Source organism: Leptidea sinapis, chromosome 8 (assembly GCF_905404315.1).
Source record: "Leptidea sinapis chromosome 8, ilLepSina1.1, whole genome shotgun sequence".
Classification (NCBI taxonomy): domain Eukaryota; kingdom Metazoa; phylum Arthropoda; class Insecta; order Lepidoptera; family Pieridae; genus Leptidea; species Leptidea sinapis.
Genome location: NC_066272.1, coordinates 11,689,383 through 11,827,009, shown reverse-complemented (window position 1 = coordinate 11,827,009; position 137,627 = coordinate 11,689,383). Strand labels below are relative to the sequence as shown.

Genomic DNA, 137,627 nt, shown 5'->3' with positions numbered 1-137,627 from the left:
TGGAAATATCTATATAATTGAGATTCAAAATGTTTTACTAATTCTGAAAGCCCTCAATATATTAAAGATTCAAATACCACTCCTAGCAACTTGATGTTTAAACCTTAAATAATAATTCCAAGGAAATCCTGCTTTTTCGTACTATCTATAATTTCTACACTGACGTGACCTTAATATGAAACTATAAGAAGGAAGTATAGACTATAGACTGATATATAGCAAGTATTTACATATGCAAATACATTCAGGATATTTTTTGTAGTAATTAAATTATAGTACAACAATAAGGTAACTCTTAAAATAATCTTAAAATAGCTTTAATTAAATTTACCCATGCCAATGTTTACAATAAAATATTATTATATTGGAGATAAAGCACTATATTAATGAAATAATTTTAAATTCAGTTACTTAGTACATCTTACCTTATAGATAGGCGATATTTGGCGGTTTATTCTTCTCAACTTGGATACGCTATAATTCGCTACAAAGATGTCGGTTTAATGCATCTTTCGCGACACTCGTTTCGCTTGATGCAGATTGTATTAGATCAAACCTAAACCCTTACATAAAAACTTAACTTTTAAACTAAAAAACTAACAACTCTAAATGAAAAAGTAACTGCAGTGCTATCGTTTTAATCCCAATCGAAATCCAATGCAAGAACCAAAATAAGCTGTCAAAATGGCATCAAGAGTACTATTTACGTAAAATCTTAGAGCGCTTTCGCACTACGTCCGATATGAATCCGATCCGTACCCGTGACAAGGGTCCGATGTAGTCGTAGAACTATTTCTATTGTAGTTTACGCACTGTATTTATTTCCGTCAACCTGTTCCGGAGAAGATTATTGACGGACCGAAGTATCCATAATATTATTAGTATAAACGCTCGCGTTAAAATATCATATTTTATGTGATGTAGTATAAAATCTTAAGGTACACTTATTCGTTATAATTATAAAATTGCCTGTGGTATTGACGTAACACTGCGTCGTGATTGCAAAAAGATCATTTTAAACGTCGGTCCACCAAGAGAGGGTGCACTCATAATTATTTATTTCTTCTGCGTCTTCGTACGTACAACAGCATTGCCAGAAGTTGACGCTGATTGAAAGGTTTCATGATCAACGACGTGAATGCTCTAGTGTGGCTTCGCGTAAAATGCCCTATGCCAAAAAGTGGCCCCTGAATTGCTTGGAAGTGGATCAGAGATCGGACTAGTGCGTAAGCATTATCCGAATTCGGTCCGAGACTTCTAGACCTGTATTTTCATGGGTCTAGAAGGGTATTTCGGGTACTCCATCGGACTCTGATCGGAAAGTTGTGGTACTGCGAAGCGAAGTATAAGCGCTCTACCAAAAATAATGAGTTTGGATAATAACAATATGTATCTTTAAGATGCGTAAGGGGAGCTTTGTTATAATATTAATCCAATACTGCCAAGAGTGCGAAAGTCTATAAATTAAAATTTTATGGTTTGAAATTGGTATTTGGTTTCCATAGTAGCCCTGCTGTTTTCCTGATGCTTAAATAGAACCTTATATTAATGACGCTGCTTACTATGGATGTTTGGCAATAAAATATATATTTAATGTGATAATAATAATTAAGACTTAACTCTAACTTAGCTGAGTTAAAGATTAGCGTAATCTTTTATTTTTTTATGTAAAAGGAGGACAAATGAGTGTTCAGGTCACCTGGTGTTAAGTGATCAACGCCGCCTACATTCTCTTGCAACACCAGAGGAATCACAGGAGTGGTGCCGGCCTTTAAGGAAGGCGTACGCGCTTTTTTTGGAGGTACCCATGTCGTATCTTCCCGGAAACACCGCACAAGGAAGTTCATTCCACAGCTTTGTAGTACGTGGAAGAAAGCTCCTTGAAAACCGCACTGTGGAGAATTACGTTGTTATAGTCAATTCACATCTGAAATTATGCTGAGACAGCCTAATGCAAAAAGAATTTCGCGTTTTATCACACTCGGCTAAGTTTTATGTAAGTAAAGTCTTAGCAAAGTCTAAGTTGACTCTTATAGATCTCAGCCTTAGACACACAAAACTTCAAAACATATAATAACATTCACCATGGAAAGTTACCAGTGGGAGGCCCATAATCTAGAATCCTGCACAGCAAGCCAGCTAGATTATGGGAACCACAACGGCACATACTTCTACCCTGAAGCAGTAATGTGTAAGTATTACTGTGTTTCGGTCTGAAGGGCGCCGTAGCTAGTGAAATTACTGGGCCAATGAGACTTAACATCTTATGTCTCAAGGTGACGAGCGCAATTGAAGTGCCGCTCAGAATTTTGGGGTTTTTCAAGAATCCTGAGCGGCACTGCATTGCAATGGATAGGGCGTATCAATTACCATCAGCTGAAGGTACTGCTCGTCTCGTCCCTTATATTCATAAACAAAATGTTCAATAGTGGCTAGCCACAGGGCTAACACGTCTAATAATAAAGCCTATGTTAAAAACTACAGAGTTTAAGATTATTGTAACAAACTTAAATACTATTTAATATTATTTATAAATTTCCAAACAGCAGTCTTATATGCAATGGGTGATGTACTAAACATGTCTATCGGCCGTTTTCAATAACCTTTCTATCCTTAGTTTAACTTACTAGAGGTGGACAAATCTTTTCTTTTACGCTTACTTACATTTCAATAACCTATCGACATAACTATAATATGACATAACTATATAACATGATATAACTATGGATAGATAAGATCTTGTCATTAAACGGTGATAGCATATATCCGCAACTAGAGATACGTTATTGAAAACGGCCGTATACATACATCGAGATCAGTATCGGCCGTTTTCAATAACGTATCTCTAGTTACGGATACATTGCTGTCACCATTTAGTGACAAGATCTATCTATAGTTATGTCTAATATAGTTATAATCCAATGATTTATGTCGATAGGTTATTTAAATGTAAGTAAGCGTTAAGGGATAGATTTGTCTACCTCTAGTAAGTTAAACTAAGGCTAGATAGGTTATTGAAAACGGCCGTAAATGTTTGGCTTAATCTAGATACATATAGGTGAGTGCATTTTCAGATTTCTACGAGCTAACGGCAAATTTCAAAGAGCCGAGGGTTAATATGGTAAACGACAAGGAACTCTAACAGTAAAAGATTCAACAACATTCAACAAGCAATCGACAGAACAACGCAGTACTTTGAATAAGAACACCATATCAGATATTTGACGACGAGCCGTTAATCTTCTGGTGTTTCATAATAACATGGTAGTGGTCGCCACTTACCATTTAATTATTCGTAAGCTAGTTTTTCGTTTATAAAAGCAATAAATGATTCGACTTAAATGACCTAAAAGCTAAGAGCCATTTGAAACACAATTTGGGCTGGTATAGGTAGGCTACTGATTTGAACCATGGAAATCAAATTCAAATTATTTTTAATTCAAAATAGGATTAAAAATCACTTATTGAATGTCAAGAACCCATTCGAAATAGCGTGCCTGAGACCTGAGAAGAACGGGCGCAAGTAACTCACCGGGCAAAAAGCCCGTCAATCAACTTTTGAATAAAATTACAAAAACTCAAACAGTGATAAATCACAGAACACATTTTTATTTCTTCTTCTGTTTGTAGCTGTTCACTCCTGAATCTTATTCCTCACTATTTCTGCTGGAATGTTTTCCCAGGCACTTTCCAAAACGTCAGTCAGGTGCTACTGTTTGTAGACTTACTCACACTCTCTAACTATTTATTACATTGGTCCCACATATACTCTAACGAATTTAGGTGCGGACTGTTTACTAGTTACTGTAATACGTAGGGTGTCTTACAGTACTTCTGTTATATCAAGGAAGAAGCAACCACTCGTTGTACAAATGGAACCACATTAGGCCTGACGTCCTCAATATAACACTGAACAGATTCGGAATCCATATTTAAAAGAGCAAACTCAATTTTACCGTGTAAACTAATTTCTCTACAATTTATTAAGTTGGAACTATTGAATTATGAACAGAAACTATGTACAGATGTATTCGAAAGTCGTATTAAAGTTTGCTGGTGATCGTGCATCAATTAGGGATTGTTTAGTCTCCGACAGAAGTATCCGTCGTCAAGCGTAGGATATGTTATTACTTACTAGCCGTCACAGTGTATACTCGGCAGGCATTTAACCAGATACTCCGGTCATCGTAAACAGCTGTAATGCAATTTATATCCGAAAGAGATATTCGCAACACTAACTTTTTCTGGAAGTAACTCCAAACATTTTGGATAGCTTTTCGAGAAAAACCCAGTGCGGCCTGGGTTTTTCTCGAGGGCACAGAGGCACAGAGGGCTGCAAACTTCCTTCTCGATTCATTGCAATGACTCAATTATGTCCATTTGTCGTCTTACTTGTGATATATTAATACAAGATATTTATATATATTTAGATATTTATATATATATTTTGATGTGTAATGTCCTCTCGGTAGATGGTATTTTTTGTGATGAGTCATTTCGTGGAAAGGGTCGGAAATGTGTTACAGGAAACCGGGGATGTGCGCGTTATTTAGTTTGACCACTGGAACAGATGGCCGTGAAATGGTGTCAACCCATTGTGCGTGAGTTTGATACCAAAACATACTATCGGCTAACATAGCGTATGCGTGTATCTGTCAATAAAGAGAAAAGGAAATAGAAAATGAGGACAGACCAACTGTCCACTTATCTATATCTAAATGTATAAAAATTAATTGCTGTTCGTTAGTCTCGCTAAAACTCGAGAACGGCTGGACCGATTTGGCAAATTTAGGTCTTGAATTATTTGTGGAAGTCCAGAGAAGGTTTAAAAGGTGAATAAATTGGAAAATGCTTTTTTAATCGCACACCTACTAACAATTGTAACACGCTAAGGCTTTTTCCACTTTTCGTACATTCTTGTCAACTAACTGATTCCTAAAATAATAATGTATTTAGTGAAGTGTGTGCTGATACTGATATTGACCTTATAGTCCGGTCAATTTAAACCAAAAAACTAGAGTGAAGTTACATAAAGTCCCAACAAGCTGAAAATCAGTGAAATTGTTCAAAACATAATTATAAACAATGTTTAAAAGTTCCTCATCATTCCCGTGTATGGAAAAAGAAATATTCAAGGTCAAAGGTCAAAAAAATGAGATTTTCGCGATTTTCAGCAAAACGGTAAGTTTTATCATAAAAGTACCTCAGACAAAAATTGTAGATCATAAAATTATCTATACAAAATGTATCAGTACTTTTTTTCTTACCAGCCACCGTTTCTGAGATATAACGATTCAAAAAGTTATAAAAACGCGCTAAGTACACTACCTCATAGGTGGCGTGGAAACGTGTGCATATTAAACGATAACAACTTTTATAAGGTGACGATTTTGGTGCCGCTCAGAATTTTTGTGTTTTTCAAGAATCCTGAGTGGCACTGCATTGTAATAGGCAGGGTGTACCAATTACCAGCAGCCGAACGTCCTGCTCGTCTCGTCCCTTATTGTCATAAAAAAAGGTGGACACAACAGAATAAGGATATTAAAAATAAATGTGTATCTAACAGTCCGGTCAATTTAGACATTCGAAGTTACATAAAGTTAAGTCAAGACATGAGATGTTAAGTCTCATTTGCCCAGTCTTTTTACTAACTACGGCACCCTTCAGACCGAAACACAATGCTTACACATTACTATTTCACGGCAGAAATAGGCGCCGTTGTGGTACCCATAATCTAGCCGGCATCCTGTGCAAAGGAGCCTCTCACTGGTGAAGCCACATTTCTTTCTTAATGTATTTGGTGGGTACAATTTTAATTTTAAAACCTGTATTGTTTAGTATCTCATACTTATTATAATATAATAGTTTTATCCTGCTATCTGTTATTGTACCTAATTGTAAAATAAGAGAAATTTTCTCATGAAATAACAGCAAAACACATTTGTTTTAATAAAAACAGAAAATCTCCCCGTGACATAAGCGGTTCGTTGTCTGTTTACATACTTTATACTCACGCCTGTCTTTCGCAACAATTGCAACCTACTTTTCATTGATAATCAATCGGGATTCTCATTAACAAAATGCCGTTCTGAGCTAACAAACGTTAGAAACGTGTGAACAATCGATCGATTTAATAAAAGTGAACAATGAAAATGTAATAGTGGTATGCGGGATATCCAATGCTGAATTGATTGAATGCTTCTTTAGCTACTTCTGTCTTTTACATTGCGGGGGTTTTGTAACTATACCGGTCTGAAGGGCTCCGTAGCTAGTGAAATTACTGGGCAAATGAGACTTAACATCTTACCTCTCGAGGTGATCAGCGCAATCCTAGTGCCACTCAGAATTTTTGGGTTTTTCAAGAATCCTGAGCACTACTTTGTAATGGCAGGGCGTATCTATTACCAAAATCATAAAGAATAGGGTTATTATGCAAAGAACGGCGCAGCGCTCCAAATGTTGAATTAAGTTAACCCTGTCGTGTATCTAATGAAAGGGCTTCATTGGCACAAGCTTAAATAGATCTTTAATTATTTTTATGATGTATATATAGTATTATTTAAAGAATGTACACATCGTATTTTCTGACCCTGAAACCACCGTGCGAGGAATTTGCACCACAATTTGGTTGTACGTTGAAGATAGTGTCTGGAGAAACCTAATGTGGATTACGATAAGGGTACAACACCCTTAATGGCATAAAGGGCATTTATTTTCTCAAAATTTATTCCTTTAGAATTCTTTGTGATGTCATTTCTAATACACTAGGCACTGCTACCGCTTCGGAAACAAATAGTGCTCTGAGAAAGAAGAAGCCGCGCATGAAACTCTCTGAGGTACTTCAGTGCTAGTAGCAAGAATCGAACCTACGAACCATTGATCGTATATGCAGGTTATATAACTCGACCAAAAGCTAGTCAGGTATATAACATTTCATAAACCAGAATAGCTTCCCTATATGATGATTGCGTTGTACGGCGGATTTCGCTTACATGTATTTTTATGAAGAAACATATTATACAGCACTCACAAATCTCAAAGTCAAAGTCAAATAAACTTTATTCAATTAGGCTTAAACCAAGCGCTTTTGAATCGTCACTACAAATGTTTCTTTTAAATTACTGAGTGTGCCATATGTTCGTAAAAAATTGAACTCGTATAAGAAACTCAACAACCACTCTTTTCAATCAAATAGAGTATTTTACAATGGCTGTAAAATACATAACAAATTAGTTTGTAAGGTCCAATTTATGAGTCGTGTTTAAATAATATAAACTGTTTCATTAGAAGTGATAAAGAATTAACTGTATAAATATAAATTATCGTATATTGGATGCATCAACCTGTAGAGCTTGAATTCATTGTTTGTGTTGGATGAATGCATCGTGAATCATCCAATGGGATGCTTCGTGAACATGATGGTCATGATTACTGTCACAATTAGTAATTGCATCCAACAAATACAATGATTTATTAACTCAATTAGATCTACCTGGCACCACAATCAGCTCGCGTTCACTAGTTGACGTATCGACCAGCCATTGTTTCCCGACGGGAAGAAGACGACCGGACACACGACGCCGCCGCAACCAATATATTCAACCAATTCAACCAATGCCAATCTAAACAAGTTTTTCACTTTGTAGCAACAATTGATGTCATCTGCGGCGTCTCAAAAATGATTGCAGATCAACTTAAGCACGCCGTTACACAGTGAAAGTTAATATGTCGATTAAAATAATTCGCAATGTCACTCATCTGGGAGATGAAAACCTAAAATTACTGCGAGTACTATAAACCTCAATCTCATTTTATTCGAACGAAATTCAATTACTCACGTTCGATATAATTACTAACGCTGTTACTGACGAGCTCTAGCCGAGAAATAGAAACAAAAATATAATTCAGTCTGTGGCCGTAATTCTATGCTTGTTGGCTTCACTTTGAAAATAAAACAACATGCAATGAAGGAGCTGTAAAACAATTTATTCTTGCTGTCGTTACCCGGGACTTATACAGCACCTAATATGTATAATCTGTATTCGTAGAATTAGTTGAAAATACTTTTTAGTATCAGCTTAATAAAGCTGATGCTAACAACTAAGAGAATTGTTATTAAAATCGAAGCAATAGCTTCTATTTTATAAACAATGCTAATTCTGGAAAATTCTAAAATAATAAAGAAAGTTCTAAAATGGTTTCAATTGTTGAAAATGATCTAGGATGTATTAGAAAGCTTCTGGAAAGATCTAGAAAGTTCCAAAATATCTGCAACTGTTAAAATCGATCCGAAATTTTCTACGACGTTCTAACAATAAAAATTAAAAAAAATAGTTAAAATCAATCTGAAGTGTTCTAAAAAGTTCTAAAATTTTCTGGAATGATCTGGAAACTTCTAAAATGCCTAAAACTTGAAATTCATCCAGTACCATATATTTATATAGGCTTAGGTCATTTCTACGTCTAGATAGACTGTGACAGTTGCTGTGAAAACGTCGAAAAAAAAAGAGATTCACAATTAACCTCTATTTTGAGCAATGCACGCACACTAACACAAAGTGATCTGAGCTTGTAACGCAAAAAAAAACCTGGCCTGTTTTCATCGGTTGTCTAGCAATAGGCTCTACGTAGAAGTAAAAATTATCTAAGAGTTTAGGTATACGGACGTAATAGTAATACGCCAAGGTAATCAATTCCGATCAAGTATGTTTTGTCTTCATAAATGGGCATAAAAGAGACAAAGAATACTTGATCACAGATTACATATTAAGGTGCCTTCTGGAACCGAACCTAAGTCCTTCCCTATTGCAGATATGAGCAGCGGATACTTTCCAACAAATCAGCTTAAAGACCATCTAATATGAAAAAAAACCTACGTAGAAATGCTACTATGTACTGGTAATAAACGACATTATAAATACTGAAATCACGAATGTTATTAAAATAAAGTTCATGATATCTAATAAGAAAGTTATAAATTAGTTTTTAATGACTTTTATTGCTTTTTTCTTAGCTATATATACTAGGTTATTGTGTTAATGTCTCTCAACTGCAGACACTTGTTGTTCCTATAAAGTAGTATAAGTTTCTGCATCGTAACCATTGATTTTAAAAAACATGCTTAAAAAGGAGAATAAGCTATATTAAATGTGGTAGTCGATATAAACTATGTGGACGAATGTCGAAGACCAGACGTAAGATCGGCTAGGAAGGTGTTCAAGAGAGAAGACTTTGAACTCGAAATGAAAGGTGACGAGCTTTACCACTGGGAGGCTCCTTTGCACAGGATGCCGGAGATTATGGGTACCACAACGGCGCCTATTTCCGCCGTGAAGCAGTAATGTGTAAGCATTACTGTGTTTAGGTCAAAAGGGCGCCGTAGCTAGTGAAATTTCTGGACAAATGAGACTTAACATCTTATGTCTCAAGGTGACGAGGGCAGATGTAGTGCAGGCACTGCATTGTAATGGGCAGGGCGTACCAATTACCATCAGCTGAACGTCCGGCTCGTCTCTTCCTTTATTTTCATAAAGAAAAAAAAAGTACTAGGTGGTGGAGTAATTATCTTGTAAAAATGGTGGTAAAAATAAAGTTATTTTTCACGACAAAAGTTTAATTTACAATAATTTTCACCGAAGGATACAGAAACTCGGCAAAAACTAAACTTAAAATGGAAAAGACCAATATTTAGATAAAGCAGAAGACCTTCCCATCAATAACGAAAAAGAAACTAAATTTGACTATTTAAACTATCATAGATTTAGTCCAACCGTATCATGTTGACGTCTGGTATTCTACAACGGCGCATTTTGTGAGATATTTCGTGCCTGACACAGATACTTTATGGAATCTATTTACCGGCTGCAGTTTTCCTGAACTGATACGACTTAGGGACCCTCAAGCTTACGGCTCTTAACTTAAAGGGCATCTCTTAAGGCTGCTATCCCAAGAAATCGCCAAAATAGCGCATAGTTGAAACCATTTCTTGACGGTTTTTATAAAGCTTATATTTTAATATAAAAAAAATTAATCAACTACAGAAAATGAGAAAATTTTTTTTTATTACATTTCTATTTTATATACACAGTGCAAACAACAACAACAAAATACCCCTAACTTTTACAGTTGGAGCCATGCTAATCATTCAATCGAGATGAAAATTGTACAAAAATTCATTAATTTTGTAAAGGCAATTGTATGTGATTGTAATAAATTAAAAATACTTCTAATTCTGTATTAAAACTATGGCGATCTTGTACGGGAGAGGTAATCTATCTCCGCTCGATTCCTCAAGGCTATTGGCTCGGTCCCCAGCCTTTACTCCTGTTGTTGATTACCTAATCACTTCCCGTCACGCGAGCCCATGCCCGTTTGACTCCTTTTTAAAATTAAAATTTTATATTTACTTTGATTAACGCGAATGTTCTACAATTATCTTACACCTGGGATCCGATAATTTCTAAATTAAAACCAACTGCACTTACCAAAAAAGGCTAATACAAAGACAAATACTATCTTGACTCATTTCATCTGCAGTACCACTGAAAACGAGATCTGGAAAGGGTTAAGTAAAATAATAATAAAAAAGTAACGTTTACGCAAAAATCTAATAAAAAAGAAAGTTACAATTACATGCGTTTTAATCCTTTAAAAAGTGTTTTATCTTCTATATATAGATAATGAAAATGGTCTTTGTTTGAGGCTCAATCACGCCCAAACTACTGATCGTATCGACCTGAAACTACCACCATTCGATGCAAAGTTTGTCCTTGATGGTTTGCTACTTATTTTTGAAACTCCGACATTCTTTCCTTTTAAAATTTGCCTGTCGATGCGGGCGGGAATGCCTAGTTTAAATATAAAAAAAATGTTTTAATAGTTTATATACTGGATCAACAGTTATATCGTTGAAAATGGTGAGAACACCACGTTGCTCCCAGATCCCCATCACGTAACAATATGTATTCGGTATTCGAATTCATATGTATGTTTATTCGAGAGAATGTACTAGAGAGGGCTGCGATGATCACATACTCAGGGGCGTGCATTGGTTTTGTTTTTATTAAAATTCGACGAGATGAGCAGGACGTTCAGCTGATGGTTATTGAAACTGCCTGCCCATTACAATGCAGTGCCGCTCAGGATTTCTGAACAACCCAAAAAATCGGAGTGGCACTACAATTGCGCTCGTCACCTTGAGACGTTAGATGTTGTCTCATTTGCCCAGTAATAACTAGAAACGGCGCCCTTCAGACCGTCAAAGCACAGTAATGTTTACACATTACTGCTTCACGGCAGAAATAGGCTCCGTTGTGGTACCCATAATCTAGCCGGCATCCTGTGCAAAGGAGCCTACTATTGGTTTCACTAGGGGCTTATCAACAATTAATGCGGGTACTAGACTCATTGAGCACATCTTTGAAGCCTGGGAAGAGTCACAGGATGCATTGGGCATTTTTTGTGATTTGTCCAAAGCATTTGACTGCGTCCACCATGAAACTACTCCTAAAACTAAAACATAATGGAGTGAAAAATAAAGCCCTAAATCTGTTAAAATCATATTTAAGCGAAGGATTTCAGATAGTCGATGTAAATGGCAAACGGTCTTCGGGTAAACCTGTGGGAATAGGTGTTCCACAGGGTTCTATTCTCGGTCCTTTCTTGTTTCTTATATATATTAACGATCTACCGTTTGTGGTAGATGATAGCCATGAGATTGTATTGTTTGCTGATGATACTTCACTTATTTTTAAAGTGAAGCGACGTGCGGATATTGATGACGAGGTAAATAATGCACTCTCAAAGATAGTGCGTTGGTTTGAGACGAATAATCTGCACTTAAACAGTGGAAAAACAAAGTGTTTACGGTTCATTACACCAAACACAGCGGAGGTATAAACCAGCGTACTTATAAATGACCAGAGATTGGAACTTGTGGACACTACGGTCTTCTTGGGTATCACGTTAGATAAAAAGCTTCAGTGAGGTCCACATATTGCCCATCTAGCAGATAGACTCAGCTCTGCGGCATATGCAGTTAGAAAGATTAGAGAGTACACGAATGATGCGACCGCTAGATTAGTGTACTTCAGTTATTTTCACAGCATCATGACGTATGGTATATTACTATGGGGTCATGCTGCTGACATTGATGCAGTGTTTGCTCTGCAAAAGAGAGCTGTTCGTGCTATATATCAGCTTGGTTATAGACAGTCTCTCAAAGAAAAACTTAAAGAAATAAATATTATGACTGTTCATTGTCAGTACATTTATGAAAATTTAATATTTGTTCACAAAAATCGTCACCTTTTTGGTCTTAATAGTGATTTTCATTATTATAACACTAGAAATAAGGGATTGCTTGTAACTAATTCTAAGGCTTCATAAGATACATAATAGCTTTAAGGGTAAATGTATACACTTTTATAACAAAGTCCCAGCCACTGTTCAGGCATTATCTATAAATAAATTTAAATGTTTTATAAAAAAAATGGCTCTGTCGTAAATCCTATTACTCCACTGCTGAATATCTAAATGATCGGACAGCCTGGGCCTAGATTGTGATTATTTTGTAGCAATAGAAATGACTGTACAATATTGTATATTTTTATTGAAAAGAGCGCAAAAAAAAGAATGCTGGGAGAGTTTCCTGCGCCGCTTCTTCTCTCTCAGAGCGCCCGTGTTTCCGAAGCGGTAGTAGTATCTAGTAGTATAAGAAATGACATCAAAAAGAATTCTAAAGGAATCAATTTTGAGAAAATAAATGCCTTTTATGCCTTTATGCCTTTATTGGTAACTGGTGGTTTTCTAGCAAGGTAGGCACTGTGGATCCAAGTAGTCGTAGTTGAGCTTTTGAATGAGCAAACACTGCTTACAGTAGGTATTTAGTATCTAGCGTAAGAAAAAAAATTCTGAGTGGATGTTCAATAGAATTTTAGTAATAAAATATTAACGAAATTAAACTAAATTAACTTTAACACTAGTGCTATATTTATTTAGGCTTATAACGAGGTAGGCACTGCACATACTAAAACATTACTCGTTTATACGCTCGGTATTCCTCATCTTTTAAGATGAATTTGTTGCCCAAATTAAAAAGTCGTTCCCATCCAGAACTGGGCCAACACTGATACGCAGCACTTTTACTTCGACAGCTCGATTAATTCTGTTTTGCATTGGCTTACACATTTAATTCACTTCGTGACGTACAAATTATTATGTATCAACAAAAGGCTTCAATACGATTCATAGTTAATAAATAGAACGAAATGAAAATTGATTAAAACAAGTCGCTGTGAAGCATTTTTGTTCTTTTATTTGTATACTTTCTGACTTTCGTAATTACAATACGTAAATAAGTGTTTAGAATTTGATTTTGAATCTTTAGATTACTTAAAGGTTCTTCTCAGTTCTGAAGAACACTATTTTGAAAGAGTGGTAGTTTTTAACATGCAATGAGTGATTTTAAATCCTACTTTCAATAAATATATTTGAATTGGAAGAAATATCTGCTATATTCAAATAACAGTAAGAGGCTTCTTTGCACAGGGTGCCGGCTAGATTATGGTTACCACGACGGCACCTATTTCTGCCATGAAACAGTAATGTGTAAACATTACTGTGTTTCGGTCTGAAGAGCATCGTAGCTAGTGAAATTAGTGGGCTGAAGTCTCATTACTTAACATCTTATGTCTCAAGGTAACGAGCGCAATTGTAGTGTCGTTAAGAATTTTTCAGTATTCAAGAATCATGTCATTGTCATAAAAAAAAGAATTTATTGTCCTACTATATTTTCACTGTAATGGGCTAGTTTATTTTTTATTCTTTCCATTAGCCCACGTATAAGTTTTAGTTATATATATATATCATTTCAGGTGTCGTAACGTAGGTAAATCATTGGAGTTACGACTGGGAATCGAACCACCATTCATATAGAATATCAATGCAATAAAAGCTTAAAAGTCGTAACTATTTATTTTAAGATGTCACTTTGGTAAACACCTCTTTTCGTCGTTAGGATTGATGTCTATGATTTATTTATTATTATGTTTATTTATTTATAATCGCTTATAAAATGCTCACAGAATACCTTTATTGATTTATGGTGTATGTGGATGATGCAGCTACTGTACTCAATAACTTTTGTATTAACTTACATTTATTTTTTGACTTACTCGTGTAAGACACTGACTATTTGACGTTTGAGTGTGTTTGTTGCATCATTTTACATATTATATTGCAATTGAAATGATCTGTAAATCTTGATATAAAAGAGTGGCAATGAGTTTCTTGCTACTTATTCTCATTAGCTCAACCCTTTACGAAGTAGCGGTAGATTCAATAAGAAAAATACTTTATTTTTTTTGACATTCATAAGTGTCATTTTCGTGACTGATTTTGATTTGATTTGATTTTGATTTAATTTCGCAAAATTTATATCTTTAGAATTATTCTTTTTGATGTCACTTCAAACACTACCACCGTTTCAAAAACAAATAGCGCTCTCTCTCTTAAATACATATACAATATTGTACCTTTATTGTTATTGCTATAAAATAATCATAACCTAGTAATCCCAGGCTGTCCGAGCGTTTAGATATTCAACTGTGTAGTAGATGGATTTTCCACAGAGACATTTTTTAATAAAACATTTAAATTTATTTATAGATAATACATGAACAGTGACTGGGACTTTATTATAAAAGTGTATACATTTACCCTTAAAGCTATACATATGAAGCCTACTAGAATTAGTTTTAAGCAATCCCTTATATTTTGTGTTGAGTTTACTTAGAGCAAAAAGAATACGATTTTTGTGCACGTAATTTTCATAAATGTACTGACAATGAACAGTCATAATATTTTTTTTATTTTTTCTTGTCGTGAATGTTTACAACCAAGCTGATATATAGCACGAAGAGCTGTCATTTCATCTTATATTAATTAAATATCAAGAGTGACGTAGAACGATTATTGGGGCTACATCCCATAACATTATGCCTTAGGTTGTTTTAATCATAGTTAGTTGACTTTAATCATATTGTCACGTCTTTCTTTCGCGTTTACCACTAAAAAAAACTCATTGATCGTATTACTGCTCTTCAACAACACCTCCCTTAAGGCCTCGCCTAGTATCGGAATACTGGGTCTCGATATCTCGAGCGATTGCCAATTCCGTGGCCATTTGGAAGGCAAAGCAAAATTGGCTCCGAAGAAGCTGGGCGTCATTAATAGAGCACGGCAATAATTCAAGCCGGCCCACATTCTAGCGCTCTACAAAGCGCAGGTATGGCCACACATGGACTATTGCTGTAAACTCCGGTCTGGCGCACCCCAGTATCTGCTCGATCCATTTGACCGCGTGCAACGCAGAGCAGCTCGAATTGTGCCCAGTGCTCTGTGAACGGCTGGATCACTTGGCGTTGGGTAGAGACGTCGCTTCATTGTGTGTCTTCTACCGCATTTATCACGGGGAGTGTTCCGAAGAGCTGTTTAACCTGATTCCTGCCGCTGAATTCCACCTTCGCATGTCACGCCACAAATTAGGATATCATCCCCACCATCTGGATGTGTGGCGGTCCTCCACAGTGCGGTTTTCAAGGAGCTTTCTTCCTCGTACTACTAAGCTGTGGAATGAGTTTCCTTGTGCGGTGTGTCCGGGACGATACGACATGGGTACCTTCAAAAAAAGCGCATACACCTTCCTTAAAGGCCGGCAACGCTCTTGTGATTCCTCTGGTGTTGAAAGAGAATGTGGGCGGCGGTGATCACTTAACACCAGGTGACCCGTACGCTCGTTTGTCCTCCTATTCCATAAAAAAAAGGAAACTTTTTGTTACGTAGGAACTTTCGACTGGGTGAACCGATTTTGATAAATCTTTTTTTATTTGAAAGCTAGTGCTTCCCGTGTAGTTCCATTCCAATTTGGTCTAGATCTGACAATAAAAACCATGAGAAAACCATAAAAGTCTTAAATTTGCGATAAATTTACGAACAAAATTACGATTAACTCAATATCGCACCAACCGATTTCGATAATTCTAATAATTAGAAAGGATATATTTACTTCAAAGGTAGTTTGGTTAGGTTCTAACTATGGGATCCATGAGAAAGTAACGGAACTCTTCAATTCTTAGGAGCAAATTAACGATACTGGGCCGAATATTTTTTATGCTATCCGGATATTTGAGTCACCTACCGTAACGTTGTTATGGTCAAGTAATTGTCGTAATCAAATATGATAATCAATGGAACTCCTTAACAACTTACAGTAAAGGTGCGATTGTGGCAGAATTTCTAACTGTCTGTTATAAAATTGCAATGCGCTTACGTTCATTGCTGCATTGAAAAATTTAACAGATCTACACAAATTTAGACAATTTATTAGTTTGTGTAGTTAAGATTCACAAAAAATCTAAAAATAATTTTATTTTTAACAAAACAAATAACCGACTTCAAAACACTATTCCAAAACAATAGATATAAAACACTAAAACGTATAAAAATAATTACGTATTTTTATAGAATCTAATTAATTAATCTAATTCTAGTTACGATTATTGTTATTTTTGGAGTGTTCTTGTTGTGAAGTGAGTTGTTTCATTGTTAAATTTTTTCCATTAAAAAAAGATCATCGTTCCATCGGGCATACAAACAAAGTCAAAGCCAACGCAATCAACGGGCTATTCGGTGGCTTTGATCCTTCTACGGATCTCCTCAATTTGTGATTTGATCTCGCAATCAAACTCGGAACATAGCTCTCTCCATTGCCCTCTGAGCGACCATGAGCTTTCTCATAAGTCGATAGTTCGGCTTCAGTTTATACTCGTACCCAAATTAAAATGTAATTTAATTACGAATGTTAACTCCTAGCAATTTCATCTTTGGATTAGATAAAAACCAAAATGTAACCATATGATTTAAGTACCAATTTGTGGTTACAATTGTGCGGGTCGGAATTGGCGTTTATTAGCGATCCCATAAAGGCAGTTGCGACACGTATTTAGTGGTGACTGGCAGCAACTAGCACGACGCGCTCAACTTAATCGTCGTAACGGTGGCAACTGTAAACTTTACCACGGAACACGGCACGCGCACGCGGCCTTCGTGCTAAATTTGCCGAAACACCAGTAAATGTTAACCAGCGGGAAATTACTGTCATACGCGTTTCATTAATTGCGTCGTATCTGCTAACGATGTACCCGTGTTCTCCAAAAAATATTGCGGACTGTCATAGTCGTTTCATAACTGCGTATTGTATTCTTTTAAAGATATGTGTAAAGCATACAAGATATATTATGTATAAAGAATACTATGTATACAGGGTGTCCCAAAGTTATGGGACATGAAGGGAAATTACCTTAAATATCGAAGATAGGCTATTTTACTGAAAGAAGACTTTATGTTATTTTAAAAGTTAGTAATTCTGGATTCAAAGATTTTGTGTAGCATATCTTTCACGTATCTCATAAGAAGAAATCTAATGGTGTAAGGTACGGGGAGCTGGCCGGCCATCTAATCGGTCCATTCGTACCAATCCAAGTAGTCATTAACAAAAACATTTCCATTTTAAAATACTATGTATGTTACTTAAGAAGAGTTATTAGTTTTTGGCCATTCTTTCGATTGGCATAAATGTAGGGGTGTTTTTTTTACATGTCAGTCAGTTCGATTCCCAGACGAGGCAAGTAATTTTTAGAAAATCTTTGAATACAGAAGTACTAACTTTTAAAAATAAGATAAAGTCTTTTTTCAGTAAAATAGCCTATCTTCGATATTTAAGGTACTTTCCCTTCATGTCCCATAACTTTGGGATCGCTATCGATCGTTATCGCTATGTAATTCTGTTTCAGAAATAAATGATGAAAAAAAAATAATTATAATAATCAAGGCGATTGTAAAAGTGCGAAAAAGTTTTTTTAAGTCAATTATTGAGTGAAGAAAGAATGACGCATCAAATATATAAGGCAAGTGTGTGTGGGCAAGCCGGTCGCGGGAGACCTCGTAGAACATTCGTCGACCAAATTGGGGACGTTTTGCGAGAAATTAAGGTCCGAATCAAGCAACCGGCGAGCATGTATGAAAAGAGTAATGAATGTAGAGGAAGCGCGTGAGGTTTGTAAGGTGGCATTCTATTGTGTCTGTCTACCCTGACCGGAATAAGGTGTGAGTGTATGTATGTAAAAGTGCATAATTTTTTTACACATTTCCAAAACTTCAAGAACTTCAACGTGCTATAAATTAAATAATATAATAATATCACCATCTGGATGTGTGGCGGTCCTCCACAGTGCGATTTTCAAGGAGCTTTCTTCCACGTACTACAAAGCTGTGGAATGAAGTTCCTTGTGCGGTGTTTCCGGGACGATAAGACATACCATACCTTTAAAAAGCGCGTACACCTTCCTTAAAGGCCGGCAACGCTCCTGTGATTCCTCTGGTGTTGCAAGAGATTGTGGGCGGCGGTGATCACTTAAGAACAGGTGACCCGTACGCTTGTTTGTCCTCCTATTCCATAAAAAAAAATATAATAGCAAAAGGCACTTTGCTCTCGAACAATTAGATATATATATATATATACATATATATGTATATATACATATATACATATATAAATGTGTATATATATATATATATATATATACATGTATTTGAAATTTCCATTTAAATCATCATCATCAGCCGGAATACGTCCACTGCTGGACAAAGGCCTCCCCCAAAGATTTCCACGACGATCGGTCCTGCGCTGCCCTCATCCAACGTATTCCAGCGATCTTGACCAGATCGTCGATCCATCTTTTGGGGAGCCTACCAACACTGCGTTTTTCAGTACGTGGTCGCCATTCGAGGATTTTACTGCCCCAACGGCCATCTGTCCGTCAAACGACGTGCCCTGCCCACTGCCACTTCAGTTTCGCAATCGTTTTGACTATGTCGGTTACTTTGGTTCTCCTACGGATCTCTTCATTCCTGATTCTTTCTCGCAGGGAAACTCCATAGCATAGCCCTCTCCATTGCCCTCTGACCGACCATGAGCTTTCTCAAAAGGCCCATAGTAAGCGACCACGTCTGCGTACCGTAAGTCATCACTGGCAACACACACTGGTTGAAAACCTTCGTCTTCAGGCACTGTGGTATTGGGACGAGAAGATTTTACGGAGCTTACCGAACGCTGCCCATCCGAGTTTACGAGTGACCTCTTTCTCCAAATTAAATAATGAAAAGCCATTTAAATATTGAATTGAAAACTTTTATAACTTAGAGGTGGAGTAAATCAATCAACCTGTATAATTTAAACTTCCAATATTTAAATTGAAGTGTTAAATATTCTTCATTGACGCCCATTTTACTCACTTTAATATAGTTTAATCTAGAGTGTGATAAAATTTAAATATTTATTATGCATACTGTTAACGTTCTTCCCAAATTTATCTTTTGACATTACGCCATCCGAACCAATATCGAATAGTCATAATGGAAAGGCAACGGGCGTTGGCAAAAGAGGAAATTGAGTCATCGTTAAGGCTTAGTACATTTTGTATGCGACGTATTGGATTTTCATTTGATAGGTCAAAGTCCGTGAAATCAAATCTATGGCAGACATTTCTCTTCACTGCGTCCATTTTAAGTATTTGTTATCACGTTTTAAGCGAAATAATTTTTATAATACTCAGTATTGCTAAATCACCAAACGTTGAAGATATTGTTCCTCTATTTCACACGACTGGATATGGAGTTTTGAGTAAATATGGCATACTATGTTATGATATATATATTAATTAGTATTTGAATTGTTAAAAACTTTTGTGTGGTAAGGTATATATATATATATATATATATATATATATACTATAACATAAATGACTTTCTTAATGATGCCACAGACTGGGAATAGAGCGAACGCCCTCAGGCTATTACATAGTAAATATTAATGTACGATTTTACATTTGTAACCATATTTTTATTTAAAAAAAAAAAGAAGCCCGCTGAGTTTGTTGTGCCCGTTCTTCTCAAATCTGAGAAATTTTTTACTTTCAATAAGTGATTTTTTATCCTATTTTGAATAAAAAATTTTGAATTTGAATTCAATACAGTTGAAAATTTACATACAATAATTTAATGAAATTTCATTGTTTTAGGTATTGCAAAGGTGTTTGCTTTATGGTATAAGAAAACAGTGTTTCGTCGGTTATTAAATGAATTGGAGGTTATTTGGCCCGTAATTCCAAACCATAATGCTGCGAAGACTATAAAAGAACAAAGTTTGAATGCATTGTATATTGTACACTCATGTAAGTTATATTTCTCGAAGCTAAATTACAGTAAGATCTGTTTTTTAATGACAATAAGGGACGAGACGAGCAGGACGATCAGCTGATGGTAATTGATACGCCCTGCCCATTACAATCCAGTGCCGGATTCTTGAAAAACCTAAAAATTCTGAGCGGCACTACAAAGATATAAGATGAGAAGTCTCATTTGCCCTTCAGACTGAAACACAATAATGCTTACACATTACTGCTTCATGGCAGAAATAGGCATCGTTGTGGTACCGATACTCTAGCCGGCTTCCTGTTCAAAGTATTCCCATTGATAAGTATGAAGAAAGAACTAAGTAAATGTTAGTACTGCTAGCAGACCTGTTCCCGCCGAAATGACGGTTCACTTGTACAGTTCTGTTGTGGTTGAAGGAAATTTTTGTCGGTATAAAAGTTAATACAAGCACTTCTAAGGAAAGTTCAACTTAGTCGCAGGCCTACGTTTTACGCGGATTTATGTGTCAATATTGGTTGAAATTTTATATTAGTTAACAGTGAATTGATTAAAAAACACTGTATGCATGTAATCCTTACGCGCCATTGAAGTGAAACTTAATAATAATTAACTTTAGGAATAGTTTTTCGCGGCGGCCATTTTGGATTTCAACAATGATTCCAAATTCGTTCTCTGCACCCACAAAAACTTCGGATACGATATCCATATTGTTGAAATCATAATTTTGCGCGGCGGCCATCTTGGATTATAAAAATGATCCCAAATTCGTTCTCTGAACCTCGAGAACCTCGGATAGGATATCCATATTATTGAAATCATAATGCCGCGGCGGCCAAATTAATAGTTTTATATATAATAGCTGGCAGCGGCGCCTCTATCGTCTCGCTTTTTCGTTTCATCGAGTTTCAAATCACAACGATTCTAAAGAAGTTTCACTTCAAAAATCGATATTTATATTGGTTGAAATTATTAGTTAATATTATTTGTCAAGTACGAGATTTGGTTGTTGGTAGATGTTAATAAAGTTGAATATTTTATCCTATTGTAGCATATCATATAGATGTTAATAGGTACAATTAAATGAACTTTCATTCCGTTTTGGCATTTTAACGAACTTAACTTCATTATAAAACAAGGACTTGATCAAAAATTAAACAATAACTAGTCTGATCGCACTATAGTTGTTTGCTGAAAATATCATTTCACATTGTTTCGAATAAACATATCGCATACAGCAACTGAGCAATTAAAACACTATTGTGGCTACAACTGTATTAATGTGGCTATTACTACCATTCTAAAATAAGGGTGACAATAGAATGAAGTTAATATCATAGGTAAAGGTATATAGGTACTTAGTACGCGCCTGCCTGCGCGCAGTTTTCAAATTTTTTTTCACGTTTTCAAACTCTGCCAGCAGACAGGCGCGGATGACTTCGATAAAGTTAATTTGTTTTTGAATATGATGGTTGATTTTAAATATTAGTTAAATTTAATGTTTGATAGTAATATCATCGACCGTCTAATCGATAGACGCCAAATAAAGACAAAATGTATTCATATACCACATTTGTGAAACAGATCATAAATCAATCCGCTGTTGCCAGTAGCGACTATGACATTATGTTATTGTGATCATTCCCTGACCAATAATCATCCAGTATTTCGCGTCCGCTCACCTCAAATGATTGACTGAATTGTTTGCATTGTTAATTATATGTATAAGGCCTTGTTCACCTAATACATATAACAGTGGCACGTTTGCCTTTCAGTCTTTCTTCTTTCTCACTCACTGTGCCACACATACTCTTTCTCTATCGCTATGTAAGTTTTTTTTGCGACGATTTAGTCTAATGTGGATTTTTTTTATGGAATAGGAGGACAAACGAGCGTACGGGTCACCTGGTGTTAAGTGATCACCGCCGCCCACATTCTCTTGCAACACCAGAGGAACCACAAGAGCGTTGCCGGCCTTTAAGGAAGGTGTACGCGCTTTTTTTGAAGGTACCCATGTCGTATCGTCCCGGAAACACCGCACAAGGAAGCTCATTCCACAGCTTTGTAGTACGTGGGAGATAGCTCCTTGAAAACCGCACTGTGGTGGACCGCCACACATCCAGATGGTGGGGATGATATCGTAACTTGTGGCGTGTCGTGCGAAGGTGGAATTCGGCGGCAGGAATAAGGATAAACAGCTCTTCGGAACAGTGGATTATTTCGCTATATGTTCCGATGTTATGACACATACATTATTATATGAACTATAGGCTGTTTAAAATTATATTTTTAGTTTATAATTTTAATGTTTTTAGGGTACTTTGCAATGAACATTTGCGGAGTATGGTTCTATAACTTGACACCTTTGGGAGTATATTTTTATAAAAAATTCGTTGGTATTAATGCACCACTTGGTACAATCTGGTCTTCGTGGTACCCGTTCGATAAGGAACAGTCGCTGGCTCACGCAATGGTTTATTGTTTCGAAATATTTGCTGGTAAGATCATTATATATGGGACTTTAATATTATTTAGTTAATGAAAGCACACATTTCATTAGTAAGCAATATCGTAGTATTTTAGTAATATAGTAATATTGAAATAGAACTGTTTTTTGTCTCGCATTTTTAAATTTGGACAGATTATTTTTGTTCTAATATTGATAAATAATTTGACACTTTATTTTTGAAGTTGCAATTTTGTCATTTTATGAAAAAAGCTACAGAACCTGATAACTCAAAAATGGTTCAATTATGCATTGTGCATATGGGGGTTAAAACTATAGCAAATAGTCGAATATATCCTGTCGAGTATATCTCCACCATCTGGATGCGTGGCGTTCCTCCACAGTGCGATTTTACAATAACATTTTTCCACGTACAACCAAGCTGTGTTCCGTGTGCGGTGTTTCCCGGACAATGGCAACGCTCCTGTGAATCCTCTGATGTTACAAGAGAATGTGGGCGGTGATCACTTAACATCAGGTGACCCGAACGCTCGTTTTTTTAAATGAAAATAAGAGACGAGACGAGCAGAACGTTCAGCTGATGGCAATTGATACGCCCTGCCCATTACAATGCAGTACCGCTCAGGATTCTTGAAAAACCCAAAAATTCTGAGCAGCACTAAAAAGACATAAGATGTTAAGTCTCATTTTCCCAGTAATTTCACTACCTACGGCGCCCTTCGGACCGAAATACAGTAATGTTTACACGCAGTAGCTTCACGGCAGAAATAGGCGCCGTTGTGGTACCCATAATCTAGCCGGAATCCTGTGCAAAGGAGTCTCTTACTCGTTGCTCCTTCTCCTCCTCTTGATAATCTTAAACTTCACTTAAAGGTCAAACGTGCGTCTGGATCATGGTATGCACAGATTTGTTATTTTCTGGAATGGCCAGCCACCTGGTGTTATTGCTACAAATTTTGGGTCGTGAGCTCGAATCATTCGCTGCTATTGAAAAATTCGAAACAGCACATTATCAGGACCTCCTATCAATAATTAAGCTGCATCAACGACTTATAAGGTACGTACATACCAGTGTATGGTTTTTTTTTCAGTTCATAATAATTATAGAGGTGGTATAATGTGTGGTAAAGGTTACTATAACATTAATGACCTTCTTAATGATACCACTGATTGGCAATAGAGCGACCGCCCACAGGCTATTAAAAATATTTTTTTTTGTACGATTTTATAGTGTAACCATTTTTTTTATAAAAAAAGAAGCCTGCTGAGTTTGTTGCATCCGTTCTTCTCAGGTCTGAGGATACCTTTATGAATGGGTGGTAGTTTTTTACTTTAAATAAGTGATATTATATCATATTGATAGGTTTTAAGTTGGTGCCAAGCCCTAAACAAAATAAAACTTAATATTATAAACAGCTTACGTACTGTTATTATTAAGGATGTGTGGCCACGCGTGTCTGTCCGCTTGTGTTGTTTTCTTCTAGACAAAGCTATCCCGCTCAAAGTCACGCGTGGCGAGTGTAGGTACCTACTATTATATTTGGCTTGGTACCGACTTCAAAGCTATCAATATATAGCACTTATAAATAATAGTATCTTATTAATATTAAAGGTAAAGGTTTGCATAAGAGGTGTAATAAATTAAATTTTTAGTTAGTTACTTTTCAGTTATTGAAGTCGGTTTTTATAAACGTAGTTTTTTTTTCTTATTAAAAATAAATAAACAAAGAATAGTATTTTAGTATTTCTAGCTTACTTCTGTAAGCTATAACGCTCACAACGTTACAACTTATAACTCTTGTTTTTACGTATTCTAATCTAAATGATTTACTTTTTTGACTTACTCGTGACAAGGCGTTGACTATTTATTTGACGTGTGAGTATTTTTGTTGCATCACTTTACATAATATATTGTAACTTAAATGATTTATATAAAGATGAAGCTTGTAATGCTGATTTAAAAGAGTGGCAATGAGTGTCTTGCCACTTCTTCTCATTAAAGCTCAACCCTTGTAGAAATGGCGGTAGATTTGAAAAGAAAAGAAATTTTCTAACAATTATTCATTCAGTTTAATTTAAATTAATAATAAGTCTACCTGTATACAGGGCTTAAGTTGCAGAATAAATGATTTTTCTTTATTTCTATAAGTGTCATTTCCCTGAACTATGTGAATAAAGTGATTTTTTTTTTTGATTTAAACTGATTTCACGGACTCAGTGGTGATATCTGTTATATAACTATAAGAAACAACGTTATTCCAAATTGTTATAGTAATTTGTTCTTCACTTTGATTTTCAATATGAATTGTGCATAGGGTACATCTTATCATTAAAAAAAAATTTGGAAAAACTCAGGAACTATAAAAGCATAGCTAGAATATATAATATTTTTCTTTTCAGATATTGTAAAGATTTAGGAGAGGCTTTTTCATTTGTCAATCTAGTAAACATTTCGTTGAGCTCTGTTAACATCTGCTGTGTGGTTTTTACAATTGTGGTAAGAATCATTATTTAACTAAATATAATCTCTATTCAACTCAAATCCCCAACGTCTATTACCTATATTTGGCGATGTTTTATAATTGTGATATTATTAGCTACTTTGCTTTTTAAATAAAGTATTTTTTCCCACCTGGATAAAAAGCTCGCTTTTAGCCCCCTGGTACGAGGGACAAAAGTCGCCTTGCCAGGAGAGAATCAGTCACTTCTTGCACAACGTGAGATAAGTAGGACATTGCCAACCGCGATAGTCACCCGAACCGAAGGCGAGAGCGATATTCCGTGGATGAGAATGACCTACTTTTCTCCTTTCTTTATACTATTCCTTTCTTTCCTTCTAGTTGTAGCTTCATCATGGTTACATAATGCTATTACTTGTGGCGACATCTTTGAACGGGTCGTTCCTTTCCTCAAAATATAGCACGGGAAGAGAATGGTACTTCATGTATTCATTATTAAACTTAATCCTTTCATGCTCGGACCGGCGCTGCTTGTGGTGCCCCGTCCAGTCGAGTCTGCTACTGAGAACTCTGCTTCTGTTGTTAATTTTAAGATTTTATACCTGGCCATAAATATTATTACATTTAAAAATGAATTATAACTTTAAAATTGGAACATGTCATTCTTTGAATGAATTGTTTAATTTTAATCTAATCAACTACCAGCTAACTCACACATAGACAAATCAATACTCACGCCTTAACGGGCTGTCTGATAACCTATATGCTAATATATTCAAAGTCTGTGTCCAAGATAAAATTCTTGTTAAGGTTTCATTACCAAGTATGATTCTTTCAGTATAAATAAGCACCGGGCCATAAAGCTTTATCCACACAAGCGTGGTTGACAACGAACGTTTCTGACTTCATCAGTGCTGAATACTGGCCGTCAACGTCCTAAATAATTATAGGGAGGAATTTCCCATGGAGGAATTTCCCATGGAGGAATTTCCCATGGAGGAATTTCCCATGGATGAATTTCCCGTGAAGGAAGTGCGTATTTCAACTGATAACTAACTGGCTTCAATGTTACGACTTTCTTAAGTCCAATGGAGATAATTTTGAATGAGTTTCATATAATATGTAATGCTACAAATTCTTCTATTAATTTATATGCTACATACACAGATATACAGGATACAGTAATACATGTTATGTGTAATAGAAAAATAAAGATCTTTTCCTTGTAACAATATTTATGGCAAAACTAGGTTTTTTCTTAGAAACTATTTCACATGTAAATTTATTGAGTTAGGCGTTACTTTGCGGAAATCCATAATTTTACAAATGATTTAGGTTTTCTTTAGTGTTAATTCCGCCAACATTTGTTTTTAAAACAAACGAGACAAAAGTCAGTCTCGTGCCAGGTTTGGCGAGACAACACGTCCTGAGGATGCCTCGTGTAGAGGCGAAACACGTGTCGAATTGTTTTAAAAACTAATGTTGGCGGAATTAACACTAAAGAAAACCTAAATCATTTGTATACTTCACATGTAGGTGAAAAGTTCGCATAATACCTACTTTTATTTATTTATTATAACTCTTTTGGAGTTTTCTGAGATTTATTTACTTTATTTAAGTATAATGTCGAAATATTTAACTAAAATGATATTGCATTAACTTACATTAACTCGATGAATCTGTAAACTTTGAAGAAATCGTGGAAAATTGTAATGTATGCGCATGCTTAGAAAAAGGGTTGATATTATATTATTAAAATTGCGAAATCGGTTATGGCTAAATAATGTACCAACGTACCTGAGATTTCTAGGCACGATGGTCTGCAGATGGTCTTTATTAAATAACTTTTAGTACATAACTCTATGCTAACTTCATGTGCCACATTTTGATCTGAACGAATAAATCAATTTTGATTTGATTTATATTTATTTGTTGCAGCTTCTGGAGCCGTTTGTTTCAATGAGCAATAAATTGTTTCTTGGATCTGCATTGATTCAAGTGGGCATGTTGTGTTGGTACGGAGAGAGCATCATTCAGGCGGTGGGTTTTTTCAATAATAAGTTGTTAAATACTAGGCATAGTCTGACGACTTAGTTAGTTATCAGGCATAGTTTGACGAATTAGTTAGTTAATCAGGCATAGTCTAATGATTAAGTTAGGTATCAGGCCTAGTCTGGCGATTTAGTTAGTTATCAGGCCTAGTCTGGCGATTAAGTTAGTTATCAGGCCTAGTCTGAAGATTTAGTTACTTATCAGGCATAGTTTGACGAATTAGTTAGTTATCAGGCATAGTCTGGCGATTTAGTTAGTTATCAGGCCTAGTCTGAAGATTTAGTTACTTATCAGGCGTAGTTTGACGAATTAGTTAGTTATCAGGCATAGTCTGGCGATTTAGTTAGTTATCAGTCCTAGTCTGAAGATTTAGTTACTTATCAGGCATAGTTTGACGAATTAGTTAGTTATCAGGCATAGTCTGGCGATTTAGTTAGTTATCAGGCCTAGTCTGAAGATTTTGTTACTTATCAGGCACAGTTTGACGAATTAGTTAGTTATCAGGCATAGTCTGGCGATTTAGTTAGTTACCAGGCCTAGTCTGAAGATTTAGTTACTTATCAGGCATAGTATGACGAATTAGTTAGTTATCAGGCCTAGTCTGGCGATTTAGTTAGTTATCAGGCCTAGTCTGAAGATTTAGTTACTTATCAGGCATAGTTTGACGAATTAGTTAGTTATCAGGCATAGTCTGGTGATTTAGTTAGTTATCAGGCCTAGTCTGAAGATTTTGTTACTTATCAGGCACAGTTTGACGAATTAGTTAGTTATCAGGCATAGTCTGGCGATTTAGTTAGTTACCAGGCCTAGTCTGAAGATTTAGTTACTTATCAGGCATAGTATGACGAATTAGTTAGTTATCAGGCCTAGTCTGGCGATTTAGTTAGTTATCAGGCCTAGTCTGAAGATTTAGTTACTTATCAGGCATAGTTTGACGAATTAGTTAGTTATCAGGCATAGTCTGGTGATTTAGTTAGTTATCAGGCCTAGTATGAAGATTTAGTTACTTATCAGGAATAGTTTGACGAATTAGTTAGTTATCAGGCCTAGTCTGACGATTTAGTTAATTATCAGGCATAGTTTGACGTTAATTCGTCAAAACAAAGCAAAAAATTGACTCACAAGTGCAACTCGCCCATTAAAAGGTCTTCAAAAAATGTCCGAGCGGCGTTGTGTATACATATTTATACGTATATAAGTATATTAAACTTATACAGATAATATTAAAACATTCATTCAAATTAAGACCGTATTTCGTGGCAGTAATGTTCAAAGTCTATTTGTATACGCTCATTAGAATTAAAGTTTGGAGATCTATTATAGTGCAAAAGAGACGGACGCGAATACGAGGCAAGAACATTTTTACTATAGCAATATAAATGTAGGTAAATATTTATCGAAATGATTAAAAACGTTAAGTTAGTTACACAATATAAATACGACACTACATCCTTTGTTTGGATATGCTGGTATTTGGATATTTTGTCCATTGCATGGCGTTGTATTCAAAGCGCGGTCGAAACACAACTGAAGTTTTTACTTCAGTTGTGTTTCGACCGCGCTTCTCTACGTAATAGGCAGAGTTTTGCTTCAGACAATAATTTTTGAGCGTGATTGTGAGTCTAGCTGTTTATTGTACATCAATTGTGTCAAAATTATGTTTTGATTTGATCATAATTATTATCTCTTGTAGAACGCTAGTATTGCGATAGCTGCATACAACAGCAAATGGTATAAAGTCAGTCCAAGATGCAGACGTTGCATACTCTTTGTCATAAGAAGGTGAGCTAAAAAATTTAAGTTAAAAATAATTATTGCATGTCACGAAAATACATTAAAACCATACGGATTCGAAGGCATTGTTAAATTGCCATTTTAATTAAGAATAATTCAAAATAAGGGTATTCAAATACTATAATTTCTCTATTTACGTAAAATTTATATTCTTTACATTTATATCATTATTTACAAAGAAGAAATTGTTTTAATTATTATAATAAAACATGAAACCAAAACTTCATCTCCTAATCCGAAATTAGGAAATATTGTTTGACTTATGAAATCAGTATCACTTGACATATTCACTTAAGTCAATAAAATTACACTTATGAATGTCAAAAGTTGTACTTTTTACCAAGTGATACAACAAAATTACTCAAGTGTCAAATAGTCAATGCCTTACACGAATAAGTTGAAGAGCGAATCTTAATCTATCTATCTATATATATAAAAATGAATTGCTGTTCGTTAGTCTCGCTAAAAATCGAAAATGGCTGGACCGATTTGGCTAATTTTGGTCTTGAATTATTTGTGGAAGTCCAGAGAAGGTTTAAAAGGTGAATAAATATGAAAATGCTCGGAACTAAATAAAAACAACAATTTCATTTTTCCTTTGATGTGTCCCCGTCGTGCAGAAATCAATTTGAAAGAATAGTTTAAAATGAATAACTTATTTGAATTTTTATATCTTTAACTTTCTCAGGAGGTAAAACAGAAACTTAATTTTAGCTAACTATAGTTGGTAGATTATTTACAATTGTTAACTCTCTATCAGATTATTTTTATCTTAATTGATAAGTTAATAAAGCTTCAAGAAATAAAGATTTTTATAAGTACTACGTGCTTAGTCATGTGTACGCAGACGAAGTCGCGGGTATCAGCTAGTTAATAGTAAAACATAAAATGAATTGGGTAGGTGACCGTAATATAGTGTTATAAAATATACTCTGTAATGAATAACAAAAATTTATAATTAATTGCAGAGCACAGAAACCAAATGCCTTTACCGCGATGAACTTTACCAATATATCCCTCGTTACATACACATCAGTAAGTAGTTTAACAAAAATTTAATTAAAATAAATTTGATAAGTGAACTATATTAAAGTTTTTTTTTTGTTACAGATAATGACCAGATCATATTCTTACTTTGCTCTTCTTTATACCATTTATAACAAAAACTAGTTAGCATATTGTAAAAAGCATTTAATAATATCAGTTTTTATATAATTTAAACTTCATTAGTTAATAATTACTTTAAACAATGCTAACACGAGATAGAGACAAATCGCTTATTAGCACTAATTAACCTGTCAATGATGGCGCGTGGCAAAAAATCGTATGAATGGTACCTATCTATAAATATATATAGGAAACTTATATATTGACTCATCACTAGAACCATAAAGCGTAGAGACTTGAAATTTAGTAGGAATATTCCTTCCGCCGAGTACAGGTTAGCTAAGAACGGATTTTACAAATTCCACTCGCAAGATTTTTTTTTTTGATTAGAACAACGTCTGTAGTATATTATATATTTCATGACCGCTCAACGCACACTTTTTACCACTTTGGAATTGTCTCTCGCACAAACTATTCGGTATAGAAAAATATGATATTGGACACCTCAATATCATTTTTGAAGACCTATCCATAGATTGGGTTTGATGAAAAGAAATTGTGTTTCAGTTCTAAGTATGGGAAACCCCAATTTTTTTTTGCTATATTTGTATTAATATCTCAATGCAGTTCACAGAATACATCTGCTTACCAAGTTTCAACAGTATAGTTCTTATAGTTTCGGAAAAAAATGGCTGTGATATACGAACGGACAGACAGACAGAGAGGACAAATCTATAAGGGTTCCGTTTTTTGCCATCTGGCTAGGGAACCCTAATAAAAATCAGATTAAACAAAAAATTTTTATTATTTTTTCAAATAATGTGCTCTGATTAAATAGATATGAAAACAATAAAAAGTCTGATAGGTCAGCTAGTATATTATAAAAAGAGTATTTGCCAGCACAATGTTTCAAGACCGATTCCTACGGTATTATTAATGTCAAACTGACGTTAAATACTTCATAGTTTTAAAAAACTTACTTCATAAATTATTCTTCATTGTTCACATGTTTTACATATAAGGTACGATACTTTCTATTGTATCTCATAGTATTTTGTGAAGGTGCATAGTTCTAACTTTTGCTTATGATTTCAACGACACCGTTTCATGTTCTACTTAAAATATATTCTTAGTTTGGAATAAACTCAGAATTATATATGGAGAGACTTAAAATTAATAATTATTAATTAATTATTACAGCTGCAAGCATCACCAGTCTACTACAGCTGATAAGCAACATTTACACACTATGGCAAGTCCTACATTAGAACTAGCTAAACGAGAGATTGACGAATCCTTAAAATTGAGTACGTCGTGCATGTTCCTGATAGGATTCTCGTTAAAAACACCCGCTGACCCCTCGACAGCGCTACGAATTAAAATAGTATTCGTAGCGACCATTATTGGCGTGAGTTTACATGCTCTCAGTGAACTAGCATTTCTATGTGTTACAATTGCAAATTCACCACGCGTCGAATACGTTGCTCCACTTCTTCACACCGTGGGATACGGTATTTTAAGTATGTATAATCCTTCTTAACACTTTAAATTATGACTTTTTTATAGACTGATCATGTTATTTGCATGTTGATGTATATTACGATCTAAATCCTCATAAATATAACGGGATTAATGTTTTTGAAGTGAAAACTTTAACTTTAACTTGACTACTTTGTCCGGCCATAAATACTGTTACAATTAAAAATAAACAAAATATTACATTTGAATTTAGAATCTGTCAATTTTATATTATTGTACATTGAGTTTTCTCATTTTGGCGCAAATACATCTATACTAATATTATAAAGCTGCAGTGTTTGTTTGTTTGTTTGAACGCTGGTCTGATGGAACTGGTCCGATTTGAATGATTCTTTCAGTGTTGGGTAGTCCATTTATCGAGGAAGGCTATAGGCTATGTTTTTTTTTCAAAATTAGGGATCCGTAATAAAATTGCTATTTTGTAACACAAGGTGTAAAATCGAAAACCTATTTTTGCGTGCGCTGCAAAAACTATTGACAATAGAACAAAATGATGTACAGGCTATAATATAGGCAATATTTTATTACTTATAAAACTATCGCGTGAATTATACTTTATATGGCAAAACAACGTTTGCCGGGTCAGCTAGTTGTACAATATTTAGCGAAATTAAAATGGAGTGGGGTGATAACGGAGCGTTGTTGGCCTTAACGAAGGTGTACACGCTTTTTTTAAGGTATCCATGTCGTATCGTTCTAGAAACAGCGCACAAGGAAGCTTATTCAACAGCTTAGTTGTACGTGGAAGAAAGTTCCTTTAACAAAACCAAAACAATGCTTGTACAATAGTGTACACGCTTGCTTGGCGGAAGAAAAAGGCGCCGCTATGGTACCCAACTAGCCGGCATGCTATGGAAAGGAACCTTCCACTGGTGAAAATTGTTAGTTGGATAATGAAAACCATCAGACCTTGGAGATCAGCAATAACAGAGGTGTTAAGCCGCGCCCAGATACAAACAACACCGAACAAAAAAAAAACGCAATTATTTTTATACTTTTAAGAGCATATTTTATCTATTGTTTTGGAATAGTGTTTTTGAAGTCGCTTGTTTTTTTGTTAATTTTTTTTATTTTTAGTGCATTTGAAGTACACTAACTAATAACTTGTCTAAATATGTGCAGATATACTAAATTTTTCAATGTAGCAATGAACGTAAGCGCTTAATTGAAGAGTTCCGTTACTTTGCCATGAATTCCGTAATCAGAACCTAACCAAACTCTCACCAAACTATCTTTGAAGTATATCCTTTCCAATAAAAAAAGAATCATCGAAATCGGTTGGCACGATATTGAGTTATTCGTAAATTTATCATGCAATTTGCTATACGTATGTATGGCAAATTTAAGACTTTTATAATTTTAAGGACCAAATTACAATGGGACCACACGGGAAGCACCAGCTTAATAATTATCTAAATCGGTTTACCCAGTCGAAAGTTTACAGGTAACAAACATAAAAAAAATACCGAGGAATTGAGAACCTCCTCCTTTTTTGAAGTCGGTTAATAAAGATAAAAAGTCTCCCATAATCGTTGCCAATACTCTTCCTATTTCGTTTCATAGCTTTCTTTTGTCGACAATCGTAAAATCTGAACCCGGCCTTAGAGGTACGTTGCTGATTTATATGGTCAGAGTATTTCCATCTGATTATAGCGAATAGATGCTTTCAAAGTGGCTTTGCATGATTTCAATATAAGAATAAATTTCTTAAACAATTATGTTCTGATCTTCTTATCAAATTCTAGATTATATTTACTTACTGTTAATAATAATAAATTTATAATCTAAACCAATGAAACAAATAAGAAATAATCCTAAAACATATTTCTGAATGATCTATATATTATGCATTAACGCCCCCGGGGTGTACCCCTTGCGGATGAAACTTCGTAAAATCCGTCTTAGCTGATCTCTACTCGGTGAAAGGAATATCCTATCAAATTTAAAGTCTCTAGGCCTATGGTTCCGGAGATGTCGTGATGTGTCAAAAGGTGGAAATCTCTTGTGTAGATATAGGTTATCCAGAAGTTAAAGTATGGTCTGCAAGACAGTTCTCATCATTGAAGATGAAAACATGTAAACTTTGTTTGGCATAAATGTGTAAGTGTCACTTTCACTTGATCTGAATATCAGACCATAATAAGTGTGAAAGCTTGCGTGTAAGCAGGGTATTACTTTTAAATCATAGTCAGGCATGCATTCATCTGATTTTAAGTGATTCCTACTGCGAAAGCACCCTTAAATTAGCAGAGGCATCACATGAACGTACTTCGGAACGAACTTCAGTTTGGAGCTGGTAAGTAAAACACCTGAATCTAAGATAAAAAAGGAAATAAAAATAAGCAAAAAATAATCACGCACGAGACTCACGTGATGGGATGTACCTCACCACGCTCATGGACATCCGAAGCACCATGGGGTCAAGACTTGCGTTGCCGACCGTAAGTTGGGAGTAGATTTGCCCTATTTGCCCGAGATTAAGTACAAGTCCTACTTGCGGACGCCCAGTGACGGGTTATCCAGGACTGCTAAGTCTGGTACCTTGCAGGAGTAGTAATTTTTAAATCCACCTGTAAATACTTGTTGAAGCGAAATCCATACCCAATATTTCATGCCGTCTTTATTGAATACATCCATCATTTCTAGGTATTTGTAAGATATCAGCGTTATTCAGCAAAAGAAATGTGTTTGCCCGACTTCTCAATGATCTGAGGACAATATGGCCAGTCTATACAAACGAAGAGACACAGAACATTAAAAGCAGAAGTTTACGTGCCTTGCGAATTGCACATCTAAGTAAGATAAATCATATATCTATGCATGGGCGTAGCGAGGATTCTATATAGTGGGGGGGGGCAGATAAAGAAAATCCTAGACTATATTGTTTTAGTCGTACTTTTTTAAAAGGTGAGTACCTCAAATTAGTGTATAATATCCGGACGACAGAGCCTTGCTCGGATTTTTTAGAATGTACAAAACTTGAAAAAAAAACTAATATGACATCTGGATTCGAACCGGGGTCTTCTTCTGTCCGGATCAACCAATGTATGGGACGTAGCTATTATAGTCTTATATATGGTGGCGAAATTCACCTTTGTATACTAATGTTATTATAGCTGTTTCTCATTGGAACTACATTTTTTAAATTGAAACCTAGCTAGATCGATTTATCGCCCCGAAATCCCTTGTATACAAATTTTATGAAAATCGTTGGAGTCGTTTCCGAGATTCAGATTATATATATACAAGAATTGCACGTTTAAAGTGGAGGTGAGGTAAAAGTATTAAACAGAATAGAACAAGATACTTCTTTATTACTTAAAGAGCAATCTGCGCGGTTGTTTACAAAAACTTCTCGTACATTTTCGTCTTATTTTCTTGGACAATTTTCAGTCTCAAATTGACAATCTCGATTCACGATACGGGTGATCGTTCCGAGTGGAGTACTGTGAATTGCGATTGACAGTCGCTGAGTCTGTTACCTCTTCTCTCATCCCACTCCTATGGAGTAAGGACACACTAATATGACTCTCCTGCAGCTCGCACCTCGCTACGCCTATCTAAATGAGTTTTCATTTTATTTGAAAGTACATTTCTGATTATCGCAATGTATGGTAATGTGTTTAACGGTGGATATGTAAGGCCCTGTCTATTCAAAGGACGACCAAACCGTAAGTAACCCTAATTCCATATCAAGTTCGAAACAAGATGACACATACATCAAAAATGAAAAGGTCACTGAAATAATCAATCATACTTCTAAAAGGTTAATACCACATATCCTTCTAAATATTCAAGTTTCAAATGTTCCACATACACTTTTAGTTGTTTATGGTTCAGCTAGGCGTGTTGTCGTGGCTATCATCAACTTAAAGAGTTTTTCATTCATTAGCAACAAACAAAAATCTTCGGCCTTTAAGAATAAGCATAGGAGTATACCTATATCAGAAGACGCAGTGTTGGTAGGCCGCCCACAAGTGGACCGACGATCTGATGAAGATCGCCGGAATACGTCAGATAAGGAGAAGCGCAGGACCGATCGTCGTGGAAATCTTTGGGGGAGGCCTTTGTCCAGCAGTGGACGTCTTCGGGCTGATGAAGATGATGATATATAGTTTTTTGTTTATTTCAGGTTACTTCGCTCTGAATGAATCAGGAGTATTGTTTTACATCATTACGCCCGTAGTTCTGTATTTGTTCAATGTCTTGCGGGGACAAGAATATCATATTAGAACTGTGTGGAGGTCGTGGTACCCCTTCGATATTTATTCCAGTATATTACTACATACCGTCATTTACATCTTTGAAATTTTTTCAGGTGGGGTCATTTTTATATAATTAATAACATACTAGCTGAACCGGGCATACTTTGTCCTGCCAGCTATGAATATAGCAAAAACATTCTGCATTTTTTGGTAGAAGAGAACAAACGAGCGTACGCTACACCTAATGTTAAGTTATCACCGCCACAGACATTTTCTTGCAACACCTGAGGAATAACAAGAGCGTTGCCATCCTTTTAGAAAGTGTGCTCGGTCTTTTTGAAGTTACCCATGTCGTATCGTCCTGGAAACACTGCGCAAGGAAGAATACCATAGAATTATTGTACGGACTTGTAAGAATTCTCCATGTTACACACAGGACACCAATTTTTATAGTAATCAGCTACCCAATAGAGAAGTTGGTGGGGAGCTACAAGAGAAAGGATAGCGAAAACTGATTTTCCATTACTTTTGACACTTTTCTAGGTGATGGGCCGAACGGTGTTCAAGTGAAACGACACATAAACAAACGTAACGAGTACAAATATTTTGTACATATTTTATACGCCTTAATTAATACATTTTTTTTATTAAAAAATTTAAAACGATGATAGATGTATACGTTATATATGTTTGTATATACAGATTGAGAGAGAAGTCCATTTAAATAGATATCCTTATACACCAAAACAATAGAAAATTACTCTCTTTTGGTATGTCAAACATCAGGAGATAAGTGTAAATTCAAACAGGGTGCTGGAATAGTTATTTAAATCTGACGAAACAAATAATTTTTTTCGAACGTGGTGTGGATGCATAAGATAATAAAATTCGAATACGAACAGGTGTTTAAATCTTTAGCGGTCTAATCTTCGTAGCAAATTAACTCAAACAGTTGTGTTTACATAACGACATCGCACTGTGTGTTAATTTATAATTCAAATTCAAATAATTTTATTCAAATAGGATTCACTCATTGAACAGCAAAGACTACCATTCAAAACAGACTGCCTCAGACCTGAGAAGAACGGGCGCAAGAAACCCAGCGGGCTTTTTTTTATAAAAATATGGATTACAATGTAAATTGTACAATAAACATTATAATTAAAGAGCCTGAGGGTGTCCGCTTCATAGGCATAACAACTTTATGTTAGTTTCTCGTGTAAATATTTGTCACAGTTTCTACCAAAATCATTAATGTGCTTATGAACATATAGAACATTATCAAGAATATATTGAGATGCAACAGTCAAAACGTTTATTTCTTAAAAATTTTCTCTTGATGATTCTTTAGGACCTAGGTTATAAATATCGGGGATAGCTCTCTTCTGCAGCACAAAATTGGTATTAATTGCATTGCCCCATAACAATATACCATAGGACATAATACTATGAAAATAACTTAAGTAAACTAGTCGCGCCGTATCTATGTCAGATAACTGTCAAATTTTTTTAACAGCATATGCTGTAGTTTCGCCAATCCTTCAATATTTGTAATTGTTGTTTAACGTTTTTCGGTGTGTATATACACTTTTAATGATTTTCATAATGATTGTTTGCGAGAATTATGTACACTTTATTTGACACATACGGTTCTACTTAAGAAAAAATGTGGCGTTATTAATAAAAATCATCCATTTAGTACAATTGTAGGTATCACTGCATATTGCGGATGTCCATGGACAGTTGCCTTATTACTTTTCAGCACGTAAGCCTCTAGCCAAGTGTTTCTCAACGTAGGGCCCACGGCCCACAGGGGGGCAATGTGATAGTCAAGGGGGCAATTTAAAAATGGATAATCGACACGACTTTAACCCTTTCGCTTTGGGTTATTTAAATGCACTGCTAGATATAGACAAATTTAACAAAAAATGTAAATTCCAAGAATGCGCAAGAAAACTAATGTAAATAATTTACTGATAAAAAAATAAATCGACTTGATGTAACACAACACAGAGACTTGAAATTTAAGCTAAGTAAATCGGAACCTAATATGAAATCTCTGTGCAGAAAGCATCAAGCGAAGTATCCCACTAAATGAATATAGATTTTTTTTTTCAGTTTTTAGATGTTTTTATAACAATTTTATAGTGATTTCTTCCTCAAATTTATCATCTATAATTCTTAAGGGAGCAAAACAATTTTAAAGGGTAACAAATTATTTATGGGGGCATAAAAATTTTAGAAATATTGAGCTGGGGCATGGCCTAAAAAAGTTTGGGAAACACTGCTGAAACCATTTGCCCCCTCTTATATAAAAAAAATTGAATAGCGGTATTACAAAATACAATATTATTAAATAGCTAAATCATATTTTGTCACTTTCACTCTCCGTTCAATTTTGGGCTTAAGAAAACGTGATGACATATAAAATTGCTTAAAGCCGTTATTAAATCGTTTATTTGTAGTATTTACGAGACAAGACGATATTATAACCCGTTATTATTTTAGATATCTTTTAAACAGTTTTTAAGAAAGTTTATTTTCTATAAACCGTTAACATAATATTGTGCTATGGCATATAACAAAACTTTTAGACATATTGAAGTAAATAGTTATTAGGTATGCATCAGAACTGAGAAGAACGGGCGCAACAAACTCAGCTGGGTTCTCTTTATTATAAAAATATGGTTACAATGTAAAATCGTGCAACAAAATTTAATATTTAATAGCCTGTGGGCGGTTGCTCTATTCCCAATCAGTGGTATCATTGAGAAAATCATTATGTTATAGTAATATTTACCACACAAACTTTTTTTATCAATTCATTTGAATTTGGTAATACATTTCTTTTGAACATTTTCTGGGATCTTGTTGTATAAGCATATACAACGCCCCACAAAAGTGTTACTAACTCGACTTAGCCGAGTAGTAGGCATTAGAAGTTTATGTCTGTTCCTGGTGTTAACATTATGACAGTTTCTAGCATACATAACATTATCAAGAATATGTTGAGAGACAACAGTCAAGATGTTTATTTCTCTAACTTTTGCTTTCAATTATTCTTTAGGACCTAGTTTATAAATAGCGCGAATAGCTCTCTGCATCTTTAAACAAAGAAAAACTTTAAGCCACACACAGCCGCTTTGTGAAATTAAAAGGTGACAGGCAGAACCGTTGAATCCCACGGAACCCGGTTCAATCCTCACCCATCACGTACCAATGAGTTTGAGGTTTTTGAATTCAAATTTAATCGACGCTTTATAAGGTCGGCAACGCCCTTGTGGTTCAACAGAGCACAGATCCGAGTGATCACATACCTACTGATTGTATGATCTGTGTGTTTGCGTGTGTACTACCTATCCTAACTAACCTTACCTAAAAAAATCTACAAGGCGACACTAAATGCCAGCGACCTTGAGCGATATGAGTTCACGGCTTCCGGCCCGCCATCTATGTAACAAAGACAATATTTTCAAAATTCTTGCGTGGAAAACAGTTTATATGCTTACAATCCTCGTTATTCATTACTAATCTGAAAAAATATACCTACACAAAAAAAGTAAAACTTTTCTGACAGTTGTACTAAAAAAATGCGTCATGCCATGCCAAAAAACTTGTTTAACTGCAAGGAAAAGTAGTAGTTCAAAAAGGCTCTGGAGTGAAAACTATAACCAACAGCAAGCATAAGAAACCTACAAATAAGACTTAAGTATATGTGTAACAGGATTATGGAGTGTTCATAGCTCGAAATGCTATATTTTCACCAAAAAAATTGTCTAAAAACACCTTGTTTGCATGTTTTCTGCTTACTCTTCGCTGTCCTGAATCGATACGACTTAGGGACCCTCAAGTCGCATACTACCAACCCAAAGTCTGGGAAGGATAATTTGCATATATCTATTAACTTGTCCCAAAGCGCTGAAACCCATCAATATACCTACAACTGTTCAAATTAGCTGCTATAAAGAGTGGGCGGATTCAAAACCTAACAATTTCTTCTTATTTTCTATGTAATCTTTTATAAAATATGTAAAATTGCAATGGAATCAACTCAATGTAGATTTGTAATAAAGCCAACTATTTAGCTTAATGTGAGTCCAAGACAAACCAGCATTCAACTTTATATACATTCCTATATTTCACCATTTTGTGTTTTTATTAAAATAATATCTTTATAATATTATGTGTGTTTGCTATTTTCAATTTATGTTTTAATTTATCCTTTTAATTCTAGTATATTCTTTTGAACTGTTGTAAACGTGGAAACTTGTAAGTGGCATTAAAAAATTTGTGAATTAATTTGTAATATTCATATTATTCTTCAAACAAAACAAATCTTATAACTATATTTACAATACTATGACTACATAAAATTAAAACTATCATTACGTGGAAGGGTACCAAGAATACTGGCAGCATTACCACGTTGGATAGCTAGGCTGATCCGTTGACCGAAATAGCTGCCAGCGCTTGGGTTCCCAGTAGCCCTATTGCGGCGCGAAGATTGTATTTTGAACAATTGTAATATTTGTTTTGTTACTTAACTGTAAGTTTTGATAAAATTGTAAAAAAGAAATAAAATGAAACATTATTAACCATGTTTATTCCAGGCCAATCATGTGTATGGGCGATGATATGTTCGGATCTATTGTTTTCGGGAATGGCGAGTCACATAGTATTGATACTAGAAGTCCTACAGAAGCGCCTTCAGCTACTGGGATGTGCTGTGAAGAGTGATACTGAAAATTACCAAGACATCGTGGATTGTGTTAAGTTACATCAAAAATTGATCAGGTTTTGTTTTTCCCTTTAATCAACAATCACGATATATGTATTAATGTATGGCTATTAGTTAGAGGCTTTACTTTTTTACTAACCCCCTTATTCATAATGGTCCGCTAACTTAAAACAGCCGCTAAGGAGTGTTTTTTCTCATTCTTACTTAGGTCAATAGAAGAAGACAAAGTGAGAATTAGCAATGCTTTAATTTAGCAGACTATGATGAATAAGGGGGTAAGACTTTACCATCTTATGAATCAAGGTGACGAGCGCAAAGTTTTCTGGAAAAAAAACCTTGTTAGTGCTAGAAAACTTTGCACTCAAAAACATTGCACGACTTGTTGCTCTCCTCCTTTCATTGAAGTTGGTCAAAAATAGGTATAGCAATAAACCTATTTTTTTCGCCACGAATTTTTGCGATAATCAAAAACTAGATGAGTATCTCACATCTTGGGAATCTCGACTTAATGTCTCAATACACTAATGATCTAGTATGCCATAATTATGTAAGCAACTTTTTTATTCATCCTTGTTTATTGCTTACTCTTTACTACACTTTACGAAATCATTCGAGAATAATCCTTACAAGTATAAAAAAGTTGCCGAGCGCGCCTTTTTATTATCTGCAGTGATTGATTTGAATTTAAACATTCAGCGAGATATAACGAGCTATACAACTAGGTTCATTCTTTTTTCTCTTAAAAAATATTTGTGAACTTAAACTGGTGTTTTCTAAACCCCTGTAGTCCTGACACGTAACAGTAAGAATTATGAACTTTGTTCATTTATAACACAACTATCTATGTATACATGTAATAGATATTTATTATTTATTTATTTGTAAAACTTACTGTTTTTTGGATAATATACTTTCTAATAATTATTCCTATTACATAGTTAAGACAAAAGTTAAGTTTCAAGGACCAATGAGCAATTTAAAAATAAGCTTTAGATATTTATTTATATTGCAGGTACTGCAATGATCTAGAAGATGCATTTTCGTTTGTTAATCTGATTAACATCTTCTTAAGCTCCGTTAACATCTGTTGTGTCGTTTTTGTTATAGTGGTAAGTAGTTACTTATTTACTTAAATAAAGACTTAACAGGCTTATTATCGTACTGGATCAGAACGACAGAACATGTAGTCCCGAAGTCACGAGTCAAGAGTAGGTACTTTAAGTTTGCCCGTAGTGTTAATAAGCGAATGTGATTCTAGCGTCAAGGCTCTTTACATTTTTTAGTTGATGGTAATTGATACGCCCAGCCCATTACAATGCAGTGCCGCTCAGGATTCTTTAAAAACCCTCAAAATTTCTGAATGGCACTACAACTGCTCTCGTCACCTTGAGACATAAGATGTGAAGTCTCATTTGCCCAGTAATTTCACTAGCTACGGCGCCCTTCAGACTGAAACACAGTAATGCTTACACATTACAGCTTCATGGCAGAAATAGGCGCCGTTGTGGTACCCATAATCTAGCCGGTATCCTGTGCAAAGGAGACTCACACTTGCTGTATATTATTAGATTATTATTAGACATCCACTGCTTCACAAAGGCCTCTCCTAAATATCGCCATGACGATCGGTCCTGCGCTGCCCTCATCCAACCTACTCCGGCGATCTTGACCAGATCATTGGTCCTACTTGTCGTGGTCTACCATCACTTCGTCTTCCGGTCTCTCCCTACATATAACATATTGCCAAAACACTTGATAATGAAGGTACATAAGTTTGTAATGGGGCCTTGACATGGGGAGAACAACTAATAAGAAACTACAAACTACAATATCATTATTTAATCACATTTAATATTTGTTTTAGTTACTGGAACCACTAATGGCGATGAGTAATAAGCTATTCTTCGCAGCTTCTGTCATTCAGATTGGTGTAATTTGCTGGTATGGCGAAAATATTATTCACGCTGTAAGTAATTTACTCTAAGTATATTCAATTATTTATAATATTACACATCGTATTGTAAATATTTCAATCGATACAAGTATCGAAGTTGTTCGTAAGATCTATCAACACAACGATAGTTAATTATCTTGTAAAAATAAATTGCAAATATAAGCTCAGGCACGGATGAGCTGCGTCGCAATACAGTAATTATGAGAGCAGCCGGTAAGCATTCTTGGGAAGAAAAAACTATTGCGTGCCACGCCGGTGAGTACACTCAACGACGACCAAAAACTGCCAAATACGGGAAAGAATTCGTGTATAAGCTATTTTTGGCATAGTTGTAGGTATTGACGCCTGAAACAACAAAATCAAAGTGCTGATAGATGGGGTTTAAGCTAATGGGTAGGAGGGATGTAAACATCCCTTTTAAAAGTTTTTCTTTAATATCTCATAACCGGTGGCAGAACAATATTGGTAATTTAATGCGAGCTTGTCGCAAATTTTACCAGTGCAAGCTAGATTATGGGTACCACAACGGCGCCGTGAAGCAGTAATATGTAAGCATTACTATGTTTTGGTCTGAAGGGCGCCGTAGCTAGAGAAATTACTGGGCAAATGAGACTTGACATCTTATGTCTCAAGGTGACGAGCGCAGTTGTAATGCAACTCAGGGTGAGAGGAACTTTTGGGTTTTTCAAGAATCCTGAGCGGCACTTCGTTGTAATGGGCAGGGCGTACCAATTACCATCAGCTGAACATCCTGCTCGTCTCGTCCCTTATTTTCATCAAAAAAAATGTTCCTTGACGCGTGACTCCGATTCAGTTAACGTTCTAGAGAAATGATATATTGCGAATTTAGAGCAAAACGTGAATAGCATCGGAACTTAAAAATCAATGATTTTGAAATTACGAGAATAGCACCGCTGTTAGTATCTTCACTTCAGGTTCAAATCACAAAGATCACATTGAATCATCAATCTATACATTAAACGTGTATTAATACAATTTCCTTTTTTACTTACTAAACGAGTCAGGGCTAAGCAATTGTCAAGCTGTCAAACTACTTTCTCATTTATAAAATCATCTTTTCCTATTTCTAAGGCTTACATTATTGAATTTCTTCTAATATAAGATTAAAATTGATCGATAGAGTTTATTGAACAAGCGCCCAGAGTTTCCAATAGAAGTATCGTTAAGTTTTTCTAATCGATATTTTGGATCATCTCGTAAATTTTTTTTATCACACCATATTCTAATTCTAAAGTCCTTTACCACACGGCGTTCGTTGGAAAACTCGTGAAAAGTGCCAGAAGAATGTGAGAATACGAGATGAGATTGTACTTACTATGGCCGCTGCTTTTGCGGGAGGCCCAGCGTATAAATAAAAATTGTTAAAGTAGATAAGAAACATAGACTTCAAAAATCAAAGTTCTGAAGTTTGTCGGTTGTCAACAACAACGACAACTTTGAGCGGGAAGCTATTTAACACATTATTTAACGAACAGCTGATCGACGTCGGCCATGTTTTTTTCGTTCGAGTGCTTAAAATCTTTATATAAATCTCGTGTCACAATGTTTGTCCTCAATGGACTCCTAAACTAATGAACGGATTGTAATGGTGATTACTTCATGGAGTGCAGTTTGGTCCAACTTGAGAGATAGGGTAGTTTTTATTTCGATTTGGGACCCATAAATATTTTTATTTTCAATATTTGTTTTGTATGGACATATTTTCTATGAGAGAATTTAGTGACGCACGGTTTGACAGTTCCGCTGTGAAACAATTTCATTCTAACAACAGGGAGCATATTTACGAAATAATTTTTGATGTTTTGAAATATAAAACAGTTGTTTTTTTACTATCTACAGAACAACGTCTGTCGGGGCAGCTAGTAGGTTTATAGAAGGGTCCTAGCTACTAGAAGTCACGTCAGTTTTATCGAAGAGATAATGAGCGTTTTAGCTCTAATATGCGATTATGAATACCGTTTTTTAACAAGCGTATATTAGTGATATTTTAAATCTCTGCTAAGTCATTATCAATAAGACAGTTACAATATTCTAGCGCATAGACGACCTGTCAGTCCAAAATTGCATTATTATTGACTAGTTTTGATGTGTTTATGTGTGCGTGCTAGCTAGTAGTATATTTTAATATTCAAAATACTAAGAAGCTCATGCCAAGCGTGGCTGACTGTTTACGACTTGTCAATCAAAATCGGTGACAGTAATGATAGATTCGCTTTCATTTTCTTTCTTCCTGTATTCTCATTAGAGATGTTCATCTTTGCACGCTTTGTTTGTCTATAGGTACGCTAATATATATTGTAATAAGACCTAACTCTGATAAGACCTTTAACCTGTGATAAGACCTAACTTTGATTTCAGAATGCAAATGTAGCACAAGCAGCTTACGACAGTAAATGGTACAATTTAAATCCCAAATGTAGACGCAGTCTCGCTTTTCTTATACAAAGGTAAGAACTTAAATAAATTCCTTTCATATCTTACCTATTGACAAACCCTTACTTTTATCTCTTATTACCAGTATATCTTGGCCTCGTCGTCCCGGCGACTGGCTGAATATATTTGGAAACCCAATACTGTTTTATGACCCAACTTTGTTACAAGAGAACGTAGGGGTCGAAATAAAGAGGCGAATGTAACCTGATTTTAAATGATCACCGCCGCCCACATTATCTTACAACACCAAAGGAATCACAGGGGCAATAAAAAAAGGTGTTCGCGCCATTTATTGATACTACCCATGTTGTATCGTCATAAAAACGAAGAAAGTGCGTTCTACTGTTTTTGAAAGGCGAAGAAAGTACCTTAACAATCGCACTGTGGAGGAACATGATCTGAGGGAGCTCAGAAAGCAATTTCATGAAAGAAGTGTCTAACTCTATTACATAGCACTGCATACTAGTTTAGTAGTTTGTCAATCTAATCAGCTCACCAAACCATGCAATTATCTTTCTTCGTTTCATTTTGGAGCAATTTGCAAGTAATCACGATTACCTACCTTCCATTATATGCGTGGTCGTGTTATATTTAAAAATGCGAAATCGTTTTATCCTCAGATCACAAAAGCCGATCGCATTCACAGCAATGAAGTTTACCAATATTTCGCTCGTCACTTATTCGGCGGTAAGTACTTTTTTATGCAAGAGTAGGACAAACGGACCTTTTAAGAAGGTGGTCGCGCTTATTTTAAGCGCGACCACCTTCTTAGCTTATGTCGTATCGTCCTGTTGCGTGCAACGTGACAAATAATTTCTTGCAAATCACACTGTACCGAGGATCGCCGCACGATATGCCACATCCACCTATGTGGCGTGACAGCGGCAGTATTCAGGCCAAACAGCAGGTCCAAGTGATAGAGCCGTCCACAAACCCTACCTATCCATTATTAGTTTTCTATAGGAGTTATTAACAGAACGAGTAAATATCCACCAGATGTTAAGCGGTATCTTCTACTTCGTCACACTCTTGGTCGTGCGGTCGTGGTCATCACGAAGTGACATCTTTTGGGGCAAATGTGATGGCACCCCACGAGCAATCGCCACTTTTCCCTTCTGGCCGACTGTCTCGTACACTCGTTCAATGGACCGCCCACAGCAGACTTAATTTGGTCGGTCTGGTGCCCTCCACTTTCACCACAAGCGGTATCACTAACCTATTATAATTACATTATGATGTAAATACATCATAATAACACAATACAACCGCCGCTGCCCGTATAGTAGTGGAAAATAAATTGGCCCCGTCATATCAATACAAAGGCATAATCCGACAAGATAGTAACGTTATTATTTGGAAAGGGTAACTATTTATCTAGTCCCTAATGAGTCCTAGTAACACCGCGGCCAGAGTGGAACTATTGTGTTTGCCACTCATAATTATTTCGTCGTCAAACCCTGGTGCATTTACGAACCGCAGTATCTTGACGCGAGTATTACAAACAGCATGGGAGCAGGGTGTAGTCACCAAGGATAGTGTTACGCTTATGCATTAGTGGCCCGCAATCGCAGAGATGAAGAGGCGTTTCATCAGCCTCAATGCAAAATCTGCAAGTTTTATCGTTTTTGATTCCGACCACACTGAGGTGCTTGCTTAGGCGACAGCATAGCATATGCATAGGGTTTTCCTGATCAGTAATAGAGGGCTTCGTTCGCGTTTCTATAGTTGAATGCTTTAGAATGGTTTAAACGTTTGGTAATGTAAGTTTCCGATGACGTTTTATACACATATATGGACATATCATCGCAGTCTCATAGCAGAACGGCAAAAATGTGCTTAAAGACAATTTAAGCAAGTAACACTTATCTCCTTAGTCGTGTATCAACTGTTCAAATCAAATCTGATCTGAATAAAATATGTTATAGTTCTATAGAACGTCATTGTTAGTTTCAAAGTAAATTTAGATATTAGTTGGTACCGTAAGAATTTAACACAACATTATTTCTTCCAGATACTGACGCGGTCATATTCATACTTTGCTCTTCTCTACACAATGTACAGTGAAAATTGAATTTACTTCTCATTTCCCAAGTCAGCGATGAGACCGAGACTTGCTTAGAACAACCTGTTTATTCCAAAATGATTAATTTTGTTAGAAATGTACTTATCTCACTTAAATAGTCGCAAGCATATACTAACCCCCTTATTCATAATGGTCCGCTAACTTTAAACAGCCGCTAAAGAGTGTTTTTTCTCATACTGACTTACGTCAATAGAAGAAGACAGTGAGAATTAGCAATGCTTTAAGTTAGTAGACTATTATGAATAAGGGGGTTTGACTATACTAGCGTATAGACGAATTGACAGCCCGGTAATGTATAACCAATTTTGATGTCAATGTGTGCGTTAGCTAGTGGATATTTATAATACCGAGGAGCTAATGCAAGCGCGGCTGACTGTTTACGACTTGTCAATCAAAATCGGTTAGAATAACAATAGATTCGCTCTCCTTTTGTATCTTCCGTAAATCCTTTGAAATGTTCTTCTTTCTCACACACTTGTGAAGGAGTCGGGTCAAATAAAAACAGTGTTTTCCATAATTATATAATCTCACAGATTTAACAGTTATACGTTTAAATCTATACTGTAGAAATTATTTAACAATACTATAAGTCATCAGTATGACCCACGCAGTTACTTATACTTACCTTACGCAGTTACTTTACGTTTTTTTTTTAAATTTTCACTAAAACATTGCGATAGAATCCTCGCGCATGTAATTGAGATTATATCTGTCTATTCTCTTGCTTGTCGTCAACAGGCGGTATCATCATCATCAGCTGGAAGACGTCCACTGCTAGAAAAAGGCTTCCGCCAACGTTTTCCGGTACATGATCGCTATTCCAGGTCTTTACGGCCCCAACGGCTATCTCTCCGTCGAGCTATATGCCCTGCCCAATGCCACTTCAGTTTCGCAACCATCTGAGCTATGTTCTCCTCATGAGAGACTTTGGTTCTCCTCATTTCTGATTCGATCTCGCAGGGTGACTCCGAGCATAAACCTCCCCACTGCCCTCTGAGCGACAATGAGCTTCGTCATAAGGCCCATAGTTAGCGACCACGTCTGCGTTCCGTATGTCATCACGGACAACACACACTGGTTAAAAACCTTCATCTTCAGACAGTAGTATTTTGGACAAGAAGATTTACAGGCGGTATACGTTGATAACATGATTGACCATGTTCGCTTGTAGATAAAGAGGACTGGGAAAGGCCCTCTTAAACTATATTACTTGTTATGGATTTAGGGGAATTGTAATTCGATTTGGCCACGCAAAGCTTCAATATATTTTAAATCTATTACCTTCAAAACTTCAACTTAACATGTAACCCACTCTAGCCTCAATTTATATAATTTTCTCTGAAATATATGCTGTGTTTAAAATACAAACTTAATTTTTATTTACACTTCCCTTGTGTACAAGTTTATATGATCATAAAAAAAACACCAAATAGTAGAAAAACTTATTTATTTTCTTTAACTAGATATAGAATAGAAATTGAGATAACAATAAAAAAATTACATTTATATAGCCAAAACAATAAACTTATTTATAAGACCTGTTATATCAATAAGTACCTATTCAGTTTGTTATTTTTATGTGATATCCCTTTTTTTATGGAAAAGGAGGACAAAATGGCGTACGGGTCACCTGGTGTTAAGTGATCACCGCCGCCCACATTCTCTTGCGACACCAGAGGAATTACAGGAGTGTTGCCGGCCTTTAACGATCCGTTTAAGGAGGTACCTATGTCGTATCGTACCAGAAACACCGCACAAGGAAGCTCATTCCACAGCTTTGTAGTACGTGGAAGAAAGCTCCTTGTAGACCGCACTGTGGGGGACTGCCACACATCCAGATGGTGGGGATGATATCCGAATTTGTGGCTAATTTAATTACACAAATTTACATTTATACCAAAACTTACGGACGATGCAAGTTTCGAACCCGCGCCTCTCGAGTTCACCCGAGTCCCAGCGCTCTTCCAACTTAGCCAGCCGTCCGCATGCTGCATGATCCGTAAATCTTGGTATGTTTGTTCAACTCTCGGGTTGTGGCTCCATCTACAGGATCTACTTTACAGTTGATTACAACTTATTGTTCAGTTTTATATTATGCCTGAACCAGCCTCACTGTGACGTCACTAAGATGGCGGTCTGTCCCTGTATCAACGCACTTACTTCTACATAGCAATAAACAGATCCGTAATTATTTTACGGCAATAAGTGACAGTACAAGAAAATAATATACTGCGCCCGTCACCCTGAGACAGGCGTTGAATGTTTCATAATATTTAATAATTACAATGTGATATCGCATCTAAACTTATATAAATATAATAAAATCGTAGAATTTCCTTCAAATAGAATCTGTACATTAAAGATTTTTATTCGAAACACTTTTTGGAAAATAGATTCTGATATATAAAAAGCTTTCCTTCGAGAAACATTTCGCGTTTATTAAATAAAATCGATCCCCAGAATCTTACGATATTAATAATAATATAATTGGATCCTTTATCTTAAGTCCTAAGTAAATATCCTTGTCTTAAATAATAGCAACATATTTTTTTCATCATTGGGATGCCATATAAAATCAATTTTATTAAATACGAGTGTACTACATGGCCACATTATCCCTGGACCTCGCTGGAACGTGAAGCCTCCTCCCGTTCCCCTCTCGCCCCCCGCGCTCGTCCTGTTGCGTCAGTACGGTTTGCAGATTCATTGCCGTTAGGTAGATGTCGTGATATTTTTGTGCTATCACTGCTTTGTTTTTGAAATTTTCATTGCTACGTTTTGACTTTTGTTGTTAATTATTCTGTAGTTTCTGTAGTTCTGTATCGCTATAATAGTTCCACCAGAACAATAATAGTATATTTCGGCGTTACGCTAGTGTTTCCTTGACCAGGGTCCACCATGAAGAAATACAACACTAATAATTTCTCAGTTCATTGAGGCACAACTGCTAGTATAGATATGAAACGTCTTTACATAAAACAACCGCTTTTATAGCTTCCGTACAATAGATGAAACAGAGTAGATACAACTTCTTTTAAAACACAGATACAATTAGGTATTGTAAAATATCAATAGTTGCAAACAATTGACGGTAGGTGGCGATTCGCGCCCATATATATTACGCACCTAGAGAGAAAAGTAGGTCATTCTCACCCGCGCAATATTGAAACGCGAGCCGAAGGCGAGGGTGACAATCGCGGATGGCAATGTCCTACTTATCTCACGTGATGCGTTTACTATTTTTCCCCACCTGGATTAAAAGCTCGGCCACTTTTGTCCCTCGTACCAGGGACTAAAAGACAGCTTTTCATCGAGGTGGGAAAAAAAATCTTTATTTACTCAACCCAGATTTTTTCATTATTTTATCATCATTAAAACAATAATCAGCATCACAACACAACACCTTTACATCAATCTATAAATACTGTCAAAATAAATCTTTTTGAAGTTATACTTCTTTAGGTGCGTTATGAAAAAATTATGTGAGTGTAATTTTAAGATACGCGCGCATCACTGTAACACATAAATTGAAATTGGTTCCTAAAATTTTATGCCGTATGCGTTAATGGTTTCTTCGTCCATTATTAGGGCAGGCAAAGGGTTCAAGCCCATACAGCCGAATACATTAATAATTAATTGTCAAAACCATCTTTGCACGATTTTTACAAAGTTGTTCTTTCTAAAAACGTAGAATAGCACGAGGAATAAATCATTGTAATGATTTTTGCTTCGTTAGGCCAAAGAAATATAACTTCCTACGAGCACACATAAGTACACACACACTTTTTTTTTTTTGCACACCGTAACAAAGCGATAATGTGACGTCATCGAAGTTAGATCCAGAGGTAATGTCCCGGGTAGTATATATACTGATTACATACGTACATGAAACTTGCCCGCCTTGGTGACATATTTGACACCTTTGAACGGTTTATACTTGGCACCGTACATGTCGAGGCGGCTGACCCGAAGACCACTCACAGCCAGCTGCGGTATCGTGAAGTGGACATTGATATTGGGATTCGCGCCGCTCGTGTCCGAACCAGACTGAACTGACACCTGCACAACATGAAATAATAATAATAATCTGCCTTCTTTCAGATCTTAACCAACTTGGATAACAATACTCTAACGGCCGTTTTCAATAACGTATCTCTAGTAACTGATACATTGCTGTCACTGTTTAATGACAAGATCTTATCTATCCATAGTTATGTCCAATATAGTTATAGTCCAATGCTAAATGACGATAGGTTATAATAATAATAATATTTACACACTTTTTACACAAATTATCTTGCCCCAAGTTAAGCATATATAGCCTGTGTTATGGGTTACAAGACAATGATATATTAAATACAATATACTTACTTAAAAATACATAAATTCATATAAACATACATAAATACATTTAAACATCCATGACTCGGAAAGAAACATCCATATTCATCACACAAATGCTTGCACCTACCGGGATTCGAACCCGGGACCTCTAGCTTAATAGGTAGGATCGCTAACCACTCGGCTATACGGGTCGTCAAGGTTATTAGTCGTTAGGTTATTGAAATGTAAGTAAGCGTAAAAGGATAGATTTGTCTTATCTCTTTTGCATTGGGCTGTCTTAGATTAAGTTCAGTATAATATCAGTTGTCAAATGACTTTAAAATCAAAATTGAAGATTATGCTAAGCTTACACTCCGCCAATTTTTACGTTAGTAAAGTCTAAGCTAATTCGAAGGACGCTCTACAGATCACAGCCTCTGATTACCAATTTATACTTAACTAGCGTACCCGACAGACGATGTCTTGTTAAATTTGAAAAATCGGTCCGACCGTAAGGAGATCACTAACATACGCAGGAGAATTAAATATGTACTGTATTGAGAATATAAAAAATCATATCGGTCCAGTCATTTAGGAGGTTGTTCAATTGTGAATCTAAACCATCCTCGATAAACCTCCACCTAAACGGTCCAGCCGTTTAGGTGGAGTTCATTGTCAGCACACGTACAGAAGAATTATATATATTTAATATATATAAATTACGTGACACGTTGTTTGTCCGCGATGGACTCCTAAACTAATGAACGGATTTTAATGGGGATTACTTCATGGATTGCAGGTTAGTCCAACTTGGGAGATGGTTTTTATTTCGATTCGGGAGCCATAATTATTTTTATTTCCAGTATTTGTTTTGTATAGACATATTTTCTATAAGATAATTTATTGACGCACGGTTTGTAAAACAATTGCATTATAACAACTGGGAGCATATTTTACTAAATAATTCTTAATGTTATTTTATTTATTATATACAGAACAACGTCTGTCGGGTCAGCTAGTATAGGTATAAAGATAAGATATCAATCATAACTTACAGTGCCTTTAATGTTTGGAAGCTTTGGTAGCTCAACTCGCCCGATGTCCCAAAGCAGGATCTTACTGACTGGATCATATGAATATTTCCCTTGATTCGCAGTCAGAGAACAATTGAGCACACACTTGGGCATACAAATTTCTAGGGCGACATCTGAAAATAGAACATTTTATGTATTTCAATATGTTTTATGATTGAAAGTAGTCTCGACAATATTTGGAGTCTGCTTCTGTATTGTTCCAATTTTAGTAAGTATATATTATGCCTAATGCTCAAGGGAGTGAGTAAGAAAAAAATAGAGTGAAGATTGAAGAAAATGTATAGAAAGGTGAACTTAGACATATTCACCAGAGGGGGCTTCTAAGCTGGCCTAGACAGATAGCCGGTGGGGCAGAAAAGTCCTCGAATGGCGACCACGTACCGGAAGACGCAGTGTTTGTAGGCCCTTCACAAGATGGACTGATGAACTGGTCAAGATCGCCGGAATATGTTGGATGAGGGCAGCGCAGGACCGATCGTCGTGGAGATCTTTGGGGGAGGCCTTTGTCCAGCAGTGGACGTCTTCCGGCTCATGCTGATGCTTCTAAGCATAGGATGCCAGCTAGATATATTGTAGATTGTAGTCGTTTCGTTTTGAAGAGCAACGTAGCTAGTGAGATTATTGGGCTAATGAGTTATGAGGCTTAACATCTAATGTCTCAAGATGAAGATCGCGATTGTAGTGCCGCTCAGAATCTTTGGGCTTTTCAAGAATCTTGAGCGGCACTGCATTGTAATGGTCAATGGAGGGTGTATCAATTTCCATGCGTCCTTGATATCTTGATCGTTATCTCTTATCGAGACAAAATTCATGATCATATCAAGGGTGTATTGAATTGGGGCCAAGTGAAGATCACAAAGAATACTTTTCATGAAAGCTGTCTTTCAAGTTAGTGAGAGTGGAAGATGCCATATCAGTTCCGTCATCTCATCTCTCTTCTTCTGCTGTGGATAAACTTTACAGTAAGCAGCGTACTCAACCTCAAATTGTATATTGCGAAATAGGCTTAAGTCGCTCTTTCAAACCTAAATAATTTAATTTTTGTTAAATACTTCACTTTAACTTTACATTATATAATATATATACAAAAATAGGTTCTGGAGATAAATAACTGACGGTTCGTTTAGCGGTATCACACGATGAGTCGAGTCCTGGAGAATCCTCCTCTCCGAAAGCACGGGTTCGACTCAAACTATGCAAAACTCGAGCCGGCGCTTGTCAGGGTCCGTCCGAGCGCTCTTACCAACTGAGCCCATCGTCCGAGTGACGCATGGATCGTAAATCGTGGTATGTCTACTTCAACTCTCTGGTTGCGGCTCTATCTATAGTATCTACTTTACAATCAATAACTTCATTTCTTATTTTATTTTTACTGTAGCTAATGTAATTTCTCAGAAGTAATTAGGGAGTATATTTTGCAATTTTTATGTTCACCATAATTGTCCTATACTTTAGAACTACTTATTGTAACCTAAGATTAAGAAAATTTTATTGTATTTATGATGTGGTGTGATTTAATAAAAAAAAATAGTACTTGATAACAGCCACAAATTTTATTTGTAAAATTAATGCCAAATTAATATCAGTTTAAAATAACGAATTGTTTAAAATAAATACTTTTCAATTGTGTCAGCAATATTATAACTGCCATAAGACATTCCAATTAATAATAACATTTATATAACTACTTACTCTATTAGTAATGTTGTTTTACATAATTATCACTATTATTAGAAATAACTATAATAGCATGTAATATTCAAATCTTTAGTTAACTTGATTCGTGTAAGTTAGTTGGCACTACTGCAGTGCCAAGTTGGTAGCATCATCACGGTAGACGGTCGTGCCCTATATAAGCCAGAGCGCTAAGTTCGAGTAGGATCCCAGCGGAAACTCCATAGGGAGTGCCGCTTGCGCCTCTCTCTCCCCATGAGAAGGTCGCCTTCGATGAAGGCTTAGAGGGCACCTGCCCAAAGCCAACTGCAGGTGGTGTTTAGTGGGTAGGCACCTAGGTTTCACGTGAGTCCCACATAACCAACGCAGACTTAGGCTGCGTTGGTATGCATGAGCATTCACCACCTCCCTCCCGTCGTTATCCCGGAGGGTAGCCCATTCCCTTGCTTGGGCGCAAAAAAAAAAAAAAAAAAGTTCGAGTAGGCATTACTTATTGTGAATTGTAAGTGGTCACTATGCCCGTCACTATAATTATCAGTGATTATTGTAGTTCTAAGTGGAAAAGAACAATGGCGAAGTTTCATACAATAAAAAATTTGAAATTGAATGGTAGCGTCTCAAGAACTGACGTATACTAATTAATTTTCTATAACTTTCTGCATCTACCGACATTATTCATTTTTAATTTGGAACCGGGATAATGGAGAAATAAATGATTATTTTGTTTGAGTTTTTAGGTTACGTTTTTCTGTTTATTTTTAGCGTTCTAACTATAGTATACTTATCTAGGTTATTCTAACATGTTCCAACAACAATAACACTGAATAACACGAATTCCAAAAATCTTTGAGGATAGGAACTAGTAACCATAGGCAAATAGTTATTAATACCTAATTACTAAACTGTCTACGGTCAATAACTCTGAGTATTATATTATGATAAAATGGAAACTTGTTACTTGATGCAATGGTAATAACAGTTTATTTGCAACAAACCAGAGTTGGTTGTCCATGGCTTTATAAGTAATTTTATAAGAGGGAAGTCAAATGCGCAATCCATAGTCGAGGTAGGTACTTCTAAAGTGTACCTAACCTACGCCCGATTTTAAGGCTCGGGTCGACTTTTAAACTAAGTACCTACTTCCATTTTTATAATCTTAAAAAACTGGTAAAATAAGTACCTAGTTTACTAATGTCTTTTTCTCAATCCAAGTTCTTATTTTGTAGAAGTAGGTAGCAGTAAATTAAACAAGCAAAATATTTTATTTTGTTTATTGTTATATAAACAGCGTACGTTAAACCAAATCGTGGGGCATATCAAAGTCCGGTAATGGAGAGCAGAAGTAGTTGAAAATGAGGTTCAGAGTTTAAAACAAGAGAAAGATATTATTCAAGTCCAAAACCAAGCCAGGTAAAATAGAAACTACTTATTAATATTAAGAAAGCACAAAACAACACAACAGCGGTAACTATAATTGATAGGTATTATTAGTATTAGCTAGATCATAGGTGACAGGTATAGAAACTCATTGATCATTCGCTCATCGCTGTCAGTCATATTGACAGATAGCTTTCCTTGATCTAACCTAAAATGGATATGATTTCATAGTTGTGACAGCATATAATGTGAAAATGAAATAAATATTTTATTTATTTCCCCGGTTCCTTTTGCAATACAATTTTATCTAACAAGTCAATTTATCTATGAAGTTTTTTTTTGTAACTATCCTAACCTTAGACGGTTGTTCCTATAGGCAGGTAAAATTTCGCCATTGTTCTTTATAATACAGATACAACAGTTTCATTATGTATGTTTAAATTACCAACCCCTTCCACAATTGTTATTAAAAAATATTTCACTACCGTATGTGAGAAAAAGATAGAAAAAAGTTAGAAGAAGAAGCTTAAGGAAACTTACAGGCCACAATTCAGACTATTGTGAGAGCCTTGATTGTATAATATGCATTAGCTATGCATGAAACTTACAACAAAATTGTATGAATTTAAACAGGATTAAACATACAACTCACTTTCTAATGTCCGTCCCATGGTCTGCTTAGGACCAACTGTTAGGTCTAGTCTCCCCTGATCTCCATTTGATTTTAGCACAAGGTTATGTCGCACATATATGGGAATAGCCACAACACTTTGTGAGCCCACGTGATACGACATCAGCCTAAAACTACCGTCAGGTGGAATGAATGCCAGAATCCTTTCAGACTGCAACCAACAGATATTAATTATTGTTAAATATTTTACTAGTTATTAGAAACAAACAAAGCAAAAACAAGAAACATCTTTAGATAAGATAGAAAAGGTGGGTACCTTCAAAAAAAGCGCGTACACCTTCCTTAAAGGCCGGCAACGCTCCTGCGATTCCTTTGGTGTTGCAAGAGAAGTTGGGCGGCGGTGATCACTTAACACCAGGTGACCCGTACGCTCGTTTGTCCGCCTTTTGCATAAAAAGGGCGAATCTTTTGTTATTTATTTTTATTATACATAATAGCTTTAAGGGTAAATGTATACACTTCTATAATAAAGTCCCAGCCACTGTTCAGGCATTATCTATAAATAAATTTAAATATTTTATAAAAAAATGTATCTGTCGTAAATTCTATTACTCCACTACTGAATATAGAAATGATCGGACAGCCTGGGACTAGATTGTAATTATGTTATAGCGATAGAAATGACTGTACAATATTGTATATTTTCATTAAAAAGAGCGCAAAAAAAGAATGTTGGGAGAGTTTCTTGCACCGCTTCTTCTCTCTCAGAGCGCCATTTGTTTCCGAAGCGGTAGTAGTATCTAGTAGTTATTAGAAATGACATCAAAAAGAATTCTAAAGGAATCAATTTTGACAAAAATCAATGCCTTTTATGCCTTTTATTTGTTACTGTAACCGATTTTGATTCACAAGTCGTAAACAGTCAGCCACGCTTGGAATTATCTCCTTAGAATTTTGAATATGAAACCAATAGCTAACGCTCACATTGACAAATCAAACTTGTTCACGTATTATCAGGCTGTCAGGTCGTGTATACGCTAGTTTATTCTTAGTTTATGGTTAAAAAAAAGCATACTTGCCTCCCATCTCTTGAATCTGACACATGGATGGAATGATACATCGTCAAACAGTCTTGGATTTACAAAGGTTAATGTCAGATCTGGCATCCCACTCAGTTTTATGCAACAGTCAATCTAGAAATTAAGAAGGAGTTCACACATACATAAGATTAATAGGTATATATTACACAAATTAAATATATTCGCGTTCCGTGCGAGTGCTCTTCCCCTGAGCCAACCGATCGAGTGACGTATCGTTGATAAATCTTGTATAAGTATATCCTGTTCAACTCCCATGTTGTGGCTTCATCTACAGGATCAACTTTACAGTTGATAACCTGCTCAACCCCAATATTTGCATATTACTATTAGGAAATTGACTTGAGATGTCGCTTTTGCAAATCTAAATAATTTGGTTATCAACTGTAAAGTAGATCCTGCTGATGAAGCCACAACCTGAGAGTTGCACAAGACATATACAAGATTTATCAACGATACGTCACTCGAACGGTTGGCTCAGTAGAATAGCTCTCGCACGGAACGCGAGTCCCGCATCGTTCATAAAAATTTAATTTGTATAATTAATCACAAAAGTGAGGGTTATCACTTTAATAATAATATAATAATATTCACACACTTTTACACAAATTATCTTGCCCCAAACTAGGCATAGCCTGTAATACAATATACTTACTTAAACATACATAAATACTTATAAACATCCATGACTCGGAAACAAACATCCATATTCATCATATAAATGATTGCACCTACCGGGATTCGAACGCGGGACCTCTAGCTTAGTAGTCAGGGTCACTAACCATTCGGCTATATGGCTCGTCTTTAAAATATAACAAATTATTGTTTAGGAAGATATTAACCGCCGTTGTCAAACAATCGAACTGTGGTAAAAGAACATATGGTATGCTACAGTATCTAACCCGAGGCACCATTATTGGTCAACTTGAATATATTGCATCTTTCATTGAAAGATCATTATAACTTTTTATTTATTTATAATCGCTTATAAAATGCTCACAGAATAACTTTATTGATATATGGTGTATGTGGTTGATGCAGCTACTGTACTCAATAACTTTTGTATTAATTTACATTTATTTTTTTGTCTTACTCGTGTAAGACATTGACTATTTGACGTTTGAGTGTGTTTGTTGCATCATTTTACATATTATATTGTAATTGAAATGATCTGTAAATCTTGATATAAAAGAGTGGCAATGAGTTTCTTGCTACTTCTTATCATTAGCTCAACCCTTTACGAAGTAGCGGTAGATTCAATGAGATTTTTTTTTTTAACATTCATAAGTGTCATTTTCGTGACCTACTTGAATAAACTGATTTTGATTTGATTTGATTTGAACTAATATTATGTTTACATTGACAATTTTAAGCTTTTTTGTATTACGTCAAGTGTCCATCTTGTTCTAATATAACACGCTTTTATAAGCTTGGTATCCATCTATGTAATGGAATCTTTGACCTTGATTTCAAAACGTCGGATTGGAGTGAAAATCGCACACTTTCGCACAATACAAATAAACTAATAATAAGATCAAAATTATCCATCGTATCTAATCTATCCTTGTATTCACTATTCTATACATATATATAAAATTGGAGTGTCTGTTTGTAATATTGAATTAACCGTTTTTACTACATGTGTATGAATAAACATATATAGGAAATATTTAATAATATTTTTTTTTACAATTTTTGTCTGTCTGTCTGTTTGTCCCGGCTAATCTCTGAAATGGCCGGACCGATTTTTACGGGACTTTTATTGGCAGGTAGCTAATGTAATAAGGAGTAACTTAGGCTTAACGTTTGTTTTAGAAAAAATCTTTTATTTTAGAAAAATAAAAATAATTTATATGGCAAAACAACGACTGCCGGGTCAGCTAGTAACATAATAAAAACTTACATATCCTTGGATCTCAGCTGACACAGTGGCACCACTCTTATCAATGATAGCGTCCACTTCTTCGACCACATCAAAGTATGCTTCATTGTTTGCATATTTAACACCAGACCGACGCCACGGTACATTTGTTAGTTGGCCAGAAGGCAAAATTGAAGACACACTGAAATTTAATCAATCTAGTCTAACTCTGAGTACTAACGAAATAAAATAATTCATATCATTTAAACACCACTCATATATTGGATGCAACACCTTACAAACTAATTTGTTTTGTATATTACAGTCACTGTAGCTGCTCCTAGGCAACTATCAACGTAAGCGTGCCAAAAAATGCATAGGACAGGACACAACTGAGAGCCTTCACGGGGTTCCTATCCGGCCATTGCAAGCTGAATGGGCACCTAGCCAGAATGGGTCTCAGTGAATCAAACCTGTGCTGATTCTGCTGCGAAGCCACTGAAGACCCCATACACATTCTTCTGGAATGCGGAGCCATTGCCAGAATCAGGCTGGGGTGTCTTAAGACACCTTTTTTTATGGAATAGCAGGACAAACGAGCGTACGGGTCACCTGGTGTTAAGTGATCACCGCCACCCACATTCTCTTGCAACACCAGAGGAATCACAAGAGCGTTGCCGGCCTTTAAGGAAGGTGTACGCGCTTTATTTGAAGGTACCCATGTTGTATCGTCCCGGAAACACCGCACAAGGAAGCTCATTCCACATCTTTGTAGTACGTGGAAGAATGCTCCTTGAAAACCGCACTGTGGAGGACCGCCATACATCCAGATGGTGCGGATGATATCCTAACTTGTGGCGTGTCGTGCGAAGGTGGAATTCGGCGGCAGGAAACAGGTTAAAATTCGCTTAAAGCACCTTTTAAAAGTAATAGGTCTCTAGGATATAATTTAAATCTCGGCACAGTAACATGTATCCTAGTAAGTAGCCTCGATTCTCCACCATAACTTTAAGTGCATTGAAATCCCCAAATCATAATAATAATACAGTCATTGTAAAATACCCTATTTGGTTGAAAATAGTGGGCATTGAGTTTCTTGTATGTGCTTCTCACGAGCTCAACTTCTTGCGAACATATGGTAGATTCAGTAATTTAAAAGGAATATTTATAGTGACGATCCAAAAGCGGTCAGTGTAAGCCTAATTTAATAAAGTTTTTTTTACTTCGACTAGCTAAAACTCTTAAATAATTTATAGGTACGTGTAAATAGACTGTGACAGCTGTGAACAAGTCGAAAAAAATTGTGGGGAACTGTTATCTTAAATCAAAGTGACTTACGTATCGCGAGTGTAGGACGTTTAAACTGTTCTCACATAATGCTCACTAAAGTAATAAACCTGACCTGTTCTCATGCGTTGCCTTTATTTTATGGAATAGGAGGACAAACGAGCGTACAGGTCACCTGTTGTTAAGTGATCACCGCCGCCCCCAATCTCTTGCAACACCAGAGGAATCACAGGAGCGTTGCTAGCGTTTAAGGAAGGTGTACGCGCCTTTTTTGAAGGTACCCATGTCGTATCGTCCCGGAAACACCGCACAAGGAAGTTCATTCCACAGCTTTGTAGTACGTGGAAGAAAGCTCCTTGTAAACCGCACTGTGGAAGACCGCCACACATCCAGATGGTGGCGATGATATCCTAACTTGTGGCGTGTCGTGCGAAGGTGGAATTTGGCAAAAAAAAACTTTGAAATTCCCTATTTAGCTAATTTTAGGTCAAAATAAAGTACATAAACTAATATCAATTCATAAACCACTGCGGTAAGTGTTAAGTGACGTGACTTGCATTACGATTTACAATAATCGTAATTTTTTCATTTGATAAATATATATTTATTTACAAAAAATTACATAACTAACCACCACAAAAAGTTTAATGAGAACCTGGTAATATTTATGTACAAAAACAACAGACAAAATCACTAAGAAAATAATACTTTTTAAATGGTTCAAATATTGTTTGTCAACAAGTACTTATTTAGCAGAGATTACAATGGTACCGGTTAAGCGCCACTTTACAAGCCCTTACAAGTTACATTTTATGTACACATTTCTAAGAAATAAGGTGAAATAAGGGGAAAAAAATTACATAATTGGTTAAGTTAGGGTTCTTTTGTTCTTTAAGAAGTAAAGTACAAAAAATTAAATAAATCAATTTGAATTAATATGTATATCTTACTTGGATTTTCCAGTAACTGTATTAGCAATAGTCCTTAGTATGTTTGGTGGTTTTATTAACTCCTTTAGTATATTACTCTCTGTTGCTAAGGGGAAGCCATTATCCAACATTTCATCCAATAACTATAACAAATAGAATTAATCAGATAACTTTAACAAATAATACTCACTTATTAAAAATATTTCTCTAATTTATTTAAAATTATCTTAAACTCATTACTAAATAGATAAAAGTTATAATTCATATTAATAAACTTAACAAAATTATTATTTTTTTTATATTAGAGGGGGCAAAACTACTGTACTGCGGTACTGGCTAGGAGCCAATCTAATTCCTAGCCGACAGATTTGTTTGGAGCGGTTAAAAAAGCAATTATATATTGTGAACTTATAATGTCAAATTAAGCTCGAAGATCCATAAGTCGTATAGAATCGCGAAAACTGTAACCAGAAATTGATTCCGTACTGTAACAGTGTGGGGTTTGCCTTTTTTTTTTTGAAGTTCCTGTAGATATTGTTGTAGAATGACAGATGTCAACATGATGTATGTCATATAAATTAACATTATCACTGTTTGATAGCTGTTACCCCACCTCCATGAAATGCCTCCTCACCTTCATTTTCACTCCTTTTGTAAATACTTTATGTAAATATATTAAACAAAATAATATTAAGTTATAACTAACACAATAAATGTTTTATATAAGTAATATTATCAGTGTTTGTCCATTATAATCTAACAGCATGTATATTTGTTTCAGGTATAATAAGAAAATAAATCTGTTTTGATTCTGGGCACCGGTCATTACTTGTGAATTCGTTTACACCGATCAAATGACACACTCTAAGCTTGTTGGTCTACTGAAATGTGACATTGGCGAGTTGTGGTGCTCCTTCCACAGAAGCCACTAGAAAGAATAGAATAGAACATATAAATTTCAACTATTCTACATAATATTATTTTAATGTGAAATTACCTCATAAACAACAACATAATTTTCTTTTATAATTGTTTCTGTACAATCTGAAAAGTAATCCTGAAAAAGTCAATAAAAAATGTAATTAGATTATCTTAATAAACTAATTAAAAATGGAAAAAAGTTGACAAGCAATGATTTATAATATAATTAAAATTGGTTGCTAAATTCCACACACATATTTTTTTGAAACAGAATCCCTCACCTCTTTTGTTAAGTGGTTGAGTTCAGCTGCCTTTGCAGTTCATATAAATCAAATCAAATCAAATCAAAATCAGTTTATTCAAGTAGGTCACGAAAATGACACTTATGTCAAAAAAAAATTCTTATTGAATCTACCGCTACTTCGTAAAGGGTTGAGCTAATGAGAAGAAGTAGCAAGAAACTCATTGCCACTCTTTTATATCAAGATTTACAGAAAATTTCAATAACAATATAATATGTTAAATGTAAAATGATGCAACAAACACACTCAAACATCAAATAGTCAATGTCTTACATGAGTAAGTCAAAAAATATAAATGTAAATTAATACAAAAGTTATTGAGTACAGTAGCTGAATCATCCACATACACCATAAATCAATAAAGGTATTCTGTGAGCATTTTATAAGCGATTATAAATAAATAACATGTATATATCCATACACATATATATATACACAATAACTTTTAAGAATCTGAAACCGAGTCCCTGGCAACAGGATCATCCCGCCACCACAAAATGTAATTTTGGAGACAAATATAGCATGTGTCATTTATTAATTATTACAAATTATTATGTAACAAAATAGAGTTATACAGTCAAAATAATATGACATATCTTGTGAATAATTAAGACAACATTTTTTATGGATGAGAAAGACAAACAAGCATATGGGTAATCTGATCTTAAGTTAAGCACTGCCACCCACATTCTCTTGCAACATGAGAGGAATCACAGTAGAGTTGCTCTTTAGAAAGGTGAACACACTTTTTTTGAAGGTAGGTATAGTACTGTCCTGAAAAGACCACACAAGAAACCTCATTCCACAACTTGGTTGTACACGGGAGAAAACTACCTTAAAACCTCATTGTGGAGGAACGCCCACCAGTTGGTGGGGATGAAATCCTAATTTGTGGCGTGGGGCGAAAGTCAAAGTTCGTGGAGCTCTATGTTCAAGCTTATAGTGGGATGCGCTAGACCAAAGTTGACAGCAAAACTATATGACTCGGACCTCATTCTACACAGCTCTCTTTTAAATTTTTATAGCTTTTTTAAGGCAACATGAAAAAAAATATTTTTTGAGAATCCCTAAGCCCTTTAACTAATCAACAAGAATAAAAAAGAGTTAAAATATTTTATATTCAGGCTGAGTTCACATACATAGGTATATGACTTATTTAATAATTGTGTTCCTTATATATTGTTTTACGACATTCTGTTAATTCTAATTCGTCCAGTAAAGTCACTAACTTCAGCTCTCTTCAAACTGAAACAGAATATTGGTTGCACATTAAACTTCACAAGACAAATGTTATGCTGTGGTATCATAGCTATCTAGCCGACATCGTATGCAAAAATATTCCACATTTCGAACATGATTAATAAACAAATATTACCAAAATTGATACATCAATTGTTTACAATCTAGTGATCTACAAATCCTCATATTCCATCAATACAAATACAAACATCTTACTTGAAATGTATCAACGACCCTGTGCAAGAATTCAATTACAAAAAGTGGAGCAACTTCCTGTTTGCTCACAGCCACAAGAGCTACACCGCCTCTTTGAATTGAGATCAAATAATGATGAGGAGCAGCTAAAACGGGTGGTACATCCTGAAAATGAAAGACAGCATCCTAAGTAATACTATAAGTGTCACTTTACTTGTTACAAGTTCTACTTGTCTTAAACTACTGAACAGATCATCATGAAATTTGCACACATGCTGTCAGGGGTGCAAAAATAATATAGTTTAAGAAAATTTATTGAATTAGGTGTAACTTTGCGGAAATCCATAATTATACAAATGATTTAAGTTTTCTTTAGTGTTAATTCCGCCAATATTGTTTTTTAAAACAATTCGACATGTGTTTCGCCTCTACACGAGGCATCCTCAGGATGTGTTGACTAGTGTCGAATTGTTTTAAAAAACAAATATTGGCGGAATTAACACTAAAGAAAACTTAAATCATTTGCATAATATAGTTTATTTTATTTTAAAATTTCTAAGATTTCCCAAGTATAAGCTTTAGACAAATTTTATATGGAAGAATTTGCAGGCAGTAGCTTTATACATAATATAAATTGTTGTTAAGTTTTTACATTTATTCTGATTGGATGAATGATACTCAGGGTTATTTATACAAATAATGATTGTTCACATTTGACATGGTCGATTTTAATTAAATCGTAAATCGAGAGTAGATGATCGCATACCTTGGGTGAAGCTCTCTGCGCCTCTAAGTAATAATCACACACTGAACGAGGAATAACACTTCTCCAATGTTTCTCTAGAAAGACATCACTAAAACAGAATTCCAATTATTTATCATTTTTTAACTACAGGAATAGAACAACATAATTTTCATGCTACCAGATTGTTATTAATTTATAAATCAAAATATAAATACATACCCAGACGGATTTATAATAAACAAGCTGTGAATCATTGTAGACCTTTTTTTAGCCTAGTTTTCAAAATACCAGAATACAATGTATTAAAGAAATGTTACAAACTTTCTAAGTGACAATAAACAAACAATTTACAGGACATTTTGCACTTGGTTATTTACTTTGTAAACTATACACAAGTTGTAGTTATGTTTTAAATATAAAAATAATAAGACCCATTACATATTATAAAGTTTGTACTTTGTCCCGGTTTAAGGTACAACGATTCAATTATATTTATTTGAAAACGATATTTAATTATAAGGCGCTACTGAACAGTATTGAATGAGAAATTTGACAACTTGACAAACACATAACACTTTTACTCCAGTCTCCAACGAGAATTTGACAAATGACAACTTTTTTTTAATTCACCCATTAAAAGCAGCACCATAGTCCATACCGCCCATAGACTAAGTATAGTAACTAGACATCGCTTTGGCGTGGCCAACATGAGACAGATAATGACCTATTTAAATTAGTAATTAGTATCATAATATAACACAATTCTTTCACTATCACACTACATCGTAAAACACAACTTCGCACCATATTTCCTTCGATTCTACTTAAAATTGTCACTGATGTTGGAAAAACAGTGGATATTCACGTTTATCACACGTTTCACAACAATAATAGTTTATTTTTATAGACGCAAATAATAGTAAACAAAATATGTGTCAAGTTTATGAAATATAATTATACCTTGAAAAAACCCGCGCGCATGGCGAAACAAAAATGTAATCACTCTATCTCGTTTCTTAACATAAGACTTGCATATGTTTTTCTTTTTCTCGTGTGAGTGCGACGGAAGCTATCAATTAGTCTAGTTACTATACTTGGTGTATGATACTGCCTAGTCTTTCGTATAAATTGACAAATGACAAATTGGCAACTCATTAGGTAGAGGCTTAGAATATTCACGCTACAGAAGTACCGTTGGTAACTGCATTACAAATAGAAAGGACAAGCGATATGCAACTAAGGCTGAGATAGAACGGGACAAAGCTATTGATCTTGCATCTCCATCGCGTAACCCATTTATTTCTTTGGCCAAAAGTCAACTTTTGGGACAAATAAACAAAGAATATCTGTCATGTCATCAAGCTTGGGAATAGTATTTTTGTGATTTTATTCTTGTTGGTGTGAGATACGGATACCTTTCAACTTATAAACGTTATGGCCGTAGTTGGGTGTTGTGTGTCTGGTTGCCAAAGTGAATCTAAAAATCCAGGAGTTAGCTTCCACACGTAAGTATTGCTTTTCACCTAACGTTTCCAATATAATTTGTAACAAGCGCGTATCAAATTAATTTTATATGAAATACTCTTTCCAAAAGTATTGATTTTTGATCCATAGTCACCTATGAACAGTAATATAAAACAGTGACAACTAAAATGTAGCCATAACATATCTATGTTATGGCAACAGTTATATATCTATATAGTTTAAAAGGAGTTATATTTTAAACCTTATTTTATTCAATTTTACTAAAATAACATACAGCAGGTATTTAGTATTAGTTATTTACAACAGAATATTTGCATGTAGTAAGGAAATTAGAACGACATATTTTGCACGTTTTCCTTTGATTGATAATAAAACAAGGAACATGATATAAGGATGTTGGACAATGTGTAGTAAAATATTAAACAAAAACAAAGAAAGACTTCAAAAATAATCAATTTATTTCTTGTTTAATTACAATAGAACAATATTCAGAAACTTGATTTGTCTTTAGGTCGTTTAGTTTCTCTAATAATATGGCATTTTTTTTCTTAATTCTCTTATTTCGCAGAGAAAGTACTTTATTTCTTTTCTGTAACTGTTTCTGCTTTATTATTAATTCACTAACACGATTTTTAAGTGCGGATTCTAAAGGTGTTGCAAAAACTTCTTCCGCGTCAGGTTTGCTGACGTGGTCAAGACTCCACGGAGTGTTCTGAACATTTCTGTTTATACCAGCCTGAAAAATAGAATAAATATCAAGATAAAACTACATGGTACGCCTTCAGATGCAAATTATATCATCTTGTGAAGAGTCATTAACCGCCACACAGTGCCGTATTCCAAACGCCGTTTAATTATAGTGTGCAATGAAGCGCATGGCGGGGGAGGTAGACAAACGTCAAGCTAACTCAGTCTGCCGTCGACCACTGCGACGGTTATACGATTCAGTTGTTCTCGCCAGTTTGTTCCAAACATACACGAGATAAAATATCCTAAGATGGGTCCACCAATTACACGACCAGTGAAATTTGTAATGTAAAATATGAACAGTGTTTATCTCAAACGAAAGGGTGACAGGGAAGGTATTGCACACAAATATGATATGAACATAAATAAATTAGTAGTAGAGGCCACAGGAGTGTCAGCTCGCAGCGTAATGAGTAAACATCGAAAAAACCAAAATTTACCTCTCCACGAAAACGTAAAGAAATAAAAAAGAGAAACCACATTGATGATTTGGACATGGGGTGATACGAATAAAAAATCATCAGTTTTATACTGTTGATAAAAAAAATCCCATGTAATCGTAAGCTGCTTGCAGTTTTAAAAGAAGATGGCATTATTATTATATGGCATATTTACGAGAGCTTTAACGCAAGATGGGATATTTCTTTAAAAAATTTTAATCTAAAAAACACATTTCAACTGAAAGACCCAGTATTGCTGGATAGCGAGTAAGATATTTAAGAGCTTTACGGAAATATAGAAATGAAATCCAAAAAATATAAATTCTCGACGAAAACTACTTTTACAGTACACACAACTCCCAATAATTGTTGTCAATCCGAATCTAAGCCCCGAATATATGCTGATATTGGCAAAAGCGTCGTTTAGTAATTATTTATGGGGGGAGCCGTGACGGATTAGTTGACGGGGCCTTAAGAATTTTCAAATCTGATTCAAAATGCGGGGATTACCATGGCGATATGAATGCCACAAATTGTCAAAACCATAAATTGATGAATAAACTAGCCCCTAATTCAGTGGTCGTAATGGACAATGCCTCCTACCATTGTGTACAAACTGAGAACTTTTATTAATTATTTATTACAAAGTAGTCATAAATAAATAAATACACTTGGAGATTTTTTGAAAATATTACTGAACAATTTGAAACAATTTTTTAAAGAAGTTTTACTTCAAAAAGAACTCAGTCCGAAAAAATTTACACAATTGACGAAATGTTAAAGGCTGCAGGTCATATTGTTCTTCGCCTTCCGCCGTATCACCCCGATATCAGCTTCCAATTATATAAATTCTTCATTGGACGACAAAATTACAATCATCACAAGATTGTATTCACGTACAAAAATTGAGAACCAATAGTAGAACCATGAGGTTTGACAATGTGATAGACGAGGTGATCATAAATGAAGGAAACGAATCAGATTCTGAGGAGGATAGGGAAACTGAAAACATGCCTAGTAATGAAGAAGATATTATGGATTAATTTTTAACCAACTTCAAAAAATAATCGAACGACAACTCCCTGCCTAGAAACACTAAAAAGCGTAAAATAAAGTTTTCGGTAAATATTTTTTTGAAAAAGGTTTGATTTATTTTAAATGTACTGTAACAGTGATAGTAATCTTTATTTTTTTCTTATTGAGAAATGTTAATTTGCTTATAAAATTGTTTTGTATCGTAAACAATAAAATAAAATCATCTCTATTGAATATGCATTTTTGTGTTTAAACAGAAAATAGAAAAATACAATATTACAATTAGGTACTTTCCTTACGTTATACTGAGATTTATCTGCACTGAAATATATCGTGTACGTCTTGTTATTCGCACCCTCGCCCGAAAAGAGTATAATAATATAGAGGGATGCTCGCCCGTCTCACCCCCCACATACCTCAGAAGTACTAGCGCTTCCGCGCGCACTATACGTAATCTACGATCAAGTATTTAGTTGATACTGTAAGGTTATTGTATTTATAACTTGCATGAAAGAGTCAACAACACATAAAATAACCGTGATTTACATATTGAGAAGCCTTCTGGTATATTAATTATTAGTAACTCTACGGCATCAGAGGGAGGTAAATAGTGACTCTTTTATAAGCTACTCGTATAGTAAATATAGGTATCTAATGCAGAATATATTGTTCTCAGATAGTAATGTCTATGTTATACTTGACATCGACTTCAAAATAATACAATATTGATTTTTAATTGCTTTTTTGAAGTGAAACCCGTAGAATCGTTGTGATTTGAAACTCTTTGAAACGAAAAATTAAGACGATAGAGACACAAATGTATAGGATTCAACCGGCGAGAGAATGAGATAGAGTGATATACAGTGTTTCCAGGCGATCATAGTTGAAAAAGAGATTGTTTTTTATATTGTATACCATAATATATTCGACGTCATGCACTCGACGTATTACTACATAGACACCAGGAGAACATAAATATGGTAGTGGTGATAGTAATGTATTTCATAGTGGTTGAAATCGTATGTCATCCTAGCAACATGTATGAACCAGGACTTCATATGCAATTTAGAGGTTTAATGTAAAATTTGCATCGGATACAGCAATTAATTATTGTTGCATTTATTGTAGATTTAGTGTTGTTTTATTGTAAATATTGTTTTTGTTAACTTTATTTTATTCTTTGTAAACTGTGTGATCAAATAATTTTCTTTCTTTCTTTTAATTCAATTTCGACACTTTCGACGGGAAGCAATCAAAACTAATCTGTTTTCTTTAACATACCATTCCATTATTGTGATAGTTAGGTAACCTTAAATAAGTTTTTAAGTTGTAACAATATTTTATGGCCAAACTAATTACATACAAAAATATTTATTTGTACCAATATTACGGACCACAGGAGTTCAACCACACCTCTGGAGATTACAGCTCCGAAGCTCTTACTGATATTATATGTACATAGTAGACTAAATTTGGTTTTTACCTCTATAAAAGGAATGGCATCATTTTTCAGAAGTGTTAACCCTTTGTTCGAAGTATATCTATCAGTATCTTGAAAGTGATTGCTACAAATTCTACTGCTTTTTGAAGGCATCCAATCTGATTCACATCTTTGTATACGGACAATTGCGACCCATTCTTCAAGTCGCACCTCATCAGTTGGAAACCTTAACAAAGAAAAGATAGTTGTAAAAATATTTCACACTAACGTCGTTCTTATTTCATATAAATTAAATAGAAAATAAGAAAAAATAAATATTTCAAATCAAAAAATTGCAGTGGAAAAAAACTTCTAAAAGAAAATGAAAAAACCAAAAACTTGGATATTTTCTAAGGTTATTTGAATTTTTTTCATAAATTATGAGGTTTAAGAAAGCGATGTAAACGTAAATGTTTTAGATTTTTTTATTACCAACAACTTTTCTATTTTTTTTTTTACATAGAACTTGTCGTTTTGCCGGAAATGGAAATAAAACGTTTTTTACCTTTAAAACTCACCCCTTCCACTTCCCGATCAGATCACTGACCCACGTAGAACCCCGTTAATTATTTTTCCTTTCATTTCTTCCTACTTTTTTTTTACTATTTTTAAATTAACAGCCCTAGTCTACAAATACATTATGTTATTTAGGTATGGACATGATATTCAATAGATATAGTAGGACAACAATAATTATTTTCGTTGTCTAGACAGTGTCAATCATCTTTTATACTCAATGATTCCGAATTGTAATGTTATGTCAATTGTCAGTACTTTATAACTGAACTTAGTGATTAAATTCTCTTTGTTTGTTTAAAACTGTAACTCAATTTGTCAAACTCCATACCTATTAAAGGTATCTACATAAAATAAATATTAAAAAGTTTTATCCAATATCCAGATTCCAGAAAAGTATCTACTTGTTGCTCTCAGTCTCACAATCTAGTAATTATTAGCTACCTCTTTCTTTTAACCTCAGTACCTAACTACCTAGGTAACAGAAAATATAAGTAGGCACTAATAAATGGTAAACTCCATAGGCATTGCTTACGTGTGATATGAAATCCCTTGCATTTTATTAACTTTGGAATCATAATTGGTACACTTTCTATACACACACGACGGCATTTTTATTTTGTTGACACAATGTTAATCATAACAACAACAATCATGTTGCCCAGCGCGACGCAGACTAAAGATAAGGCGTCCCAATTAGGACACATCGAGTCACAGATAATAATTTGTTCATAGTCCTGTACACTGTCCATACCAACTCTGGTATATTGATATAAAGTCAATTAGATTTTTAAAACATACTAGCTGTTACCCGCGACTTCGTCCACATTCACCCAGTGTTTGTATTACCTCATAGTAGGTGGTGTTCCAATGCTGCCACATGGATGTATTATACAAAACACTTACAGATAATTTTTACATCTTGGTTTATTTCTTTAGTGTGCATGTGAGGCAAACTGTTAGCCGCTATTTTTTCGACGCGTTTATAGCTTTTGAGTCTATCTAGACGTATAATCATATTATGTCTCATCGATAAGGCAGCGTACCACCACGAAAGTCTCTTCCTTTTTCGGGTTATTATATACCTACCCTATGACAGTGACAGATAAACGCGTGGTTGCCTAGAGGTAATAGAATTTTCAAGATCGGTTCTGTAGATCCAGAGATCCCCTACAACCTCACAAACTTTACCTCTTTATAACATTATTATACTAAGAATGTTATGTTTTTCTGAAACAAAATAAACTATTTGTATAAACTATTATTTCATGGTCTTTAATCTCTTTGACTAATAAAGCAAGGCATAGTGTCACATTTTTAAATTATTACGTAAGTAGTATCCTCTTGAGTTACCACCGCCGATGCTTATCGAGCCTTCTGATGTCTGAAAGTAATCTTTCCAAGAAAAATACCTTCCCAGTAGTTTCCCAAGAGAATACTTATACGAGGTCAATCAGTTCAACTACAAAAAACAGCCCAACACTAACTTTTCTCTCTCGACCAAGTAAAATGGGCAATGAATAGTTCTAAACCATGAGCCATACTTTAGTGAAAAAGTTACCAAGACATCGGCGCAAGTGTATCAAGATACTATTCTTGAGAAGGTTGTGAAGCCCCTTAACAACACCGTGTTCAATGACCAATAATGGTCCTCCCAGCAAGACTCGCCGCCGGGTCATAAAGCTCGGCTTACGCAGTCTTGGTTGGAAACGCACTTCATCAGAGCTGAAGACTGGCCGTCGTCTAGTCCCGATCTTAATCCGCTGGATTATGATTTATGATCAGTTTTAGAAAGTACGGTATGCTTAAAATGCCATGATAATTTGGAGTCCCTAAAACAATCCGTACAATTGGCAGTGAAGAGTTTTCCCATGGAAAGAGTGCGTGCTTCTATTGATAGCTGGCCTAAATGTTTTAAGGACTGTATTGCAGCCAATGGAGACCACTTCGAATAAGCTTTTTTATATTTTAAATTGTTGTATATTTATGTATTAAACTAACACACTGCAAGACTACTAAATGTTATTTGCAATAGAATTTTTTTTCATTGTTTCAGTATTTATGTCAAGACTAGGTATAAAATAAATGTTATTTAATAACACTAATACTAAAACTATCACTCTAAACTTGAAATGACACTATTAACTAATTCAAATTCACACTATTTGAAAGAACCATTGAAAAAGAGGGTAAAAACATGTTACAAAACAGAACAGCATCCACAGCCCTGATGAACACTCAGAAAGGTCAAAACTAAACGGAGAATACCCACAAGATGTCTTATCACCTCAACAAAAGTCACTTATCAGAGAATATGATGAATGAGGTTGTCACAATGGTAGCGAGAAGAAGGTGGACACAATGTCCAATTTTTCGTATTATTATTGATGGTCTAAAATTGGACTAAGTTGATTGGCTTGAAATAGAACTTTAGTATTTTTTATTCACGAAAATCAAAAAACTTTGGCAACCTTTGAATTTCAATAAAAGGTGCAGTTTCTCCAAGAAAGCCAAATACTTAGGAACTGTGACCAACTTCCATTTTTCAAATTGGTCCCTATATAATTGTTTTTGAGGTCAATCACCACCACAACTGTGATAAAAACAAATTAATGCTCTGGCCGCACAAAAGTAATGTACATTTGCCCTTAAATTAAAAAGTATTTTGTATTTTATGCAGCCTCCTAGAATTTTAGTTGTGGATATGCAAAATCACTAGGTACTTTGTGTCGTTTACCATTTTGGTAACAGTTTTTCTCTTAGAGACTACTTGTCTACCAATATGTCTTACATTGGTTGCAGTGATTACAGTACCATTTTACCACCCACATTAGCTTTGCTTTCATTAGCACCATTTCACACATATATTTATATGTTTGTTTGATTTTTGTATTACATATCTCTTATGATAGTTTCTTATTCAATTCAATGAATTCTCCAACTCTTGGAATAGTGTTGTCACCCAAATGAACAATCAATCTAATGGACATGCCAAAATTACTGGGACCACCTGAAAAGGCATGTCATAATGAAACTACACAACACAAGAGGTGTCCTTGCTGGTGGTAGCACTCTACAAGACATTGACACCCGAATACATCACTAAGTAGTCTACAAAAAAAAAAAAAAAAAATATCTATTGGACTTCAAATAATTCTATAGGTTGTTGATGTGAACCAATAGCACGGTGCGAGTTTCAAGAGCCAAAGACACTTTCAAGGGCTTTGTTAAAAATACTCAGATTGATAAGAACATGGTTCTGAAACTGAAGTGGCAGTGGGCAGGGCACATAGTTCAACGGACAGATGGCTGTTGTGGCACTAAACTCCTCAAGTCGCAACCACATACCTCATGACAGTGTTGGTAAGCCCCCTACAAGATAGACTGACGATCCGGTCAAAATCGCCAGAGTAGGTTGGATGAGGGCAGCTCAGGACCAATTGTCATGGCAATCTTTGAGGGGGCCTTTGTTCAGAGGTGAAATATAGTTGTAATAACAACAATGCAGATAAAACAAATATCTATATAACAAATGAGTCAATGAGCTACCCAGATGTAGTTTCTGTCTTTGAAACGGTGATACAATGTCACTTATCAAAATATGCAGCAGTATCTGCAAGGAAAACCCACACACCAAACATATAAGCAATATTATTTACATATCAATATAAAATGATTCATTGTCTTCCACAGACTTCCTTCTTGGTGTTCTAAAAAAATATTTGACCCGATTTCACCGCCAAATTCCAAACATGCTATCCTTCCATCCTCACAATCCTTGTGTGGCATTCCTCTATATTGCTGTTTTCATCATTCATTCCAGTGTGCTATGGAATGTCAGTCGTTGAACAGTTTTGAGAATATGATATTATGGATACATACAGTTTAGTCTTTTCAACTTGTACTGTACAGATTAAGAAAAGTTTATATTTATTTGTATGACTTGCTCGTGTAAGGCATTGAGTATTTTTTGCATCACTTTAAAATATATTGTAATTAAAAACAATTGTAAAAGTTGATTAAAAGAGTAACAATGAGCTTCTTGCCACTTCTTTTTGATAAAGCTCAACAATTTCCAGAAAGGTGGTAAATGTAAAAGAATACATGTGATATTTTCTTGACATAGATGAAGTGATTTTAACTCTAAGGGCAACAGGGCCATAAGTTTTGTAAATATTTATAATTTGTTATGAAGAAAACCATAACAAGAAATAGCAAATACAAAAATACATAATACATATCCTGTATTTTCAATATTTTAATTATCTATACTGCATTTTCTTTTGCACTTGTGAAACACCACAACAAAGATATAATATTTGGAAGAGTAAATAAAACAAAAAGTAAGTATTTTTTGTTTATTTAGTCCCCTGCTTATAAAAACTTAACGGTTAGATTTAGCGACTCGCTCTAACTCATCTTTCTTCTTAATTGCATAAGAGTTTGATGAACCTTTTGCTGCATTGATGAGTTCATCAGCAACACACTCTGCAATGGTCTTAATATTTCTGAAGGCTGCTTCACGAGCACCTGTGCAAAGTAACCAAATGGCTTGGTTGACTCTTCTTAATGGTGACACATCCACAGCCTGACGACGGACCGTACCAGCACGACCAATTCTAGTAGAATCTTCACGAGGTCCAGAATTGATAATAGCAGTAACCAGGACTTGAAGAGGGTTTTCACCAGTTAACAAATGGATAATTTCAAATGCGTGCTTCACAATACGCACTGCCATTAACTTTTTGCCATTGTTACGTCCATGCATCATCAATGAATTAGTCAATCGTTCAACGATTGGGCACTGAGCCTTACGGAATCGCTTGTGAGCATACCTACCAGCTGAATGGGGTAGGTACTTTGCGTATTTTTCCTTCACGGATATATAATCCTGCAAAGACATATCCGACACTTGAACATCGTAACAACTCCATCTTCCGAACAATTTGATTTCAGGGATATCTGCAGCTGGGGGCAGTGGCTGGTTATCAATGGCCACGCCGCCTGACTCCATGCCATCATCATTCCAGTTTTCCTCGGCCATTATTTAATCCTACAAAAATAAATGATTATTACCTTTATTTATTTAAAACACTTGTGTCACATGTATGATGTACAGCTAGAATTTAACTTTACTTACTTTTAGAAAAGAATTCTAAAATGATAACCTCGTGTTGTCAAAAGTACACGAGCGAAAAGGAAGTTTTTTACAATGCTGCCATAACTTTATTACATTTCAATTGTTTACTGGCAACATCATGTTAGGGCGGGGACGATATACACATATTTCTAAAATGACCGTTTTATGGGAGAACCTACAAATATTCTTTTGGTAATTGTTTTTATAGATTAACTTTTATCAATTTTTATTATTATTTTTAAGTCGAAGAAATAAATAAAAGGTTATACAAAAACACTCGACATCTTTAGGAAAATTTTAGATAAATTATATAGACTAAAAGCAGTGAAGTGTGAGCGTGTCGAATAAAATTGTGTCCGTCACGCGTCACTGAGATAACGTTGTTTGCCGCAAAATTATAAAAATTTACAATCGAAGTGTGCAGATACTGTAAAAGCAGTAAACAACAAAAATAGACACATAAAACCCAAAACAATGAACCAGTTGACATAAAAATATTTATCTACACCCATGCTTTAAATGCTCTATTAAAGATTCAAAAAAAAAAAATTAATTTAAAAATGCATTGAAGCAACGGGACGAACAGATTTATGGGAAACAAATAAACATGCAAAATTTACTAAAAATGGGTCACTTTGGATCAAAAATCAATACTTTTGGAAAGAATATAATATTTTCATATAAAATTTATTTGATACTTGCTTACTACAAATTATATTGAAACCGTTAGATGAAAAGCAATACTTAGGTGTCGAAGTTACCTCGTGGATTTTTACATTCACTACGGTTTTTTTACAACCAGACACACAACACCCAACCATGGCCTTAACTTTTATAAGCTATAAGGCATCCGTATCTCACACCAAATATGTTTCAAAACCAATGACATTCTGTACATAGGGACATATCATTTGCAGTCTGATAGTGGAACGGCAAAAGTTTGTCGTCAAAAGATCGTGTCGTGTCGTCGTCAACTGTGTGTCAATCAACAAGCCTAAGTGTGCTATAAAAAGAGCTTAAATAATACATTAACGACTCAAAAACAGATGGTGCGACTTATCATCGGTAAGGTTATTTTATTTATATGAGACTGATATGCAAAAAGCGTAAATTATTTAATAAAATGAATATTTTTATATCAAATATGGTGCAATTATTGACAATTCCCAGACAAGATCTGCTTGTCAGAATGGGACGGATGAAAGGACACAGTTATAAATGAAAATAATGGAGTCGCTTTTTTAATCGACTTCAAAAAACGAGGAGGTTCTCAATTCGTTGGTATGGTTTTTATGTTTGTTACTTCAGAACTTTCGACTAGGTGAACCGATTTTGATAATTATTTTTAACCCACTTTAAAAAAAGAAGGGGTTCTCAATTCGTCGGTATGTTTTTTTTATGTTTGTTACCTCAGAACTTTCGACTGGGTGAACCGATTTTGATAATTCTTCTTTTATTGAAAGCTGGTGCTTCCCGTGAGCCCCATAGCAATTTGGTCCAGATCTGACAATGGCAACCATGAGAAAACCATAAAAGTCTTAAACTTTGCCATAAGTTTGTGCGCAACAAATTTACGGATAACTCAATATCGCTCCAGCCGATTTCGATAATTCTTTTTTTATTGGAAAGGATATACTTCAAAAGTAGATTGGTGATAGTTTGGTTTGGTTCTGTCTATGGAATCCATAACAAAGTAACGGAAGTCTTCAATTCTAAGGAGCAAATTAACGATACTAGGCCGAATCTTTTTATGCTATCTGGATATTTGAGTCACCTACCGTAGCGACGTTATGGTCAAGTAATGGTCGTAGTCGAATATGATGATGACCAATCGAACTCCTTAACGGCTTACAGTAAGGGTGCGATCTGTGGCAGAATTTCTAACTGTCTGTAATAAAACTGCAATGCGCTTACGTTCATTGCTGCATTGCAAAATTTTGTATATCTACACAAATTTAGACCAATTATTAGTTAGTGTAGTTCAGATTCACAAAAAATCTAAAAACAAAAATTAACAAAAAAACAATGGACTCAAAAATACTATTCCAACACAATAGGTATAATATGCACTAAAAAGTATGAAAATAATCACGTATTTTTTACAATCTCATTAGTAAATCTAATTATAGTAACGATTATTGTTATTTTTGGATTCGGTTGTTTTTTTGTTAATTTTTTTTAAAGGCCTAGTGAAGAATGATTAGTATTATATGTATATATTATTTATAGTGTATCAATATTGTATTTTACACAAAATATTTATATGTGAACGGCTTACAATACGTGAACATATATATATATATATATATTTGTGCTATTTACACGTTATCACGGAAGTATCTTTACCTAATGATTATTGTTATTTACATCACAAATATGTAAAAGCTAATATTCTTCAGCTTTCCCGTACGCGAGATAATGAAAGAGAATTGGCGCCAGTTAGTAGCAAATAAGGATATTAATTTTCACATATTTTGATATAAGTTTTTTGAATTTAACCACATTTAAAATTTATTTGGCAAAAGCTGTCATACAAATATATGTTGATGTCTACTTACACTACATATACCAAAAAGATACCTTGGAAAAGATATCTTAGTCTACAATACTTTTATTTAATTCAAGGTAATTAACATTTAAATAACCAGTTTCACTTATTATTTTATGTAAATAAAAATTTATATTGGAGTATTAGTTTCTCTCATTAAGGGTTACCTTAACTTATTAAATCCAAATCCCTTTAGAACGCAAAGAAGTAACAAATATAAACACAAGCCATTAATAAACATACAAACTTTCCCCTTTATAATAAGAGTGTGATTTTTTATTAAACACATAAAAAACCTCCAACTGAACAGAGCTTGATCGGAAAATAGGGACTGACTGACGAATGTAAAACTTATAACAACCCACTTTTTCGTCTGGGCTTAAAAAATACGTAACTACTACTCCACTGATGTCACTGTCCAAATTGGGTTCTAAATTCAAAATACGCAGCTGAAACTGAAATAGTGTTTACATTGCTTCCTATTGACCAATACAATTAAAAAATATTGGAGTAAACACAGATATGTATAGACAAAGCAGTCGAAGGTTATTATGATGTCATTTATATTTTGGCTTTGATTTTGTATGAGGTGCATTGTTTAGATGTATAGAATGTCATTTTTCAAAATAATAAAATCACAAAAATACTATTCGCAAAAGCTCGATGACACGACAGATCTTTGTCTTTTTGTCCCAAAAGTTGACATTGGGCCAAACAAATAAATGGGTTACGCGATAGAGATGCAAGATCTTTAGATTATTTGTCCCGTTCTATCTCAGCCTTAGTTGTTTATCGTTTTGATAGTATTTTACAATATTTTTACAGCTGTTTTGTAATTTGTTCATCATGTTTTTATAAACAACAGCTGTTTGTGATATCAGTTCAGTTAGAATATTAGTGTTCCGTCATCTGTGTATTAGTTTGACTAAGTGTATTCAGAAAAAAATATGTTTAAAATTTGTGTTGTTTGAATACTTATAAAATATCTAATAACAATAAAGTTTTTTGAGACAGTGAATTAATATGCTAAAAACGAACATTTTTAAACGTGTAGTAACGTTTAGGTGTTATACTACATCAAAATGGTTACCACGAGTTTGTGTAGTTGGTGCCGGTCCAGCAGGATTTTATGCTGCTATGCATTTAGTGAAACATCTTCAATCTGTCCAGATTGATATTATTGAAAAGTTACCTGTACCGTTTGGGCTTGTGCGGTAATAGCCATTATTAACATAATTTATTGTTCTGTATTTCATTAAATGTATTTTCTTTATACATACTTGTATTACTTGGTATGAGTACTATATTTTATTTTAGATATGGAGTAGCACCAGATCATCCAGAAGTAAAAAATGTTATAAATCAATTTTCCAAGTTAGCCAATAACAAAAGTATAAACTTTATTGGCAACATAGCACTAGGGAAAGACATAGATTTAATAACACTAAGGCAACATTATGACGCTGTATTGCTTGTAAGTAAGTAAGCTAATATTGTATTAGCTACCTCACAGAAAATAGTATTGTGGAGAATCACTGTTGAGGTTCAATACCTATGATCTTCATGTAATTAATTTATTGGAAATTCATATTACGAAAATCACCTCTTATTTAATAATAATAAAATTGACACACATTTACACAAACCATCTTGCCCCAAACTAGGCATAGCCTGTACTATTGGCACTAGATAATGATATATTTAATAGAGTATCCTTACTTAAACATACATTAATTATAAACATCCATATTAATCATATTATATGTTTGCCACCACCTTTACACCTACCGGGATTCAAACCCAGGACTTCTAGCTCTGCTGGCTAGGTCACTAACCACTGGGCTATATGGGTCGCCAAATTGTCATAGCTTATAAATAAATAGCTGTCCCTAATGGTCATGGTCCTATGATGGATACTAGTTTATCATCTAATTTGATCAAAAAGTAAACTGGCCAGTAAATGCTCAGCATTTTGTAGTTGGTGAATTGGACTTCATAGATGTAAAAGTACCTAGCTTAATAAAATTGAAAGTATATATACGAAAGTCCTTGTGTCTATGATTTAAGAATAATATATATTACATTTCAGACATATGGAGCTGAAGAGGATCGTCATTTAGGGATTGAAAATGAATGTGCAGCAAATGTTATTGCAGCTCGAAACTTTGTGGGCTGGTATAATGGACATCCTCAACATAAAGATCTAGAGGTGTGTAGTCTCCACCATTAGTGCAACATATTATTTCTCTTGTCTTGCAAGAGATTGGTTAGTGGTATCCTAATTCTACATAATTATACAGTTTTCTAAGCAATATTAGTCACCACCTCCTTAAGAATTGGAAATGATTCATGATAGAACATGTCTTTAAAATAATTTATGACTATACATTCAATTTTAATTTAGTTAATTTGTATTATATTAAAAACTTTATGAGCACATTTTCAAACTACTATCATCTTTTCCTATAGGTTGACTTATCTGGTGAAACAGCAGCAATAATTGGTCAAGGAAATGTAGCTCTAGATATTGCAAGAATTCTCCTCTCTCCAATAGATTTATTGAAAAAGACTGACATTACAGAGAATGCCTTACAAGCAATATCACAATCAAATATTAAGGAACTATATTTAATAGGAAGAAGAGGGCCGCTACAAGTAGCATTTACTATCAAAGAACTGAGGGAACAACTTAAACTTAATGGGTGCAGAACAATATGGAGGGGAAATGATTTTATTGGGATTGCAGACATTATAAGTAGTTTGCCTCGACCTAGAAAAAGATTAACTGAACTTATGTTGAAGTCATTAAATGAACAGAATGAAAACCAACAAAATATGACACACACAAAATCCTTTTTTCCTATATTTTTCAGAAGTCCAAACAAATTTTTAGTAAATGATAATGGCCATGTTAGTGGAATTGAACTCACTTGTAACACGTTAGAAGGTGATAAATTGGAAAACCAGAAATGTGTTGCTACATCACAAAAAGAAATATTGAGCTGTGATTTAGTTTTCCGAAGTATTGGCTATAAAAGTGTCCAAGCTGACAAAACATTAAAACTCAACCCTAATGGAAGTGTTATAAATGACAATGGCAGAGTGCTTAATGATGAAGATGGTGATCTGGGAAAACTTTATGTAGCTGGATGGTTAAGTACAAGTCCTGTTGGTGTTATTGTAAACACAATGGGAAATGCATTTCAAGTTGCCAAAAATATCTGCAGTGATTTGCAAAATTCTAATTGTACTCAAGTAAAAGATGGAATCCAAAGTATGTTGAAGTCTTCTGGCAAGCAATTTGTTGATTGGCAGGGGTGGGAAAAAATAGACCAATATGAAGTGACTCAGGGAGCAAAACAGGGAAAACCTAGAGAAAAAGTAACTTCTATTAAAAAGATGTTAGAGATTTCTGCAAGTACATAGTCGTATAAAATAGAGATGATACAATTTTATATTAGCTTACGGATTGTGGGATATAAGATAAAATAAATATTTATCAAGATGCATAATTTTCTAAAATATTCTTACATTACATTGTTATATTTACTGTTAAGTGCAATATTATTATAAGAATTATATTTTACATCTGGTTCATGATCAGGCTTTTAATATTTTTTTAAACAGACCACAATTAAAAGGTCATTGTACTATATGATAATTATCATGTTATTATATGAAAATTATCATAATATTTTATGATAATTGTTATAATTGCTCCATTGTCACTGAAAACCTTGAGACTTGAACTTCTTCCCAATTGTGTATTGCTAGGCAGCTATATATTATTTTAACTTTTATTTAAGTTTTTTAAGTTAACTAAACATGAAGGTTTCCTTTAATTATTATGATAAACAATGTCATTGTTTCTGGGTAAATATTGACACTTACTTTATGTGACTAAAAAAATATTTTACTAGACCTATTATTTTAATGATATTATGATTAAATTTACTAACGAATTCAATCTTTAAAAAAAAATGTCGAGAAAATGAGTTCGAAAAAAGAAAAAAAATCGTGACGTAATTTTTTTTACGATTTTCAATTATTGTTTGTTTATAAAAAAACTTATTCTTTTTTTAATGTCAGTAAGGGACGGGGATGCGCCCTGTCAATTACAACACAGTGCCGCTCAGGATTCATGAAAAAACCTAAAAATTCTGAGGGGCACTATAATAATTGCGCTCGTTACCTTGAGACATAAGATGTCAAGTCTCATTTGCCCAGTAATTTCTCTAGTTTCGGCCCCCTTCACACCGAAACACAATAATGCTTACACATTACTGCTTCACGGCTGTTGTGGTACCCAATATGAGGTGCCGGCATCCTGTGGAAAGGAGCGCCTCCCACTGGTTCATCTACTAATCCTGTAGATCTACAGGATCTACTTTACAGTTGATTGACCTGCTCAATCCTAATATTGAGATTTTGCTCTTGCAAATCTAAACAATTTGTTATATTATGTTCACCCACACTTCTACCCCTCACAATATGTTAGAAATCCCGATTTTTTAGATTCCCCCCAACACACAAACGTCTCCGGGCGAGAGTGATTACTTACTCTCAGGTATGAGGTAGGAACAGGCACTAGATGTACAACAGTCCCCGGGCGATTGTGATTTCTTACCATCAGGTTGGAACAGGCAAAACAAGGAACAAGCAAGTCTACGGGCGACAACGGTGATTACTTATCATCAGATAGGCACAGGCCACAGAGTGCTGCAAGTCTGCGGGCGACAGTGATAACTTACAATCAGGTTGATACAGCCATAATATGTAACAAGATTTGAGGGCGACGGTGATAATAACTCGTATTTAATTAAGTGTAATTAAAATCTCGAGGTAAGTTATCGAAGTCCACGCTGACGAACTAGCGGGCACAGCCAAAGAGGTTGTAAATACTGCGTTATAAGAGACGGGACTGCCTAAGTAAAAACTTAAATTAACTTAAGTATGAAACGTGCAGTGTCATTTGACATATTACAATAGGGTGGCGAAGTATAATTCGGCTAAGTTTGAAAGCGAACAGTTTGATTTTAAAACGTATATTTCGGTTATCTCCGTTTTTTATAAGATTCATTCATCTTTAATCAGGTACATACCTAACTTCTCTACTCTGTTTTTTTAATGAATTGAATAGAAGTTCCTACATAGCATCCATATTTGCTACATGAGATCTCTTGTGGTTTGGTAACATTGTATTCTGGATAATAATATTGAGTATGTCAAAGTCGCAATTTAATAAATAATGATTAATATTAAATTTTATATAAATGAGAAAAAATTTAATATTAATTATCATTATTATTTTTTCAACCGATAGAGTATAGGAATTTATGGCAAATAGACGTTTTCAAACATTTCCAATAAAGTCAAATGTCAGTGTCAAATATGGCCTACGGTGTACGGGTTATGATTATGCCGATTGCCGTATGAAGAATGAAGAAAATGAATAAAGTTTAAACACGACTTACAGTTTTGATAAGTTATCGTGAAATACATAAAATTAAATATCTTTTACAATAACTGTACATTTGCTGTTGAATTGATACGGAGGAAGTCCTAAAAATGTCACATTTCACTGATGTGAGGGTTCTGTTTTCTCGGTTGTGTTCAATGAAAAATAGGTAATTCTGTGGATATAGCCTTTACTTTTTCATTCTTTACATTTTTAATAAGCTTGAGCATTTATGTTTATGATTTTATCGTATTCTTCAGCTCTAATGGAATGAGACTTGGAATAAGAAACTTTAGTCAAAGTGATAATCCTATTCCTAAAGGAAGTGTGACTCCTCTTCCTCCACTGTCGGAACCAATACCAAATCTCCCTCCAGTAATATATTCAAAACCAAAATCAGAAGATGCAACCACTGAAGTAACTACTCTTAGCAATGGCCTAAGAGTTGCATCAGAAAAAAAATTTGGACAGTTTTGTACTGCAGGAGGTAATAAATGAAACATTCACAGAATAATAATATAAATCATATTTCTTTAAATAAAGCAACTGTATTAATGATGGGGCATTGACTTTTTTTAGTTCTACAAAAGTACAGTTCCTTATTCATGCTATCTGTTTTATTTCAGTTGTTATAGACTCAGGACCAAGATATGAAGTTGCTTACCCAAGTGGAATTTGTCACTTTCTTGAAAAATTAAGTTTTGGTGTAAGTTACATTTGTAAATGTTTTAAATAAATTTAACCCTCATTATGAAACTAATCAAATCTGCTTAAGATCATAGATTGAGTCTGTTTATATCAGATTTGCTGACAATATTATGAATATCCATAGGATTAAACAAAAATAACAAATTTTGTGATCTATCACAGTTTTATTAATAGACTAACAGTGCCATAAATATCATTGTTTATGTCTTTGTTGATTGTGCATATTTACCATACAGTGTTAAAGTGTCGTTAAATAATTCCGAGAGTATATATTTGAAAATTAAAAGTTATAATTGTAAATTCTGTTCGTAGTGCAGTTTTGTGTTGGAATTCTGTTTTTATTTTCCTTGACTGCTTTACAAATTTTAATAGCCTATCCACAGCAACTACACAGCAATTTTCATCAAGACCCTACAACCCATTTTAAAGTTATAGAATGACATGCAGACAGAAAATATTTCAAAATTAGTAGAATTGAAAAATCAGTTGTAAAACATTTATTTATCACAAATTTCACAGTAAAAATGTTATTACAGACAGAGTTTACAAATTTATATAGTAGAATAGTTTTAAATGTTAACTAGCAAATTTCAAATTAAAATTTCAGGCAACACACAAATTTCCCACTCGAGATGTAATGCTCCGTGAGTTGGAAAGACATGGCGGTATTTGCGACTGCCAAGGATCTCGTGACACTACAGTGTATGCTACGAGTGCTGATTCCAGAGGCTTAGAAGCTATTACACAGGTACCTTAGGAAAGCTTTTAGTCAGTATTAAATCAGTTTGAGGTTTAAAAACAAAATTAAGTATTTTAAGAAGAAATTTAATTGTAACACAATGGTGTGTAGATAACCACCACCACACAATCTTGTTGTTGTAATTTTCCTTGCTCTAAAGTTGGTCTCAGTGCCAGAATTTGGTGAGTCAACATCTCCTGAGGATTCCTCATGTAGAGACAAAACACATGTCAAATTGATTGAAGACAAAACTTATTGGAATTTACACTTGAACAAAATCACAACATTTGAATAGTCTAAAGTTATTAATATTTATGGAAGTATATATTTAGATGAGTACTTCCCATTTAATTGCATTATTTGTTATTAACCAATATTTGTCATAGGTGTTAGCTGAAGTAACTCTACGACCTCAATTGTCAATGGAAGAGATTGAGGCTGCGAGACAAGCTGTGGCCTTTGAACTAGAAACACTTGCAATGAGACCAGAACAAGAAACAATTCTTATGGACATGATACATTTGGTAATCTATCAACTCAGACAATTTTATTGTACTCTTTATTACATTTTTTGAATTATTGGTTTTACGGTTCATTACACCAAACACAGCGGAGGTACAAACCAACATACTTATAAATGACCAGAGATTGGAACTTGTGGACACTACGGTCTTCTTGGGTATCACATTAGATAAAAAGATTCAGTGGGGTCCACATATTACCCATCTAGCAGATAGACTCAGCTCTGCGGCATATGCAGTTAGAAAGATTAGAGAGTACACTAATGTTGCGACCGCTAGATTAGTGTACTTTAGTTATTTTCACAGCATCATGACGTACGGTATATTACTATGGGGTCATGCTGCTGACATTGATATAGTGTTTGCACTGCAAAAGAGAGCTGTTCGTGCTATACATCAGCTTGGTTATAGACAGTCTCTCAAAGAAAAATTTAAAGAAATAAATATTATGACTGTTCATTGTCAGTACATTTATGAAAATTTAATATATGTTCACAAAAATCGTCACCTTTTTGCTCTTAATAGTGATTTTCATTATTATAACACTAGAAATAAGGAATTACTTGTAACTAATTCTAGTAGGCTTCATAAGATACATAATAGCTTTAAGGGTAAATAATAGCTTTAAGGGTAAATGTATACACTTCTACAATAAAGTCCCAGCCACTGTTCAGGCATTATCTATAAATAAATTTAAATGTTTTATAAAAAAATGGCTCTGTCGTAAATCCTATTACTCCACATCTAAATGATCGGACAGCCTGGGACTAGATTGTGATTATTTTATAGCGATAGAAATGACTGTACAATATTGTATATTTTTATTGAAAAGAGCGCAAAAAAAAAGAATGCTGGGATAGTTTCTTGCGCCGCTTCTTCTCTCTCAGAGCGCTATTTGTTTCCGAAGCGGTAGTAGTATCTAGCAGTATAAGAAATGACAAAATAAAAATAAAAAAATACAAAAAGAATTCTAAAGAAATCAATTTTGAGAAAATAAATGCCTTTTATCACCCTTTTATACTGTCTCAGTAGCAAAGTATAAGGGCAACCTGCTGTAACTTGACTGACCACCGATCAACTTATCGTGCTTAACTATTAATTGTATCAAGTACTTTTACTTTTATTTTAAAATTATAATGTATAGCTAAGTTTCTAACAATTGTGAACTAATTTTTCTTTAATTAATTTAACTCTGTTGGTGTAGTCTTAATTTAGCAATTGTAAAAACCTCAGTGCAGTTATTGCTTTGAAACCGCAATGTAAAATTTGTTTTTTATTAATAAATATATAAAAAAAAACTGAGGTCAAGGGTTTGATGCCTGCTGGTTGTGTGATGTGGCAAAAAATTAAAAGTTTTTTATGGAAGATTTTTATGTTTTGTCCTCCACAAAAGAACATACTGGTTACCTAATAATAGGTGTTCACCACCACTCACATTCTTCTGCAACCCCCAGAGGAGTGTTGCGGGCCTTTTAGAAAAGTCTACAAGTTTTTTGAAGGTACATATCACATCATCCTGGAAACAAGTCTGCAAGAAAGTTAATTCCACAGTTTGTGAATGTGGCACAAAGCTTCTTGTAAACCACATTGTAGAGGGTGTTCCTCTTCCTACAGATTTCTTGCTTGTTCTTCTCACACATCCAGATGATGAGAAATATATCCAAGTTTCATCTTAGAATGATTTCCATTTCATGCAAAGGTGGAATTTGGTGTAGTAGCAAGAAGCAAGTTGGAGTTAGAAATTATGCCCATTATATAGCAATGGGCTTGCCCTAGTATGGCTTTCAGTAAATCTATGGTGTTATTAATCCCTTGATTACCTTGCAGGCAGCATATAGAGGTAACACTCTTGGTTTACCAAAGATATGCCCAAAGGAAAATGTAAACAAAATAGATCGTGGAGTTATCTTGAATTATTTAAAAAATCACTATACACCGGATAGAATGGTGATTGCCGCAGTTGGGGTGAGTTTGATTCATATATGTTTTTGTCATAAGATAAATAAAAAAAAAATATAGACTGTTTTTAGTTATTTGTTACTATGTAGTGACCACCACTTTTATAAATTTGTATCTTTGAAATCAATAACAAGCACGGTAAGATTAAAGTAATTTGAAATAATATTTCCCATTATGTTGCCATTAACTACATACACACAATATAAATAAATGTAGTTTCAAATTTCAGGTCGATCACAAGCCATTTGTAGAGTATGTACAAAAATACTTCGTTGATATGAAACCAACATGGCATTCAGAGAATGATGCATTTAAACCTCAAGTAGACAAATCTCTCGCGCAGTACACTGGTGGCATTGAACAGGTATTTATTGTTCTCAATTTGTTTTTTGTATGGAAATAGGAGGTCAAATGAGCGTACGGGTCACCTGGTATTAAATCAAATCAAATCAAAATCAGTTTATTCGGAAGGTAACGGAAATGACACTTATGAATGTCAAAAAAAATAAAATATTTTTCTTATTGAATCTACCGCTACTTCGTAAAGGGTTGAGCTAATGAGAAGAAGTAGCAAAAAACTCATTGCCACTCTTTTATATCAAGATTTACATTTAAGTACATCGATTTACAAATAATTTCAAATTACAAAATAATATGTAAAATGATGCAACAGACACACTCAAATGTCAAATAGTCAATGTCTTACACGAGTAAGTCAAAAAAGTAAATGTAAATTAATATAAAAGTTATTGAGTACAGTAACTGCATCATCCACATACAGCATAAATAAATAAAGGTATTCTGTGAGCATTTTATAAGCGATTATAAATAAATATGTATATATCCATACATATATATACACACAATAACTTTTAAGAATCTGAAACCGAGTCTCCGGCAACAGGATCATCCTGCCACCACAAACAGCGCCCATTCACGAGCATGACGCATGAGCCAGCCATCGCCTCCCTCAACCATATTTTAGGGAAGGGGACGACCCGTCCCATGTCGCCGCCATTAAGTGATCACTGCTGCCCACATTCTCTTGCTACACCAGAGGAATCACAGGAGCGTCGCTGGCCTTTAAGGAACGGTGTCGAGCTTTTTTTGAAGGTGCCCTTGTCATATCGTCCCGGAAACACCACACAACGAAGCTCATTCCACAGCTTTCTAGTACATGGAAGAAAGCTCCTTGAAAAGCGCACTGTGGAGGGCCGCCACACTTCCAAATGGTGGGGATGATATCCTAATTTGATGTTTGTGGCATTCATATTTCATGTATTAGCTATTATATAAATTAATTTGAATTGCAGGAAGAATGTGAGATTCCACTGTACCCAGGTTCTGATCTACCCGAGTTGTCTCATGTGGTCATAGGAATTGAGAGTAAGATATAATTTAAACACACACATATTATAGGTTTAAGCAAATATTTGATAAAGAAAAAAAAATTTATGGAATGTGTTTATATTATATGATGCAAACATGTTACAAACATGAACAGATAATTAATTGCCTCATTTCCAGGTTGTTCACACAGTGATCCAGATTTTGTTCCCACTTGTGTGCTCAATATGATGATGGGTGGTGGAGGGTCATTCTCTGCTGGTGGGCCTGGTAAAGGAATGTACACACGGCTGTACACAAATGTACTCAACAGGTACATAGTACAATATACATTTGCAAGTGGCCACTTGAATATATTGACCAAGTAGTTTGCAGACGCCAGCTTAATACATATATTAATATATGTTTCGTTTCACATTCACATTTCATAAAACAAATGTGTTACGACATTTAAAAGAATTGTTAAAAAACGTTTGTGTGGGAAAGGTTACTATAGCATAAACGATTAACACCCTCAGGCTCTTTAATTATAAATTTTTATTGTACGATATCACATTGTAATCCATATTTTATATTAAAAAAAAAGCCCGCCGAGTTTCTTGCGCCCATTCTTCTCAGGTCTGAGGCAGTCTCTTTTGAATGGTTGGTAGTTTTTGACGTTCAATAAGTGATTTTAAATCCTATTTTGAATAATAATATTTGAATTTGAATTGATAATTTTTATTAATTTATTTACTTCATTGGTAATTAACTTAAGTTTATAAAATCCCAGTTGAGTACTACCACCAATCTCATACTAAAAGCATGGAATGGTTTAATATCAAAATTTTGTATACTCCACATTGGATTTAAAAAAAAAGTTACTGAAGTTATTTTAGTGATAAGTTAATGTATGTGTGTTTTTTTTTTATATCTGTAATGGCTACAGAATAATCTCTTGGTCACACTTGACAATTACATTCTGTGTAAAAAAAACTCAACTGGGATTTAATTAACAAAATTATATTATAAATATTTTTAAGATTAAAAAAAGGTTACAAACCATTTAAAAATTGTAATTAATAATAAAAATAAATAAATATGTAATTATCAAAGTGAAACCAAACTATTTAACGATTACGCACTGTATATGGATTATTTTTGTGTTATTTAAAAAAAACTATATTCATTAAATTTCAAAATTTATTATTCAAATTCAAATATTTTTATTCAAAATAGGATTTAAAATCACTTATTGAACGTCTAAAACTACCACCCATTCAAAAGAGACTGCCTCAGACCTGAGTTTATAATTAAAGAGCCTGAGGGTGTCCGCTTTATTCCCAGTCCGTGGTGTCATTAAGAAAATCGTTTATGCTATAATAACCTTTCCCACACAAACGTTTTTTAACAATTCTTTTAAATTTCGTAACACATTTGTTTTGTACATTTTCTGGGATCATATTGTAGAAGCATATACATCGCCCAACAAAAGACTTACTAACTCGACCCAACCGAGTAGTAGGCATAACAATTTTATGTTTGTTCCTCGTGTTAACATTGCGAATGTCACAGTTTCTAGAAAATTCCTCAATGTGCTTATGAACATACAGAACATTATCAAAAATGTATTGAGAAGCAACAGTCAAAATGTTTATTTCTTTAAATTTTTCTCTTAATGATTCTTTAGGACCTAGGTTATAAATCGCGCGGATAGCATTCTTTTATCATTATTTAGATTTTTCAAACGTATGGCATAAAATGTGTGTGTAGGTACCACTGGATGTTCAACGCGACAGCGTACAACCACGCGTACGGCGATACCGGCCTGTTCTGCGTGCACGCAGCGTCGCCGCCCGCGCGCATCTTCGACACGACGCTCGTGGTGGCGCGAGAGCTAGCCAACATGGCCGCCAAAGTTGGAGATTCGGAATTGAGGGTAATTGACAAAATTGTAAAAAATAAATATATTTTAACTAGCTCACCCAGCAAAAGTTGTATTGCTATATGAAGTACAAAAAAAATGGGAAATAAAAATTTTAAAAGGTTTAAAAAATAGATGACGATCGATTCTCAGACCTACCAAATATATCGTACTACAATAATTATTGTATTCGATTGCCATCTTGCAACCCTATTGCGGATCTGTAGATGGAACAGAATAATATAAATATTGCGATACAAAAACAGGTGTTAATCGTAGATGGGTTCATAATTGAAATTGTATGTATTTTTTAAGGCTGAATCTTAATAAAATAAAAAAAAAATCAAAAAAAAACAAATTTTTAGGGGAGTGTCACCCTTATCATTTAGGGGTATGAAAAATAGATGTTTGCCGATTCTCAGACCTACCCAATATGCACACAAATTTCATACAAAGCTTATGCCGTTTCGGAGGAGTTTGGTAACAAACACCGGGACACGAGAATTTTATATATTAGATTAATTTTCATAAACATGTTATCTTTATTCAAATAGCATTAACATCATCTCTATAAATCACGTTTGTTGTATTTATCCTATAATATTTCATTTATTCCGGTTTTAGTATTTGTTGTAATCACGGTTCATGACATACAGACGGTCAGAGTCTTAGTAATAGAGTTCCGTTTTAACCCCTTGGGTATGGCACCCTAAAAATAAAAAAAGTTTAAAACAGACCGATAATCGTACAAACATAAACTTGTTATGCCTACTACTTGGTTAAGTCGAGTTAGTAAGTCTTTTATTGGGCGATGTACGAGGGCAGCACTGAAAATTTCGAGAATCAAGGAAGTGACACAACATTACTATTTAAAAATGTATTTATTGCTTTTCGAAGTATTCTCCGCGAAATTTGACACATTTTTCCATACGATGGAACCAATCATTGAAGAAACCATTCCATTCGGAAGTTGGGGTCTCCAAAATACCCGTTTTGTAGGCGTCCACAGCTTCTTCAGGTCATGAAATCTCTGACCACGCAATTTATTCTTTATTTTAGGGAAAGTATAGAAATCATTAGTGCTTAGGTCGGGGCTGTACGGCGGATGGTCTAATAATTCTATGTTTTCTTGCTCTAAAAACTCTTTTGTTCTGTGCGCGGTGTGATTACTCGCATTGTCGTGATGGAGGATGATGCGGTGGTTGCAGTTCTCTTTACGGAGTTCAGAAACGACCTGTGGCAAACAAATGCTAGCATACCATTCTGCATTAACCGTTCTTTGTCCCTCAAGAGGAATAGTCGCAACATGGCCGGTTTTGGAGACAAACGTGGCCACTATTTTTTTTGCAACCCTCTGTGAACGAATAATTTTTGTTGGCTTTAACTCATTTTCAAACACCCAAACTCGTGACTGGTTTTTTGTTTTGGGTTCGTACGCGTATATCCAGGATTCGTCTGATGCGATGTTGTATACAGCATTTGAGGATCCTACGTGGAATATTTCGAGAGTTCTGACGCACCAAGTAACGCGAGCCGCTTTTTGCTCTTCACAGAGCAAATGCGGTATCCATTGGGAAAACAACTTTTTACACCTAATTGTTCATGCAAGATTATTTGTATTTGACTCATGCCAATGTCTAAAGTTGCCTGAATTTCGCGGTATGTCATATGGCGATCTTCCTCAATCAGCTTACGCACAGCATCAACGTTTTCTTTGGTGACTGCAGTTTTTGGACGACCTTGACGGGGATCATCACTGAGCTTGACACGTCCACGTTGAAATTCAGCAAACCAGCGATAAATTATGGTTTTGGATGGGGCTTCATCACCAAATGCAGAAATCATCCGGTCAACACACTGTTTTTGTGTTAAACCACTTCGAAAGTCATAATAAATCATCGCTCTAGAATTTTCTCGAGTCAATTCCATTTTCTCAACGACTAAACAAGTTTGAAAAGACCTTGTGAGAAGACCGAGAATCTTTTTTTGAATAAATAAATGGTTTTCGATTTTTAAAACCAAGGAGTTTTCAATTAAGAAGATTTTAATATGACAGGAACAGGGGAAATATTCCATTCCCGATACTTTTAGTGCAGCCCTCGTATATGCTTCTACAATATAATCCCAGAAAATGTACAAAACAAATGTGTTACGAAATTTAAATGAATTGTTAAAAACGTTTGTGTGGGAAAGGTTAGGTACTATAGCATAAATGATTTTCTTAATGATACCACAGATTGGGAATGAAGCAAACACCCTCAGGCTCTTTAATTATAAATGTTTATTGTACGATATTACATTGTAATCCATATTTTTATAAAAGAAAAAAGCCCACTGAGTTTCTTGCGCCAGTTCTTCTCAGGTCTGAGGCTGTCTATTTTGAATGAGTGGTAGTTTTTGACGTACAATAAGTGATTTTGAATAAAAATATTTGTATTTGAATATCATTCACGTATCATATCATTAAAATCACAGATATACATGTACGTATATTAATAATTATTAAAAAGGCATAAAAGGCAATTATTTTCTCCAAATTGATTCCTTTAGAATTCTTTTTAATATCATTTCTAATAACTACTAGATACTACTACCGCTTCGAAAACAAATGGAGCTCTGAGAAGAGGCGGCGAAAGAAACTCCCCCAACTTTTTTTGCGCTCTTTTTAATCTAATATGCGATATTGTATTGTCATAACTATTGCAATAAAATAATCATAATTTAGACCAAGCCTGTTGGATCACTTAGATATTCAGCTGTGGAGTTGTAGGATTTACGACAGAGCCATTTTTTAATAAAACATTTAAATTTATTTATCTATAGATAATGTCTGGACAGTGACTGGTACTTTATTATAAAAGTGTATACATTTACCCTTAAAGCTATTGCTACGAAGCCTACTAGAATTAGTTACAAGCAATCCCTTATTTCTAATGTTATCATAATGAAAATCACTATTAAGAGCAAAAAAGTGACGATTTTTGTGAACGTATATTAATTTTTCATAAATGTACGGACAATGAACAGATTGTTGTTAAAAGTGTGTTAAAGATCGGTAAATATTTCAGTTACCACTTGGAACACATTTCTACTACTTCCATTTTTAGATGTCACTCTCACTAACTAAACATACATTCATGACTTTTCCCAAATGCGTCAATAGCAGTTTATATATATTTAAATTTCTTTTTAAGAAAGCAGTGCGCCCATTTTGCTTTTTCAGAGAGCTAAAACGCAGTTGCAGTCAATGCTCCTGATGAATCTCGAAGCGAGGCCCGTGGTGTTCGAAGACGTCGGCCGGCAAGTGCTGTCCACAGGGAAGAGGAAACCACCGTCTTACTTCATCAACGAAATAGGTTTGTATTGAGAACATACACATGTTTTTTCCTGTCGTTTGTTGATGCTTAAAACTTCCATCTCTTTCCCCACCACTCAGCAGAGTCCATTATTTTTTATGCCAATAAGCGACGAGACAAGCAGGACGTTCAGCTGATGGTAATTGATACACCCTGCCCATAACAATACAATGCCGCTCAGAATCCTTGAAAACCCCAAATATTCTGAGCGGAACTACATTTGCGCTCGTCACCTTGAGACATAAGATGTTAAGTCACATTTGCCCAGTAATTTCACTAGCTATGGCGCCCTTCAGACCGAAACACTATTTCTTACTCATTACGGCTTCACAGCAGTAAAAAACGCCGTTGTGGTGGTACCCACTAAGCGTACCACTGGCGATTAAAGTAATTAAGCATGCCTACTGGGTAATATTTATTATTTCAATTTTCTAACCGTGCTATCTGTCTCAAAAATAATCATAATAATAATTCCCTCACTTCTGGGGTTAAACAAATTAAATTTGTAACCAAAATTTACGATCAATGCGTCACTTGAACGGTTGGCTCAGTTGGTAAGAGCGCCCGGACGGAACCGGTTCATAAATTTTAGTAGTCAAGTCAAAATCAGTAGTCTTATCTGGGCACGCCGTTTAATAAATTACCAGGGCATACCAATCAAGCCAAATTGGCATTATGTGGGTATTGGTACATCTAATGTAAAACAGTTACAATTACACGCGTTTTAATCCTTTAAAAGTGTTTTTTTTAAACGTGTAACACTCGCCTTATTCAAAGAAAATACTATTATTTGGGTAGTTCTGCAGTAATTTGATGAAGATTATTAATTTTTCAGAGAAAGTGACAGCAGAAGACATCGTGAGGGTGGCTCGCACGATGCTCGGGCGGCGCCCCGCTGTGGCCGCGCGAGGCAAGTTGGAGCACCTGCCCTCGTTCGAAGAGATACAAGCCAACATGTCGCTCAGTAAAACAGAGGCGTCACCACAGGGCCGCAGACTCAATCTGTTCCGCGCTTAGTATTACAGAAAGACTTATTTACGTTACTCTCCAGTTTTATTTTAAATAAAAGAAAATTTATGTTTATGGTTAATGCATTTTTAATTTATTGCAGTCAATGCTTCTTAAATTTTTTATGAGGTAAGTAGTGTGAATATCTAGTAGTGAAAATATGACATAAAATTGTTTTATGTAAACTGTGCTTATTATAAAGGAAAAAGTAATTAAAAATCTTTCACCTCGCCACAATAAAACTTTATCAGTGGTGAGAGTCAGTATGCCACTTATTGGGTAACCAAAATTTTAGTTCTAAATAAATGATGATAAAATTAATTGAAAGTGCCCAAAATTGCTATGTATCACCACCTGGTTAAATATGTAGAATTATATACAGTATTGTTTGCAAATATATGAAATAAATGAAAATACAAGTCATACTGGTCCACAGAAGTATAGTAAAAATAATAATTAAATTAATATCCCTAAATTATAAAAAGGAAATTTTCAAAGAAACTAATTATCAAAATTGAATTAGAAAAAAGAAAACAGTCTGTTTAGACTACGTGCTTTGACCCCGAGGAGCGACAACGTAGTTCACGGCGGCGAATTGGCTGTTACTTCTCGTAAACAAGCTCTTAACAATTACATAATTATTAGCGAAGAAATGAAAATTGATTGAAACGACGTTTCACTTGAACTTTAAGAAAGTTATATTAATAAATACAAACTTACTTTTTCAACAAAAACTTGAAACAATCGCGGGCTGCGTAAAGCACTCGCTTGGACACTCCAGACATCGGACACACATTCCGAAAGCTCGCGTTAAACTGAATAACAAATTACAAATACTTAACTAAAATGGCGAAATTAAATCAAGGCGTAAATAGGGTATACCCCACAAATCTAGTTTATCGATACTTTATTTACAATAACTAACCAACAATCTAAACAAGACATTAAAAACTAGTAGTTTTGTGTTATTCGAATGTTTTAACATTTTTAACAATTAATAAATTAATGAATAGATAAGCTTTGTATAAAAATAATTTATTTTTGTTAGTTCAATTACTTAACTAATTACTTACAACTTAGCATTTGCATTTCTGTATTTCGGTCTGGGCAAATGAGACTTAACATCGTATGTCTCAAGGTGACGAGCGCAGATTTAGTGCCACTCAGAATTTTTGGGGTTTTTCAAGAATCCTGAGCGGCACTGCATTGTACCATTACAATACCTGCCCATACAGGGCGTATCCATTACCATCAGCTGTGCGTCTCGTCGCTTATTTTTATAAAAAAAAAAAAAAGTAAGTTGGTACGATTTTTGATAGGTTGCTTTCAAATTACAAATAAGAAATAAATTGTTATTGTTGTGTAGTATTTTTACAATAATCATTACAGAACAATTTCAGAATAGACTTAAACAGCTTATTATTGATCGATTACAACTCCCTTTACAGAAAGCTAATTATCGATAGAAGATGTCCTTCCCTACGCCGGACGACGTTGACTTTGCCTTTGAATAGCGCCGCAGTCAAAGAGACACTGCCGGCACGTGTATCTCTTTGACTGCCACGGGCGGCGCAATTCAAGCTAAATTCAGGTAGGCGAAGCGGCAACGCCGCCTATATTTAAATATTCCAGTTCATTGAATCATTGACCCAGTAACACAAATCTTACAGGACGTTTAAATTTGTTCAAAATGAAAAGCCTAATTTTAGACAAAACCACTGCACGGATTTCGTTAATTTTTGGTATATCGAAAGCTAATATGCTAAAAAGTATGTACCTACATGTATTTCATATAAGCTGTTTCCATACTGTATATGTGGAAAAACAGATAATCAAATTCATAATTAAAATTGTTTTAGTTATTTTATAGGATGTCATTCATTGAGAATGTTTTTTAAGATGGTACACTGTCGTCTCTGAGTTTGTACATTTATGCTTCACTATTCATATTGATGTTACATTTAATGAGGTGTTTGGCTCTTGGGCAGACTTATAAAAAACAATCCCATTATCTGAGTAACATAAGTCTCTTGGTTATTGGCTATCGGGCTGCGGACTCGATTCCCACTGGGAACATTACTTTTTATTCCACACCTGAAAGTACCTACTCTAGAAAGTACTAGTAATTTTCAATTTAAAAATTTGGAGATAACAATAAATTCATAGTTAATTTAAAATGTAATGGCTTGTTTAGTTCATATTATATTATAAAAACATACATAACAATGATAGAAACAAATAAAAAGAAAAAATAATTCAGTCTTAGCAACTACGATATCACCTTATATAATGCATTCTAAATTCCCATATAATATTTATCTACAATAACAATAATAATTCGGATGTAACAATTTAAATTTTATAAAACTAATGTTTTATGATCCTCACGCATAGAGAATGGGATAAGGTACTTTTTTTTCCCCTCGATGAAAAGCTCGCTTTTAGTCCCTGGTACGAGGGAGAAAGTGACCGATTCTCTCCTGGCAAGACGACTTTTGTCCCTCGTACAAGGGACTCAAAGCGAGCTTTTTCATCCAGGTGTGGAAAAAAATCGTATATGCACCGTTAGATAAGTAGGCCATGGCCACTTGCGATTGTCAATATTCCGCGGGTGAGAATGACCTACTTCTCTCCCTAGGTGCGTAATATTAGTATGCGTAGTATTCTTAATGACATCAGGTTGACATATTTGAATAATCACAATCCACAGACAATGAAAACTGATGTCAAACTTTATATTATGACATGGTTATATCTCTGTTCTAACGCCATGCGTAACAATTCATATTGAAATTAATTATTGATTTAGTTTTGTTTATTGGCAAGTTGTACAGCTGTTTTGGCAGCTAGATCGGCATCATTGATAATGTCAAATTTAAGTCCCGATGTTTCGAGAATAGTTTTAGCTTGAGCAGCATTAGTGCCTTCTAATCTGATGACAAGTGGGTGCTTCGGTGGGTTCTCCTTGCAAGAAGCTACAATTCCATTAGCTATAGTCGCGCAATTAACAATTCCTGAAAATATACGTAGTGGTAAGATTAAATATAAAAATAATACCAAAAGAACATTCATATTGATTGGAGTAAGAATGTAAAATAAAGTTGATTGGTAAATTCCCAATTAGCTCGTCTCGGCGTCATTATGTTCCCTAAGATATGTGCGAGGAAAGCGATTGCTGGTACATGCGCCATGCTCGTGAATGTGCGCTACTTATGATGCCTGGTCGGTCCTGTCTTTGGAGAATTTAATTGATAATACAGGTACATAAATTTTATGTTGCTAGTTTAAGTATAGCGTGTATCTACGGATAAGGTTAAAATAATCAGTGTGTCTCGAGCAAGCGATCATTTCACCCACCCCATACTTAATAAAACACTTTTCGAGTTTTTTTTTTAAAGATTAATCACTTACATTTCTTTTTTTTTTAATTACACAATATATCTAAACTTTTCAGTAATTTTGGTGCAGCACTTTATTTTTCTTAATATATCTAATGTAAAATGCTGACACTGTAAATATAGATTTAAAAGATTGGCAATGAGTTTTTTGCCACTATGTAAAGCTCATCTTTTCCGAAGTGGTGGTAAAATCTTTGACATTTACAAGTGTCATTTTGAATTAATTGAATAAATAATTATTCTTCTTAAGTTCTATAATTTTAAGAATAAAAGAAATGGTTTAATTTTAAACAGGCATTATTGTTCACTTTACCACAGTACTCAATGAGATTATATGTTCATTGTTACAGACTCTCACTATATAGGCAGCTAGAGCTGATTTTCCGTACAAAGTGTTATTTTACAAAATAAATTTGTGAGTAATTTTGAACATAATTCTACTCAAAGTATGGTTAATGCTTGTTCACTATAAAATTTTACTTACCACCAAAAACATTCACAAAAATTGCCTTCACTTTCGGATCAGACTCCAAAATTCGCAGAGCTGCAGAAACCTGTGACTGGCCGACACCTCCTCCAAGGTCCAAGAAGTTAGCAGGTTTACCACCACTTAACATGATAAGGTCCATGGTTGCCATTGCTAATCCGGCACCATTGACCATACAACCAATACTCCCATCCATGTCAATGTAGGTCAAATTTAATGAAGCTGCTTCTTGCTAGAATAAAAAATAAATCTATTTTAGGGTTCTGTATCTTAAAAGGAAAAAGCGGAACTCTTATAGGATCACTATTGTGCGTCCGTCCGCCTGTCTGTCAAGAACCTTTATCTTGGGAACGCGAGGAGGTATTCGTTGAAATTAAAATCAAAGTCTAGAGTCTCTTGAAGCTGTGAAAATATAGAAAGAGATACGGTTGTTTATGCAGCATAAAACGTATATTTATATCGTATTCGTATCGTATTTATATTATATTATATATATAAACGAATCAAATTTATAGTGTATTTTCCGTTGAACAAATACTGTGAAATTCGGCATATAATACCATATTTTGAGGCATATTTTATTTACTCAAAATTGGAAAATCCTTTGGAATTATTTTTATGCCAGTTCAAACACTAACTATACTAAAAGGATAGGGAAAAGTCTTAAAACTATATTTGTAATTAAATCATAAAAAATATGGTTATTATGCAAGGAGCGGCGGTCCAAAATTCATTCGCACAAGCTTAAACAGATGTATAGTTTTCGATTTGTGACGAAGAAAGAAATTTTTTTAATAGTTGCTCAAAAAGTGGCGTATTGCAGGGACGTATAGCGTCCGGGATGTTGGCTATTACACACTCGAGCTTTTTCTTTACCAACTGTCAAAATAATGTCTATTAAAAAGAAATAAACCAACCACGAAGTTTTTACAATAAAAAAAATCATAAAAGTTTTTAGGAGTCATGCAAATATTTCTAAAAAGAACCTACTAATTTGTTTAAATATCAAATCTAATGATTTGATTCAATGAGTTAGGTTAGTTTTCATTTCATTTCATGTCAATAAAAAAAATCTACTGAAGACTTGGCTATATGGGCATAGTTCCCTTTGCCGAGAATGGGTAAAGAAAACAAAAAAATATCTGCTTATATTCTTTTAAGGTTGGCGCCATTTTGTGTTTTTAATATTCTATTAAAATGCTTCATTTTTTCGCAACTGTATTAAAAATAGTTGTTCAGTACACGTGCGGAACCGTCATTGCAACTTGTTCCGACTGTCAACCATCACCTTCGGCTGCGCCTTTGCTCGGGTAGACATTTGTCGGATCTCTTTGCAATGACTGGTTTTCCGCACTCGTAATGTAATATACTATTTCAGTTTCTTATAATAATATAATAAGTATAGGTATGTACCTAATAATAAGTACGGAACCCTGAGTGAGCGAGTCCGACACGCTCATGTTTTTCTTGATGTATGTACAAAGCAAAGTACAAATATGTATCTAAGTATATTGTGTGATGAGCTGCATACAGATATAAATTTAGATTCTAGCGTCAGAGGTCTTAGGGTGAAGAGGTCGAGGTCGCTCTAGGCGCTAGTAGTAAGGGGCGCAAATCTTAATATATATATATAAATTACGTGACACGTTGTTTGTCCGCGATGGACTCATAAACTAATGAACGGATTTTAATGGGGATTACTTCATGGAGTGCAGTTTTGTCCAAATTGAGAGAAAGGATCGTTTTTATTTTGATTTGGAACCCATAATTTATTTTTATTTTCAATATTTGTTTTGTATGGACATATTTTCTATGAGAGAATTTAGTGACGCACGGTTTGACAGTTCCGCTGTGAAATAATTTCATTATAACAACAGGGACCATTTTTTACGAAACAATGTATGATGTATTGAAATATTATTGGCAAATTCCTATGAAACAGTATTTTTTTTATTATCTACAGAACAACGTCTGTCGGGGCAGCTAGTATATATATAATTATTTCTTAGATCATTATTACGTCTAGATAGACTATGACAGCTGTAAAAACGTCGAAAAGAATTGAGTTTAGAACTAACTTCTATTTTGAAAGATGCACACATTGTGCACACTTATGTGCACAAAGCACACATCTAAGTGTCATAAAAATCGCGAGTGTAGGTACGACGTACTTTTTCACGCACACTAAACTAATATTCCATTCACAACGATAAACTTACATATGTTTTAATAATAGATGTACAATTTACATCACATAATTTTAACCTTGGTTAACATAATATGTATATCTATATCATTTATTGATAGCATTCAAATATGAGATAACATACTGATCTGTACAAGTATGATATGACTTTTGTATAAATGAGAATCAGTGTGTGTATGTGTGTATGCATGTATGTTTCAAAATTTCGAGAACTGGTAGCCATTAGAAATAAATTTTGTAAACATAATGATGACGTGACCACTCCAGCGAACAAAGTTATGCTAGTGTCGTATATGTGGCCTTGGCGGCTGTGATTTTTATCTTTTGAATCTGTATAGGTCGAATTCGTATGAAATTTTGTAAATAATAATAATATTGACAAACTTTTACACAGATTTTCTTGCCCCAAATTAGGCATAGCCTGTACTATGGGATCAAGACAAGGATATATTTAATACAATATACTTACTTAAATATACATAAATACATATAAACATCCATGACTCGGAAACAAACATCCATATTCATCATACAAATTATTGCACCTAGCGGGATTCGAACCCGGGACCTATAATATGGCTACACTGGTAAATATGGACGATGGTATCATAAGTATCAGCTGGCAACTTATAAAATACTTTATTTGAGTAATCTACATCAGATTTTTTATTAAGTATACACAATACCACACTCTCGCTAGTCCGCCACAATAGAATCCGGACCATCGGGGGATTATTTTGTACAGGAACATGAAATTGAGGAAAACAGCAATAGATAACATAGATATCATGCATTCAAGACATTTTCCAACGTTATTAAAGCTTACGTAAATTAAATCAAATCGTATTATATTCAATTTTCTTGAGCCCAATTCAATATACATATCTACGACATGCACCTTCTGATTCGATTGTGCAACGATATTTATCTGATTCAAATGACTCACTTACAAGTTCATCATCGTTTAAATGTGTCCCATAGATTTTCCGGGTTTTGTTCGAACCAATCATCAACATCTTCACCCGTTAAGCCCACATTTGGAATTGTTGCTAACTAAATTACTGTAATGGAATTAGATGTTCTTCTTCCCAAGTTTCAACATTTTCATTAATGGTAGGCAATATTTCTTCGAAGATGATTTGATGGCTCACTCTCAAACTTCATCGCAAGCATCAGAAACTCTAAGCACTGTGTCTTTGATGACACTGTTCTGCCTCACAAGATGTTTCTCTTCTGTGAAAATTCGTTTAATGGCGTAAAAGTCGACAAAATAAGCAACTGTCATTGGCATTGTTAAGTTGATTAAGTTCTTCATTAAGGTCACCATTAAGTTCTTCAATTTTATTTTTAAAAACTTCAAGAAATGTTGATACAGCAACCTTGTTGCTGGACAACTTCTCTCCAGCTATGGTTAGTAATATAATTCCAATTCTTACGTTAAAATTTAGAAAGCCATCTGTCACTAACTCTTTAAATAATATTTCTTAATTTTCTCATAGAAATGAACTGCTTTCTGAACATATCAGCAGTTATAGGTGAGTGACATGGCAACTCTTGTAAAAAAAAAACAACGATAAATATGTACCCGTTTCTCATCGTTTTAAGTTTGCCTATTCCACACTCTGCTTTAGTGACATAATTTTGTTATGTCTTCTTTTATTCTTCCGAATTTGACCGCCTATATAAAACTAATTTAATTTGTCTGTAAAAGGCACAACAATACTTTTCAAAGATTTCCATCTTTTGCATTATAGTTCTAATAGGCAAACTAAAGAGTAGACTTATGACGGGCCGCAAACTATAGAACTGTGATCATTATGAACGAAGATGATGCATGGCAGCAGATAACAATGAGTGAATAGCACTCAAAACTTTGTTTAATAATGGCAGATTACAGAGAGTCTACAGATTACATCACAGTGGTGGAAAAGCGAGAGAGTACTGTACATATTTTACTGGAGTAATAAAAATAACAAGTATAAGTAGACTATCGAAAACTATGTTAATGCTGCAACAGAGGGAAAGTTATAATTATCACATGATGACTTAAGGCATAGCATAATTAGGTATCACATCAATCACTCACATGTTACATCACCTGGTTATGTCATGCTTCATCACCCCACCATGCCCAAACCCGGCAACCAGAAAAATAGATTTACTCATACCAAACATCATTAGATGAAAGAGAAACAAAGGGAGGTCTTATTCTCTATTAAGTTACCTCACGGGGATCAACACCAGAGATATCATCAAGAGCAAATATATCTTTTTGTCTGAACCGGGCATTGTCATCAAAGTTTATTTTAGCATCCACAGCAACCACACGGCCATCATCAGTTTCAACAAGTGGATTTATCTCTAATTGTGTTGCATCAACCTAAAATAAAATAATAGTTATAATTTATATCTACATCTGCAAAGTGGAAAAAGTTAACAAAAATTTTTATATTACTGCAGTAATATACTGAGAATATCATTTTCTACAATTTAGCAAAAAAGAAATAAATATATCACCCTATTTTTTGTACTTTTGTTTAAATATGTAATAGTTTTTCCAATATTATATTTGGAAATGTGATGTCATTATAACATTAGTCCTTATCTCAAAATATATTTCATTTCATTTTAAATCTAGTTAAATTCATTACCAAAGACATTTTCATCATAGGATGAAAATGTCTTTGGTAATGAATTTAACTTCAGGGAACCTCATCATACTGTCTCAGATCTGCACGATTTTGGTGCTCGCACAATGTTCTGTCAATGCATATTATTTTACGTGTAGCAATAGTATAGTAGTGGTATGTTTTTTTTTATGAAAATAAGGGACAAGACGAGCAGGACGTTCAGCTCATGGTAATTGATACGCCCTGCCCATAACAATGCAGTGCTGCTCAGGATTCTTGAAACCCCCAAAAATTCTGAGCGGCACTACAACTGCACTCGTCACCTTGAGACAAGATGTTAAGTCTCATTTGCCCAGTAATTTCACTAGCTACGGCACCCTTCAGACCGAAACACAGTAATGCTTACACATTACTGCTTCACAGCAGAAATAGGTGCCGTTGTGGTACCCATATTCTAGCCGGCATCCTGTGCAAAGGAGTACTGGTATGTTTTGAGTGAATGTATCAGAAAGCTATTAAAAGAAGCTATAAGACCATGCAAAATAAACCATCTTATAAACAAAATAAGGATCAGAACTTGGTGAAGGATTACGGTGCCATATGGCACTTTCGGTACTGGTGTATCTGAAAAATTTAGTGCACTGGGGCACTGCAGATTTGGGAAGATTAATAGAAAGCAGAACCATTATTATTCTTATAGCTTAAGGAGATTTAGTCCCTGGCTGTTTAACAGAATGAATGAATTGGTGACAAGAAAATATTGTCTCACCCAATTACACAAAGAGTTCTGTTTTTTTCACATTTCACACTGAAATATTAATGTCTGTTACTGTGAACACATGCATTAGTTTTGATAATGCCCTCAAGATCCAGGTGGGTCTATATCATTGTATAATTAAACTTACATGTAGGAAAAGTTCCCATAGCTTTTTTATTTCATCCGCACATTTTGCAACCATATCCCCTTTAAATTCTAAAAACTCTGCGACATCTTTTGCCATCTTGTCAGTAATGCCATCATATATGTCAATTGGTACAGTTTTTAACAAGTGAGGTGTTTTTTCTGCTACTGCTTCGATATCCATTCCTCCCGCAGGTGAAGCCACTAAAGCTGCTCCATTGTAACTTCTTTCCATAACAATACTCAAATAGGTTTCTCTTTTTATGTTTACACTTTCTGCCACCATAACTTTATCCACAAGTATTCCATCTTGTGGTGTCTGCTTCGTGATTAATTTATGACCTATCATATGTTTGGCAAGATCCAAAATTTCATTGGGATTTTTAGTCAAATGTACACCACCTTTAAATCCATTATCAAAGTGACCTTTACCCCGACCACCCGCTAAAATTTGTGCTTTTACTACATATTCATCTGCTCTAAAACCCGATAATGAGTTTGAATCTAATTTAGAGTCGATTAGTCGAAAATTTTGAATTGATACGTGATGCTTTCTCAGTAAATCTTTACTATGGTATTCTTGAAGATTTAATTTTCGTACGCAACTTATTTGTGGAGAATACCGAGTTGCTAAAACACTGGCTGTTCTGAAATTATTGGCCCTAGTTTTCAAAGCTGCCATGATTTTTTAATGTGTACTGAATCAACTGAATGTGATAAACTGATAATATTTATATAATACAACAAGATAACAGTTTACACGCACTGTGTATGTAATTATTTATTTGTCTTTTTAATATTATATGTTAGTACAAATGATATTAAATGATTATTGCTAATCTGTATTATAATATTATGTTGTATTAAAATATAGGATCTGCAAAACGGACTGTCTGGAAATTATTATAACCTATAACGACTAGGTACCTACCTACTACCTTTATAGAAATACTGTAATTCGTAAATAAAGTAACACGGGCTTTTCGCAATCTATCCACTGTCAACTGTCAACTACACAACAGCTGAGTAGTGAGAACATACTACAGACATTCCACATACAGTACCCAATAGCTACAACTACAAGATAGTAATACCAGCCCCATGGGAATCAGAATATCATAACTGTGAACGGACTATAGGCGGTAGACGTATAATACAAATGGCTGCGAAGGAACGTACTGCAATACTCTGAAGTATTTTTGCATTTTGAATTAATTTCGTTCGTTTTCCGTGTTATTTATATATCAATAATCAACGTTATTACGTTGTAAGTACATTTTTTTTTTGTAAATAGCTTTCCACCATCTATGGATTTTTGCTGAGGTTGTTTTCACTAGTTTTAGTACCGCAGACTCTCGCTACATGGCCAACAGCGATAAAATGTCGAATCAAACAGGCACAAAATCACTTTGACAGCCGCCAGTCCAGTTTAGAGTAGAGGTCAATAAGGGTCAGTGTCAATAACACTGTGTTTATGGGTATGTTCCGATATGCATGGCGAGCACTGCACAGTGCTATCACTGTAGAAAAATTCGTTCCGTTATGGACTGCCAGTATACTGCCCCAGTACCCTAGGGAAATAAGTATATAGTAAATATATGACGTCATAAATAGCCGCCATATTCTACTGTGAGCACTGGCGTTTTCAAGGTACAAGGTTAATTTGACAGTACTCCAACACCAGTTTTTTTAATGAACTACAAAACTTTAATACACTCATTTGAATGCTACGTCAAAAATGCCTGCGGCTGATAGTAGGTATACGTGCTTGCGTTCCGTTTTAAACAGTAACCTGTATAACCGACTATAAAGGAACGGCTTCACAGTATACTAGACGTCACACTGTACAGTGCTCCTAGTGCATATCGGAACATACCCTAAAATCTATTTCTGTCGTGTTTCGTGTGACATTTCTGACATGTCGCATTTCATTTTTGTAGTTTGTGTAGTATGTACGTTTTTGTATTTTTGATAATAACCTACTGTGAACTGTCAATTGTAATATTTTGAAAACTATAACCTCAAAAATTGGCTACACGACACAAATATATTCCTGAATAATATAAGCTTTACAAAAGGACCAATATAAAATATTGAATATAACTTACATCAGGATTTTTAATTAATTTCTAAACGATGCCTGTTGGTGTGGTGAAAGTAGGTGAATATGTTATTCTACAAAAACAAAATTATAAAAAACTTCATAAGTTTAATAAACCCAATTCATGTGTTAGTATAGGAAAAGACAGTGTCGATTTAAGTGCAATAGAAGGATGTCAATATTATTCCATGTTTAAAATGATACCAAAGGGTTTCAGGAAACAGAAAGAATATGAATTAGAGCTGGTACAGGAAACAGTTAGTCTACGTGATGAAATTGATATCAAAACATGTGGTAGAGATAATCGCAATATTTACGATGATGGCAGATCTCAAAAACTTACTGCTAATGAGATTGTGGAATTACAAAGTGATTCCTCCAAAGCGTCAGATATTGTTGAAACACTGATAACGAATTCCAATACATTTCACAATAAAACGGAATTCTCTCAAGATAAATATCTGAAGAAGAAAGAGAAAAAGTACTTTGAGTACATACAGATATTAAAACCAAACTTAAGAAATGTTATCGAAGTATTGTACAGGCTAGATCCAAGTAAAGTACAGGGATTACGTATAGATACATTATCACAAATTATTAACATGGCAAATATAAGCTGTGAAGGCAATCACTTGCTCTATGACTCGGGGTCCTGTGGTCTTGTGGCAGCAGCAATATTGAGCGCTATGGGAGACAAGTCTTCAGGTCACTTAATCCACATGCATCCTGGTAACATGTCCCAGAAACAGGCATTATTAGCTATGAATTTTAATTCTGAACAATATAATAAATGTATATCTGTAAATGTTTATTCTGTACTTAGACAGTTTTATCAAGGCTGTGACACCCATTTAACTGAAAATGTAAGTGAAAATGGCCTCAAAAGAAAAGCTAAGGATGACTTTGAAGAAAATGCTAAAGTTCCCAAGAGAAGTGAACATGACACTGTTGATTCCATAAGTGGAGAGATGCTAGAAAAGAAAAAGCCAAAATGGCATTTTGATAATATTGATGCAGCTAAGATTTTATCATCTAAATTAGATTCATTGGTTATTGTTTGCAAGGAAGATCCTCAAAATATATTCTCAGAATTATCAAGTTTCATAAAACCTGGAAGGCCATTTGTTATATATTACAATGTAATAGAACCATTGCAAAATTTATATGTGGCTCTTAAATCTCAGAGCAATGTTGCAGCATTGAAACTAACATGTAATTGGATGCGAAATTATCAGGTAATTTTGTGTTGATATATTATTTGATAGACATAAAGTTTACCACACAATGAGTTTCTTGCTATTTCTACTCATTAGCTCAACCCTTTATGAAGTAGCAGTAAATTCAATAACAAAAAATATTTTTATTTTTTGACATTCAGAAGTGTCATTTCCGTGACCTACATGAATAAAGAGCTTTTGAATTTGTATTTGAATGAAATGCTTTTAAAGGATTAAAACATGAAAATTATAACTGCTCCTTTACATTATAATTTTTGTGATCAAGCACAACATTTTATTTATCACATACTGTTTTGGTATGTGTAACAATTACATTAATAACATTGAATTTATTTTATCATATAGATTTCGGCATGGAACCCCTTATATTCTACCTATATTAATCAGATTGAAAAAATCCAACATAAATTTTTAAGGAGATTAAGGTACAAATTTGATGACTCAGTGCCGGAGTTACATACTTTAGAATTAAGGCGTGAACACAGAGATCAGACGTTCTTGTACAAAATAATTAACAACTTTGTTGACTCTCCACTCCTACTTAGTCGTATTTGCTTCAAATGTCCAATAATAGGTCATCGATCCACTGATCAAATATTTTTAGTGCCATTCTTTAGGACTAATTATTGTAAGAATAGATTTCTTATCAGAGCTTGCAGTACACACAATGACTGTTATAACCACATAGACATATGTCGATGTAATAAGTACGATTTTGTATCTTTTGTTAAAAAAATTGGTATCTAAAGGTTATATTTATTTTGTATCAGTGAATTTATTGGCTCTTTAAACTTTTGTATTTTTTTTTGTAATAAGTCTTAAAACTTCACTATGTAATAAGCATCGTTAGGAACTATTTTGGCTAGTGTAATATTTATACATTATCATACTTTTATGTAATATAAATAGCTGTAAGTTTCTTTATACAAATAAATAAATGGAAGATTACACTAAACTAGTTTTGAGCTGAGCCATAGTTAACTTGAAGCCAAGTTCTACATATATATGTAGTATACATACAGAAATTTGTATTAAGATAGAAGCTTATCATCTTTATTGTAATTTGTTGCACTACAAGGTACTCTTAAAATTAAAATCCGGACTATAGGGGTCTTGGGCGGTAATCCAACAATTTCAATAATCTAATAATACTGCCCTGCAAAACATTTGTCGGATAACCTGCCACTGTATTTTAATTAGATTGATTTCAATACAATGTTAATTCCATTTTCAGATTTTGCCAGAGCGTACACATCCAGAAGTCATGATGAGCGGTTCAAGTGGTTTCTTACTAACAGGATATTTATTACAATAAATAAGTAAAATTTCTCTTTGTATTTTCATTTCTATGTTCATACATGTTAATAAATAAAACATTAAATTTTTTAATAAATAATATATTACAAAAAGCCAATAAATTGAGATGGTCTATTTACCAGGTCAAATAAATCATACTGCACCAACTCATTATGAAAAATTTTGTCACATATATATTATACATTTGAAAAGTCAGATAAATTTTACAGGGTATATGATATTATTATTTTCAATAATTGGGTATACATGAAATGAACTAATACATATCAGGAATGTCTTATTTTTAAATGCATTTATGGGTGACAATTATTATTCGAGAATTTTATATCATTGAGATCATAATATTTCATTAGTTGTTAATTGCCTTTATTGATGTTTGACACAGGTCTATCTCAATGCATTTAAAAATTTCATTCAGTGATTATTTTTCTAGGAATGTAATTACTATGATGTATAAATTATTGTAACACTATAAAATTGGCAATAATTTAATAGTTTACTGTAAATAATAGGTAGAAACTATTATATAATGAAATATATTACTATTTATAACAATAAACAAAATATAAATTAATATTTAAATCTAACTCAAGTGTTTAGAAAGATATGCACCAAAATTTCTATAGCTTATAGCAACTAGACATTTTAGCTTTGTCTTTCAAATCATTGATATAGTTTGATTTTACTCATCATAATATGTGCTTGATCCATCAATTTTACAGGAATTCTTAATAATAATCCAAAATTGATGAAACAATTGCAAGCCTTGCCATAAACACTTGAAATATTAAACTAACCGAATCAAAACCGTTCAAAGACATAAAGCTAAAAGTAATACTACAAAACTGGTTTACAGCCACTTCAATACAAACTATGGAAAATCTATATAAATATATGTGTGAGAAAATAAATATTTTATTATTCTGTTATAACAAGCATTTGAATCATGGGATACCTACTGTCATTTGATTTATAAACGTTGAACACAATTCTGTTTGGAGCATAATCAGATTCAGTATATTTTTTTGTAATTTATCTATTATAATATGGGATAACTTTGGTATACAATTTCGACTATGAACTGGCAATATGTCCTTTAATTTGCTTTGAATGCAATGTTATACTTATTCTTGATATTTTTGATTGCATCTTGTTATTAATATTTATACCACCTAATAGTCACCTAATAGTATACTCTCTTGTCACTAGAGGAATCACAAGAGCATCACCAACTTAATGAAGTGTTGAATAAATGTTCATATAAATTAAAAAAAAAAAACAAAAACAGGTATGGGGCGGGGGAGATCGCAAGGGGGCACTGATGACAGAGTAACAGTACTACCTACTGCGCCCCTAACACTTATTTAATATAAAAACATAATAAAAATTATAAGTATGTAACATAAATTATATTTTTTTAAATTAAATAGATTTTTTCATTAAATCAAAGTAGATAACTAGATTTTCTCTATCCTGTAAATTGTCTTTTGTATTAAAGTGGAGGACATACGAACATATGGGTCATTCGAAGGTATGTTATCACCGCAGCCAATACTCTTTTGTAACACCAGAGGCATCACAAGTGTTCACCTTAGTGTCGAATAAACATACATATGAATTCAAATAACAAAAACACATTGCTATGTGTAACAAGGGCTGAACCGGTAAAATAAAAAAATGTCTAAACTGAGAAAGGACATATTACCAGTGCAGTCAATATTTTGTCATAATAAAGGCATAAAGTAAGAAGACACAGCATTAAGCTACGATCCTAAGCCGTCAATAAATCTTAAAATACAATTTGAAGCCCGATCAAATCATGAACACCGTACCTGGTGGACAAACTGCAATGAACAGTTCACTTTATTTACCAGTTCAGATCTACCATACAAACGCAACGCGACAACAGATGTTTTTTATGTTACATACAGAGGCAACGCCGTACGGTAGCTATTAGTCAAGCAAAGCCAGTGAGGTGACGGCACTTGGCTATGATGAGTCTTCATCATACCAAGTGTGGAAGTCTCTCACTTCATCGTAGTCATCCTGAAAACAAAGTCATAGATTATTAAACTGTATTAGTGATTATATTTAAGTTTGAAATATAATTAAAAATATTGAACAGTTTCCTATTTTTCTGATGAAATACTTACTAGCTTTATAATGTCGTTCGTTTAAAACATAGGTACAAATTCAAATATTTTTATTCAAAATAGGATTTATAATCACTTATTGAACGTCAAAATCTACCACCCATTCAAAAGAGACTGCCTCAGACCTGAGAAGAATGGGGCAAGAAACTCAGCGGGCTTTTTTTTATATAAAATATGGATTACAATGTAATATCGTACAATAAACATTTATAATTAAAGAGCCTGAGGGTGTTCGCTTTAATCCCAGTCCGTGGTGTCATTAAGACAATCGTTTATGCTATAATAACCTTTCCCACACAAACGTTTTTTAACAATTCTTTTAAATTTCGTAACACATTTGTTTTGTACATTTTCTGGGATCATATTGTAGAAGCATATACATCGCCCAACAAAAGACTTACTAACTCGACCCAACCGAGTAGTAGGCATAACAAGTTTATGTTTGTTCCTCGTGTTAACATTATGAATGTCAAAGTTTCTAGGAAATTCCTCAATGTGCTTATGAACATACAAAACATTATCAAAAATTTATTGAGAAGCAACAGTCAAAATGTTTATTTCTTTAAATTTTTCTCTTAACGATTCTTTAGGATCTAGGTTATAAATCGCGCGAATAGCCCTCTTCTGCAGCACAAAGATAGTATTAATATCGGCCGCACTGCCCCATAAAAATATACCATAGGACATAATACTATGAAAATAACTAAAGTATACTAATCTCGCCGTCTCTATGTCAGTCAACCGTCTGATTTTCTTAACCGCATATGCTGCAGAACTAAGCCTATTCGCCAATCCTTCAATATGGGGGCCCCACTGCAATTTAGAATCAAGAGTAATGCCAAGAAATATAGCAGATTCCACTGGTTTTACCACCTCTCCATTTAATAAAATATTCGCATCTACATTTTTGACATTTGGCGTGGTGAATTTAATATATTTGGTTTTATGATTATTTAACAATAAGTTATTGGCGCCAAACCAGTACACGATGTCACATAGAGCATTGTTTACTTCGTCATATAAAACTTGGCTTCGTTTCACTTTGAATATAAGTGAAGTGTCATCCGCAAACAATACCACAATGTGTTTTTTTTCTACAAGGTTAGGTAGATCATTTATATAAATTAGGAAGAGGAAGGGTCCAAGAATAGACCCTTGTGGTACCCCCATACCGAGAGGAGTCCCAGGATATCTCCTGCCATTCACCTCGACCCTCTGAATCCTATTATATAAATATGAGATCAGAAGATCGAGTGCAGATCCTCTTATACCATAGTGGCATAGCTTCCTGACCAGCGTTGAATGTTGGACACAATCAAAAGCCTTAGATAAATCACAGAAGATACCAAGTGCATGCTGTGATTCCTCCCAGGCCTCAAAAATATTCCTGATGAGTTCAACACCTGCATCCGTAGTCGAGCGTCCCCTAGTAAAGCCAAATTGTTTTATATGAAGTAACTTATAAGTGAGTAAGCATTTGGCTTAAAATAATTTTTTCAAAAATTTTACTAGGGGTCGGCAACATCGAAACGGCGATAGTTATTCGGGTCAGAAGTGAGTCCCGATTTAAATATTGGTGTAATTTTACTATACTTCAGAAGGTCAGGAAACACGCCATGTTCAATACAGCTATTAAAAACTAGTGCTAGATATGGTGCTATGACGTCAATAACAGAATTTATTATTTTTACAGATATGCCCCATATATCAGCAGTTTTTTTCATTTCTAAGGATCTGAAAGTTTTAATTATTTCTGCTGGGCATAACACTGAATTTGAAATTTTGTTTACATTCCTTAACATTTTCCAAAAGAAGTGACTCGGCAACACTGGTGAAGGAGACAAGGGTGCTTGAGATGGAAACTGGAATGTCAGAAAACAATTTCTCAAAAGCAGAAGCTACTTCCTGCTCAGAGTGGATTTTTGTATTGTTTATTATTAGATTATATTCAAACTTGCAGTCTTTCGCTCTTCCAGATTCCCAGTAAATAACTTTCCAAGTCATTTTTATTTTATTTGAAGCATTTTTAATTATTTCTCTAATATGCATTGACTAATAGCCATTTCTCTAATAGCCATAGTACATACTTTCTTAAATAATTTTGAATATTTTTTCACATATACAAGGAAAGATGCATCATGATTACATGGTGATCTCTCACTATATAGTTCATATAACCTATAAATCTGTGTTCATATAACCTATAATCCTGTACCTACAATATCTTAAACATTTACCCCCTTATTCGCTGTAATAGTCTGCTAACTTAAAGCATTGCTAATTCTCACTCTGTCTTCTTCTATTGACCTAAGTCAGAATGAGAAAAAACACTCCTTAGCGGCTGTTTAAAGTTAGCGGACCATTATGAATAAGGGGGTTACAAAATAAAGGTCCATAGGTATTAAGCAAATAGGCAATCAATGTTGCAATAGAGAACACTTTGTTTTGTAGAATTTGTTTAGCTTACAATTTAAATACTGTTTTTATAAAAAAAAATATACAATTATGGTCCTCAAGATATTTGGCCATGGAATAAAGGCATTCACCACTCCAACAAGCTGAGTTAAGTGGCGCCGCACAAAAATCGAATCATGAGTGAAAAAACAATATCGTTTTGGTGCGGTCTGGATATTAAAATAGATGGGTATCAATTTTACCACAGCGGCGCCGTTCTCTCTTGGTAAACAGTAATGTGCAAACACTACTGTTTAATGAACTACTGGGCTAAAATACTACAATATTGTTTCAGAGACGAGCGCAATTGCGATGCGCTTAGATTTTTGCGTAAAAGCAGAAAACCTGAGCTGCTCTGCATTGTGATAGGCGGAGCGTACATATACCCATCAGGTCAACATACCGTCTTATTAAGGTACTTGTTTCCTCACTTTAAGAAACGATTGTGAATTTTGAAATTTAATTTATAACGCCACGCCCACGTACCAAGAAAAATTGCATTGTCGTGGATGCAGTGAACGCATATAAAACATCGAAGCAGTCTTGTCTATCTACCATAGATTATTAGCGACAAAAATTATCACAATTAAGTAACAGTAAACTATCAACGCATAATAAAAGGAGTGTTATTAGTATTGAATCTAGGTCGATATTAGGATGTGCTTTGTCAGTTCTTTTGCCATGCGCACATTTTATTTACGGGATTGGTTCTCGGCACGACATGATTAAGGTTACAAAGGGTAACTGGTTCGCGTGCATGACATATTATCAGCGGTGTATTTACACTAGGGGCAGTTGGGGCAAGTGCCCAGGGCGGCATAATTTTGAAAGTGAAATAATTTTTTTTTAGTCTTATCAATGTTTCTCAATATAATTAAATAATTCTGTTAATTAATAATTTCTGGTTTAATTGATAATTCAAGAAATTAAATTTATCCATTATTTGTAAATTATAATTTTGGCACGTTTACTAAAAATTAAAAATAAAAACGATTTAATCAATTTATTCCCGTGGAGATTTAAAATAATAATAGATTTTTTTATTTTCTGGAATTACAAAAAAAATTATTAGTATTTGTTTTGATAAAGTTTCTGCAACAAATTAGGTTAGTTTTGAATAATAAAATATATAAACTATAAGTTTAAGTAAAATTATTGGGGCGTTTTTTTTCCGGTGCCCAGGGGCTGGCATTAAGTTTAAATCCGGCCCTGCATATTATCAATTTTTGACAGATATGCGTTATATCGCCTCTGGTGCTACAGGAATATATGGCCGACGAAAGTTGCATTTAATAATTATTGGGTATTTTTTTTTAAATAATAAATGGATTATCAATAATAAATTAACTATCACCAGAATATTAACACATAACGAATGCACACAAAACTTACAAAAAAAAAATGATATGGTTAAAAAGAAAAATGTACATATTGACACGGGAGTGGGTCAGGGATTGGAAATAATACTCCGCTTATAGGAACGAGTCTTTATTTGCGTTCACTTTTTCTGAACTTGCACTTCGCCGGTCTGCCGCTGTTCCTCTTGTGGGCGGCGGTACCTTCAACGCGTCACACTGCACCGAACACTACTTCTCTTCTGTCTTCTTCTTCTTAGAACACTTCCACTTTTCACTACTTCTTTTCTTCTTCTTCTTCTTTACACTTTCGAGTCAGAACTAGAACTGCCGTAGGCCACGCTTAGTACGGCTTATATACCCCCGGATCCGTTCTCTTTCAAAATGATTCTCCCATTCCATCTTTAAATTTAAATTGTACTAGAAAATTCTTTTAACTATTTTTATCCTGCTTACACATTTTCCATCCCTTTTTTTCTGTTCGATTTGATCCTGAACTTACTAGAAATTTCCTTTAACTTTACAAAACCCAAAAAAATCCATACACTGGTAGGTGTATCGAACCCGGGTCTACAGCGTCTAAAGTAAACACTTTTCCGCTGAGCTACGAGTATTGCTGACGGAGCTGTTGAAATTAACAATGTCTTGAAGTTTGACAACTCTCGTCATATACTTCAAAGGGTTGCTACGCAACAATATGCTTATTGTTACAATACTGAATATAATTTGATATTTAAAATATTTAAATGACTCATTTTATTACAAGCATATAATTTATATTCCGTGAAAATCGTAAGTAAATTTAGTCTTTGGCGAGATGAGTACCTATATCAAGCAGTTTCTTTTTGCAATGTATGGGGTACATACAAGCTCTTGAAAAACTGATGCTGTGTATTTTTCTAAGGAAATAACTGTGTCATTCAACAAAATCGTATTGCCATCGAGTCAAATAAATACTCCTGATACAAATTGTTACAGCGCTGTTAGAAAGCATCGTGAATTTCATATTGGACAAATAGAAACCTTCATTTTTAAATTGGAGTGATCACTATTGAGATGTCGTGTTAGGTATCATAAGTAATCATTTCCATGTCTCTAATTAAAGACATTTATTATAATATTTACGACTCCTGTCTTGTAGGAATCTAAATTAAAAATAACTTGTAATAAAAAAATCACTATCACGTACGCACATTTTTTATACCGAAAAAAAAAACATAGCGGAACACCACCCCATAAAAAAACCAAATTAAAACCAAATATGTTAGTTACTAAACAAATGTAAGCTTTGTACACTGTATGTTGTGTACATAGCCTAATGTACGAGTATGTGTACGCCGCCTAACAAGTATGACGTTACACATGAAGAATGACATTGACAGGAGCACACCGGAGAGAGAGAATTTAAGCCTGCATGTGGAGAGATATATTTCTAATTGTATAAAAGTAATAAAAAGAAATAATTTTCACAAAATAAAATATTAGAAGAAGAAAACCTTAAATTGTCGATTTTTCTATTTTTAGATTAGTAGATTCACAATGTGTAAATATTTTTGAGTGTTTTAATTGTATACTAACAATAATTATTTATATTTTTAGATAAATCAAGTTGTGCGTTATTTACTCCAGTATCATCTAACATATTATATAAATATTTCTGTTCTGTAATAAAAAGTTAGTAAAATGTGATAGTACCTACAGTATGCATAATGCCATCCCATAAATAAAAAACATTTCATTGTATTTTTAAGAAGTTGGTCTACTTACACGTGATAAGTGATTCAAGTCCCCTTGGGACGACGATCCATATAATCTCTCCACCACTTTATAAACACACTAATGTATTATTAAACCTTGTTTAATCTGTTTTTAAAATCTCGTCCGACAGGGATTCAATCGCACTCACTCGCCTAACCAAACTGATCCGCGTGTTTTGTCCAATCCAACTTGTAAGCCCTGCCCACTAATAGAGGTGGGCGTTATAACACACAACACATTATATATTAAAATATATTTTTATCTACACCCATGCTTTAAATCCTCTATTATAGATTCTGAAACAGTTAGCTTATTACCAACATTAAAACTCCCAATGTCGCAATAACCATTACATCATCCAAAGGAGTGTTGTAATGTTGTACTGAATTTCATAACAACACTCCTTGGTTTTTTTTCGATCTCTTCATGCACAAAGAGTTTCAACAAACAGCCACATTCTTATTGCTCGATGCGCGGTATCTGTATGAATTTCAAAAAAAGAACATTTTCGTTTACGCGCGTTCGATACTACCAGAACATGGCGCGCCGTAAAAAAAAAGTAGGTTATTCGAAACCCCGCCATTTTTCTTGAAAAAATGAGCGATTCAAGTTTTGACAGTACACCGCCGGATATTTTAAATACTGCAAAATAACCTAATATTCAAGTGAATTTTAATAATTGCACTATACAAAATGTAAATTACTACTAAAATTAATAATTCTTTCATTAATACTTAGTTTATTTGTATATAATCAGTAAGGGATGATATAAGGTTACTACTAGGGCTGGCTGTTTTAATGTTAGCAGTAAGCTAACTGTTTCAGAATCTTTTAGAGGATTCATATTCTGGGTGTAGATAAAGTCTTGTATGCAACTGTTGATAATTAGGTATTAAAACACTCGTGTGATACTATTCCCACATTCGTGTTTTAATACAACTTATTACACAACAGTTGCATAAATAACTATTACAACACTATAACACATTATAAAATTTGCCACTATACTGTTATGTTTGTAAAAACTATAGTATGAATAGTAAATTAAATGGATATGTGTAATATATAATACGTCTTGAGTTATTTTTATTTTTTTATGTAAATAGACAAGTGTTAGTGTAAAAATAACAGTTTTGTGAATAGCGTAAATATACGTTTAGTTAATAGTTTCTTTAACTCATTAGTCGATAAGATTGTTCTGTGTAGGTACACAGGTAAAAAAAAGCTTTCTAAAAAGCACAACAAAAAAAATACCATCTACCTAGTACTTAGTGTTAAAGTTATTGTTCCTCTTCAAATATGTTATATTATAATACTAAATAATTTCAAACCGCAGCAACAACTATCAGCGTAAATAATTTCGATTAAAATTTATAACATCTAATATATATTATAACAGTTTACAACAACAGTTACAAAAATATAACACAACAGTTTAATTCATTGAAAAATTATAACAGTTTAGCCCACCTCTACCCACTGACGGTATACTTTTAGTTGCGTCTTTTTCATGCGTCAGAAATACGTTTTTTATATGCGTTCACTGAGTGGAATGCGCATCCCGCATGTGATCGGTCAAAATAATACACATATTCTAATGGATGCAATCCAGTAGTCGTCGAGACAAACGGCACGTCCATGAATGGCCATATTTTTATTATTATTTTGGCCGCAACAACATTGTGGAGTAATGGCGTAATTACGTGCCAGATAATCTAATTTCGTAGAAGACATAGGTAGAATGTAGGTGAAATCTGGAATCTCTGACAATTCGAACAGCTGTGTTGTACGCGGTCAATTTGTTCGAGATGATATGAGGAGCAGCAAACCAGGGGTCATAGCAATGCTCCACTTGTGGCTCATCTGATGGAAATTAGAAGTAAACTGTCTGCCTGTAGACATCAGGTTGGCTGATCTTTGGTATTCCAGAGATCAAGGGATGTGTTGATGGCCTTATAATGAATCCCTTACCACTCAATTCCACATTTACACACATCAAGTCCTTAACTCAAATAATATCATCCTCAGCATCTGATTGCGCGTCGCTATTCCTCCACCATACGGTTTTAAAGCTACTTTTGAACATACGAACACACTGTTGAATCAGTTTCCTTGCGCGGGAAATGTGTTACCAAGTAGATAAGGCATGGGTGCCTTTAAAGATTGCATGAACTAACTTAAAAGGCCGGTAATGATTACTTAGGTTATTGTCCATTCATAAGAAAAAAATTACTGTGGATTTTCAAGGGATGATGGGCCGTAGTTTAGTCACAGTATGTATATATATACGCTAAAGTAGTATGGCAACTACGTACAAACGTTCGAAATGACGCACGCACATAGACGCAGGTCTCCACAATGCCGATAAGCGTTGAGAGAAGTTGAGACATGCATGACACCTGCATATGTGTGCGTGCGTTTTATCTAACGTTTGTGTTTCCATACAGCTTTAGTTGATATAATATATATATACTGTGGTTTAGTGTGACCTCCATAAAAGAGACATACATACCGACATCCAGGCGTGATCGAGGACGTCCTCTGCGGCGAACCTGAGGTCGGGCTGCGGGCGCAGCATGTTAGCTACGAGATCGATCGCGCCCGAGGAGACACGCTCCCAGTGCTCCGCGGGAAATTCTAGCCGCGCCGACAGGATCGCGTCGAACAACTTCTCCTGGTCGCCGTCCGGGGACGAGAACGGCGGGAACCCGCACAGGAGGATGTACAAGATCACTCCCGCCGCCCACACGTCAATCTGATCGTCACATTGTTAATTGAGCAAGAATAATTCATGTTTTCTTGTCCTGAAGAACTTCTATTAGGAATTGCTCGGCAGCTGAGATTTTCAATTTTATGACTTCAACGAAAAGTAACAATATTAAATTATACTTTTTAGCCTTCTCTAGGTTATTATTAGTTACTTTGGATACTATGTAGCTTAGCTATTTCCACAGACTTTGACCACAAAGTTTAGTAACACTTTTTTAGTCTTGACTAAGGGCAAATTTCTCAAAGCTTTCTGCTTCGAAAAATCTAGAAAACTTATCGCATATTCTAAGTGATTGTCACCAAAATTCTCTTTTTACAACATCCGAGTGTTTTGTGAGAGTAATGTCAGAACTAAGCAAACCACGGTATTGTTTACAAAATGTAGTCTTTTCGTCGAACAATATTTAAGACATTAATATAAAAAAAAACGTTGTATATTTCTTTTTATATACAATATATAACAGTCATGTTAGCTAGAAAAAGTAATGAAAAAATCTAGATATATTAAAAAAAGTATACTAAATTGGTTTTGTAAGACATACTCTTACAAAACGTATGTCCTGCAGTAGTACTCGTATGGCAGAAACAGTAAAAGTCAATTTTAACTGATATATTAATTTACCTTGAGTCCATAACCAGTTTCTAGTAGAATTTCTGGCGCTACATAGGTAGGAGTACCGCACACTGCGTGTAGAGGTCGCCATACTTCAACGGCTAACCCAAAGTCGGCAAGTTTAAGGCCACGTATACTGCCGTCTGGTCCTACTTCCACCTAAAGATACAAAGCAGTTGTGTGCAATACTTGGATTGAATTTTGGAATTATTTTGAAATAGGAAAGCGCACAAGCTTGAAGGCTGATGGGGGTTAACAGTTTTTTTTTATGAAAATATGGGACGAGACGAGCAGGACGTTCAGCTGGTGGTAATTGGTACGCCCATACAATGCAGTGCCGATCAGGATTCTTGAAAAACCCAAAAATTCTGAGCGGCACTACAATTGCGCTCGTCACTTTGAGATATAAGATGTTAAGTCTCATTTGCCCAGTAATTTCACTAGCTACGGCGCCCTTCTAACCGAAACAGAGTAATATTTACACATTACTGCTGCACGGCAGAAATAGGCGCCGTTGTGCCGGCATCCTGTGCAAAGGAGCCTCCCACTGCTAACTGGTAACTCACACAGTATAGGTACCAGAACTCACACAGCACAAGTTTAATAAATATATTAAAGTTTCTTTGACAAAGACGGCTTACTATAGTATAGTAGATTATAATAAGCTCCATTGAGGTCCACATATTGCCCAACTAGCAGATAGACTCAGCTCTGCTGCATACGCCGTTAGAAAGATCGAAGAGTACACGAATGTTGAAAACTACTGTTAATAAATTTGTTAGTAGACGAACTGTAAAGATTCATCTCTAGGCAAATTACGGATGGCGGATGCTCGGATGAACCGGCCCAAAGATGAGAGCGATATAATTATTTCAAGATCAATATGACATAAACCTGGTGTTACAAAAGAGAATGACCGGCGGAGACCTCTTACCATCAGGTGACCAGTCATGCGATCGCTGGTCCTCAAGATCTTTGAGTGTGAGAGAAAAATAATCAAATCCAAACATTTTTATTCAAAATTAATTCATAAATGAATGTCTCAAGCCTGATAAGAACTCCAGCAAGAAACTAAGGGGGCTTCTAGCATATACATCGCCCCACAAAAGACTAACTCGACTTAGTAGTAGGCATAATAAGTTTGTCTATTCCTGGTATTAACATTATGGTTATGACAGTCTCTAGAAAATAAATTTAAGCACCTATGCAATTATCTAGAATTTATTGAGAGCCAGTAACAGAACCAGTTAAAATGTTTATTTCTTTAAATTTTCTAGGTTATAAATAGTGCGAATAGCAAATAATGAAATTACAAACCCAGATTAAATATATACCCTCTTATTCATAATGGTCCGCTATCTATAAACAGCCGCTAAGGAGTGTTTTTCTCATTCTGACTTAGGTCAATAGAAGAAGACAGAGTGAGAATTAGCAATGCCTTAAGTTATTTATTAGTTAGTTATATATTTAGCAGACTATTATGAATGAGGGGGATAGTATATATAGATAATATTTAGTGATATTTATTAGCCATAACATTAATTGATGGAAAATATTAAATTTTCATAAGTAGCTGTTAGATTTTATTAATAGGCTTACCAGGAGATTTTCCGGTTTTATGTCGCGATGCACAATCGAAAGTGAATGCAGGTATGCGATGGCAGATGTTAAGTGGCTGATAAGCAGGCGAGACTGTGGCTCCGAAAACTTAGAAGCTTGGGTGATACTATCGAACAGATCGCCACCTATAAAATTATAGACACATGTTTTTTTTAATGAAAATTAGGGACGAGACAAGCAGGACGTTCACCTGATGGTTATTCAAATTCAAATATTTTTATTCAAAATAGGATGTGAAATCACTTATTGAAAGTCAAAAAACTACCACCCATTCCAAAATGAATGCCTCAGGCCTGAGAAGAATGGGCGCAACAAACTCAGCGGGCTTTTTTTTTTTCATCAAAAATATGTTTTACAATTAAAGTAACATTAACAAAGTAACATTGTACAATTAAACTTATTATTTAATAGCCTGAGGGCGGTCGCTCCATTCCCAATGTGTGGTATCATTAAGAAAGTCATTAATGTTATAGTAACCTTTACCACACAAACGATTTTTAACAATTCTTTTGAATAACGTAATACTTTTGTTTTGAACATTTTCTGTGATCTTGAAAAAGCATATACATCGCCCCACAAAAGACTTACTAACTCGACTTAGCCGAGTAGTAGGCATCATCAGTTTATGTCTGTTCTATTGATACGCTCTACCCATTACAATGCAGTGCCGCTCAGGATTCTTGAAAAACCCAAAAATTTTGAGCGGCACTACAATTGCGCTCGTCACCTTGAGACATGAGATGTTAAATCTCATTTGCCCAGTTATATCACTAGGTACGGCGTCCTTCACACCGAAACACAGTAATAAAATTTTATTTGTGAATTAATCCTAGAGGTGAGTGTTATCACTTTAAAAACATAACAAATTGTAATAATTAAAACACAAGTTATATGTGATAAGTGCACAATTTCCATGTTACAATAATCTATCTATATATATAAAAATGAATTGCTGTTCGTTAGTCTCGCTAAAACTCGAGAACGGCTGGACCGATTTGGCAAATTTAGGTCTTGAATTATTTGTGGAAGTCCAGGGAAGGTTTAAAAGGTGAATAAATGGTGAAAAATGCTGCTAAATTAAATAAAAACAACAAATTTGTTTTGCCTTTGATGTGTCCATACATAAATTCTATGAGAGAATTTATTGACGCACGGTTTGACAGTTCTGCTGTGAAACAATTTCATTACGACAGCAGGGTGCATATTTTACGAAGTAATTTTTAATGTTATGATATATTATTGACAAATTCATATAAAAACATTATTTTATTTATTATATAGACAGAAGAACTTCTGTCGGGTCAGCTAGTTAGTAATAAAGTGCTACATACCGCTCACCAATTCCATGACGAGGAAAAGCCATTCTGGACTGTCTTGCTCTTCTATTAGTGACACGATGCGAGGGTGGCACAGCTTTCTCATAACTCGCACCTAACAGATACTCAATCGTTTAAATATTATATTACAGGTGGCTTAAGTAGAATAGGCTATGTGCCCCGCCCACTGCTACTTCAACTTCGCAATCATTTCGCGTAGCTCGACGGACAGATGTCCGGTGAGGCACTAAAGTCTTCGAATGGCGACCACGTACCGGGAGACGCAGTGTTAGAAGGATCCCCACAACATAGACCGACGATCTGCTCAAGATCCCCGCAATAGGTTGGATGAGGGCAGCGCAGGACCGATCGACCCTTCAGACCGAAACACAGAAATGCTTACACTTTACTGCTTCACGGCAGAAATAGGTGCCGTTGTGGTACCCATACTCTTATACTCTTGCCATCCTGTGCAAAGGAGCCTCTCACTGGTAATATGAATGAATGAAAGTTTCGAGGACCGGAGCCCCCCCCCCCCCCTCCATTTCCACTAAAATATGACAGCGGTATTCAAATACCCCAGGAGGGTACCTCCACCAGAGTTGGAGAATCTTTCCCGAGTATTCTCGCTCGGGCTGCCCGTTGTATTCTGGGGATGTCACAGAACCGCACATGTCAGAGGACCAACAAGACCAACACCACGGCACCCCGTTCCACGCTTAATGTGGACTTTAGCAATATCAGGGGAATTCACTCCAATTTAAACGCCGGCCACCACCTTGAGACGGCGGAGCCGGCCGCATCTATGCGTGTGTCTACAGGTCCCATAGTGGTAACGCAGAAACGGATCATCTGCGATCAAGGGGCATTGACGACGTGTTTGCACGGCCGGCAACGCTCCGGTGATTCCTCTGGTGTTGCAAGAGAATGTTGGCAGCGGTGATCACTTAACACCAGGTGACGTCGTTTGTCCTCCTATTCCATAAAAAAAATCTTATTAGTTATATTGGAATAGTATACAACGACGGGGAAAATAATTTAAAAAAATACTTTTTACTAATAACTATTTTTTTATATTAATAAATATAAGTTGATAAACACAACATACCTCTGCTTCAACATAATGTTCTTTTCCTTTACATTTAGCTTTGTCAATAATTTTGAGAGCGTAGTCTTTTCCTGACGTTCTGTCCTTGCATATTCGAACTACAGCAAAATTGCCATCACCTAAAATAAATTAACAAAAACAGAGCTCATCAGGGAAATTTATAATTATAGGAATAGTTTAATGTACTTGCAGTAAGAATACATAAATGATTAAAATTTATTGAACTTTAAAATAATTATATTTTACTACTCTGATGCCTGATGAGAAGCCTCAAGGTCGCTCAGAGGGCAATGGAGAGGGCTATGCTCGGAGTTTCCCGAGAGCGAATCAGTAATGAGGAGTCCCGTCGAAGAACCCCATCGACATAGTGCAAATGATTGCGAAACTGAAGTGGCAGTGGACAGGGCACATAGTTTGACGGACAGGTGGCCGTTGGGACAGTAGTCCTCGAATGGCGACCTCATACCGGAAGACGCAGTGTTGCAAGGCCTCTCACAACATGAACCGGATCGCGGAATACGTTGGATGAGGGCAGCGCATCACCTATCGTCGTGGAGATCTTTGTCCAGCAGTGGACGTCTTGCGGCTGATGATGAGGACTCTGTTTCAGTTATTCTTTTGAGACATTTTTTTGTGTAATGTGTATATCAATAGGGCTTTAAATCATTCAAAATTATTGTCTATGGAACCTTACTACTATGCTGTCAAAAATAATCAAAATCTGAATTCAGTCATATTGTAATTTGGTATCTATTGTAGATTTTGAATAACTCTGTTTTATACAATTCAAATTAGGATATTATACCCACCATCTGGATGTGTGGCTTTCCTCCACAGTGCGGTTTTCAAGGAACTTTCTTCCACGTACTACAAAAATTAGCTTCCTTGTCCGGTGTTTCCGGGACGATAAGTATCGTATATTTTGGTACTTTTAAAAACAAAGCTTGTACACCTTCCTTCAAGGCCGGCATCGCTCCTGTGATTCTTCTGGTGTTTCAAGAGGACGTGGGTGGCGGTGATCACTTAACACCAGGTCACCCGTACGCTCATTTGTCCTCCTTTTACACTAAAAAGAAAAATTTTTGGGACAAAAAAGCTGTTCGAGTGCGAGTCGGACTCGAATACGAACGATTCCGGTGGTACCTCACAATATATAGCACTGTATACTTCTTAAATACTTTCGTAAAAGAAACATTTTATTTATTTTCATCTCGGCTATTTTAAATTAAATTTACTATCTTGGTTTTTATTTTTTGTTGTCAAATATATTATTTAAAGAGATAGACTCGGCCGCTAGGCTTTTTCCTAGAACTGCTCAGATTAAAATGCACTGAGATTAAAATAAACTGGACTGTACTACGATAAAAATGTCGAATTATTCCGTTTTGTGGTTTAAAAGTCGAATAGTAATTCAAACCAAAGATCACTGTAATATTATCTATCCCAGGTGAGTACAATTGAGTTAGTTTAATTAATAAATATAAAAACGTATGTTATTCTACATACTGCTACCAATACCAAATCGATAAAAGTTACTGTTAATACTCAATTGTCATAGAACTTAGTCGTTGATATATAGTGCAGGGACACATTGACGCGTCATATCGCTTTTGGCGGGAAGCGATATGATTGGTCAATTATGATCACGTTATGCACGCCACGCCCATACACCCGCAAAAATTGGTTGACCCGTACTTCATAGTCATACTTCAATAGTTTGTATTGTAGGTCTAATCTCTGGAAATGTCTTAGTTTGCTGTTATAGCGGGATATATAATACACAGTCTTTCAAAGTTACATTTAAATATTGCGGTTTATGGGATGCAGCTTGCTGACAGACAGACAGAAGCACGGAGAGTGGAGTGTTTGTAACACGGTGCCAGCTGGTTACCCATACGAGACCTGGAGGACCTGGTAAGAAGATTCAAGTGTTCTGATATCTCAATAATGTTTACCTATAATTTTGCCCACATTGTACTTGAGTCTCAATGGCTGTGGCAGGAGATTCGCAAGAGGCGACTGCTCGTTGTCGCCCGCGGCACCACTCGACTCGTTCACCTTAAGAGCAGCTCCAGCTGCCTTGACTGGCATTCGAGGCTTTGGACCCGTCCTGGATACAGTACATTAGGACGTGAGAGTATAGTCTATACAAGGGCCAACGAGATGAGATAAAGAATGTAAACAAACGGCTGCGGACAGTTACTGAGTTACATTGCAATAGTGAGCGATTATTACAGTCGTCGACAGCTGTTTTGGCGTGTTTCGTGCTACAGGAAAGCAGTCAGTACTGCAGTTGTCTACATTTGGTCCGCCATTTTGTGAACAAGTTCATTCCTGTTTGGATTGCATTCGAAGTGTTATGTATTTTTTCGTTTCTGTATTTACTGAGATTTTTGTTATTATTAATCCGTTACTATTAGTTTTCTTGTTGATTTTTGCTGTTATTGTAAGTAGTTGTTGATTTTAATTATGGATCACAGTCGCTGTAGACATCCTTTGAAAGATAGCAATTCTTTTAAATATTTAAAGATATCGATAAAAACGTTTTGAACAATTGAAACTTTGTTTACATTCTATATCTGGTCTCGTTGGCTTTATTATATAATATATTAATGCATAATAGAGGTGGAAGTTTTTCACGTTCAATAAGTGATTTTAAATCCTATTTTGATTAAAAATAGAAATAACGATTTTTTTCGATGTGTTGTGTAATAAAAATTTAACTTTTACGAAAAAACTAATGTAAAAACAGTTACAATTACACATGTTTTAATCCTTTAAACATTGTTTTATTTAGATTACATATTTTAATTTTAACAATACCCAAGAGTATTATATAGTATAATTAAGACCTTCTTAGTAATTGTAGTTTGTGTAACATGTAGGTATAAAAGACATTATTATATTTATTCTTTGTAAAAGGATAAGTTAAAACTATACCCAACCTTGAATTTCTCGAAATAGGTGTTTTTCTACATTGTAAAACAGCCTTGCTTTCTTCAAATTCTAATTCAAAGTCTTCTTGGTTCACTCTGAAAAGTTTAAAGTTGTGTCTTATTAGAAATATTTCCAAAAAAATATATTTCCAGAACCATTTTAATAGATCCTCACTATTACCTTTCATTTCCATAGGCAAAGAAAACATCATCTGCATCAAAGAACTGGTGTAGGGCAGTGACTTGACATCCGGACTGTGTGAACACTTTACGTACACAGCCAGTGTCAAGTTTTATACACTCAGTGATTGCCGCCAAGGCATGCTCAAGAGTTGGACTATTGCGTTTATTCAATAGCAATCTGCATACCTAAAACATGAAACCAAGGAATAACACAAAGTAAAGAAATAAAGAATAAAGAAATAAAGAAATAAAGAAAAAAGAGTATTTATGTATGTTTAAGGATGTATATTGTACTGTATCACGGCTTAAATTATAACTCATCAAAGAGTGCAGTTATGATATTTCGAACACCAAAACATAAGTCACGAAATTATCCTTGCTTATTTCTCGCAAATAAAAAGCTAAAGATAGATTGATAAAGTGAAATACTTAGGTCACATAATTTCGTATGACTTAAGAGATGACTATGACAGAGCGGGAGCGTAGAGCGCTGTCAGTGAGGAGTAATATGCTCACCCGCAGGTTTGATCGAAGCACAAATAATGTTAAAGCGTTATTATTCAAAGCATTCTGCCAGTCTTTTTACTCGAGCGGCTTGTGGGTGTCATATTCGCGCGGAACTTATAGCGTTCTACGTGTCACATATATAATAATGCGTTTAGGAGGCTGTTGGGGCTACCATGGCGTTGTAGCGCTTCTGGAATGTTTGCTGAGACATCTGTGGATGGTTTCCATGCCATAGTGCGCAAAAAAGCGGTTTCCAAGTTGCAGCGTCTTCGTGTTAGCAGTAACAGCATCCTAAAGATGATTGCTGCCAGAGCTGACTGTTTCAGTAACACTGGATATAGTTAGCTCTAGGTTTATAAATATATTCCACTAATAATACTAACGTAGTACATAAGAAATATTGTTACTAATATATATGGAGATCTCTCTGAATTAAATAAATAATATTGTATTAAATATATCATTGTCTTGTACCCATAGTACAGGTTGTGCCTAGTTTGGGGAAAGATAATTTGTGTTAATATTACTATAAATTGTAGAGTAGTACCATAGTACATATCATTTTAAGACCCCATAGGGGCTTAGTGCCTACTCTCCATTAAAACTGTATAAACTACATTATAATATTATTACATAAATACGAGTGTTAAACTGTGATGGTGCATTACCAAGGAGTATAGTTTGGTTTTATGTGGCCTTGCTGGAATTCTCTTCCAAGTATTATATAACTTCCACCTGTTTCCCTCTGCACCCTCTGCATCTTTCTACAGTGCCATGTAACAAATTTTCCTCCATGATGCATTATTTAAATTTTACAATTTTCATCCTCAAATCGGTTATTCAATTGCAGTCTAAGAAGTTTATTTCAAAATTATGTTTTTTAAAGTAAGCATCATTTAAAAAATTCCTTTATAGGAATATTTGGTGGAACAAGCAGGTAGGTACTTACGCATATACTTATGTACTAAGTTATATAATTAAGAAATATCTGCCTGATTATATTATTACACAATATGATAATAGGTACAATGAATCATAACAACATGTTAATTAAATGAAAAAATAATTGACTACATAAATAAAATGTTATATTGTCTGCAAAAAACTATTTACCTTTCGCGGCTTAACACCATTTCTGATAATAGTAACAATGCGAGGTCGCACCACATTATCCCCTGCGGGACTAACTCTTGGTGAACCATTGCCAGTTGTACTGTTGCCATTTGTCTGTAAAAATCATAACATTGTTAGGTATCTGTGATATTTTAATAGCTGTAACTCTGTACCTGATGAATTTTAATGTGTACTACGAAGAAACAACAATGTTTGAAGCCACCATTGACACACAATAAACAACTAGTATCACAATCTCTGCCTACGCGTCTATTAGGCAGAGTTTTCATACAGTTGTGCTCCGACCGCGCTTTGAACACTGTCAAAATACGAACGCCAGCCATAACAAGGATGGAGTGTCCCATTTCAGATAAGTGCCCCTTTAAATTCTATTAACAATTATTGTCATTTTTGGAGTCGGTGTCAACAGAGGTAGGTTTGTAATCATGGTATAGGTACATGCATAGGTGAGATGTGCTTGAGCGCACGCGCGACGTGAGGAGGGCAGAGGCGAGAGCGGGGCTGCGGCGGAAGGACACCGATTCCAAAAATAACAATAATCGTAACTAGAATTAGATTAATTAACTAGATTGTATAAAACTCGCAATTATTTTTATACTTTTTAGTTAATATTTATAATGTGTATTGTTTTGGAATAGTATTTTTGAAGTCGGTTGATTTTTTGTTGTAATTACATTTCAATTGCTTAAACGAAATGTTCATGCCTCGTGTTCGCGTTCGTCTAGCGCGTGACATAGTGCCACTGCTTCTAATGACCGTATACCATAGATGTTGTACATTACTCCCACGAAATAAGGTGTTAATTTTAATGTTTAAATTTTATCTGTAATTTATTGATGACCTTTTAATAAGCGATTGAGAGTCTATTAGTTTATAGTATATGTCAAAGGAAGAAATAGATACATCTCATTTATGATGTTTTTGTCTCAATGACAAATTGATTTCATCTAAATCATAGTTTGTCAACCTTATTTTGCTCACCGCCCACTTTGAGATTATGTTTTTTTCTAGAGTATTTTTGTGTATTTTTTTGCCTTTTTAAACTGTATTTTTTAATCTACCCACGCCCCATCTGCGCCATCTCAATGCCCCCTAATTTTCTCTGGGTCTTCTACTGCCCCTCCGAAAGTCTCAAACGCCCACAAGGGGGCAAATCTAAGTGGATGGACATCAAATTTTGACCACATTCACAGGCACCACTTGTTTCCGTTCAGTGTGGTCGTGTGTATTGTTTCGACGATCAGTTCCGATTCAAAAGAAGAGTTATTATATTTCGCTGCAGTTTGTCTTTTTAAAACAGCAGATACCAAAAAAAAAATGCTAGGAAAATGTAATAATAGACTTTCAAAATTCATTAGATTTTTCGTTTGATGTTGTCTCCAAGCAGGCTAATCGTAATTACGTGACTAAGTAGACACAAAATGCCACCCAGTGGACACATTTACGATAAAGCTATTTGGCGCGGATTTGTTTTGCTTTGGTTATATCAGTTCAGCTGTTTGTTTTTATCCACCATGCTGCGCCAAATGCTACATTCTGTCATTGTCATTCATGGCATGATTTTAAATCTACTCCATTTCACTTTAAAGAGCACTCTTGAATGCTTCACAATCATTGCTCATAGTTTTGAGTGGCCAGCTTAACAGTTGTGAGCATGCACCGTGCATGATGATTCAGTGGTGTGTTGCCCTCCACCCGGGTGGCCCTCTTTGATCAAATTCAAATATTTTTATTCAAAATAAGATGTGACGTCACTTATTGAAAGTCAAAAAACTACCACCCATTCCAAAATGAATGCCTCAGACCTGAGAAGAATGGGCAGTACAAACTCAGCGGGGTTTTTTTTTCATCGAATAAATATGTTTACAAAGTAATATTGTACAATTATTTTTATTATTTAATAGCCTGAGGGGGCTCACTCCATTCCCAATCTGTGGTATCATAAGGAAAGTCATCTATGTTATAGTAACCTTTACCACACAACCATTTTTTAACAATTCTTTTGAATAACGTAATACTTTTCTTTTGAACATTTTCGGGGATCTTGTTGTAAAAGCATATACCACGCCCCACAAAAGACTAACTCTACTTAGCTGAGTAGTAGGCATCATAAGTTTATGTCTGTTCCTGGTGTTAACATTATGGTTATGACAGTTTCTGGCAAATTCACTTATCCTCCATATACACCAATATGTTTTCAATTTTCCGAATGCATATTTACGTTAATTATTTAACACTCTTATGGTGTAAAAGAAAACATTGTAGGAAAATCTACACACACCTGCAAAACTTCTGTGTAAATTTTGTGTATCACATTGACCAACTCAGACTGGTTTTAAAAGGGGTAGTGAAGCCAGAGGGTATTTTTAAAATAAACACACGGTGTATGTTAGGGTAGCAGATTCTATTCTAGATCTAGCTGGATGGCAATGATCATCAAAGGCGAATGGCGAGAATGGACCCACATAATTTAAAAATTAAGGAAGCATTGTTCAAGTACAAGTTTATATTAATTATAAAGATATGTTTATAAAATGTTTACACAAAAATTATTGAGGCGCTAAGATATGGGAGTGGAAAGATATAAATTATTATAATTTATTAAAAAATAGATCATCTTGCACTATCGGAACGTTTTGCGCAATTCGTTATTGACATCTACATTTTTTTGACATGATAGAATTTTTTATATGGACGTTCTAACACTATCAAACTATCTATACCTACTCAAATCAGTAATTCTTATTCATAATACAATATGATTTATTGTTTTTGATACAAAAATCAGTAGGTAAGTATCTTTAAAAGATTCGATACCTGCTTGAAAAAAGAATGAACTTTGAATTATTAGCTGCTGGTCAACCTTCCACATAAATATTATATTATCTTTAAGCAGACAATAATTATGCATTTTACTTTAGCTTTTTTTTTGCCTTTTTTTTAGTTTTGTTACGTTCTACAATTCTTAGTAAGTTTCCATGATGTATGCCACCTATTTCAGTGGGTCCCAAAATACATGTATTCTCGCCATCCTCCGTTGCGAACAAACTTCCATTCACAGGGACTTTAAATTAGGATTACTATAATTAGTGTAAACTTGAATTAAATGAATAATTTTTATTTCAATAGGCAAACTATTATCATAGATTTTTAAATCTTTTTTAAATAATAGTTGAATTATTATAATCAATAATTCATATTAAGCTGCACTCCCTCATTGTTAGCTGAAAATAACATGTTTTTTTATGTGCATGTCACCTGTGCTATTAAAACAAGTGTGTTAAGTGATTAAACACCTCACAGCTGTATTATTACTTTTAAATACAAGCAGTGAGCATGTTAAGTAATACTGAATTATTACACAAATCGAGTTGGCTTAACAATTGACCAATTCAGGTCAGTAACTGTAACAAATTGATAATAATGTACTTTTTAAAAGGCCATCAACACTACTGTTACTCTTCTGGTGTTGCAAAACAATGTAGGTGGTGGTGATCACTTAACATCAGGTGACCCATATCCTACTTTGTCCTTCTCTTCAGTAAAAAAAAAAATAATATACCTGTAAATATCTTGACAGTCTATTGTTAGCACGAGCTGGTGAGGGACTTGAAGTATCATTCAATGACTCTGGCCCGCTCAATCTGAACGATTGAGGTGTTACTGCACTTGCTTCATAATCTATCTTTTTGAATGGTTCTCCAAACCCGCTGCAAACATATGACTGTCCATCTTCCAAATCATCCAGCTTACTTACCTAAAATTATATAATGCATTATATCTGTAGGTAACAGACATTGTGTTAAGTGCATATTTACTGATCAGTACGAAAATATTTCATTTACACACTGTTAAAACCTATATTGTCCTTTATATTCTAACAGCATGTATATTTATTTCAGGTATAAGAAAATAAGGCGGTTTTCAAGGAGCTTTCTCCCTCGTACTACAAAGATGAGTTTCCTTGTGCGGTGTTTCCGGGACGATACGACATGGGTACCTTTCATAAAAAGGGCATACACCTTCCTTAAAGGCCGGCAACACTCTTGTGATTCCTCTGGTGTTGCAAGAGAATGTGGCCAGCGGTGATCACTTAACACCAGGTGACCCGTACGCTTGTTTGTCCTCCTATTCCATAAAAAAAAACTTGTTTCAATCTTTAGCACTGATCACTACTATTAAAATTAGAAAACAAATACTCTAAGCTTGGTTGTCTACCTTAATGTGACATTGGCACACTTGTGGTATAACTTCCGCAGAAGCCACAGTAGGAAGTATATAATATAATATTGACACACTTTTTACACAAATTATCTTGCCCCAAGTTAAGCATATATAGCCTGTGTTATGAGTTACAAGACAATGATATATTTAATACAATATACTTACTTAAACATACATAATTCATATAAACATACATAAATACATTTAAACATCCATGACTTGGAAACAAACAACCATATTCATCATATAAATGCTTGCACTTACCGGGATTCGAACCCGGGACCTCTAGCTTAGTAGGTAGGATCGCTAACCACTCGGCTATACAGGTCGTCAAAAGAATAGAATAGATTTTATACTTACTTTTCTACCTTCAAGTGAATATATTGTTCTAACACCATTTGGCAGTGTCACATTATCAAGTAATACTCTCGTTAAATCAGTAGTAAGACTATCAAATGATCTGAAAAACAATACAATATATGTTAAGATAATATTTATTTAAAAAAAAAATGTAAGGGGAATTTTGTGTGAATCTTTTCAAACAACATGTTTATTTTTATAGTCATTAGTATATTTAATCATAAAATATGCTTATTTTTTTATTAATTCGAAAGGAGGGAAAATTACCTATATCTCTCTGGCAGTACTGGAATAATAACACCGGAATAAAATTTGTCACCGTTTCGATAGAATCTAATCCTTTTTGCTTTTCGTGCTGGTAGTGTTCTAGCAAATATAGAACGTCGATTGGTTCTTGATTTAATTATTTCCATATCACTAAGTTCCTTTTCTAGTTCACATACTGAGCTTGACCGGCTTCCACTGCGACTCAAATTGTTCTCCATCCTACAAGTTACTCCAGTTACACGACCAGTTAAGTAACGGATGATAGACCACGACTCAAAAAATCACCTCGCTGGTCACCTCACGATATAACAGCTCAAATGAAAAGACATAAAAAGGATCTTATCTTTTTGAAGAAATAAACATTTTAATACTAGTTTGTTAAATATATAGCAATAAATATTAGCTTTATTTCTGAAACAATATCGAACCTCGTAATTTACGGAAAATGAAGAAACTAGATATTATGATGGAAGGATCAATCATTCAATTTTCATTTCCGTAAAGATGACAGACAAGAGACAAATGACATTTTCATTATGTATGACAGTTATAATAATTTATTTTTTTCTATTCATTTTTATCCGTCGGGCCAGGCAAAGGTCACAGACATACAGCCTCATCTTTTGTAAATTAATTTTCGGACATTGTTTCAATTCAAGGCGTATTTAAGCGTTTTTCATCTTCAGTACATCAAAACTAAATTTTCAAGTTTATATCAGAAAATTTTTCGGTGAAGGAGACGAGTAATTATTGTCGATCCTATTATTATTCTTAATTTGTAGCCTTGGTACTTCTACCAACCTTCTTCTAACATTATTGGAATGTTCGTATTCTTCAATACAAATTTTTTCAAAATATTCATTTAATGTCTTGTCACAGCACGATGACTAAATAAGTGTGTACTCGAGTGTCTAGACTCTAGTTGTCTACGGTATAGTGTCAAACGAAATCTCGAAATTATTGAAACTTTACGAGACAAAGAGTGTTATTAATTTTTAAAACGCAATTCGAAAATTAATTGTGCACAATGTCGTCAAGAAAAAAGGTTCTTCTGAAAGTTATAATATTAGGAGACAGTGGAGTGGGTAAAACATCTCTCATGAATCAGTTTGTCAACAAGAAATTTTCCAATCAGTACAAGGCTACCATAGGCGCAGATTTTCTTACAAAGGAGGTAATTGTTGATGATAGAATTGTCACAATGCAAATATGGGATACTGCGGGCCAGGAACGGTTTCAGTCACTAGGAGTGGCGTTCTATCGCGGGGCGGATTGCTGCGTATTAGTGTTTGACGTAACTGCCCCGAACACATTCAAGTCCTTGGAGAGTTGGAGAGATGAGTTTTTGATACAAGCATCGCCCCGAGCTCCGGAGAACTTCCCTTTTGTAATTCTAGGTAATAAAGTTGATTTGGACAACCGAGCAGTTTCGGCGAAACGTGCCCAACAATGGTGTCAAAGTAAAAATGATATTCCATATTTCGAAACAAGTGCTAAAGAAGCTGTCAATGTGGAACTTGCATTTCAAACCATAGCTCGAAATGCTCTAGCTCAAGAAACTGAGGCGGAGCTCTATAATGAGTTCCCTGATCAGATTAAGTTAAATGCAAATGACAACAACCGCAACCGAGATGGTGACAACTGTGCCTGTTAAGCTCTCAAGTAACAATATCAAGATTGGTGATACAGAAGTCCCAGCTTTATATTTAACAGATAACTTAGAGTATATCATAAGTGATTCAGTATCATGTAAAAATGTACAGGGGTTGTAGGAAATTCATGTTGTTTGGTTGTTGTACTCCTATATATTATGTAAAGCTGATATCAGATGTTTAAGTTATATTACTTTATAATCATATTAGCCTCTATAAAGTACATTAATATTGTTTTATTAGACTTGTTAAAGTTATTTTAGTGTGTTTGTCACTTAACATTCATAATATGCCATTTTGGATTTATAACTCACTTTACATTTATATCTTATGGCATTCCGGTTATCTTTTACTTACTATGTAGTGATATAAATTTTTTTAAAGATATTTTTCCAAATTGTGATACATTTGTGTTGAAGCCTTTATTATTGAATTATTAAACATGTTAAATTTAACTTGTAGTAAGTACTACATACTCATACATAAAAGGTAGAGGCATTCATCTCAAGTTATATCATAGTAAATTCAGCAATGTTATTATATTTTATAACAAGTATAAAACATTCTGTATATATTTGACTTTTTTTAAACTAGATTTAAGTAGATAATGTAATAGAAAATTTATAACATTACTCAGTGTTTTGTGTTTTATAAAAATATGGCACCTAGTTTAGATTAATTTCATTTGATAATTTGTATTTAATACTAAATTTAACATAACAATGGGTTTTGAAACCAAAATAAGAAAATTGGTATAATTATGTGTACATTATAAAAGAAAAGTGAGAATAGGAAAGCAAGTGCTTTACTTTATTGATAATATTTAATTCTCATACAGCATTCATAACTATTCTTGCTTGCTTAATATCACAAAAATATACTGTTAATTAGTTATTCTAACATTATGGCCTTGTATGATGTAGCAGATATGACTATTGTTAAAATTTTATATCATATTCAAAGTATATATTAAAAAACTCATTATTTTTGTTATGCTGCTCATGTGGTTTGAGTGAATCAGAAAAGCATCCATTGGATCTACTTTAAAAATAATATTACACTGTAATCAGTTTTTGCTTTTATTTTATGTCAATAAACTAAAATTATACCTGCCTTTTGATTTTTTTATTTGGATAACTATTCATCAACATGGATCACATATTAAAACTTGTGCAAAAAAATTCAATAAACTTAATATTTTTTAAACACTAAAAACAACCAGATTAGGTAATAAATATTAAATTAGTTCTTGATAAAAATGTCTTTTATACAGCTACCAATATATTTAGAAACTAAAAATATTGCCACATAATTAAATAATTTTTATAAAAGTCTGCTAAGAATAATTTTATCTAAATAAATAATTTTTTTTTGAGTTCAAATCATTTCATATATCCCAACATTATTACCTAAACCACTGATAACATTGTGAATGAATCATATTCATCTCTCTAATATATTATTGTGTGTCATTAGGATATCATAGAATATAGTTGATGAGTCATAATTATTATTTCCTAAAGTATTGATTAATGCACGACCCTGTTACATGTATATGTACTTGTTCAGTCCGTAAATAGGTTAATCTCATTATAACTAATAGTCTTGCCACAATTATGTAATAATGCAAGGTATATGTTTGCTTTTATATCCTTGGCAGTTAGTTAAGGATTTTGTTACATTAGAGAGGCTTATTGGCAATTAATAGTGTTGATGGTGCCATAGGTAGAACTGTTAACACTCACTACAGTG

General features: G+C 34.6%; 10 protein-coding genes across 13 annotated transcripts; 6 read left to right on the top strand and 4 right to left on the bottom strand.

Moving 5' to 3' along the window:
- Positions 1-19,473: 19,473 nt before the first annotated feature.
- On the top strand, positions 19,474-30,213 carry LOC126965717 (odorant receptor 85c-like). The gene is made up of 9 exons (XM_050809468.1): positions 19,474-19,741; positions 20,139-20,291; positions 22,587-22,769; positions 23,612-23,795; positions 25,139-25,235; positions 27,136-27,237; positions 28,943-29,031; positions 30,012-30,078; positions 30,154-30,213. Exons 1-9 carry the CDS (start codon positions 19,474-19,476, stop codon positions 30,211-30,213), a joined length of 1,203 nt encoding a protein of 400 aa, XP_050665425.1.
- Positions 30,214-31,399: 1,186 nt separating this feature from the next.
- On the top strand, positions 31,400-47,158 carry LOC126965713 (odorant receptor 67c-like). The gene is made up of 9 exons (XM_050809461.1): positions 31,400-31,670; positions 34,336-34,485; positions 35,822-36,007; positions 40,505-40,688; positions 41,645-41,741; positions 42,497-42,598; positions 44,966-45,054; positions 45,661-45,727; positions 47,052-47,158. Exons 1-9 carry the CDS (start codon positions 31,400-31,402, stop codon positions 47,109-47,111), a joined length of 1,206 nt encoding a protein of 401 aa, XP_050665418.1. The 3' UTR covers positions 47,112-47,158.
- A 1,395-nt stretch (positions 47,159-48,553) lies between these two features.
- Positions 48,554-69,694, bottom strand: LOC126965701 (AP-3 complex subunit mu-1). 2 transcript variants are annotated; one of them, XM_050809440.1, is made up of 11 exons: positions 69,682-69,694; positions 65,018-65,173; positions 64,820-64,907; positions 64,075-64,218; positions 62,394-62,453; positions 61,418-61,539; positions 59,223-59,382; positions 57,302-57,415; positions 56,244-56,433; positions 52,502-52,653; positions 48,554-51,182 (listed from the first exon to the last, which is right to left on the bottom strand). In XM_050809440.1, exons 2-11 carry the CDS (start codon positions 65,050-65,052, stop codon positions 50,997-50,999), a joined length of 1,251 nt encoding a protein of 416 aa, XP_050665397.1. In that variant the 5' UTR covers positions 65,053-65,173; positions 69,682-69,694; the 3' UTR covers positions 48,554-50,996. The 2 variants fall into 2 exon arrangements, with proteins under 2 accessions (XP_050665397.1, XP_050665396.1); XM_050809439.1 differs by lacking the exon at positions 69,682-69,694 and having other exon boundaries at positions 65,018-65,372.
- A 5,151-nt stretch (positions 69,695-74,845) lies between these two features.
- Positions 74,846-75,791, bottom strand: LOC126965741 (40S ribosomal protein S5). Its single transcript, XM_050809499.1, has 2 exons — positions 75,642-75,791; positions 74,846-75,554 (listed from the first exon to the last, which is right to left on the bottom strand). The coding sequence occupies exon 2, from the start codon at positions 75,543-75,545 to the stop codon at positions 74,886-74,888; it is 660 nt and encodes a 219-aa protein (XP_050665456.1). The 5' UTR covers positions 75,546-75,554; positions 75,642-75,791; the 3' UTR covers positions 74,846-74,885.
- Positions 75,792-78,983: 3,192 nt separating this feature from the next.
- LOC126965696 (NADPH:adrenodoxin oxidoreductase, mitochondrial) lies at positions 78,984-81,789 on the top strand. Its single transcript, XM_050809432.1, has 4 exons — positions 78,984-79,403; positions 79,507-79,663; positions 80,279-80,398; positions 80,659-81,789. Exons 1-4 carry the CDS (start codon positions 79,213-79,215, stop codon positions 81,613-81,615), a joined length of 1,425 nt encoding a protein of 474 aa, XP_050665389.1. The 5' UTR covers positions 78,984-79,212; the 3' UTR covers positions 81,616-81,789.
- Positions 81,790-83,566: 1,777 nt separating this feature from the next.
- On the top strand, positions 83,567-95,270 carry LOC126965688 (mitochondrial-processing peptidase subunit alpha). The gene is made up of 12 exons (XM_050809420.1): positions 83,567-83,816; positions 83,908-84,134; positions 84,274-84,353; positions 84,963-85,103; positions 85,481-85,618; positions 87,443-87,580; positions 87,804-87,938; positions 88,888-88,960; positions 89,102-89,234; positions 90,674-90,839; positions 94,048-94,180; positions 95,016-95,270. The coding sequence occupies exons 1-12, from the start codon at positions 83,758-83,760 to the stop codon at positions 95,195-95,197; spliced, it is 1,605 nt and encodes a 534-aa protein (XP_050665377.1). The 5' UTR covers positions 83,567-83,757; the 3' UTR covers positions 95,198-95,270.
- Positions 95,271-97,374: 2,104 nt separating this feature from the next.
- Positions 97,375-105,825, bottom strand: LOC126965700 (succinate--CoA ligase [GDP-forming] subunit beta, mitochondrial). Of its 2 annotated transcripts, XM_050809437.1 has the most exons (4): positions 104,815-105,825; positions 103,504-103,659; positions 99,071-99,305; positions 97,375-98,202 (listed from the first exon to the last, which is right to left on the bottom strand). In XM_050809437.1, exons 1-4 carry the CDS (start codon positions 105,490-105,492, stop codon positions 97,994-97,996), a joined length of 1,278 nt encoding a protein of 425 aa, XP_050665394.1. In that variant the 5' UTR covers positions 105,493-105,825; the 3' UTR covers positions 97,375-97,993. The 2 variants fall into 2 exon arrangements, with proteins under 2 accessions (XP_050665394.1, XP_050665395.1); XM_050809438.1 differs by lacking the exon at positions 103,504-103,659 and having other exon boundaries at positions 104,815-105,815.
- Positions 105,826-106,275: 450 nt separating this feature from the next.
- Positions 106,276-109,478, top strand: LOC126965699 (tRNA (adenine(58)-N(1))-methyltransferase non-catalytic subunit TRM6). Its single transcript, XM_050809436.1, has 2 exons — positions 106,276-108,146; positions 109,384-109,478. Exons 1-2 carry the CDS (start codon positions 106,947-106,949, stop codon positions 109,462-109,464), a joined length of 1,281 nt encoding a protein of 426 aa, XP_050665393.1. The 5' UTR covers positions 106,276-106,946; the 3' UTR covers positions 109,465-109,478.
- Positions 109,360-134,732, bottom strand: LOC126965675 (serine/threonine-protein kinase GA29083). 2 transcript variants are annotated; one of them, XM_050809392.1, is made up of 14 exons: positions 134,652-134,732; positions 134,224-134,442; positions 133,957-134,056; positions 132,935-133,129; positions 129,352-129,465; positions 127,730-127,917; positions 127,558-127,644; positions 126,568-126,722; positions 124,613-124,731; positions 123,520-123,619; positions 122,168-122,313; positions 120,578-120,727; positions 119,699-119,941; positions 109,360-111,512 (listed from the first exon to the last, which is right to left on the bottom strand). In XM_050809392.1, exons 2-14 carry the CDS (start codon positions 134,439-134,441, stop codon positions 111,456-111,458), a joined length of 1,872 nt encoding a protein of 623 aa, XP_050665349.1. In that variant the 5' UTR covers position 134,442; positions 134,652-134,732; the 3' UTR covers positions 109,360-111,455. The 2 variants fall into 2 exon arrangements, with proteins under 2 accessions (XP_050665349.1, XP_050665348.1); XM_050809391.1 differs by having other exon boundaries at positions 134,509-134,723.
- Positions 134,733-135,140: 408 nt separating this feature from the next.
- LOC126965744 (ras-related protein Rab-7a) lies at positions 135,141-136,988 on the top strand. The gene has a single exon (XM_050809503.1). It carries the CDS (start codon positions 135,251-135,253, stop codon positions 135,875-135,877), a length of 627 nt encoding a protein of 208 aa, XP_050665460.1. The 5' UTR covers positions 135,141-135,250; the 3' UTR covers positions 135,878-136,988.
- The last annotated feature ends 639 nt before the right edge of the window (positions 136,989-137,627 follow it).

Bases quoted from the DNA above. Each gene is read 5' to 3' on its own strand.
- LOC126965701 (XM_050809440.1), bottom strand. From the start codon at position 65,052: ATGATTCACAGCTTGTTTATTATAAATCCGTCTGG. The intron at 64,219-64,819 runs GTATGCGATCAT...TTTCATTTTCAG, and splicing joins CGCAGAGAGCTTCACCCAAG to GATGTACCACCCGTTTTAGC. The intron at 51,183-52,501 runs GTAAGTTATGAT...CATGTTGTGCAG, and splicing joins TTCCAAACATTAAAGGCACT to GTGTCAGTTCAGTCTGGTTC.
- LOC126965741 (XM_050809499.1), bottom strand. From the start codon at position 75,545: ATGGCCGAGGAAAACTGGAATGATGATGGCATGGAGTCAGGCGGCGTG.
- LOC126965699 (XM_050809436.1), top strand. From the start codon at position 106,947: ATGCCTGTTGGTGTGGTGAAAGTAGGTGAATATGTTATTCTACAAAAA. The intron at 108,147-109,383 runs GTAATTTTGTGT...TTCCATTTTCAG, and splicing joins ATTGGATGCGAAATTATCAG to ATTTTGCCAGAGCGTACACA.
- LOC126965717 (XM_050809468.1), top strand. From the start codon at position 19,474: ATGGAAAGGCAACGGGCGTTGGCAAAAGAGGAAATTGAGTCATCGTTA. The intron at 23,796-25,138 runs GTACGTACATAC...TTTTCTTTTCAG, and splicing joins CTGCATCAACGACTTATAAG to ATATTGTAAAGATTTAGGAG. The intron at 27,238-28,942 runs GTGGGTTTTTTC...TATCTCTTGTAG, and splicing joins GAGAGAGCATCATTCAGGCG to AACGCTAGTATTGCGATAGC.
- LOC126965713 (XM_050809461.1), top strand. From the start codon at position 31,400: ATGGCAAGTCCTACATTAGAACTAGCTAAACGAGAGATTGACGAATCC. The intron at 34,486-35,821 runs GTAAGATAAATC...TGTTTATTTCAG, and splicing joins CTTGCGAATTGCACATCTAA to GTTACTTCGCTCTGAATGAA. The intron at 45,055-45,660 runs GTAAGAACTTAA...TTTTATCCTCAG, and splicing joins CTCGCTTTTCTTATACAAAG to ATCACAAAAGCCGATCGCAT.
- LOC126965675 (XM_050809392.1), bottom strand. From the start codon at position 134,441: ATGGAGAACAATTTGAGTCGCAGTGGAAGCCGGTCAAGCTCAGTATGT. The intron at 134,057-134,223 runs GTAATTTTCCCT...ATTGTTTTTCAG, and splicing joins GTACTGCCAGAGAGATATAG to ATCATTTGATAGTCTTACTA. The intron at 124,732-126,567 runs GTAAACATTATT...AATTTATTTTAG, and splicing joins CAATGTGGGCAAAATTATAG to GTGATGGCAATTTTGCTGTA.
- LOC126965744 (XM_050809503.1), top strand. From the start codon at position 135,251: ATGTCGTCAAGAAAAAAGGTTCTTCTGAAAGTTATAATATTAGGAGAC.
- LOC126965696 (XM_050809432.1), top strand. From the start codon at position 79,213: ATGCTAAAAACGAACATTTTTAAACGTGTAGTAACGTTTAGGTGTTAT. The intron at 79,664-80,278 runs GTAAGTAAGTAA...ATTACATTTCAG, and splicing joins ATTATGACGCTGTATTGCTT to ACATATGGAGCTGAAGAGGA. The intron at 80,399-80,658 runs GTGTGTAGTCTC...CTTTTCCTATAG, and splicing joins CTCAACATAAAGATCTAGAG to GTTGACTTATCTGGTGAAAC.
- LOC126965700 (XM_050809437.1), bottom strand. From the start codon at position 105,492: ATGGCAGCTTTGAAAACTAGGGCCAATAATTTCAGAACAGCCAGTGTT. The intron at 103,660-104,814 runs GTAAGTTTAATT...ATTTTATTTTAG, and splicing joins TATGGGAACTTTTCCTACAT to GTTGATGCAACACAATTAGA. The intron at 98,203-99,070 runs GTAAGTAAAATT...GTATATTTTCAG, and splicing joins TTTTGTGAATGTTTTTGGTG to GAATTGTTAATTGCGCGACT.
- LOC126965688 (XM_050809420.1), top strand. From the start codon at position 83,758: ATGTCACATTTCACTGATGTGAGGGTTCTGTTTTCTCGGTTGTGTTCA. The intron at 85,104-85,480 runs GTACCTTAGGAA...TATTTGTCATAG, and splicing joins GCTTAGAAGCTATTACACAG to GTGTTAGCTGAAGTAACTCT. The intron at 94,181-95,015 runs GTTTGTATTGAG...TTAATTTTTCAG, and splicing joins TTACTTCATCAACGAAATAG to AGAAAGTGACAGCAGAAGAC.